The sequence below is a fragment of the Diadema antillarum genome, unplaced genomic scaffold, assembly GCF_040938485.1.
Source record: "Diadema antillarum isolate AM-2024a unplaced genomic scaffold, OU_Dant_1.0 seq00000787_RagTag, whole genome shotgun sequence".
Lineage (NCBI taxonomy): Eukaryota > Metazoa > Echinodermata > Echinoidea > Diadematoida > Diadematidae > Diadema > Diadema antillarum.
In genome coordinates this window covers 48,003-192,181 of record NW_027271675.1, presented here as the reverse complement: position 1 = coordinate 192,181, position 144,179 = coordinate 48,003, and the positions used below count along the sequence as shown (strand labels likewise).

The following is a 144,179-nucleotide window of genomic DNA, read 5'->3' as shown; positions in this document are numbered from 1 at the left end:
AAAGCGCTGAAAGCGAACGCCTTCGAAATTCTGACGCCGGGGCAACAGCTATCCAGGAGTGCACGTTCAAATGTTTTACGCCGGGGCAAGCATTAAATTGGCGCCTCTGTCAACTCTTGACGCTTGTGGCATTTTGTTTGTTTTTTTCGTTCGTCAGATTATTTTATAAAATCTTGTTTTATTTTTGTTTGGTTTGGTTTTTGTTTTGCTATTAATTTGTGATGCCATGAGCAGTTGCTGTCACTGTTCCTGTTACGGCCGAACTTGTACCCGTTATGTACTTATACACGTAAGTTGTTTTTTTTAAATTGTTTTTACTGTTCGAAATTTATTATTCAAATAATAATTTTCCGTTGGTTTTGAATTCTATACTTTACTGAATTTGTGTTTGTGTTACTTGGAATACTTATTTTTTTAGTGTCATGTAGATATTTGAAATTGCACATTTCGTATATTCTGATATTTTTTCCGCCTTGATATGACAACGCTGTTTCATTTGGGTTGCGCCCATTCCAGCAACTGATGATTTGTTAGTGTAAAGCGTAGTACTCTGTAATTATCTATTCAAATCTATTTCAAATAAAGTTAAGCATGGATGTCTTTGTTATATTGTTTTGTTTTTTCTTGTTCTAATTATGTTAAGCTCTCTAAAATCAGCTATAAAGAAATGCAAAACTTTTGTAGTGCTGTTAATTTTATGAATAGGAATTTATACCTTCTTTACATTCAACCGTTTGATATGACTACAACGAAATTGAATTGTTTTTAACGTAATGTTCGTTTAAATATTATTCAGCTGTCAATAGAAATGTAGACATAAACCATTATTGTAATAAATTTTTATATCTCGGTTCACTGTAGCTTATCTTATGTACATTTTGCAATTATTCATGTACGTCTAAAAGACTTGAAATGTTTCCGATTCAATTCACTTTAATAACAAAAAAAAAGTAGATTTATGTCGTCATTAGCTTACTGAGTCTCACTCATTTGCAGAATACAAATCAAAATTTCCAAATATTATAGAGAAATTAAAAGTCCATGACCTTTCTTTCAAGTGTGATTAATTTTTCACTTATTTTGCTTGGTCAGGTTAGGTTTATCAAAATCGGGTTGATCTCAGAGTCGAGTACTCGTGCAGCGAGCCCAAAGTGGCAGTTTATTTTCGTCATTACTATGCGTTATTAGAAAAAAAAAACCCGTTCATATTCTCACCGTTTCTCTTTCAGTTATCTTCCAGGCTTTGGTGTCCACATTCGAGACCCTCACTCGACATACTTACTGACACTGGCACAAACGTCTGCTACACTGGCATGCGCAACAACAAGAATTCCACGCTTGTTTTTTATGGACTTTTAAAAACAGAGGGGGAACGTTCCGGCCAGCGGGTCTGTGAACAACGGAAACCAATAGAGCATACACACCCAATCTCATACAAATACTTGCAATTGTCGACAATTTTTGTTCAAAGCTATTTCGTGTAAATGATGTCATGAAAACAGGGACATGGGTGCAGTAGTTTTACAACTTTCATTGGAGAATTCGATTGGGTTTAGTACAGAACGTATTATCATTATTACTATTCACATGTTCTCAAACCCTGTGTCCAGGAAAGTTCCCGTCCTGGTTCAGAAAACCCAATTACCCTGCAACGGTGTCTTTCTGTGGTTTTTTTATTTTTTATCTTTTGACAGACTGTATTTTATTGCATATTTTCTCCTGGTGAATGTCTGTTAATGTATACACACTTAGTATGTCTAAGTGGTCATGTTTATAAGAAAACCAACTGTCCATTCTGATAGTGGTGATGTATTATTTTTCTCCTCATAGCTGGAAATGTGCGATAAGCAACTTACGTATTTCTGATGACCACAATCTATAATCTGTTTCCTGTCAGAGTCCTACCTTTTCTGAGATGAAATAGATAGTGAATATTAGTTTCTATTATGTGTTTCGATTGTTTTGCCCCTAGTCAAGTAATTCCTTTTCGAATTTGTAACCTTTCCACATTTTGCTTAGCCTATACATTAGAAATTCAAGAACAATTAGAAAGGCTATGAATCCTCATGCAGCTGAAAAGGCGTTGATAATATACCACTTGTATCACTGAATACTTTTCGTATTGTTTCAGCTTTTTTGATATTTCAATTGCTCTATGAAATTTTATTTAAAAGAATTATGGCTAAAGTATCCATGTATACATCTCGTATGACAGCCTGCCGTACGCGTTTATTATTAAGTTCCATGTAATCCTTTGCGTTGTTAGATATGCTTATTGCAACTAAGCGTTTATTATCAGCAGACAGGTGAACATGAAATTACGGTCATGACTATATTGCATTTTATACGTACCTTTAAAGGTATATGTTACAACTAGCCCTTTATAAAACGGAGACTACGTAATCCGGGATACCAAGTATTTTTCTTTAAACTGTTCATAAAGTTATGCACAACTTCTGAATGACAGAATTTGAAGTGCTTAATGTTGATTGAGGTTCTTCCCGACGTTTTGACAAAGTGAATGAGGCATAATTATGACTGCGTTATGAATGATTTTGGTTCAATGCTTATCTGTCACTTCTTCCATTTAACTGGTTTCTTTTGACAGTACTGATTCAACTGACATCTGCATATTTCCAGCTTCCATGATATGATTAAGAGTAATTGAGAAATCATTATCGGTGTAACATGATAGATACATGTATTCGTAATTATTACACAGTGTACCTATGATATCATGTAAAATGTATGATAATATGGTTACAGGGTGAATATTTTCAGTACGATCATATAATATAGAATGTGCACTTTAATTAATTTTCTCTGTTATTATGATAATTATGCATAACACTTCTTTCATAACATAGATTACAATCAGATTGTACGTACATGTAAGATCATATTCAAATACTTTTTTTTTTCATTTGGATGAAGGTGTCCACATTTAAACTGAAACATATAAGTCAACATAAAGTGATAATAAGATAATGTACCTCGTGTACATATATATTTTAGGCATTTCATTTAATCGCGCTGTGTATATCTACGTCACATTAGTACCAACAATGATGGTTTGACGAGTCCATCCCCAGGTATACTGATAATTATATATCTAAGGATACCTGGAAAGTCCAAAGCAGGGTAGCGACGTGAAAAATCAATCATGGATGGTAGTGTTTGTTATTATGTTGATAGTGTTTGTTATTATGTTGACAATTATTTTAGATTGGTCTAAACATAACGTTGGATATCACCTACGAATCTTGTATTGGTTCTTATGCATTTCAGACGCATGCATTCTCGCTGTAATCATCAAAACGACGTGAATTAATGCGTATATTTGGATTACAACCAACACAAAGTGTGCATAAACATGAACAAACATGCTTCATAGTGCAAGACGGACTCGGTCTATCTGTGCCTTGCGTGACTTCTAAGTTCCTAAGTTCCATTATGATTCTATCGGCCTATATGTTTTTTCCCTCGTTATAAACGATCGTGAAAAAATCTATCGTATGACGTTAAATAAAAAAAAAAAACGTCTGCATTGAATAAACGTCCACTTGTGTTTAATATAGATTATGTAGGTGAAGCCCGTATATTCGCATCATAACCAGAAAAGGTAATAAAAAATGAATATATTTCCGTTGTAACCACCACAGAGTTTGAATGGACAAAATGTGAATAAATATGCTCAACTGAGTGTGAAACACCTACTGGGCCTACGTGTGTCTGGCTTGATGTCTAAAGTGTTCATGAAATCCGTTACGATTATTTAGGCAAATATTACTATTAAGACAATCATGAAAGTTCTATTATTTGCACGTTTTATAGGTTATTTTGTTCGTCGAAGAACCACCCACTTTTGTTAGAACGTACGTAAAACGCATACATTCGCATTGTAACCATCAAAGGTATCGAATGAACGCGTATATATGCGTGATAAACACCAAAACGTGTAGATACATATGCTCAATAGAACTGACATCGCAGTTATAGTAATAGGGATGGGAAGGGTCTCTGATTCAGTAATAAATGAGTGAAGGATAATTGCCAGCTATTAGAGTAAATTTGTAAACACTATAAAGCATTAGTTGCTAACCTTAATATAAAACTTATACCAATGAAAATGGCTCTTATACAATGTACGCACTGTATAGAAGGAAAAAAAAAAACAGCAGCTCGCCATCGTTCTGTAGCGGGAGATTTTGAAGCATTTTAAAGGCTCACATAGTCCTAATAATCTTGTAAACATTAATGTGACCCTTTATACTCTCTACAGAATCATGAAAGATCTGTAGTACACCTAATTGATTATCTGCGCATCGAATAAGCGCCATCTTCTGTTTAAATATACGCAAAACGCGTACATTCGCATTATTTCCAGTAAAGGTATCGAATGAACCAATATGCTTATTAACCACCAAAACGTGTGAATTAACATACTCGACAGAAATAACATCGCAGTAGTACAGAAATGGGAAGTATTCCTAATTCAGTAGTTAATGTGATTGAAAGATTATTGCCATCTATTAGAGTGAATTTGTCAACAATATAACGCATTATTTGCTAACTTATAACACAAAGGCCGCAACAACTCCCTCCCTCCCTTGACACAGACAAGAACATTCCAGTCCCTAAATAAGCTACCTCTGGAATAATTTTTGCTGAGCGAAATAATATTGTGTCGAGATTGATGCTCAGAATAGGCCACTGAGAGACATTAATGAGGCAATAATCTCTTGATAACATGTTTTTCTACCACTTTCAATAGAAACTGCCGGGGCAGAATCCTTTCGTAATGGAATATACATTTCAAAAGGCGGACATACGGTTTACAGCAGCAAAAGATATTGAATAATTATGATGTCTCTTATAACCACTAGAAAGCCATGTTTGTGTTCTGATAAATATACATGTACCAATGTGAATAAACCTGGTCAGCAGTGAATAATAGACCTAGTAGACCTTCCTGTACCTGGCTTGACGTCTTAAATGTTTAATGATTCATTAGGATAATGTGAACTTTTTCTATAGTCTCTAAAATATCTTGAAGACTATAGTTAGCACGATACATTATTATTTGTGCAAAAAAAAAAAAAAATAAATAACCGCCCTCTTGTGTCTAAATACATGTATACGTAGAACGCGTAGATTCGCATTATTGCAAGTTAAGGTATCGAATGAACGCATTTTATTTTGTATGCGTAATAACCACCAAAACGTGTGGATAGACATGCTCAATAGAAATGACATCGCAGTAGTAAAAGGAATGGGAAGTTTTCCTTGTTCAGTAATAAATGATTGAAATATAATTCCCATCTATCAGAGTGAATTTGCCAACAATATAAAGCATTTTTGGTAACTGAATTCATAGGCCACAAACACCCCCCCCCCCCCCCCCCCGCCTAATACGAACAAGAGCATTTTGGTCCCTCAATAACCTACTTCTGGAATGATTTTTGCTGAGCGAAATATGATTGTGTTAAGATTGATGCTCAGAATAGGCCACTGAAAGAAATTAATGTGGCAATACTTAATTTATGACATCTGTTTTTGTACCACTATGAACTGGAAACTGCATGCTGGGCAGAACCCGTAATAGAATACTCTTGTATATACATTTTAAAAGGCGCACATTCGGTTTATAGCAGCATCAGATAATGAATTAATGCATATACAGCTGTACTTCTCTTACTGTATCTTATAGCCGCTAGATAGCCTGTTTGTGTTCGGATGAATATACCGATGTAAATAAACCTAACAGGGAATGATAGACCTATACTGGACCTATCTTTGTCTGGCTTGCGAATGAACGCATATTAAATATTTATGCGTAATAACCACCAAACGTGTAGATACACATGCTCAATAGAGACGACATCGCCGAAGTAACAGGAATAGGAAGTGTCCCTGGTCGAGTCGGGGGGGGGGGGGGGGGGAGGGTGTATGTGGCCTATATAGTTACCAAAAATGCTTTATACTTGTAGTGTTGACAAATTCACTCTAAAGCATACGCATTTACTGTATTATCATTTGGTGTTGAAAAGGGTTAGGGTTAGGGCTAGGGTTAGGGTTCAGAAGAAAATTAATGTGGCAGATCCCTTTTGTAATGGAATACTTGCATATTCATTTCAAAAGGCAGACATTCGGTTTACAATAGCAAAAGACAATGAATAAATGCGTATATTATGCTTCTCTTATATAACCGCTAGAAAGCCCGTTTGTGTTCGGATGTATACCGATGTATATAAACCTTCTCTGCAGGGAATGATAGACCTACTGGACCTTTCTGTATCTGGCTTGATGTCTCAAATGCTTACATGATTCATTAGGATGTGAGCTTTTATAGTCTCTACAAAATGGCGAAAGATCTATAGTACGCACGACAGATGATTATTTTTGTGCATCAAAAAAATAAATAAATAAATAACCGCCCTCTTGTGTCTAAATACATGTACAGAACGTGTAGATTCGCATTATTGCAAGTAAAGGTATCAAATGAACGCATAAATATGCGTAGTTACAATCATAACGTGGAGATACACATGATCAATAGAAATGACATCGCCGAAGTTACAGGAATGGAAGATGTCCTTGGATTAGTAATGATTGAAATATAATTGCCATAAATTATATCAGAGTGAATTTGTCAACACTAAAAAGCATTATTTGGTAACTTAACTCATAGAGCCCATTTATTATACTTTGCTGTTGTTAAGGATTAGGGTTAGGGCTAGGGTTTGGGTTAGAAAGATATTAATGTAGCAAATCCCTTTTCTAATGGAATACTTGCATAATACAGGCAGATATTCGTTTTAAAACTGCAAAAGATAATGAATAGATGCGTATGCTTCATAACTGCTAGAAAGTCTGTTTGTGTTCGAATGAATATACCAATGTAAATAAACCTCGTCAACAGGGATAGATAGACCTATACTGGATCTGTATCTGGTTTGATGTCTTGATGCTTGCATGATTTTTTTAGGATAATGTGAGCTTTTATAGTCTCTAAAAAATCGTGAAAGTCCTTAGTACGCACGATATTTGTGCATCAGAAAAAAAAAACACCCTCCTGTGTTTAAATACATGTATACGTATAGAACGTGTAGATTCGCGTTATTGCAAGTAACTTATCGAATGAACGCATTTGTATGCGTAATAACCACCAAACGTGTAAGTACACATGCTCAATAGAAATGACATCGCCGAAGTAACAGGAATGGGAAGTGTCCCTGGGCGAGGCGGGGGGGGGGGAGCGGAGGGTGTATATGTGGCCTATATTGTTACCAAAAATGCATTATAGTGTTGACAAATTCACTCTAAAGCATACGCATTAACTATCTTAACTTTTTGCTGTTGAAAAGGGCTAGGGTTAGGGTTAGGGTTAGGGTTAGGGCTAGGGTTAGGGTTAGGATTAGGGTTAGAAAGAAATTAATGTGGCGGATCCCTTTTGTAATGGAATACTTGCATATTCATTTCAAAAGGGAAACATTCGGTTTACAACAGCAAAAACAGTGAATAAATGCGTATATAATATGCTTCTCTTTCTTATAACCGCTAGAAAGCCCGTTTGTGTTCGGATGTATACACCGATGTAAATAAACCAGGTCAACAGGGAATGATAGACCTACTGGACCTATCTGTATCTGGCTTGATGTCTTAAATGTTTACATGATTCATTAGGATAATGTGAGCTTTTATAGTCTCTAAAAAATCGTGAAAGTCCTTAGTACGCACGATTTTGTGCATCAAAAAGCCACCCTCCTGTGTTTAAATACATGTATATGTATAGAACGTGTAGATTCGCGTTATTGCAGGTAAATTATCGAATGAACGCATTTGTATGCGTAATAACCACAAAGCGTGTAGATACACATGCTCAATAGAAATGACATCGCCGAAGTAACAGGAATGGGAAGTGTCCCTGTGCGAGGCGGGGGCGGAGGGTGTATATGTGGCCTATATTGTTACCAAAAATGCATTATAGTGTAGACAAATTCACTCTAAAGCATACGCATTAACTATCTTTACTTTTTGCTGTTGAAAAGGGTTAGGGTTAGGGTTAGGGTTAGGGTTAGGGTTAGTGCTAGGGTTAGGGTTAGGGTTAGGGGTACAAAGAAATTAATGTGGCGGATCTCTTTTGTAATGGAATACTTGCATATTCGTGACAAAAGGGAGACATTCGGTTTACAACAGCAAAAAAAAACAATGAATAAATGCGTATATAATATGCTTCTCTTTATCATAACCGCTAGAAAGCCCGTTTGTGTTCGGATGTATATACCGATGTAAATAAGCCAGGTCAACAGGGAATGATAGACCTACTGGACCTTTCTGTATCTGGATTGATGTCTCAAATGCTTACATGATTCATTAGGATGTGAGCTTTTATAGTCTCTAAGAAATGGCGAAAGATCTATAGTACGCACGATATATGATTATTTTTGTGCATAAAAAATAAATAAATAACCGCCCTCTTGTGTCTAAATACATGTATACAGAACGTGTAGATTCGCATTATCGCAAGTAAAGGTATCAAATGAACGCATAATATGCGTAGTTACAATCATAACGTGGAGATACACATGATCAATAGAAATGACATCGCCGAAGTTACAGGAATGGAAGATGTCCTTGGATTAGTAATGATTGAAATATAATTGCCATAAATTATATCAGAGTGAATTTGTCAACACTAAAAAGCATTATTTGGTAACTTAACTCATAGAGCCCATTTATTATACTTTGCTGTTGTTAAGGATTAGGGTTAGGGCTAGGGTTTGGGTTAGAAAGATATTAATGTAGCAAATCCCTTTTGTAATGGAATACTTGCATAATACAGGTAGATATTCGTTTTAAAACAGCAAAAGATAATGAATAGATGCGTATGCTTCATAACTGCTAGAAAGTCTGTTTGTGTTCGAATGAATATACCAATGTAAATAAACCTCGTCAACAGGGATAGATAGACCTATACTGGATCTGTATCTGGTTTGATGTCTTGATGCTTGCATGATTCTTTAGGATAATGTGAGCTTTTATAGTCTCTAAAAAATCGTGAAAGTCCTTAGTACGCACGATATTTGTGCATCAGAAAAAAAAACCACCCTCCTGTGTTTAAATACATGTATACGTATAGAACGTGTAGATTCGCGTTATTGCAAGTAACTTATCGAATGAACGCATTTGTATGCGTAATAACCACCAAACGTGTAAGTACACATGCTCAATAGAAATGACATCGCCGAAGTAACAGGAATGGGAAGTGTCCCTGTGCGAGGCGGGGGCGGAGGGTGTATATGTGGCCTATATTGTTACCAAAAATGCATTATAGTGTTGACAAATTCACTCTAAAGCATACGCATTAACTATCTTAACTTTTTGCTGTTGAAAAGGGCTAGGGTTAGGGTTAGGGTTAGGGTTAGGGCTAGGGTTAGGGTTAGGATTAGGGTTAGAAAGAAATTAATGTGGCGGATCCCTTTTGTAATGGAATACTTGCATATTCATTTCAAAAGGCAAACATTCGGTTTACAACAGCAAAAACAGTGAATAAATGCGTATATAATATGCTTCTCTTTCTTATAACCGCTAGAAAGCCCGTTTGTGTTCGGATGTATACACCGATGTAAATAAACCAGGTCAACAGGGAATGATAGACCTACTGGACCTATCTGTATCTGGCTTGATGTCTTAAATGTTTACATGATTCATTAGGATAATGTGAGCTTTTATAGTCTCTAAAAAATCGTGAAAGTCCTTAGTACGCACGATTTTGTGCATCAAAAAGCCACCCTCCTGTGTTTAAATACATGTATATGTATAGAACGTGTAGATTCGCGTTATTGCAAGTAAATTATCGAATGAACGCATTTGTATGCGTAATAACCACAAAACGTGTAGATACACATGCTCAATAGAAATGACATCGCCGAAGTAACAGGAATGGGAAGTGTCCCTGTGCGAGGCGGGGGCGGAGGGTGTATATGTGGCCTATATTGTTACCAAAAATGCATTATAGTGTTGACAAATTCACTCTAAAGCATACGCATTAACTATCTTTACTTTTTGCTGTTGAAAAGGGTTAGGGTTAGGGTTAGGGTTAGGGTTAGGACTAGGGTTAGGGTTAGGGTTACAAAGAAATTAATGTGGCGGATCTCTTTTGTAATGGAATACTTGCATATTCGTGTCAAAAGGGAGACATTCGGTTTACAACAGCAAAAAAAAAAACAATGAATAAATGCGTATATAATATGCTTCTCTTTATCATAACCGCTAGAAAGCCCGTTTGTGTTCGGATGTATATACCGATGTAAATAAGCCAGGTCAACAGGGAATGATAGACCTACTGGACCTTTCTGTATCTGGCTTGATGTCTCAAATGCTTACATGATTCATTAGGATGTGAGCTTTTATAGTCTCTAAGAAATGGCGAAAGATCTATAGTACGCACGATAGATGATTATTTTTGTGCATAAAAAAAATAAATAAATAACCGCCCTCTTGTGTCTAAATACATGTATACAGAACGTGTAGATTCGCATTATCGCAAGTAAAGGTATCAAATGAACGCATAAATATGCGTAGTTACAATCATAACGTGGAGATACACATGATCAATAGAAATGACATCGCCGAAGTTACAGGAATGGAAGATGTCCTTGGATTAGTAATGATTGAAATATAATTGCCATAAATTATATTAGAGTGAATTTGTCAACACTAAAAAGCATTATTTGGTAACTTAACTCATAGAGCCCATTTATTATACTTTGCTGTTGTATAAAGGATTAGGGTTAGGGCTAGGGTTTGGGTTAGAAAGATATTAATGTAGCAAATCCCTTTTGTAATGGAATACTTGCATAATACAGGCAGATATTCGTTTTAAAACAGCAAAAGATAATGAATAAATGCGTATGCTTCATAACCGCTAGAAAGTCTGTTTGCTTTCGGATGAATATACCAATGTAAATAAACCTCGTCAACAGGGATAGATAGACCTATACTGGACATATCTGTATCTGGTTTGATGTCTTGATGCTTGCATGATTCATTAGGATAATGTGAGCTTTTATAGTCTCTAAAAAATCGTGAAAGTCCTTAGTACGCACGATATTTTTTGTGCATCAAAAAAAAAAAAAAAACACCCTTCTGTGTTTAAATACATGTATACGTATAGAACGTGTAGATTCGCGTTATTGCAAGTAAATTATCGAATGAACGCATTTGTATGCGTAATAACCACCAAACGTGTAGATACACATGCTCAATAGAAATGACATCGCCGAAGTAACAGGAATGGGAAGTGTCCCTGGGCGAGGCGGGGGAGGGGGGGGAGGGTGTATATGTGGCCTATATTGTTACCAAAAATGCATTATAGTGTTGACAAATTCACTCTAAAGCATACGCATTATCTATCTTTACTTTTTGCTGTTGAAAAGGGTTAGAGTTAGGGCTAGGGTTAGGATTAGGGTTAGGGTTAGGGTTAGGGTTAGAAAGAAATTAATGTGGCAGATCCCTTTTGTAATGGAATACTTGCATATTCATTTCAAAAAGCAGACATTCGTTTTACAACAGCAAAAAACAATGAATAAATGCCTATATAATATGCTTCTCTTATATAACCGCTAGAAAGCCCGTTTGTGTTCAGATACCGATGTAAATAAACCAGGTCAACAGGGAATGATAGACCTACTGGACCTATCTGTATCTGGCTTGATGTCTTAAATGTTTACATGATTCATTAGGATAATGTGAGCTTTTATAGTCTCTAAAAAATCGTGAAAGTCCTTAGTACGCACGATATTTGTGCATCAAAAAAAAAAAACCACCCTTCTGTGTTTAAATACATGTATAGGTATAGAACGTGTAGATTCGCGTTATTGCAAGTAAATTATCGAATGAACGCATTTGTATGCGTAATAACCACCAAACGTGTAGATACACATGCTCAATAGAAATGACATCGCCGAAGTAACAGGAATGGGAAGTGTCCCTGGGCGAGGCGGGGGAGGGGGGGGGGGGTGTATATGTGGCCTATATTGTTACCAAAAATGCATTATAGTGTTGACAAATTCACTCTAAAGCATACGCATTATCTATCTTTACTTTTTGCTGTTGAAAAGGGTTAGAGTTAGGGCTAGGGTTAGGGTTAGGGTTAGGGTTAGAAAGAAATTAATGTGGCAGATCCCTTTTGTAATGGAATACTTGCATATTCATTTCAAAAAGCAGACATTCGTTTTACAACAGCAAAAAACAATGAATAAATGCGTATATAATATGCTTCTCTTATATAACCGCTAGAAAGCCCGTTTGTGTTCAGATGTATATACCGATGTAAATAAACCAGGTCAACAGGGAATGATAGACCTACTGGACCTATCTGTATCTGGCTTGATGTCTTAAATGTTTACATGATTCATTAGGATAATGTGAGCTTTTATAGTCTCTAAAAAATCGTGAAAGTCCTTAGTACGCACGATTTTGTGCATCAAAAAAAAAAAAAATTAAAAAATAAAAAATAACCACCCTCCTGTGTTTAAATACATGTATATGTATAGAACGTGTAGATTCGCGTTATTGCAAGTAAATTATCGAATGAACGCATTTGTATGCGTAATAACCACAAAACGTGTAGATACACATGCTCAATAGAAATGACATCGCCGAAGTAACAGGAATGGGAAGTGTCCCTGGCGAGGCGGGGGCGGAGGGTGTATATGTGGCCTATTATTGTTACCAAAAATGCATTATAGTGTTGACAAATTCACTCTAAAGCATACGCATTTACTATCCTTACTTTTTGCTGTTGAAAAGGGTTAGGGTTAGGGTTAGGGCTAGGACTAGGGTTAGGGTTAGGGTTAGAAAGAAATTAATGTGGCAGATCCCTTTTGTAATGGAATACTTGCATATTCATTTCTAAAGGCAGACATTCGGTTTAGAACAGCAAAAGACAATGAATAAATGCGTATACGCTTCTCTTCAATAACCGCTAGAAAGCCCGTTTGTGTTCGGATGTATATACCGATGTAAATAAACCTGGTCTGCAGGGAATGATAGACCTACTGGACCTATCTGTATCTGGCTTGATGTCTTAAATGTTTACATGATTCATTAGGATAATGTGAGCTTTAATAGTCTCTATAAAATCGTGAAAGTCCTTAGTACGCACGATACCCTTTTTAAAGTGTGCATCAAAAAACCGCCCTCCTGTGTTTGAAACGTGTATACGTATAGAACGTGTAGATTCGCATTATTGCAAGTAAAGGTATCGAATGAACGCATTTTTATGCGTAATAACCACCAAACGTGTAGATACACATGCTCAATAGAAATGACATCGCCGAAGTAACGGGAATGGGAAATGTCCCTCGGTGAGGCGGGGGGGGGGGGGGGGGGGGGTGTATGTGCCCTATATAGTTACCAAAAATGTTTTATAATGTTGACAAATTCACTCTAAGGCATACTACTTGCATATTCATTTCAAAAGGCAGACATTCGGTTTACAACAGCAAAAGACAATGAATACATGCGTATATGCTTGTCTTATATAACCGCTATCATAGAAAGCCTGTTTGTGTTCGGATGTATATATACCAATGTAAATATAACCTGGTCAACAGGGAATGATATATAATAATACTGGACCTATCTGTTTCTGGCTTGATACACGCCGTCCATAGTTACTGGAATGGGAAGTGTCCCTGATCGACAGTATAATTGCAAACTATTAGAGTGAATTTGTGAACATAATATAAAGAATTATTTGGTAACTTAAACATATAGGCCACAACATTCTTATGGAATCAACTGTCAATAAACGACCAAAAAAAAAAAAAAAAGGAAGTGAATTCATTGGGAACGGAAAAAATATTTTGATGTATGTATTCCTTGTATATGAGATCTCCTGTAGTAGGCCTAGATCTATCGAGTTTCCACGATACACGGGAAAGGAATTTCGAACGCTTTTCAACTGCAGTGCACATCAACACACGAACAGAAACTCACCTCCCACTTGCAGAGAAATGATGTAATAACATTGTCAATAGCACACAATCACTCTAATAGTCATTTCTTACATTGGAGGCAAGGGAAAAGAGGGATGAAAAACAGTTTCATATGCATGCAATTATATAGGGAGCATGCTATTCGTATAAATATAGGGTAGGAAAAGATAGGGAAGAAAGTTGAGAAAGTGATATTATGTTCAATCATGAGAGCATATCTCTTTGTTCTTTCTTGAATCTCTGGTGGCTCTAAAAAGAGCCGTTGTTTCAGGGGCCCAGCCTAGGCCTTGCCTGCACCCCGCCTGATGGTATAGAGCAAGACGCGTCCATAGATCAAGATGGTATAGCCTGTGGCAAGTTGAATGTCCCTACTCAGAGCTCGTCGTTAAAAGGACCTCACAGGTTGTAGATTATGGTATATACGGAAGTCTTCGAGCTTCGAGGTTATTTTTACAGTAATCTTCTTCACTCCTGTGGAGCCCGTTGACTCGTATAGTGACTGCTTCAGGAATTAAAACAGATAATATCGCTTGCCGGCTCCCAGTGATACCTCCTCCGCTAGTTTTTCTTGTATAGAAGACTGCATGATGACTCTCTGGCTCGCGTGGCGGGAGACATGGGCCCCATGAGGCCCCATCCTTCTTCTCATATCGACTTGCAATTTAATTGCAATGTAAAGCAAATTATGAAGCATGCATTATCATGAAAGAGAAAAACTACGCGAAATGTAACAATAACCAAAGTAAGTAAACAGAGGAACTTTAAGTCCCCAGTACTGGAAAAGGAAAAATTCGAAAGCACGATTAATTTTGCAATTCTATCCCCATTGAATTTTAATTTGGTGTTTACACAGAATGTGGTTATTACCGCCCAAATTTCAAGTAAAGAATTTCCTTTCTTAAATTTCTTTTCCAGTTTCGGTCCCTTATAGGGTTATTTGAGACTAATTTGTGTCCGGGACCTTCTGTGAAATTGATTTGGAAAATTATCGAACAAAACACCTGTAAACAAAATTTTCCCTTCAAGTTCACAGAAAAGCTTAACGCTGCTTTCTTCAGCTGGGAAACACAAACTGCGTTGTCTCAACAAAACTGTAAAAAACTGGTAGTGATTTAGTACGAATTGCAATATAAAGCAAACTGCTATAAGAAAAACTACGCGAAATGTAACAACACCAACTAAAGTAAGTAAACAGAGGAACTTTAAGTCCCCAGTACTGGAAAAGGAAAAATTCAAGAACATTATTTGCAGTTCAATCCCCATTCATTATGATATAAGGGGTTTACACATAATGTGGTTATCAGCGCTCAAATGTCAAGGAAATAATTTCCTTTCTTAATTTTTTTTTCCAGTTTCGGTCCCTTGTTTTATAGGGTTATTTGCGACCAATTTGTGTCCGGGACCTTCTGTGAAATCATCGATTGGGAAAATTATCGAACAAAACACCTGTAAACAAAATTTTCCCTTCAAGTTCACACAGAAAAGCTTAACGCTGCTCTCTTCAGCTGGGAAACACAAACTGCCTTGTCTCAACAAAACTGTAAAAAACTAGTAGTGATTTAGTACGAATTGCAATATAAAGCAAACTATGGACCATACACTATCATAAAGAGAAAAACTAAGCGAAATGTAGCAATAACAACTAAAGTAAGTAAACAGAGGAACTTTAAGTCCCCAGTACTGGAAAAGGAAAAATTCGAAAGCATGATTTGCAGTTCTATCCCCAATGAATTTTGATTAGGTGTGTACACAGAATGTCGTTATTACCGCTCACATTTCAAGTAAAGAATTTCCTTTCTTAAATTTCCTTTTCCAGTTTCGGTCCCTTATAGGGTTATTTGAGACTAATTTGTGTCCGGGACCTTCTGTGAAATTGATGTGGAAAATTATCGAACAAAACACCTGTAAACAAAATTTTCCCTTCAGGTTCACAGAAAAGCTTATCGCTGCTTTCTTCAGCTGGGAAACACAAACTGCGTTGTCTCAACAAAACTTTAAAAAACTGGTAGTGATTTAGTACGAATTGCAATATGAAGCAAACTATAATGGACCATACATTACAACATCATAAAGAGAAAAACTACGCGAAATGTAACAAGAACAACCAAAGTAAGTAAACAGAGGAACTTTAAGTCCCCAGTACTGGAAAAGGAAAAATTCGAAAGCACGATTAATTTTGCAGTTCTATCCCCATTGAATTTTAATTTGGTGTTTACACAGAATGTGGTTATTACCGCTGCTTTCTTCAGCTGGGAAACACAAACTGCGTTGTCTCAACAAAACTGTAAAAACCTGGTAGTGATTAGTCCGAATAACAATGTAAAGCAAACTGGGAACCATCCATTATGAAAGAATGGAAGTATTCGCGAAGACAACCTTGTAAGAACTAAAAAAAGAAGAAGAAAAAGCGCTAATGTATGAAAGTTACAGCTATGATAGATAAATCAATGAAGTTTTGCAAAATAGTCATATTTTAACATCATGAACTATTGTCTTTTTAATCTTTTACTAATTACTCTAAAAAATGACTAACATGCATAACTGACAGGCACTTTTCACATCATTTAGAAAGATAGGTAAAATGTATCTTTGCAATGTCAACAGCTTAGAATCTGTTGAACAAAATTACCTCTGAACCAAACACCTTAAGGCAGTATAGGCCCTACAGTCTGTATTGTCATTGAAACATATAAAATTATGGTGACTATCCAGAATGATAAATACATTATTTTTCAACATGCTTAAGTCAATTTATTCATAAAACCAACAGCAAAGAAAAATAATGCTCACAAGTAAAAAAAAAAAAAAAAAAAAAAGAATTTTGCTATTTTACGGCATTATAACTCGAATATAACTGCTTCGAGCGCATACCCGTGGGTTAATATTTCGATGCAGTCAGTTGCGATTTTCGCGACGGGGACGCTCAGAGCTAGCTGGCTAGGGGGAATAACATGTTCTGAGCATGCGCAAAACGCACGTCAAGTCGATGGCCATGGTCGACGCGTGGCCTGGGGACCGGGGGCGGGGGGGGGGGGGGGGGGGGGGAGGGTGTCACAAAGCCGTTCTTAAAGTTAAGAAGGACTTAAGACCGACTAGTGATCAGTTCTTAAAGGGAATGTAAACCCAAAGAACACTGTGGATTGAGTGAAAGCAGGAACATTAGTAGAACACATATCAGTGAAAGTTTGAGGAAAATACGGCAATCGATGCAAAAGTTATGAATTTTTGAAGTTTTGGTGTTGGAACTGCTGGGTAAGGAGTCTACTAGAGGTTCTGACGTATGAGTGGACTACAATATAAAGAAAATATAAAGGAAATTCAATAAAAATTCATTTTTCATGAAAATTACACATTCCATCAACTTGATACTGACATATGTTAGGGTTAGCGCTTATTCCCCCTGCTTTCTGAAAGCAGTTTAGTCAAGTTCTCTTTCATTTTGCTAGAAAAGTGAATTTTTGTGAAATTCCTTTCATATTTTCTTTATACTGTAGTCCACTCATACGTCATAACCTCTAGTAGTCTCCTTAGTGTCATGAGCTATAAAAACAATAAAAATGAAGAAACGAAAATCAAACTCAAAAACAAACCAACAAACCAAACTAAACGTTTCAAAACACATCCGCTCAGTAACGACGCATGGCTGTGAAATTCACGTGTACTGAGTATTACCTATGGAGGGGAGGGGGTACAGTGGTGCCGATCGCTAGGTACCCTTTTAAGCTGCGCTAAGAAAACGGAACGCACGCACTAAAATTGCGCTATTTTAAAACGGAGATTCATAATCAACGAGACGGTCACGACATTCAAAACTGCACTATTTATGGCATATTTGAGGTACGAATTAGGCGAATTTGTGTTATATTAATTTTTAGAATAAACAAGCTACAGATCCTTAGGGTGACGATAGGTGGTACCCCCAATGCTACACTGCAGTGGTGGGGAGGACAAAAATCTCTTTGATCTATTTAGTATAGCTTGGTAGTAATGGGGTGTCGGTTATAAACGTTACAATCAAAGAGATTTTCGCCAGTGACTTTGGTTACAATGCATGCAGTCTTGGACACCGACGTACTACTACATTGTAGTATACGAGTACCAGTATGTAGTAGACCTGCTGTTGTTCATGTACATTACCGGCGACATAGCCTAACACGCTATACAAAGTAACTGTTGCGTACCGTACCGCGCCGCGAGCTACCCGCCAGTTTTCATGCAGCATGCTAGCTAGCAGCATGCAGCATGCTCGCTCATCTCATCGTGGGGGGAAAAGCAAGTGTGACGTGTGTGTACTGTATTATACGTACAGCTAGCTCTGTGGTGTGTGTACATACACCGTATGATTATGTAGGCGTGATAGGTAGCGCGCGCACCTACCCCTACCAAAACAGCAGTCTCAGCTCCTACCATACCATTACCATTTCAGGCAAAATGCCCAGTGTGCTGCAGATGTACTGGTTCCTGGACAACTCGACCGCGGGATAAGTCGTCCCTGGACAAGTCGTCCCTACCCCTGGACAGCTCGACCGGGTCGAGTTGTCCAGGGTCAGGTTTGCGATTGGACAACTCGACCCAACTTTATTTGTGCCAGATTTTTGCAGAATGAAACACATTTTAGTCATTAAAATGGCATAAGTTAGTGGAATGATGTATGAAAAAATGTTTCATCGCATTTTTAAGGCAATTCCTATTTATTTTCTGATGCTGCGAAGCAATATTTCACGGTATCTTCCCTGCTCTGAGAATCTCGGTGACGGAGCTTTTTCTTGTGACGACAGCCTGTATGGTAAGGTGACATTTGTTGAGAAATTTCCATTAAATGCTTATAACCAGCAATAAAATATAGTATTTTACATAGTTATACGTGTTTTCTATCCTTAGTGACATTTTCATGAGCAGAGGAATCATTTCAGTATGAAAAATGAAACAAATGTCTACAGTATGTCGATTCGTCTTCGTTCGTACTTGTTCGGTTTCCATATCGTGGGACGCGCGCTGCTAGCTAGCTGCTAGCTGAGAGGCTAGGCTGAGCGTGGCGCTCGCTCGCTCCCTGGCCACCAGACCCCCTCCCACCGATACCAGCCCAACTTGTGACGACATCCTGTTTGGTAAGGTGAAATTTGTTGAGAAATTTCCATAAGATGCTCATAACCAACAATAAAATATAGTATTTCATATAGGTGCATGTGTTTTCTATCCTTGGTGACATTTTATGGGCAAAGGAATAATTTAAGTAAGAAAAATGAAACAAATATATCTACTTGTATGTCGAATCGTCTTCGTTCGGTAGGTGTCCACACCGCGGCACGCTGCTGAGAGTGGCTCACGCTACCACCGATACCAACAGAACGGGATACCGGCCCGCGGGCCCCCGATGGCCGTAGGGCTGGCAGTCGTGGTGCTCGCTCGATGGGTGGAGCGAGCTGTGTCGCTGCGTAGCTACGAAGTCGACCGTGATCTTTTCTTCGACATTTGGACTAAATTCCAGTCAATGAAACTATTTCATACCTTTCTCTTAACTTTGAACGATGTTATACTGACTAAATGGTTTGAAAAGTGTCTGAAATTTTACCGTCACTGTATTGATTCATAAGTAAGCCATCAACAACATGACGACCAGGCTACAGTCTTTGTCTTGCAAGCCCAAATTCTCTGTACTACCACACTACCCACAAGCTATGGAGAACCTGACTCCGTATTGATACAGTACTGTGGGGACCAGTACTGTACTACTGTACTGTCAACAAATAATGGGGGAAAAAGATAGTGACAAAAAAGGAAATAAGATTTCTCACTCTTTTTCTTTTACTTTTTTGTGGTTGGTTTGTTTATTTCTGTTTTTGCCAAAAAAAAAAAAAAAAAGGATTGCCCTGCATGTCTTGCATTCATTAAAAAAAGAAAAGAAAAAGAAAAGAACAGGGAGTACATGAAGTACTGGCTGTCTTAGCTTGTCTGAAAACTTCAAATATGTAATCCTCTATTTTTTTTTTTCTTCTACCTTCTTCTCTCTCGGTCTTTGCCAAAGATACTATTTTGAAGAAAAAAAAAAATTCTTGTAACTTACACTTGAACACTTGTAACTTATATTTACCGGTGATTTCAGGGGTGTATCCAGGATTTTTTCCGGGGGGGTCGTAATCAAAATTTTTGGACCTTTTTTGCGAGGGAGCGGAGCGACCGACCGGGGGAGGGTGTGGGAGGGGGGTGTCCCCCCTCCCACGGTAGGGAGTTTTTGAATTTTATATCTTAAAATGGGGCCATTTGGTGCATACAAAAGTTACTTTTTCGGCATGGCAGTGCGGCTTAGAAATAAGGTATGGCATTGCCATTGAAATTAACTTACGAAATTTACGAGGTTTTTGACAATTTGCTGGAACACCACTTGGTCACTTGTTTTTTCTTGATTGTATATAGGGTAAAAAACCCTCCAAAAATGTCTCTTACAAAAAGTGGACCTTTTGAAAATTTGGGGGGGGGGGGGTCGTACGACCCTCCCGACCCCCCCTTGCATACACCCATGGATTTCTGACAGTACTTTTCTGAAGTTGATGATATGATCTGAACTGATCCTTTTTAAGAAAAAAAAAGGGGGATGGGGGGGGGGGGCATCCCAGGCCTGCATAGAACATCATTCTAATGCCCTGGGAAGAGTTGTGTCAGAAAAACAGAAATGTATATCTTAATTTGATTTTGTTACGTATGCATGATACAGGTTACATTGTCTCTCTCTGTCAAACTCACAGGTACTTTTTTTTTCTTAAAATAGAATTATGGTCATAATAAGAAAAAAATTCTGTATGGTACGGTACTTAAAATTCTGTCTTTGTCAAAGATATAAACTGCGAAAACTGTTTGACGTTACAGACAGTTCACTACACATCGGTTACGGTGTAACATTATCCTAAATTCCTAAGGCCACGTTAAAGTCCATCAAACCATCCAGATCTCTCTAAACCTTAGTTTCATCACAGAAAACAATGTCACACCTTTCTTCACAACATATTTTGGGTCTGGACATGACTAATTTTCATCACATTTCATTTATCAGGGCATAAACAAAGGTGCATTTTAAATTCCACCTTGTCTTATTTTATATGTCCCAGTTTGATGTGAGCTCATCAATCTACTTATCTGGTATCTAGATAGAACAACCTCAAATTTTGCTGAATAGCCCTTTAAAGACAGGAGTATAAACGAAAACCAGAAATGTCATTGTCAAAATGATTTATACCCCCTCTTGAAGTACTGGTGCCTATTTGACCTCAAAAAAATATCATAACACTTACTATATCTACAGATTGAATGTGCACAAATTGGAAAAGAATTTCATGACCCTGCATGGCATTCCTCATTTTGAGGCCATCAGAAATGTGCTGTTACCATGACACCACACTTTACTCTTTAAAAATGTATCTTGCACTTTGAATATAAATTTTTTTATGTGTTCCATATATCTGGTAATTTCTAATTGAAAAAAATGGCAAATTAAGTCTAATTTGTTAGTCCATTACCGCACTTAAAGGGTTATAATTTGCTATTGCCATGGCAACACACTTTCTCCCCAGTGCTGATTAAAATGTTATAATGTAAACAGGACTCCACAGCTGGGATATTTGGTTGCAGGTGCAAGGTGGCTAGCAGTGCATAAAGCCCCCCCCCCCCCCCCCAAATGCAATTTGGCCTATAAGGCTGCGTTCACATAGAAGTATACTATTCGGGTATAGTACGGTACGCGTTTTCGAGGGCACGCGAATAGCTTGAATCGAACGATATGATTTTCTAACACGGGTAAGAGGGCACTATTTGAATATGCCGAATAGCACAGAATAGTAAAGCATAGTGGGAATCGCGCTTGTTCGATTTTTGAGCAGTGTATACCGTCTTTCGATTTTGAAATGGTAACAACTTTGGTCTCGATTTGCCCTTTAGCAAAAATAATCATATAGACTGACATTCTGATGCAGTTTAGAAATTGTTAAAGGACAAGTTCACCTTCATATACATGTGGATTAAGTGAAGGCAACAATGTTAGTAGAACACATCAGTGAAAGTTTGGGGAAAATCCGACAATCCGTTCAAAAGTTATGAATTTTTAAAATATCTGTGCAATCACTGCTGGATGAGAAGACTACTACAGTGTATGATGTCACATGCGTACAACGATATAAGGAAAATAAAAAGAGAATTTCACAAAACTTGACTTTTTAAATAAAGTGCACATTTTCTTGACTTGTTACTGACTTATGTTAGGGGTAATATTATTCCCCCTGACTTCTGAAAGAGAGAAGTCGAGTGTTCTTTTATTATGTGAGAAAAGTGAGAATATCTTGAATTTTCTTTATACTTTCTTTATATAGTTGTACTCATATGACATCACAAGCTATAGTAGTCTTCTCATCCAGCCGTGACTGAGCATAAACTTCAAAAATTCATAACTTTTGAACGGATTGTCCGATTTTCCTCAAACTCTCATTGATGTGTTCTACTAATATTGCTGCATTCTCTCAACCTACATGTCTATGAAGATGAACTTGTCCTTTAATAAGATTGCTGGGATGGTTGTGTAGGAGGAAGACATTCGGATGGTGCGGGTGATGGTGTACTGGGTCGACTTGACGACGCATAGGGAATAACGAATACTGAATTCTTCTATGTTAACGCAGCCTAAGGGTATACACAGCTTTACATTGAGCCTAACATGACCAATGTGTGCTATTAAACTTATGTCATCACTTAAAAACTGGAGAAGTGTGATCTGTAAGTCTTTTTGTAATTTCCTGGGCCATCATGTAGGGCTTACAATTGTCATGGCAAACACCTTCGAATGCATTTGTATACTAATATATCTTGCACAACTTTATATTGAGTCAATTTTTGCTTGAATCTCTTGAAAACCAGCATACTACAGTGTAGTAGTTTGAGAATTCTACAATTTTTCATGATTTGTACAAAAATGTTGTTACAGTGGCAAGACATCTTTTGACACTCACACAAAAGTGTCTTGCACAACTACACATTAAAATATAGGCCTACTGATTGTAAACATACAACTGAATTGCCAATTGAGAGAATATATTTCAATCCACAACTTTAGATGCATGATTTTCATAAAGTTTGCAGTTATCAATAGGGAGGAAAAGGTGTCGCACATATCTGCCTGTGATTTAGCGGCTACACCTGCCAAGATTTAGGTTTACAATGTACAAGTACTACTAAAAAAATGAGGGTAGTTTGATCCACAAGACTTTGCAATGGACTGACCGATGGACCATCCTTTACAAAGTCTTGTGGATCAAACTACATGTACTCTAATTTTTTTAGTACCAGCTTCAGAATGGGGTGCTGTTCGTTTAATTCGCAAATTCCCTATACCTAGAGGTTCTTTAATCCGAAAATGAAAAAGGGTTCGTTAGTCTTAACATTTGTGGCATTATTCCGAAGGTTCGTTATTCCCGAGATTTGTTAATCCGAAAATGAAATTTGGAATGAAGAACCTTCAGAATAACGAATCTTAGGACTAAAGAGCCTTCGGAATAACGAACCTTTCGAATAACGAGCTGTAACCTTCAGAATAATTCCTCTTGCTTCAGGTAGTATTTCTGCTCAAAATGAAACCTCAAAATGTGGTATTACTGTATGAAGGTGATTACCTTGTATACAGGTACTCCTGTCTCCATCCAGTTTCCTTCTCTCTGGGAGGTTTTCTCTGAGTTATAATACAACAGGCAATGACCATGTCAAGGAAACCTAGTGTCTTGCATTCTCTTATCGAGGCCAACAATAGTGGCAAAATTCATGAAAATTACTGGTATCCTGTGATAAGGTTTAATAATCATGCTTCATCCTTTATTTTTGCTATGCCATTACCATAGCAACCAATTCAGGACACTGCAAAGATGTGTCATGGACTTTTTCATATCACAGTCATCATGTGTACCAAAGTTTGAGATATTTGCCTAAAAACTATGAATACAGATTAAAATACATTCATAATTAATTTTTTAAAAGAACATACATGTACTATGTAGCTTTACATTATCATGAATTCATTAGCCTTCACCACACCTTCAAGAAACGGCATTATCTTGATAAAGACACAAACTCAAATAATGCTTGTCACATTTTCAACTAATACATTGCTGTTGTACGACCTGATTGGAAAAAATTGTTGCAACACAGGCAAACTCCTTTCAGAATGAAGTGGTCACTAAAGTTTGATAGAAATTGTGGAATATAAAGCAAAAGGGGAGATGTCTGATCTGCACAGATAGTCCGGATTCATGAAATGAAATTGAATGTGGTTCTATGCGTATTTATGCCAGCTTCAACCTAAAATGCATTTTCTCTCCCAGGGATTTTGTGTATTTCCTCCCTTTTTCATATTTATACATATTTTTTTAATTATCATTTTTATTTCTTTCATCAATATCATTATTACTTTTATTATTAGGTCCCTATTATTATTATTGTTATTATTTTGTTATTATTATTATTATAATTTTCATTATTAATATTATCATTATCATCATCATTATTATTATTATTATTTTTATTATTATTTTTGCCTTTGATATGATTGAGAACTTGCATTGGTTGGTTGACACTCACTTTCATTTTGTTGCCTCCTCTTGGTACACCTTATTAAGGCTCACTGCTTGCTCAGCCCCCCCCCCCCTCCCCCCATGCTTTTCACTCTTTTCCTTTCTTTATCCTCTGTTGTTCTTTATCTTGTTTGATTTTGCCTCCTTATTCATCCTGTTCCTTCAAGGTTTCCCCCTTTGGTCCTCAGATCTGGATCATCACTGACCCTCCTCAGCCTTTTGTCTGTCAACCTCCCACTCTAATCCCCCTCCCTATACCTGTTGGGCTCCTTGCCCATGACTTCCTACCCTCCCCTTTTGTTTTCCTTGTTCTGTGTCCCTAGCGAGTATCTGACTGTTCTTTATGGGTGAAGTCCTATTATATGATTGCTTTCCCTGCCTGTTTGTCGTTTTGCCTCTGACAGAGATTCTGCTAGGATTGAAAGCTCAGGCCCATTTGACTCCATTTTACTCCACTGGCTCTCCACAATTGGATTTAAGCAGTTTTTGAACAGCAGTTGTTGTTGTTTTTCTTCTCTCTCTCTTTTTTTTTTTTTTTTTTTGCTACACTGAAAAAACAAAGTGTGTACGTAGGAGTATGCTGTAGAACTAGGAAAACATTTCATTTTATGATGCCTATAGGACAAACACACAAGCATTTTTATAACATGAGCAATTTCACATTTCTAACCCATAGGGCATATATGGTTGTTTGTTTTCACATACAATTGATAACATAACACAATCTGATTAAAAGACGATCAGTATTCTTAAAAAACTAACTAAGAAGGCTGAAAATAGATGGTAAATTTTTGGTCAAGTTATGATGTCACGGTATTTTTTTTTTTTCATTTGTGCATGCACATGTGTGTGTGTACCACATAATGTCTTTTAGCAGCAAAGAAATATCATGTGATCATTTCAATCATCAGAATATATAACAGTCATGTTGCCCCCCTCCCCCCCCCCCATAAAAATGTCAAACATACCAGGCTCATTGACTTTACTATCTTTTTCCTCATTAAAGTTCATATTGCATACACACTCACACACACACACAAGGAGGGAAACGGTCGAACAATCAGAACATTACAGTAAAAAAAAAAACCTCAATCATGTATCCATAGTGTAAAGATTGCAAATGAATGTGATTTGACTACCTGACATCCAAAATGACATAGTTATAACTCACAGAATTGGTATTCAAAAACTATTTTAATCTGTAAGTGGAGGATTTGAAGGGGAGATAGAGATACAAGAGAGAGAGCCTGGAAAGAGAGATGAGGTGGTGGTGGTGGTGGTGGTGGGGAAGGTTAATACAATTTATTATGTTACCTATCACAAAAAAAGTCCAACTGTAACCTGTTTGTCCAGTTACCTGACAAAATTATACAGGGATCCCTGATATAGAATTGTGTTGACCATTGTTGATGAGACCACCAACAACAACAACAAAATGCACAAGGAATCCATGACAAAACTAAAGATCAAAGTCATTGAAAAAAAGTAGAGGAAGTGTCTCTGATTGTACGAGTCCTTTTGCATCAATCTGTCCATGTTATGCATTTGTTTATTTACCCTGACCCTAATGGTTTACACTGACGATTTGCTGCGTGAAGGGATCGAGTCATCATCTATTTAATCAGTGTCACCTAAAAAGTTTGGTGCATTCACCTTTTATGCCATGATCATCGGTTGTCAGTTTGTTACTGTCAGCTCCATAGAAACACTTTCTTGGAATAAAATGAATGGGGTTAACACAGTTTTGTATGCTATGTTACCATATAGAAATATCTAATTATGACAATAATTAGAATTGTGTTGGCCATTGCTGATTAGACCAACAACAACAAAAATGCACAAGGAATCCATGGGGGGGGGGGGGGTCCCTTTTTTATGCACTGCTAACCTTGCGCCTGCAACTGAACATCCCATAGCTGTGGAGTCCTGTTTGCATTAGCCAGAAGAAGAGAAAGACACATTTTAATCAGTGGTAGAAAGAGAAAGACACATTTTAATCAGTGGTAGAAACTGTGTTGTCATGGCAACAACAAATCATAACCCTTTAAATGCAGTAAAGGACTAGCAAATAAGACTTAATTCTTCATTTTTTTTATTGAAATGACAGGAAAAAAGGACACATAAAAAAGATGATATTTGAAGTGCAAGATGCATTCTTAAAGAGGAAAGTGTGGTGTCATGGTAACAGCACATTTTTGATGGCCTCAAAATCAGGAAGCCATACCGACAGAGCGGTGAAATTCTTTTCCAATTTGTGCACAGTCAGTCAATAGCAATAGTGATTATGATAATTGTGAGATGCACACAATAGTCACGTCAGCCCAGTTATTTTGTGGGAAATACCCCATGCGTACAGTAGTGTCCATTTCACATTTAAATGTATAGCACTGTATAGTACATCCCCATCTCCAGACCACAACAGGTGGCAGTCCCCAGGAGCTTAATGTAAGATAAATCCCCTGTCCAGGGACAAACATCTCAAAGGTCGGGTGGTCTTAACCCTTAGGGTAGGAGGCTAGCAGGAAATAGAGATATACATTGCTGGTCCAGACAGAGAGATGATTGGTTAAAAGTAATTTTCTTTTGTGTTTCTTTGAATAGATTTTCAGACAATGAATAACATAAGTTATGTAAGAATGACCTTCTTTATGATTGGTCAGAAGTGTAGATGCTATACAACTCTTTATTTCTCACTCCAGACAAGAAGTAACATAAGTTATGTAAGAAGGGATAGTGGTGTGATTGGTCAGGAGTTATTTTCCATGTTATGTCTTTGTGTGGAATCGAGACAAAACAAAAGTTAGTAGCAGCAATGTGCTGACTTGACCAAGGTAGTATTCTTTTTGTTTCCCTTAATGTACCCTTCCCCTTTCGTAAATGGCTGACTTGTCCAAATAGGACTATTTTACTCTCCCTTTATTCATAGAACCACCGTGACAGTCCGAGCAGAGTCCCGGGTCGCGTCAAGGGTGAAATATGGCCACGTCACTCTCCAAGAGGATCTCGATCGCGATCGCGAACTGCAGTGCGCACTGCCACAATGAGCTCCGGGTCGAGATGCTGACGTGTACACTGTTTGGAACAGGTGTTCGCCGCCTGGTCGTCGCCTGGCACTCACATCACTTAGCGCTGACACTAATGCGATTGTCAATGATGCGATCCCAGCTTGGAGATTCACATTTGCGCTAATTCGTCGTGAGCTGGAAATGGATGAAGTTCATCCTCAGTCATTGATGACAGGGTTGACAATGAGAGGAGATGCGAGACGAGCTCTGATGCAATAGCCTCATGCAGCATCCGCAAGTGTGACAGGAAGGCAACTCCTCTTCCGTAATAATTGTTCCAAAACTATTTCAAATCAATGTTGCTGGAACCAAGCACCTCTGCGATGTGGTGTAAAATAGACATGTATGAACTTAGAGAATTTATCAAAACCGTCTCAATAAGGAAAGGACGTGACTCTGGAAAGTAATATTGCATCTCCTTTTTGTATTGGACGCAGGAGAGCTATGGTCTACTGTATGTCCATCTCCTTTGGAGGTTAAGGAGCCAGAGTGAGATAAAGAGCTTTGTCCACGGTTAATGTTAGGAAAAAGGGGCTATGTGGCAAGTATTATGGGATAAGCCTACGTGTACCTTTTTACGTAACCGTGGTCAAAGGACTGGTCAGCGAAAATGAGCTCTTTTGTTTCTTTTTGCCATCAGGGAGCGTCCGGAGAGAGTAACATGACTATACTACCGATTGAAATGGCTCCCTCTCTCGGCCAGTGACTTACTGTCAAACTAACGGGGTACGTGCTGCTACAAAGGTGAGACATTGTTTTCTGTGATGAAACTAAGGTTTAGAGAGATCTGGATGGTTTGATGGACTTTAACGTGGCCTTAGGAATTTAGGATAATGTTACACTGTAACTAATGTGTAGTGAAGTGTCTGTAACGTCAAACAGTTTTCGCAGGTTATATCTTTGGCAAAGACAGATGTTTAAGTATATACCGTACCATACAGATTTGTTTTTTATTATGGCCATCATTCTATTTTAAGAAAAAAAAATACCTTTGAGTTTGACAGAGAGAGACAATGTAACCTGTATGATGCATACATAACAAAATGAAATTAAGAATTATACATTTCTGTTTTTCTAACACAACTCTGTCCAGGGTATTAGAATGATGTTCTACGCAGGCCTGGGATGCCCCCCCCCCCCCCCCCTTTCATCCCCTTTTTTTTTTTCTTAAAAAGGGTTAGTTCAGATCATATCATCAACTTCAGAGAAGCACTGTCAGAAATCACCAGTAAATATAAGTTACAAGTGTTCAAGTGTAAGTATTTACCGGTAGGCATTTTCTTTTTTTCAAAATATCTTCGGCAAAGACCGGGAGAGAAGTGCATAGAAAAAAAGAAAAAGAAAAGAGTTTTCAGACAATATTTGTAAACGTGGAAATTTTCGTGGTGTTGAAATTTTCGTGCATTTCGCGCAACCAGAAACTAGCGCGAAAATAAAAGCATGCAAATATTTTTGCTTGCCATATGTTATTGTGCATGATGTCTGGATTCCGCGGAATTAAAAACAGGCGAAACTCTTCTGACCCGGCCAAACGCGAAAAATTAGTCGCGCGAAAATATCCACTTTTACAGTAGGTCCTACACCCGTTTTTTTTTTTTTCTTCTTCTTTTTTTTTAATGAATTTCATGCAGGACATGCAGAACAACTCTCCTTTTTTTTTGGCAAAAACATCAAACCAACCACAAAAAAAGTAAAAGAAAAAGAGTGAGAAATTTTATTTCCTTTATTTGTCACTATATTTTTTTCCCCATTATTTGTTGACAGTACAGTAGAACAATAAGTGTATCAATATGGAGTCGGGTTCTCCATACTAGCTTGTGGGTAGTGTGGTAGTACAGAGAATTTGGGATTGCAAGATAAGACTGGTCGTCATGTTGTTGATGACTTACTTATGAATCAATACAGTGCCGGTGAATTTCAGACACTTTTCAAACCATTTAGTCAGTATAACATCGTTCAAAGTTAAGAGAAAGGTATGAAATAGTTTCATTGACTGGAATTTAGTCCAAATGTCGAAGAAAAGATCACGGTCGACTTCGTAGCTACGCAGCGACACAGCTCGCTCCACCCATCGAGCGAGCACCACGACTGCCAGCCCTACGGCCCGCGGGGCCCGCGGGCCGGTATCCCGTTCTGCTGGTATCGGTGGTAGCGTGAGCCACTCTCAGCAGCGTGCCGCGGTGTGGACACCTACCGAACGAAGACGATTCGACATAGATATATTTGTTTCATTTTTCTTACTTAAATTATTCCTTTGCCCATAAAATGTCACCAAGGATAGAAAACACATGCACCTATATGAAATACTATATTTTATTGTTGGTTATGAGCATCTTATGGAAATTTCTCAACAAATTTCACCTTACCAAACAGGATGTCGTCACAAGTTGGGCTGGTATCGGTGGGAGGGGGTCTGGTGGCCAGGGAGCGAGCGAGCGCCACGCTCAGCCTAGCCTCTCAGCTAGCAGCTAGCTAGCAGCGCGCGTCCCACGATATGGAAACCGAACAAGTACGAACGAAGACGAATCGACATACTGTAGACATTTGTTTCATTTTTCATACTGAAATGATTCCTCTGCTCATGAAAATGTCACTAAGGATAGAAAACACGTATAACTATGTAAAATACTATATTTTATTGCTGGTTATAAGCATTTAATGGAAATTTCTCAACAAATGTCACCTTACCATACAGGCTGTCGTCACAAGAAAAAGCTCCGTCACCGAGATTCTCAGAGCAGGGAAGATACCGTGAAATATTGCTTCGCAGCATCAGAAAATAAATAGGAATTGCCTTAAAAATGCGATAAAGCATTTTTTCATACATCATTCCACTAACCTATGCCATTTTAATGACTAAAATGTGTTTCACTCTGCAAAAATCTGGCACAAATAAAGTTGGGTCGAGTTGTCCAATCGCAAACCTGACCCTGGACAACTCGACCCGGTCGAGCTGTCCAGGGGTAGGGACGACTTGTCCAGGGACGACTTATCCCGCGGTCGAGTTGTCCAACCCCCAACGCAGTATGTGTATGTGTATGTGTGTTGCGGCCACTTTTGTGGTTGCGGCTCATCATCCGTGCTCATATCCAGCTAGCTTAGAGGTCAACGCACAACTAGTCTAATACAGATCGTAACATAGGATCTTCGATGTCACGCACGTCAATGATCCACGTGTTCTCAGTTCATTACATCTTTATGTTAGAGAATTATCTAACGTTAGATAGAGTCTATAGACCATAATACTATAATCATAGCTAGACAGTAGGTTTGCATCAAGTCCAGACTGCTGTAATGTACTTAGTTTCTATTAGTTCTTGATCTCGAACCGATGGAATCCCCCAAATTTGTTGCTCATTTTCCCACTAATATCACACTATTCAGAACTTTATCGAATTTCTAATGCAGCTACGTACGTTCACTATTTGTGTCATATCGATAAAAAGAGCCTGCTGAGCTGGTGTTTCATTCTATCCTTTTTCATTTCCTTCCTGTCGGTTTCTTCTTTGAGCCTGGATGAAAAAAAAAATGCCATATCTTGCCATGGGAAGACAACACATACAGGGCTGCCAACATTGGAAACTAGTTGAGAGTGGGACTCCCATAGGCCAATGCTATAATTTAGGACAGGAGTCAAAATGAGTGAGATGCAAATGAAATAAAGTTATAGAGTGAGAAAGGACCAAAATGAGTGAGAGTTGGCAGCCCTGCATGCACATACCATCGTGAAATATTATAACATGAAATTAAGAAAAAATAGGTGAACGATGAAAATTCGTTTGTAAAATCATAAATCAAAGGTGATTTCTTATGAAGCAACCAAGATGTACAACAGCTTTGATAATGAAGCAAGTGAAATCTGAAAACTGTCATGGAAACAATTGATATTGATAAGGAATTCTGACAAAAACTTACTCCATTCCATAATGTTCGAATTTGCCTCTTCTTTTTTTTTTTTTTTTTTTTTTTTGAACGGGTAAGATTATAAAATCATAAACGCCACCGATAAAATGACAGTCACAATTACAGTCTAACATGCAGGGGCTGTAGGTACCGTAGTACCGTAGGCCTATATAACAACTCCGTAACAGCTGATTACGTAAATGCATCTTATCCATGGGTAACTGCAAGAAGGTGCATGGAATTTAGACTTGAGTCAAGAACTGTACATATTATTTTTTTTAATCCGAAACCAGATTTCTTAGACTGAAAAAAAAAAGAAACACAAAATATATTGTAAATGTATGAAGTAGTTTTATTTGTGATTTTATGAATAAGAATTAAATATGAAATATAGAATATAAAATATTAAATACCAGAAGGGCTTTAATAAAGGCAAATTTCGCCCAAGAATCTGCAGCACACCGTGGTGCATTCCTAACGTTCTTGCCTCATTTTGGTATACTGCAGTACTCTTTGGTATGTATGGGATATTATAGGGTAAGGGACCGTTCTTCATGCGTGCAGTACACATACACACTACTGTTGTATGGGTAGCTATCTCACCGATCACATTCCTTATCTCATGCGAGGAAAACTTACAAAGTATAGAATTTCTTCTCAAAACTCGGTCAAACATGAGCGTGGAATATACTCATTACATTAAAGTGTCAATACCATTTCAGTGGTGGAGTTTGATTTCGCCATTTGTTTGTTTTAGCTCTTGAATGTACGACTTCGTATGTCCAATTTGTTTGTGCCTTGGTACCATTAAAAGTCACGTGCTGCGCCGTACATACAGTATACTACGTACACCCTTCACAGTCAGTACACACCGTAGAGAATCGGTAATACAGCTCTATGGTACACACACACAGCGTACCATCGCGATCGAACTTTTAGTTATAGCGAAAACACGTGCGGAGCAGACAATCTCATGCGGATTACAGTACAGGGTGAATGAGTAGTTAAACGTATCACGATTGAATGTCAAATCTTTTTCTATGTCTCTGCAAATTTAGGTTATCTAAGCATAAATAGATTATGATGCATCATAAAATAGATTAGCCGTAGCAAGAACTTGCTTACACGAGAGTTAGTTGACAACGTTGCAAAATAAAAACCCCGTCATTGAATGGAATGTCCCGGAGCCCATTTCCGCTATCAGAGGACGATGTGGACGCTTCGATAAATTGCGTGTGGCATATGGCAAAGATGTGTGAACAAATGGGTTGGAATAAAATTTTTGTTTCACTGCTGCACAAGCACTGAATGCCAATACTAGTACACAGTTCATAAAACAACAATCACAGCTTTAGTCTCCTGCATTTATTTTGTCGAAAGGGAATAAAAAGCTTTTTCACGATTAATCCTTCGATGATGCAATCTCAGAAAGTAAATCTTATTTTATTTCCAGAAACTGAACATATTTCGTGTACTCTAATGTTATCACTTCGATTTATTTCTGTCATATAAACATACTCCATGATATTCATGATATAGCGTTACGTGTTAAGATGCGTACATTTTGTAAAACTGGCTGTGGTGAAAATTTGTGAAGAAGAATGCACTCTACCGCGATTTCGTATCCAAACTTCGGTACGCGCATCGGAAACTAGTATTCTGCTACAAAAAGTCCCCGAGTTCCAATGTGTATAGACGCTCTGGACATAGCGTCCGGAACAATAGAAATTAAAACTAAATACTAGTATTGGTAGATCACCTAATTAACACACACACACACACACACACACACACACACGAAAAAAAAAATCACCAACCCCAAAGGAATGAAAGAAACATCAACATGAAGAACAAGCATGCCATAAAAATGAAACTCAAGCTGAAGAAATTCAGCACCGACAGGCAAAAGAAGGGCAAGTCAGCGCCGTGGAAACGTGTAAAGTTCGTTACGTTTTTGTGATTTAACGCGGTTGTATGCGTTCGGAATGATAGAGATTAAAACAAAAAAGGTCACCTCACACACACACACACACAAAAAATCACAAACCCTCAAGGAATGAAAGAAACATCAACATGTAGAATTAGCATGCCATAAAAATGAAACTTAAGCTAAAGAAATTCAGCACCGACATGTAAAAATGAGCAAGTCAACGCCAAAAATACGTGTTTATTCATTACGTGTTTTGTTTTTTTGTGTGTGATTTTACGCGGTTGTATGCGTTTGGAACGATAAGAATTCAAACAAAATACATGTAGGTCACCTCACACAAACAACAAAAAGAATCACCAACCTCCATGGAATGAAAGAAACATCAACATGAAGAACAAGCATGCCATAAAAATGAAACTCAAGCTGAAGAAATTCAGCACCGACAAGTAAAAATGAGCAAGTCAACGCCGAAAATACGTGTTTATTCATTATGTTGTTTGTTCGTTTGTTTTTTTTTTATTTAACGTGGTTGTATGCGTTCGGAACGAGTAGGAATTAAAACAAAAGATGTCACCTCACACGGAAAAAAAAAAAAATCACCAACCCCAAAGGAATGAAAGAAAAATCAACATGAAGAACAAGCATACCATAAAAATGAAACTCAAGCTAAAGAAATTCAGCACCGACAGGCAAAAGAATGGCAAGTCAGCGCCGTGAAAACGTGTTTGTTCGTTACGTTTTTGTGATTTAACGCGGTTGTATGCGTTCGGAACGATAAGAATTAAAACAAAATAGGTCAACTCACACGAAAAAAAAAATAAAAAAATCATCAACCCCCAAGGAATGAAAGAAACATCAACATGAAGAACAAGCATACCATAAAAATGAAACTCAAGCTGAAGAAATTCAGCACCGACAGGCAAAATGACTCTGAGCAAGGCAGCGCCGTGAAAACGTGTTTATTCATTACGTTTTTGTGATTTAACGCGGTTGTATGCGTTCGGAACGACAGGCGGAATTAAAACAAAATGGGTCGCCTCACACGAAAAAAAAAAGAAAAAGAAAATCGACAACCCCAAAGGAATGAAAGAAACATCAACATGAAGAACAAGCATACCATAAAAATGAAACTCAAGCTAAAGAAATTCAGCACCGACAGGCAAAAGAAGGGCAAGTCAGCGCCGTGAAAACGTGTTTGTTCGTTACGTTTTTGTGATTTAACGCGGTTGTATGCGTTCGGAACGATAAGAATTAAAAAACAAAACACGAATCCCCAAGGAATGAAATAGACATCAACATGAAGAACAAGCATACCATAAAAATGAAACTCGAGCTAAAGAAATTCAGCACCGACAGGCAAAAGAATGGCAAGTCAGCGCCGTGAAAACGTGTTTGTTCGTTACGTTTTTGTGATTTAACGCGGTTGTATGCGTTCGGAACGATAAGAATTAAAACAAAATAGGTCAACTCACACGAAAAAAAAAATAAAAAAATCATCAACCCCCAAGGAATGAAAGAAACATCAACATGAAGAACAAGCATACCATAAAAATGAAACTCAAGCTGAAGAAATTCAGCACCGACAGGCAAAATGACTCTGAGCAAGGCAGCGCCGTGAAAACGTGTTTATTCATTACGTTTTTGTGATTTAACGCGGTTGTATGCGTTCGGAACGACAGGCGGAATTAAAACAAAATGGGTCGCCTCACACGAAAAAAAAAAAAAGAAAAAGAAAATCGACAACCCCAAAGGAATGAAAGAAACATCAACATGAAGAACAAGCATACCATAAAAATGAAACTCAAGCTAAAGAAATTCAGCACCGACAGGCAAAAGAAGGGCAAGTCAGCGCCGTGAAAACGTGTTTGTTCGTTACGTTTTTGTGATTTAACGCGGTTGTATGCGTTCGGAACGATAAGAATTAAAAAACAAAACACGAATCCCCAAGGAATGAAATAGACATCAACATGAAGAACAAGAATGCCATAAAGATGAAACTAAAGCTGAAGAAATTCAGCATCGACAGGCAAAAATGACTCTGAGCAAGGCAGCGCCGTGAAAACGTGTTTATTCATTACGTGTTTTTTTTTTTTCTTAATTTAACGCGGTTTTATGCGTTCGGAACGATAAGAATTAAAACAAAATAGGTCACCTCACACGAAAAAACAAAAACAAAACACCAACCCCCAAGGAATGAAAGAGACATCAACATGAAGAACAAGCATGCCATGAAAAAGAAAATCAAGCTAACGAAATTCAGCACCGACAGGCAAAAATGAGCAAGCCAGTGCCGAAAATACGTGTTTATTCATTACGTTTTTTTTGTGATTTAACGCGATTGTATGCGTTCGGAACGATAGGAATTACTGTACGAGCTGAAATTTTCGCGTACAGATATTTTTGCAAATTGCTATTTGGGGGGACGTTTTCGCGTGTTATTAATTTCGCGGTTGCGAGGGCCTAAGTAAACTAAACTTAGTTATTCGCGCGTTGTTATTTTCGCGTGTTGTTATTTTCGCGGTTCAAAGGCGATTCGCGAAATTCGCGGAATTCGCGAAATAAATCCACCGCGAAAATTTCAGCCCGTACACTAAAACAAGATACTTAGTAGGTCACCTCACAGAAAAAAAAAAACAACACCAACCACCAAGGAATGAAAGAAACATCAACATGAAGAGCAAGCATGCCATAAAAATGAAACTCAAGCTAAAGCAATATTCAGTACCGACAGGTAAAAATGAGCAAGTCAACGCCGAAAATACGTGTTTATTCATTTTTGAATACATCACCCCTTCTCAGTGACACATAAAAACTATAAAAGCATACATGTTTTCTTCTTTTTCTTCAATTCACAGTCAGTTATAAAGCTCTTTCACTTTGAGTCAATATCATGGCGCGGCCCGATATGGATCGCATTGCGGTGGGAGCGCGGGCGCGAACACAAGTACAGATAATGAAATGTTGCCCGCGAGATGGCGCTATTCCACAATAGTGAAAGGGAAGGGAATATTTTGCTGTACAATGTGTACGCGTTGCGATCGCGTATGGCGAAACGCAACGCGGAAGTACACGTACCGACGCGTTTTTGGGGTAACGCGTAGGTAAGTTTAACGTGATCAGCACTGTACAATTTGTATTTTGTGTAATACTTGAGCATCCTATGGGTAAGGACCATGCAAAAATATATCACGAGCCTTGTTGCCTTGTCCCCAGTAAGAAATCTGCTCCAGCACAAAAGGGGGTAAGAGAAAAACTCAATCATGGCTGTAATCTTCTTCACATCCTACATAGCCTGAATCTTCTTCTTGTTGACTGAACATCATGTTGTCAGTACTAGTTTCGTGATGAGACATGATGTGTCAAATTCAAAATCAATCTGCCACTGCATTTTTTTAAACAAAGTCAAATATGCCACATCAATTTACTTTTATTCCCCCCCCCCCCCCCGACATGTGCCATGTTCTTTCCCCCTTTGTGATATATTATATAATATTCATGAACAATTTCACACACATGTCTGTATTTGGAAATTTGTGATTTTTTGTATATATTATTCACACAATTGAACCAATTAAAAAAAAAAAAAACAATATATGAATCCACACTCCCCCCCCCCCCCCCCATGATGCCTTGTAAATACAACCAAACAACATATGGTGAGCAATGTATAGTCGTAAGTAACATTTTGTTTTTTGTATTTCAGTGTTCCAATACAGTGTATATTATAGTATTTGATGATCATACGGTTGTATTATGTACCGTTCATGCTGGTTATGGAACAGCGCCATGAGCGTCATTTTTTATGGACTTCAGCGTTTGATAAGAGGCCACTATTATTATTATAGCAAAAAAAAGTGAAGACTGTTTCGTGGGCACAAGAAAAAAAAACAACGAACAAAGTGAAAACAAAGAGGGAAACGGGTCTTACATTCTTTCGACATCCCGACCTCGAAGCACTTCTTGAGTCGGCAGTGCTGGCAGCGATTCCGCGTCACCTTGTTGATGATGCACTTTTGGTCGCGGTGGCACGTATATTGCATGTTCTTCTGCACGCTTCTCCGGAAGAAACCCTGCATCGACGGAGACATAAAGTTGGCAGTGATACCCCGCCGGGGGGAAAGAAGAAGAAGGGGGTGGACAGTTACAACAGCGTCATTCACTTTCCCCCCTCTTTCCCGTCCGTCCGCCTCATAGCTGATCAGAGGCCAGGTTTTTGAAATCGTTACAAGCTCAGCATATCAGTAATTTCTGATATCTTAAGTTTTCTATTCTCTCCCTTTTTGTCCTCTCTGCTAAAAATATTCATGTTCCCTCCGCCAAATGCTACAACCCTGCAAAACTTTTGCGTCACTCATTTATTTATTTTTTTGGAAAGGACAATCAACTCTGACATCTAATGCAAAAAAAAAAAAAACATATTAGTCTTCTTTGGGGGACAGATGTGGATGATCAAAAATTGTATCTTCTTAATGGAAAACAACAAAAAGGCTTTGGTGAACATGTAACGAATAATCTCACATTCCTAACCAGGCAGCAGAAGTGCATAGTACCATCATTGCATGAAACAGAATACGTTTTACAAGTCTATTCTATTCAGATTCTGTGGCGTCTTACCTTGCAGCCCTCGCAGGCGCTGACACCATAGTGGTAGCCGGAAGACTTGTCTTGGCAGACGAAGCAGGGCTTGTAGACGCGGGGCGGGGGCGGCGGCGACTCGGGCTGGCTGGGATGGGGCAGGTTGGGCAAGGGCGTCTGTGTGGGCAGGGAGGCGGACTGACCCTCCTGGGGCATCATACAGGGGTATGAGTGGTAGCTGGGAGGCAGAGCTGTACAGGGAGAGAAGGAAGGAATAAAAAAAAAAGGCATATGTCACATTAGATTCACAGGCCACGTTATCTCGAAGGTGCACTAAACCCCGAGCTTGGCTTGCAAAGCTAAATAATGTAACCCACTCATTTGTGGATCCCTAAATCTCTGATCCATACATACATGTCGTACACAGCACACTGAAGAGAGGTTTCATTAAACTTCACTGTGATATCGATATTACATAACTGTCTTATTTTTTTTTAATTCTTTTTTTCTGGTAATGAGACGAGATATGAACATGGATCAACATATGTTATCGACAAATGATGTTGAAAATATCAAACAAATTTGCTCACATACATTTGTAAAATGGGGCTGTACAGATCATAATGGTACTGGGACATCAGCTATGGATTACTATTAATAAATAATTGCTGCAGCATACTGCAAGGAACATTTCTGGGTGATTTCTACATGTTCCTTCAACTTTTCAATCCAATCTTATGTCCAAGATACTGTAAAGCATGATATATTCGCAGCATGAAATTTTCGCGAATTGCCACTGGCATTCAATGCATATTTAGTGTAGACAAGAACTTTCGCGTGCATTTTCATTTCGCGAATCTTGGTGCTTGCGAAATTCGCGAAATTAAAATGCAAGCGAACATTCCTCGTTTTACCGTACTCTGTGAGAAATGCATTCACATGGCTATGTGGTGCAGAATGATAAGCTAGAGTTATAGTCCCTCCCCCATCCCCCCATTTCAAGCTCTAGCCATGAGCAGAGAATGTTGTTTGTGAATAGTAGGTATCTTTACAATCATCCAACAGTGAGTCAGCATCATCAATCATCTCAAACAATGGTGGGGACACGCTCCTTTTTTCTCCCCCGCCCCCCACCATTTTCTCTCCAAATAATGCCTAGTTTCTCCAGACCTTCCTTTGCTCATAGCAAATATTGCACATCGTATGTGACAAGGCAAGTTCTTGTTCACACGTGGGCTGCTAAGATTTGTCATCTCAGGCACCTGAGCCCTTGATGAATAACTACAAGAGGCAGCATTCACATTCAAACCTTTACACAGCCATCCTACCTCCCATTTTCATTAATACTTGATCTGTTTTTTCCCCTTTATCATCTCAGCATTTGGTTCAGTTTCTGCTCTTTATGAAAGCAATGAAACAATTGCTTAGTCTTGATACAAAATCTGCAAAAACTTGCATCAGATGTAGCTGTCATTCATAGCATGCATATATTTGCGAAACCTACAGCAGAAATATGTGTTCATGATGACAGGTTTAAAGTGATGTGTTAATACTGCGATGTGTTACATCACATCACAAGATGTGGCCTATTCCATCCTATATACAAAAGGAAAGCTCACAGGGGACAGTCATTATTGCAGTTTTACAGAACAGACGCTGGCATTAACCCCTCACTACATTCCAGTTCAAGGCCGAGACTTTGCTTCTACAAGTGCGATGCGCGATGCCAAGGCGATGCAGTCACATACACACCACGCCCCTCTTTCTCCCCAGATTCCGTGTGATTAACAGGTTTCACCTGCACAAACGATACTTCCTTCGCTCATTGGCACGGGGAGTTGGGCTTTACATAAACGAATAAAAAATTGTTGTCATTATCATTCTCCCCTACTCGGAGGAGGGGGAACATTAATATCCTGTGTTTTGATGACAAATTCAAGTCCAACTTCCAGATCTTGTGTTTGAGGCATTCCGGGACGGGCTCCCAAAAATGTCAGACATCGTGTCGCGATCTCCAAGTTTTGAAAATAAAGACGAGAAAAGAAAAGGGGAGCATCGAGGGGCAGCTGTGCGGTGTTTCGTCCAGGGGCACGAGTTCTTGTGCAGCTTTTCCCAAAGGTCACATTAAACTGAACGATCCCCTTCCCCCACAAAAGCGCACCCTACCATTGTAACAAAGATAACACCAAGGACAAGTTATCACCGAGCGGCCAGACATTCCTGTAACAAAAAAGACAATCATCGCGATAAATCACGCCACGGATCCTCTCCGAAGCCGAAGCAGAACAAGAATAAACTCTGGCTGAACTTCCAAACAAAAAAAAGAGAAAGACCCAAAAGAAAGACAGATTCAGGAGGGTCTCATCCCTTGGGCGTCGTAAGCTACGGAGGCTTCTTCGAGTCTCTTCCTCTCTATTCTATACCAGCTTTCTGCGAGAAAGGTCCACACTCTGGTACTCACAAGACTCAAAGATGGCAAGAGTACGCCAGATATAATTGATGGGGCAGACATCGCGTCTAGATCTTCCCAATCACCAAAGGACCAAAAGTCCTGGAAGGAGGAGGCGACATCATCAAGGCTAGAGACCTCTCCCCACCACAGGTCCAAACATGGCACCCCGTAGGCACTCGTAAGGACATCCTCCATTTGGATTCACCCACAGACACTGCACAGCTTAAAGGCTACCCCCAATCAGCACATCCCTTTTAATCCTAATGAACCAACATGCAAATGGAATCATCATTGTGCCATGACAGATTTTTGTAATCAATTGTCATCCTCAGTACAATTGTATTTTGTAAGATCACAATTGCTGATCTACAATTTAACAAACAAGTCATAAAAAGGAACCAGCAGGAGTCGAATGTGTCATCTACTGCTTTCCAGGCAGCGACACTATACCACCTGTAAACCGGAATCATCACTGTTTGTCAAGATGCCCCACTTTTCAGTAGCCTTTCACCTTTCCAAAATGAAACACAGTACCCACTGAATAACCACTAAACTCTCACTACATGTACTATGGGTTACAAGTTGAGATAATCACATTGTACCCTTCAAAAGACATGCATACATTAGCCTCACACATTTAATGGAAGAGGCTAGTTGAGATCATCATCATTCTTGATCCTTTACACATATATCTAAAACACACAGGCAACATCACATAAGTCAATCTTGAGTGAGGAAAGAGCACCATTGATTTTGGTGATATCAAATTTATGTGTGTAAAGACGAGGAGCACACATAAAACTATGAATGTAAAGCGGGACTCTTTATCTTTGACTGACCCGATTATGCAAAATCGTGTTGTTGACTTACGCAAAGTTGACTGTGTGTATATATATATATATATATATATATATATATATATATATATATACATTGTATATGCACATGTTGGTCCATTGTCAGGTCAGTATCTTCCCCCCCCCCAAACTTATTTCAGACCCTGCAAAAATGGAGAGACCATATATAGCTCAGTGCATGAGAATCAAAATCTGAATCTGTTCGTACCATTCCCCATAAACAGAGGCAATTGCAGAGGCCGAGCAAAAAATTCAGATCTAGATCATTTGTCTTAAAATCTTTTCAAAGCATAATTTTTCCTTTGTCCTGGATGGTGCCAAAGAAGGAAATGGTTCTAGTATCTTTTTGTGCATCATTTACGGTGATGTTTCTTAAGAAAAAATATGCAAACTAGACGCATTCCGTGAAAGTGAGGCACGCAAGGAGTCTCTCAAAGGAGAAACGGAAATCACGCAATCCCGACGGTTCTTTCACGGTCTCCCATAACCAGATGTCAAAAATTATCGATACGTAAAATCAGGATGCCTTCAACTTTCGCTATGTAAGTCTCATTTTCGCACAGTTCTTCATACATTTCATCTCCCGGCTCCTTTGCAATACTTCAAAGATGAACAACTCTCTTCCCCAGGGTACGTTCCCCTATAAATGGGTAGAGAGATATCTGATATCGACACCCAAGTTTTATTTCAGCCAGTATTTCATAAGTAGGTCTGATGAAATGACCCCGAGACAGAGAGAGAGAGAGAGAAAAAAAAAAATAGAATAGCACTTTGCGCACAATTTAAGCAATTTGATTTGTCGTGCAGAGTTTTTCGGAAACACCACGGGCCATACAGCCTCTGCTTACTCACACAATATGTAGCAAGATTCTTATCGAAATATCGCGGTGGGAAAAGCCAACGCTCATGGGGGCGCTCATAAAAATTGTCGAGCTGCGCTTCCTGCAGGGGAACACTCCCTCGCCCCAAAAATAACACCTTTCGAAAGAAAAAAATAACACCGCGGATTCCATTGCGAGAAGTCATAACCTTGGTCCTGGCGCATGCAAAATGAGGTGAAATCATCAGCACTTTCTGGCAGGAAGCACTAGGTCAGACATACACTGAGCAAAAAACAAAACAAAACAAAACAAAACAGAAATCACACAAATCCAGCGTATTTACCTCACCATAAACACAGCCACATGAAAAGAATGTAAGCCCAAGCTATACATCAGGTAGTACAGATGTATCTTAAACGTTACCAGCAGTGCATGCCGATTTCATCTGGGCTGGAATGTCGACCCTGACGATGACTCGTTAAAAAGTGCAGCCATGTTTATTCCCGCTTTGCTTACAACATCAAACAAATGGTCTCGTCTCCCACACGCTCTCACTTCATCTAGCAGTTTGTCCATTCTGCATCCACTTTGTAAGCATACCACGTAAACACTACCTTCTGCTAACTCTTTGAAGACAAGTTCAGAGAATACTGTTAAACATGATATTTTAGCGGCATGAAATTTTCGCAAACTGGAGGCGACGGCCTTTTTCACGGCATGAAATTTTCACAAAGTGCCTCTGGCATTCAATGCATATAGTGTGGACAAGAGTCTTCGCGTGCATTTTAATTTTGCGAATCTTGGCTCTCGCGAAATTTGCGAAATTAGAATGTACGTGCACATTCCTCATTTGTCAGCACTTTGGCAGGTGTCTATGGGAAATGCGTGTTATGGCAAAATCAGTCCGTCCTCAATGGGTTAAAGAAAGAACGAAAGAAAGAAGCTACGTGTAATCACCCCCCCCCCCCCCCCAATCCCAGGTGTCATATTGGACAGCGAGTCTTAATGACACAATGATATCAACACATGCTCATTCATCGATGCCCATCAGCCTCTGAACACGTGATAATAATGGGTAGCGATTTCTAGTTGCCATTTTTGACAAACTCGTATCGCTGCTCCATCTTGGAACAAATCCCTGAGCCTTTTCATTTGTAATGTATATATTTTTGTCACCTCCGATGATCGGAGAGCAAAGAACAACCATCTTCTCTTGAGATTTCTCACCACAAAATGTTCACAAGGAGCGGCTGGCCCCATTGTCAAAAATATACAACGACTCTGGGAAAGTTTTCAACCTTAGGACGACGTCCGTAATGGGGTATCTTGAATGAAATGCAGAGCTATTTTGGAAACTCCTGTGAAGGGGAACCCTAAAGCAAAGCACGCTGCTATTTTCGCTCTATTATCGCTCCATTTGGTGCCGGCCCCCCTGCGTGAGATTGACTCATGCCCACTTTTCCTGTCTCTCTGCAGTTTCAACCCTCAACTTGCAGGCAATAAAATGATATGATACACAATGCCTGCCAACATGATATGACTGTTATATATAAGTGTACATAGCGACAAGACCATATATTTCAAATTTTGGTGAAAATGACTATTCAGATAATCAGTTAAGTACTGTCCTGTCCAAATCATTGCTGTCTTGCCCCAAAAATAAAACCACCAAGGCATGTCAAAGGAAAGGCAATCCCATTTGATATAGTACTTTGGCTGCCACATTCTTTAATTTTTTTTGCTTTCCTAACATTTGACATTTTTCAGATACGAGGTCTTGTCGCCCCAGCGATGATACGTGCATGTGTCCGTGTGTCTGTGTGTGTGTGTGTGTGTTTATGTGATCGATCAATCATCATTAAAGTGAAATGCATGCTGCACATGTTTTTGTTTTTCATTGTTTCATTAGGAATATCATTCCTCTTTCATTGAATGAAATTCAAATGAAGAATGTGACTTCCCACAAAAAATCAACTGACCACAAACAGAAATACAAAGAAACAAACAACCAACAACATGCACATATGTGTATGTGTGTGCATAGTACATATATCTCTGTAGGCACATCTTCATTCAAAAGCTGAAGTGTAGTTATGTCATCCAGCTTGTGCAGCCAGCCCTTCGTTTGATATCACTGATGTCTATCCTATGCAACTTTATCAAGTCACTCTTCAAACTCGACATCTAAAGTTTTAAACTAGTCAATAATCCTGACAGTTCTTTGGTTGTTGTTTTTTCCAGCAGCCAGATGTTTCATTCCCCTGAAGTTATCCACCCTATTTCCAACCATGTAGGTTGTCTGGTTATTGCATTAGTCTGAAGGATACCGTATTTATTCCCAGTCTTCCCTTCCCTTCCACCTTCCGCAATGATCTGCATTATGTGTTCAAAGAGTATGCATGTTTTCCTCTTAAAGTTTTGTTTGTTTGTATGCATATACATGTATGTATGTTTGTATGTACTTATGTATACATGTATGCATGCATAAATGCTTGTATATATATGTATGTATGTATGTATGTATGTATATATGCATGCATAATTATTACATGTACGTATGTATGTATGTATGTATGCATGTATGGTATGTATGTACTGTATGTATGCAATGGCAAATAATGACACTTAAAAGACAATAAGCAAAGCCATTACACGCCATGCCAAAAACTGACTTTCAAAACTCCAGCTCATCCAATGTATGGGACTACACAAAACATATACACCCCAAAAATAGCACCTGATTTGCTTTCAGAATCAACGAGGCGAACAAGTGTATTGCCTCTTCAATACTGCACCTCATTGGTCTCTTTCCAGTTTTTGTTTTTTATCGTCATTTCTTCTGATATTTTGTCCTTTTTGTCTAATGTCAAACTCTCAGTAGACGGATATTAATCTAAAAACAACAACAACAACAAAATTGCAGGGATCGTTCAAACCTATTCTTGGTGGCAGGAGAGGAAGCACATAGTTTTGACAGAGGAAACGAACAATCGGCAAAACAACGCTCGCGCACCACGGATCTGAATGCCATAACAAACACCCCAATCTCTTCCATCCGAGGGTGCACCAGCGGTTACTGAAGCGGGGGAAAAGTTAAAACACAACTTTCGTAGACATCAGTATGCACTCTGAATGGGAATATTATATCGTACGTGGCAATACTTATCAAGCACAAAGAGCACTAAATTTTCCTACACTGTACCTTGAGTGCTTAAATGTGCTTTCTAATACACTGCAGAGTACATGCCTTGAAAAATGAGCAAGAGGAAAAAGTGGGGAGAGTAAGACATGCATGCAGACATAAATACAATATATAAACATATATATATATATATATATATATATATATATATATATATATATATATATATAATATACATATATACATGTACATATGATACACATAATTATGGATATATAGTATAGAGAAAGACAGAATGGGGGGGGGAGTTAAGGACACACAAACTTAATGATGACCATTTTTTAAATATGTTACACAGGAAAACATATCATTGTGTAGGGGAGAATAATTTCATTAATAGAGGGCAACAATGGCGACAATTAAAACTATCTTGGTTGTATTCCAAGGAGGTCGTATCACTTGAATATATCTACAGTTTCTTCATCTCACCACAACAAATTCGAGTAAAGGACATTAAAGAGTCTCCTTCAGAACATTGCCTTCGTTGTGTCAGATGAAGGCAAAGCAACACTCCCCTCTCTCTTCTGTGATACACAAATTTCTTTTCAGCCGACCAACCGACCAATCGACCGACCGACTTGCGACTTGCGGCATCCAAATCCATTCCACCTGTGTGTTTCTGGCACTTCCTCCGTCAGGACGAAGTTTTCACGAAACATTTCCGATGTCATCGTCAAGAAAGAAAGGGAAAGAGAGATGGAGCGAGAGCGTTTTCTCAAGGCCTCTCCGGCACGAACATCATCAGCTCACATCCTGACCGCAAGCTCAAAACCGAGCCCCCCCCCCCCCACGTTAGCCACCACACTGCGCTAAGCAATAGCTTTCTACTGCCACTTCAAGTCGAGAGTGTCCTTAAGTGTCAAGTAATATGTGAGGGGAAAACTGTGCTGCTGCTGTTGCTTCCACAACAAAGGGAGAATCATTACTAACTATATAAGTTACTCGTTGGCACAAAATCCAAAATTTCGACCATTGCTCACATAGCCTGGCCAACAAGATTAGAACAGACAATGCTTTTGAATAAGATGAATGAATGGATAGATGGATAGATAGATAGATAGATAGATAGATAGGTAGACGGATAGCAAGATAGATGGATGGATAGATAGATAGATAGATAGATGGATAGCAAGATAGATGGATGGATAGATAGATGGATAGCAAGACAGATGGATAGATGGATGGATAGATAGATAGATGGATAGCAAGACAGATGGATAGATAGATAGATAGATGGATAGCAAGACAGATAGATGGATAGATATGAGGCAAATTGACAGTTAAAGGCTTGATTTCAAACAGATTTGGGAAGAGGAAAAAAAAAGAAAAAATAAAGAGAAGAAGAGAAGAATAATGAGAAGAGGAAGGGAGGAACAAGGAGAAGAATACAAGAAGGAGCAAGAGACAGAGAATCATTATCACATGAAAAGACAAATAATAACAAAAACACAACTATGGTAAGGTAGAATAGATTTTTTTAAAAACCCAAAAATAAGAAGCAAAAGAGATGGCAGCAGGAGAGAAGAATAAGCAGTAGAAATGTATGAAAATACATGCACGATGACACTTTTGGCCGTTTCGGTGGTTAGGCGCATTACTTCAATTGGCCCATTCCCTGCTTTGAAGTGCGCGGCGGCTGTTCACCGATCAATCTGCCACTGGCCAACCACAAACTGTCAGGTGATAAGATGTACAAACACGTGACTGAGCGGCCGACATCCAGATTTCCGAAGGTCGACAGGATACGGATACCACCTCTACCTCTTCCACTTTTGATTGCAGAACCCAGCTTAGTAAACAAACGCCGTCCAACCACATCGGTCACATTCATGTAGGCGCTTCACGCGGTCCACTGCACTATTGTTCGTCAGCAATGTCTAAACATTATTGATGGGGGGGGGGGGTGGGGTGAGGTTGATAAGGTGTTCAGTTCAGCGCAGGTCACAGAAGCTGGTGAAGTTCACCTAACATTTCTTTCATCCTCCGATAGACTTTAAAGCAATGCTAAACTAAACACTATTTTGAATTTCATGTTCTTAAATTCCCTGACTACTCAAGCAGATAATCTCACACCTTTAAGAATATTTTACAATATGATTGTTCAGACACCTTTTTAACTTAAAAAAAAATGGAATTTATGATTGATGTTGACAGGAACTTCAAGTTAATAATCCCTCGTAGCAAATGCCTATTGGTCTTTGACTTTTATGTCTCAGCACTCTGAGATATAAATATATAATATATTGCAATACTGATGAGGATAAAGCTCAGCCAGAGTCTCAATCACAAACTCTCCCCACATGGTCACTTGTTTAAAGTGACCGCAAGTAATCTTCTTGCTGAAATGATGAATTGCTGGATGGAATACAAATACTATCCATGTACTATGTACTAGTATGTGGTTTAATTTCTGATTTCTTTATTTTCACTTCTTTTTTTGAGCTGGCTGATATTACAGACATTACATCTCAAGAAAATACTGCCTCCTGTAACCTAAATGCAGCCCATGTCATCTCCCAGGTTGGATTTTAGAACTGTTATATTGAAAAGCAACAACACTTTGATATCTCCCATTTATGACTTTGGTTTTCTATCGCAAATTTGATTGTCTTTTAAGTCACAACTGCTTGCTTAATACACGGCGTATACAGTACCTCATCCATATATTCAAATATTATATTTTAGCATTGAGCATGAAAGGATGTAATGAAAAACACAAACAGCAGCATAAGTCGTACATAATTGTATTGATCTTCTACTGAAAATGACAACTCATGTCATGCAAATTTGGAAATATATCATTCCTCATGACTATAAATTGTCTCGAGTCTGTGCATCACTACACAGACTGCACATTAAACCCTGGGCAACAGACTTAAATGTGTCCACCATTGGTTTGCTGGAAAATGTTCACCTAGACTTAATGATATGTCCCAACAACACATTAACCACATCTAGTGTGTGCTGTGAAAAGCGCCCTCTATATCCGGCCTATAGGGCAACTTTCATGTACACACAGGTGTATTAAGTGTGACTCTGCATTTCACCTCAAACTGCATTTGATAAAATATCTATGCCCCTTTTTTTGGCACCAAAGTAGTATGACACACCTAGAGTGATTCAATAAATTCAATGATTTTTCTCTCGCTTTCTTTTTTTATCTGACAAGGTACATAACTTGGCATCGGCAGGAGCCTTGATGGTGGGCATATTAAAAGTGAAACTCACCCACTATCGTCATGGCAACCACAAAGATAGGCTTACTGTACGATTGGAAAAGTTTATCCCTTAAATGAAACCCTGCGTTGCAAGGACATGGTGGGGAAAAAAAGAAGATCAAAACCGTGATATGAAAAATAAACTTTTAAACTGGCAGCACTGAGCTAAGTAGACCTTGTTGGCTATCACTTGGCAACTCCTTCAAACACGTAAGCCGCAGTTCATATAACAATCTGAGCTCAGAAATAAAAGATGGTGACGACTTTACATCCTTTACGTACAAGTCTTTACGACATTGTGGTTATCTCTGCGGGAACTGCTACGCTTTGGGGAACATCGGAGATGTAATCATTACCACAATAATAAAACATAACAAAGGGGATTAAATTACAAAATTTTGATGAAAAATCATTTAAAAGTCTATGGTATGCCATACACCTGTATATATATCCATTTCCCCCATTGTTTTAAAGGTCATGTACTCAAAACTCTGTTTCTCTCTCTAAAAAAAAAAGACAATAACCCACAAAGTTGGGAGACACAAGGAACAAAGGGTGGAAGCAAGATAAACCAATGGAAAGTGGAAAGAGAGAAAAGGATAAACAAGAAGATCCCTCTAGGTTTACAGCCCCAGTTCCCACTCATGATAGAATCACACAAATCCAAGCATTTTTCGCTTGCCGTGTGGTGCACACTGCTTTAACTGCACTTTCTTCATGGGACATGAACAAAATTATCATATACACATACAAGGCTTACGCAGGGAAATGATAAAAGAAAAAGGTACCACAGATGTTTTCCTTGCAAATCACCCCCCCCCCCCCCCAAAAAAAAAAAAATACCATGTGATCCTGAATGACAAATGCACTCTCGGTGGACTGAAATCAAATCAAATAGGTAGTAAGTTGACGTTCACCCCGAAAACAGTAAACACAGCTGTTTGAACAACTTGACCTACATCACTATTCTATTCTCTCTTTTTTTCTTTTTTCTTTTTTGCGGTTGAGTAGATTGTGATGCAAGGTAAGGCTGTTATCTGATTCTAAAGGAGTAAAAAAAAAAATTGGCACAAAAACAAACATGTTTTCTGTATGCTGCCTTGCATGAAAAACTTACCAATTTTGAGGCAAGTCTATACTGAAATTATTACTAGAATCATTATTATAATCATGAGTATTATCATTACTATCATTACTTCTTATTAAACACCCAAAAGGGCTGATCATATCTTTTCTACAATTTCTATGTTTCATACATACACTGTATTTGTTTAGGGGAATGTATAGAGGAATAACACTGCACTTAGAATGCCTAGAAAATGGCATTCTTTTTGTTTCTGATTGCTATGACTTTCTTTTTCAAACAGCCACACAGTAAATTAATTCTTTACCCTCTTGTTCATATTTCATACTTAAAGGCATAATTTACCATTTGCAGATGTAACAAAAATCCAGCATTAGTGCTTTAAAATAAGTCTTAAGGGAGAGTCAGTGATAGAAACAACCACTGTAAAAATTTGAATCTGTATAACTGATGTTAAGTGTTGTTAAATACACAAAATGTAAACGATAGTTATAATAAGAATGCTTCCAGACTACACCGTCTACAGTTACGGTTTATTGCAAAAAACACTGATATCTCCTTATATTTTAGGCTTTATTGCAAAAATTTTGTGTGGTAGGATGTTTTGTGACACAACAGACCTGAACATATGCATCAAATGTGATATCTTGAACATTTTTTAAATCACTGCTCCCAAAGGTAAATTGTGCCTTTAATTCTGCAGTAGAAAGAACAAACAAATGAATATATTACAATGACAAAACAATCAAAACTGCAAAAGATGTGTATTAAGTGCTTTAATCTTAATGACTCCAGCTGCAAGACATCAGTGACTAACAAATGAGCGAAAAAGTCACTCCCGAACAGGTTCATTTCTGGAGACCCCATGCCATGGGCTCCGATCCGGCACGCTGCTGACTCTGATCCTTCCAAAAGAACAAGAATTGTATCACGGCGATCTCGGGGGTTTGTACCAACAGCACGAGGCACGACTGTACGAGAATAATATCTGGAATGTGCGCCCGGTCCCAGTCACAAACACCAGGCCGGCACACCATTCCCATTCCATTGTAGATGAATCAACATGTGGGTCACTTTATGCTGACCTCCATCCAGTTTTTAGGGGAGAAACGGAGGGGAAGGAAGAAAGGTCCAGCGATAAAGGCAATTGACCTCGACATTGGAGGTGGTGGGGGGGGGGGGGGATGGAGTAGTCTGAAATTACAAACCCCTTCAGAAGTTTGAGAACTCCAAAAGATTAATGAACGGATAATTGCAGTTTCAATTTCCGCATGCAGCACATTGACACGCGGAAGAGGCTGGACTCTCTTGAGTACTCTGTAATTCTACCTGTCATGTGGTTAAAGGGGGAAAAAAAGATTGCGTACAGTTTGACATAATTTTGGAAGAAAAGCCTCTGGCTCAAAAATATGCCTGTAAAAGACAAGACTTCAGTATCACAAGAAATATATTTGTGCGTGTGTATGTGTGGGGGGGGGGGTTCGTACTTCATTAATAAGGTAAGCTACTTTACACCTTTGATAAAGATTGTTTCTTTTCAATTTTTCTCTCTCCCTCAGTGCTTGTTTATTTTTTGGTCATCTCTTCCTCTGTACCTAGAAGTCACTGACACGGCAGTCGAAGACAAAGCGGGAAAAGTGAACTACTTCTGCATGGTCCACGCAAGCACGCAAACCAGCAAGTGGGTTGGGGGTGAAGGCGACTCCGCGGGGCTGGATAACAGCAAAGGGACGCAAGGTATCAGAGCGGAAGAGGCACTCATCTCCAATTCCGTCTGAGCACTGCTGAAAAGTTCGCCGGCGCGGGACCACACACCGGTTCTCGTGGGGAATCACCGTCACCACGTCAACCAAAGTGTGACTGAAGCGGGGATGGAAGTGGGATTTTCTTTTCCTTTTTTCTTTTTTGGATAATTTAAAATAAATCCGAAAGACTGCAGGGTCTGGAGAACAAAATTGTTCTGGCATCATACCTAAGCTTGTCTGTGGGATTTCATACCATATTTGCTGGACAAGCAGGCAGAGAAAAAGGTCTAGCTGTACAATCACTGTTTGTGAAGCAGAAGGGCATTACTCCACAAACCTATATTTGTCTTTGTATGAAGGACACAAGTACTACAGACTTGGTGCAGCCCTGAAAAGTGTTCTTTTGCTTCAAAACCAATAATCATAAGTTCATGGGGTTTACATGTTAAAACAAAGGATGCTCAATACCTGGGATAAGTAGATGGCATACATTTTCTGTGCACCAAACTTATTGACAGAAACCGCATGGGGAAACAAATTTTTTAACGATTAACATGGCAGCTGGCTGCTAGCAAGTGCTGCCCCCTTTTCTTTTAAACCATCCATGAGTAAGACAGACTAATGCATGTAACGGGGCTGCTTATATGATAACAAATCAAACATCATGACGGTTTTAAGGGTCCTATGGAAGACATGATATCCCTCAATAGGGAAAAATATATAACAAGTTAGGAAGGATTTAATATATGCTTGCCAGGATATGAAACGATATCAAAGTTTTCTAAGAGCCTCTTGGAGAAGCAGAAAAACTTGGCAGCTTTAACAAATACACTGTGCACCTTCTTATTGAGATAATGGCTACGTAAATCCACTGGAATACATCTTTCGTAACTGCACCCATACAGGAGTGCCTTTATTCTATTTATATGTGATGCAAAACAAAATATCCCTCCCCCCATCACACATCAAGCCTGGCCATTCCATATATACTGCAGACATCACTGCATCTCGAGTCGTTCATTAACACTTTTCCGCCTCAAACACATCAGGCGAGCACCCTGCCAGCCCCACCCTTCGCCTCCGCTGCCTACATTCCTTCACGCGCATGTCCCATAATGCACTTTCCTTCCTCGCCTAAATGCTACACTTCCCCTCCGTGCATCGTGACCCGCGCTAAATTTAGCCCCTTTTAAATCTCCCCCCGCTCCACCGACTTCTTTAAAAAGAAAGGCTGGGGGAAGGGTGACAAAGAGAGACTGTGTGTGCGTATGGGGGAAAAAAGAAATTATGTTTCATGTTTAGACTTCATCTTTGTGCGCTGACAACGGAGCGTAGAATGAGACTGAGCTGAAGAGGGAGATGGCTCAAGCTCCATAATGTACGTGGATAATGCAAGCAAGTCCCACAGATAAAAGTTGACATTTCTATACAATCCTGAAGTCACAAAGAGAGTATGAATACCACCTGTTTGTGGAGTTAGGAGTTTTCCTCCATCATAAATCCCTTCATGTAGCGATGATAATCACATATGACTCTTGCATGTATTGAAGAAGTCACCCCCTGCTAAGCCTTCCAAAGTTCCAATAAAGTTGATGAGAAGAAAGGTACGCACGATGTTTTGAACAGAAACTGCTCAACAAGCTACAGCATCCAACCGAAAAATTAGGCTATTCTTTGAATGCCATTTCTTTCTCTTTTTTTTTTTTGGGGGGGGGGGGTTGGTTCTTTTGACTTTTTCACGTTCCTAATGGACAATTTTAGGAGAGTCTACTGCATCAGATATTACTAAGGTCAAATGACGTGCTGTGGGATTTTAGTCACTCAAGATGTCATGAGCTTGTGCAAACTTCAGTGATAACACCTACATGGCCTATTGTGAGTGTCTTTCAAAAGGACGGATACTCCATTCAACCCACGAAAACTATACACAAGTCTTTCACTTATTAAAGGACGAGTTCACCTTCATAGACATGTGGGTTGAGTGAATGCAGCAATATTGATAGAACACATCAGTGAGAGTTTGAGGAAAATTGGACAATCCGTTCACTAGTTATGAATTTTTGAAGTATCTGCTCAGTCAAGGCTTGATGAAAAGACTATTATAGCTTGTGATGTCACATGAGTAGAACAATATAAAGAAAGAATAAAGAAAATTCAACATATTTCCATTTTTCTCGCATAACAAAAGAACACTTGACTTCTCTCTTTCAGAAGGCAGGGGGAATAATATTACCCTTAACATATGTCAGTAGCAAGTCGAAGAAATGTGCACTTTATTCAAAAAGTAAAGTTTTGTGAAATTCTCTTTTTATTTTCCTTATATAGTTGTACGCATGTGACATCATACACTGTAGTAGTCTTCTCTTCCAGCAGTGACTGCGCAGATACTTAAAATATTCATAGCTTTTGAACGGATTGTCCAATTTTCCTCAAACTTTCACTGATGTGTTCTACTAATATTGCTGCATTCTCTCAATCCTTATGTATATCAAGGTGGACTTGTCCTTTAAGGCTGTAATAATGTGAGATAGTGATCTGACAGGGCTAGCACAGTGTCATGAGAACAACAGGAGAACATTTCAAAACAGCACAAAATAAAATTCTGGCAGTTACCAAATTGGTCAGATACAACTTTCTGCCTCTGAATGACTCTTTCCACTCAAATTTCCCCCTCCCTCTAAAAAGACAAAAAAGTTTTTATCCAAACTACCAGAGTAACGATGATTCTTGTTTCCCACGCTAAAATACTTCTGACTGGTGCAGCTCTTTGGAGTCATGTGAACATACCACTACAGTCGAGGAAAGAATAAATATTATGACAGAAAATGCTGAATCTTGTTTTAAACGATTCAGACTCTTTATGTTTCCACAAATGTACTCATGCTCAAATTGCAACTAGGAAATTTGTTTATGAAATCACAATAAAAGTTGCTAAATATTCCACATACTTGAAGTGGACACCACGGATGTAGGAATGTGGAACTTGAAGCAATGTACTGACTATGTTTTGAAAGAAAATCACGTATTAAGAACTTTCCTCCTCAAAATCTGAGATTGTAAGAGATTTCTGGTCTAGTTCTTACTTTCACACATACAGTACATGCATATAATGTATATAGGGCCTATACAGTATATACTCTTTGTGAAATAGGAGGTAAATCATTGCAGTCATTCAAAATGTCGTTCATGACATTCCCTCATGCATTATTTAGAGTTGAAGGGATTGTACAGTACCGGTTGAGGTGAGGATTCAGCTTGTAACGTTTTACCAGATACTGTAAGACGAGGAATGTTCGCGTGCATCTTAATTTCGCGAATTTTGCGAGAGACAAGATTCGTGAAATTACATGCATGTGAAAGTTCTTGTGTACACTACACGCAATGAATGTTCGAGGCAACTCGCGAAAATTTCATGCCATGAAAAAGGCCGTCCGCTCCAATTCGCGAAAATTTCATGCCACGAAAATATCATGTTTTACAGTATTATTCAGAGTCAATGAAATAATTCTCCTAGGAAATCAGCATTCAAGTGCGCACACTGAAGTGAAAGAAATGTGCTTTTAGATCTTACAAATCCTTCCTCTGCCACTTAGTGTGAAATTCATGACAAATATGAAGAATGAACCCCCGTTTTCTTTTCGTTTTCAGTACACTATTCATGATACAGAATGACTACGATTTCACTGTGGTTCATATTGTCCCAGTAACTTAACTTTATCTTACACTTTAAATCAAAATATATGCAAAACTGCATTTGTAGTAGAATTTCATCCCACTTCTACACCTTACCTTTAAGTTGCTGGAAAATTTTGTTGTAAAAACAAGTCGATCGCACTGTTTTGAAAGTGTCAACTTAAATTGCTCTTAATTGCGTGTAGACGCTGGGTCCACATCTTTGGATCATTTTAGAAGCCTGTTGCCTCAATCTGGGAATAGTGAGTGGATGCCACATTCTAAATTTGTGTCAAGAGATAAAGTGCCCCCGAACGGCGTAGGAGACAAATTAGATCCATAAGCGCAAACTTTTCCCTACAAGCCCTGGCAGGGGAGAGCTCCCACAAGGCTGCGAATTAAGGGTGCCGTTTTTTTGCGGCGACCTTTCGGGCGATATTTCGTGCAGTCACATCGTTGAGTCTTAATCATCGTGAAGACAAGGGCTCGTAATTAGGGGTTCCTTGCAATCTTAAAGTGTCAACCACAAATGAGTCTCCCCTGCTTTTAAAAAAAAAAAAAAGAAAAGAGAGAGAAAAAGAAGAAAAAAGTACTTCTGCCAATGAACATGGCTGAACCACATCCTCACCCTTGATAACTGTGAAATAAGTCAGGTTCATGACTTTCTACAAGGACAGCTCTACACCAAGCCAAAACCTGCGTACTGTATGAACTTTATTCTTCCCGTGCAACAAATTTCAGGCACCACTAAAGGCACAAGTTGTATACCAGGATGATTGCACCATCTGTATGCTCAGTCCGCTGCTGCCAATTCTGAATCAACCACAAAAATTGGAAGAGCCACCGTGTCGACCCCTGTGCCTCCTCACGTACTAGAGGCTACCTGGCAAATTACACCTAAATCTAGAGGTGTATACACCTTGGTCGCCATGACAACAAACCTTTTACACAAAGTGTGATCAGTCAGCTGGCCCCCTCATCACTACATCAATGTTCCAAACTCTGGGAATGTACACACACACGCATTTCCAGAGTCACTGCAGACACAGCAAAGTTTTGACATTAAGAACATCATTTCTTGAAATTATACCCTTTTGAATGGATCTCCTTCATATCCGTAAGCAGGGATGGATCCAGGAATTCTGTTAAGGGGGGGGGGGGGGGGTGTGCAACTAATATTTCTGGTGCCACTTCCAGGCTTCATTTCATTCTTTTCTTTTTATTTCTTTTGATTTTAACGAAAAATAAAGGCGGGGGGCGTGCGCCATGCGCCCCCCTCTGGATCCGCCACTGGTAAGTATAGCCACACAACAAAATTGATATAACTAAAAAAGATAAAAAGGTCATGCAGTCTATCATTTGTTCTGATAAGGCACAGCTACAACATGCAGTACACACTTTGGAATCATATATAAGGAAGGAGAAGACTAATGGGACATATACACACTCACACAAACAAGCACAAAACTTGTTTCACTCAGACAAGAAAAAATAAACCCAAGACCCAAGACTTGATCAAAGACTAAGGGAGGCTCAAGCAATGCAGTCATCCAGCAGAGTCTAATCACTGTAAGGTCACTTGAGGTCAATGTTCAAGTACGATGTTATCCCAACCAGCTGTGCAAATGCTATGTTCACTCAGCTCCCGGTGTAGTCTTCGGACCACACAGACCCCTTGTCCACAAGCTGCACCTGTTTCCCTGAGACATAAAACTGATATGACAGAGCGGCCAGTGACACCAAAGTCAGGCTCTGCCTATACTTAGTTTTTGTCTTTGTTGGTCCAGAAGGGCAGAGAGAAAACAACAACAACCCACCAACCCTGAATTATTACCCAAAGCAAGCAGGCATAAATAACAATCATTCTAAAGCCACTTGATTCTGTCTGGGTCTGTTAGAGACTTGACATTTAATAATAATAATAATAATAATAATTGCATTTATATGGCGCTTCATACTGACGTTTCTAAGCGCACTTTGCTACTCATACAAATAAACCAGAAAACACAATAACATTAACAAAATTAACGTTAACAGTAACAAAAGAAGAAGAAAGAAAAGAAAAGAAAAGAAAAATACATGTGATACAATGGTACAATAATTGATAACTGTGTGCGCCTCCAGAAAAAAAAAAAAATAATAATATATATATATATATATTACAGCTGATTAAACAGGTGAGTTTTAAGAAGAATTTTAAATGATTCGACAGATGAGGCATTCTGAATATAAAGAGGAAGTTTATTCCAAAGAGTGGGAGCAATGGAAGAGAAGGCTCGGTCACCATAACGGGTTTTTGTACGTGGGCCATTTTGTACGTGGGCATTTCCCATTCTTCTTATTCTTTGCCCGCGTGAGTCAAAAGGGTCTAAAGCATCAAACCACACCCGGGCTGTCTCCCTCGCGCACTCGCTCCCTCCCCTTTCCCCAGCACTCTCCCCACTCCCCCCCCCCCCCCCCCCCCCCCCTTGTCATAATTCCAGTTCCATTCTCCTCCATACTGGAGCTGCTTTCTGCGTTCTGGCAGGCCGGTAATAGTTAAGGCCGGTAATACTTGGGCTACAGTACAACGGCGGCACATGGTACGGGGCAGTATGAATTCTACATGCGTGCACTGCCTCGAAGAACTGCGTGGTAACAAAGTGGGTCCAAATACACAGACACACACTCTGCAAGATTCTACAGTGAGGGATATCATGCCAACATGGCTTACAATTCCCTCCTGATCATTACACACACTCACAAACATAAACACATTAATAAACACATACATAGTAAAGACAAAAAAGGGTTGCAATGTGATAAAAATCAAGAAGTTGGGCAATCAGTATTCTCACATTAGCCATTTCCCGCTCAACTTACAGAGCATTAGACTTTAGTTTCAGCCCTTCTTCTCACCAAATGCTCAGCTTCTAAAATCTTCCTGCCCTTCACATAGTTGCTGTTCCTCTGTAATAAAATCAAGCCTTTCTAGCAGGCTAATAGTCTCAGACCAGTGCGATTGACTGACCACTATAACTGACCTGACTGAAATAACCCTTTCATATAGGCCTTATGCCAGTTACATTCTGTGTATGTACAGTAGGTCTTCCGGTCAAGATTGTGCGCCAAAACAGCTTCTTGGCCACAATAAATGGCATTACAGCTACAACCAGTTGTACATGTTCTGCTTAATTTCTCAATATCAAGGTACAGGTCTATCATTTATCCACCGCCCACCCCCCCCCCCCCCCCCCCCCTTCTCATTTGTTTTTCAAAATACAGTCATTGTCATGCATGCTCAAAGAGCTTGTGGAATGAACTACACATCCAGCACTGGACCAATGTGTAGGTCAAATACCAACCCGGAGTCGGGTGCAAGATTGACTGTACAGCACTGCAGTGTAAAATGAGAATGTCAGTGATGGCAAGGCTTTCTCATCCGTTAACACGACTGTCTGGGATTGACAAGTGATTCCCAAACATGGTTTCTTGTTTGTTTCTTTTTTTATGCCTCCGCCACGAAGTGGTGCCGGAGGCAATATGTTTTCGGGTTGTCCGTCCGTCCGTCCGTCCTTCCGTCCGTCCGTCCGTCCGTCCGTCCTTCCGTCCGTCCGTCCGTCTTTCCGTCCGTCCGTAATGAATTTTGTGGACAAGGTAACTATCAAAAGCTGTTGAGGTATCCTGATGAAACTTGGCATGTATGTGTATTAGGGGGTGAAGTTGTGCCTATCAACTTTTGGGTGCATGTGCTCAAGGTCAAAGGTCAAAAGGTCAAGGTCAAATACATAAAATTTCACTATTTCCACCATATCTATGCAATGCCAGAAGATATTTTCTTGAAACTTAGTGTATACATGTATTACCCAATTTAGATTCTCTGGTGAAAGTTTGGGTCATGAGGTCAAAGGTCAAAGGTCAAAAGGTCGAGTAAAAGTATTAAAACTTTTTTTTTTCTCTGTAAATTGGAAAATTGTTCAAGGTATCTTCATGGAACATAGTATATATACATGTACTGACGGGCAGTGATTATCTAGAGAATGTAGGGTTCATGGGGTCAAAGGTCAGGGGTCAAAGGTCAAGTGCAACACTTCAAAATTTTACTATTTCCCTCATGTTCATGCAATGCCAGCAGGATTAGTTTTTTTTTTTTACACTTGGTGTATGCATGTGTAACCTAATAGAAATTCTCTGGAGAGTTTTTTTTTCTTTTTCTTTTTTTATTGCCTCAAAGGTCAAAAGGTCAAAGATCAAGTGAAAGTGCTGAACTAACTTTTTCCTCCATATCTCGGAAGTGGCTCAATTTATCGTGAAACCTACTGCATATCTATGCATGTTCTACCTGAAAGTGATTATCTTATGAATTTTAGGGTCTAAGGCCAGATGAACATGGTAACAATTTACTATTCAGTACAGAAATTGCACTTTTTCTCCATACCGGTACCATGAAAATTACTCAATGCATAAATGTATGAATGGGTCAAAGTCAAGTTAAAGTCCTTAAATCCCCAAATACATGCTCTCCTATTCATCCAATTAAACCAAGTTCAAGGAAGGTGAACATTTAACACATTTCTGACAAACTTGTCATTTCAATATTTTGCCAGTTTTGTGAAAATGTAATCACACATTGTCCACATGGACTATCTAGACCTATTAGGAGAATCATGCATTATGGCGGAGGCATACCAGTCGCCATAGCGACATTTCTAGTTTTTATTTACCTTGATCAGGGAACCTAATTAATTCACCTCAATTCATCTTCTGTTTTGAATTTACCTCCTCAAAAACAAAAAGCAAATGTCTCAGACCACTATTGCCAAGATATCTCTTCCACATTTGTGAAATGAGCCCTGACTTAAATTAGCCTGCTAACAATAGGTCTGAGTAACACTCAAGTTAGAATCAGCAGAGAATCTACATGTTAAAGCAAAGTATAATCTTTCTAAATTCATACTATTTGCTCTATGCTCACAACCCTCCCCTCAAAATATTGTTCAAAATACTATGCAGCCACCCCCTCCCCTCCCTCCCCTCCCTCCCCTTCCCCCCCCCCCCCCTTCTTGGTTTCCACTGCTCCACAACTAATATTTGCCATTCCTATTATAAGATTGCTCCGGCAACAATACCGGGGCGGGCGGCCCACACAAACAGCACAGACATCTGAAATATGCCGCAACCATTCGCTGGCTGCCGTGTGGCCGCTTCTCCTATTCCGCCATGATTTGCCCCTTGCCCCGCCTGTCTGCTCGGCTGTGGAGAGAGTCAAAAGACCCCCACTGGTGGGCTTTGGAAATGAACTACTGCGTTTGCTCTTTGACCTGCGTCTGGCTTCATATACACACACACACACACACACACACACACACACACATACTAAATTACACAGACACACACACACTCATACATATACAGACATACACAAACACACAGACACACACTTTCACTCCCTTACACACTCAACTCCCTGACAGCGCTCCAGGTTGATGGACAAGGGCACCATCGCGTTCTGTGCTTACGAGCAACGAAGCGGCTTCTTGTCTTATCGGCAATACCGAAGCGTGTGACATCCATGTTGAGCGTCCTGTGTTTATCAAGTTTGTCACGTTTCGTGTATCGTATGTTCTTCAAGTCTCTCTGCGTGTTTGCATGCATACATATACACTATGTGTGTGCATGTGTGTGCATGTGTGTGTGTGTGTGTGTGTGTGTGTGTCTTTGTCATAAATCAATGTGCACTCTTTGCTTCGTGCATACATCTACGTAGATATCAACCCATCTCAATCTTCCGAAAATTGCCCCTTGCACTTTTCCGCTCCTCGGCCCACCTTGATTGGGCCATCCAATGTTTCAATGATTCCCACGGATCCACTCCCCTCACCTTGTTGGCAAAATAACCTTGCTGGATGCCCTCACACACAGCCATTACCTTGTTTTAGGAGCCCACAAGAATGATGACGCCAAGCACACACACGCACGGCAATCTCCACTTATGGACATCCCTGCTATACAAGACTGGGAGGTTAATGCTACCAATCTTTGTGACGTCGAGATCACATCTCATTCATATTTCTCTGTAACGGACAGACAGACAAGGACAGACAGACAAGGACAGACAGTTTTGCCAATAGTAACAGACAATCTACGCTGCCAGAATTCTCATACTTCATTCCTATCAGCTTTTATATCTTCCTCTATGATCTGCCACAAAAGCAAAAAAAAAAAAAGGGGGGGGAGGGGGTAGGATAGAGAGGGGGGATGTATACTCAACAAACATTTTGTAGAGTCAGATGATGCAGAAAACTGCCATCAAATGAGTGTTCTGCTGGGGGCAGAGAAATCCCCTTGTTGTTAACTTCATCCTTCCCCCCCCCCCCCAAAAAAAAAGAGAGATGAGAAGTTCAATATCACCCAGGCACAAAGGCCCCTGTTTTCAATTTCCCAGCAGCATCAATTTCTGCCGAGCTCATTACCCACTTTAACAACAAGCCAGCCATGGAAAGAGGGGGTTCTAGTATAACAAAGGCACAAACACATGCCCCTAAAGCCACTTGGGGGGAAAAGAACCGTAAGCTGTTTGTCTTTTCTCTGCCACTCACTATACCATCCTCGGAGGAAAACAGAACCGAAGAAAAGAATTACATTTTCTATCTCCGCTGTCTGATCTGAAAAAGAACAATATGTTTGTAACAATTTTTTGCTCCCCCCCCCCCTTTTGTAGTCTTCCATTCATGTTATGTCAAAGTGAAAAACATACCTCGATGAAATTGAACAATACCTTGTAACGAGAAAAATACTCGCCCAATTTATCGGCAACGTTTTCTGACATGCCTTTGAAGACTCAAAATAAAAGTTAGTCTTGCTTTGCAGACAGAAAAGCCCTTTTCTCTATGTCACCTGCAAAATCTACCATAGTCTCTATTCCTTCTAATGATTGAATTTTCTTTTTTGAGTGGTATCTGTCATTGTCACTGTGTATGTTGGACTACCCTAAGCATTCAAGGTTTCATCTCTATGACACGCAGACAATCTCACTACTGCATTCTTACGTCTTATTTGCGTCACTGTTAACTACACAGTTTGTTACACACAAATCCCGAATCTAACAGTCCCGCATCATCATTTTGATGTTGGGCCTTTATGCAGGCAACACAGCATGAAATTTTCAAATCAGACCAGATTGGGAGACAACACTTTCCAAACCCTAACCCTTGCATTCCGCCTCATGAAGAAGATCCTGCTACAATCGAAAAACTCAGCTTCCCCCTCTTCCTTCTACACTTTACTCCACTGACATGCTATAATAATTGGATGAGCACTTTTCAGCAGCACAGTTTTTACAAAGTTTTCCAACACAACTCCTTTTACTATTTTACCTTTTTTTTTTCTTTCCTTTCCGATGAGAATGTACCCCATGGAGAAACCGCACTCTGCGAGTATGATGAAACTACACAAAAAAATGAGGCAAATCTTTGTGAAAAAAAAAGAAGAAGAAGGAATTTCTGGAAAATTGTGGACCGTAAGAGGTCTGCTGTAGGTGATGCCTTAAATACTGAGTCACTCCCCCATCCTGAAAAGGAACATAAATTGATTCTTCTCCAAGCCAATCGACGAAACATCAAATACGTGAGGATTTCTACGTATGTGACCACTACATCCTCAATGTAACCACTACATCCTCAATGTAACCAAGGCAACCACATTAAGGTTAACACAGGACATCATGTGTGAGACAACCCACTGCTATACAGACGGTCCTATATAACCAAACATCTGATCGATTCTGGGCTAATACACTGATCTCTTCCAACAGTTACACTGAAACTCTAGTTCGAATTCTGTAAGGCAAAAGCCCCACAATACAAAGCAGAGCAAGCTAGATATAACAGCCACATATTCCTGCATTCCACATGGATCCAAACTACGTTACTACACGGTCTCAACCCCTGCAAAAGACGAATTGATCACTTGGTGTCCAAAACTAATCTGATTGTGGTCGTGATGTTTTTTAGTAATGCCTGTACTGTAAGACTACTCTCTCTCAGCAACCCCCCCCCCCCCCCTTTGCAGGCAAGACATGTACATTACCACTGTTGTGACAGAAGTCCTCATCTAAACAACAAGAGTAAAAGCAGCCGGTACACGCAAAATAAGAAGAATAACAATTCATTGTTAAGCACAAGTTGCATGAATACCAGCGAGCAAATAAATGGTTTTTCCATTTTTCCGCACCATTTTGGCAACGATCGGAGTGAATTTGAAGTTCGAATGGATACAGTCAACACAGCCCCTTTGTGCAGGTGTATGGAGGCGAAAGCTGGCATTTCTTTTGTGCTTGCTTCAAAGCCGCTCATTTGTCATTCCACATAGGGGCTTTTTCGCCCATGAATGCCGTCACGATAATATCACAGCGTTCAGGACAGTGACACAATGATCAGCTAGCATCTACGTGTGCGGTCATGGTAATGAACCTGAATCAGGGGTGGTGGTGGTGGTGGCGGTGGGGGGAGGGGTGTCTTTCTCACCGTCACACTTCCACAGCGCTGTGACCCGGGACGCCGGGTTCGGAGACAGAACTCGCGAGAGGTCGCAGTCGGATAGGATTTCAGCATCTGACGGCGATCCTCGTAACCCCATCTGACAAACAAGACAATTTGTTGAAATACACCGGGGGAGATGCGGGCAATGGCTGTGTGAGGCGGTTGCCGTGCCGATCAAACCCATTCACTACCCTCCCCTCTCCATTATCATCTCACTACGGGCAAAAGGTTCATGGAGTCATCAGCACGGGTCATATCATCTTGCCATCTCTTCTACCATCTGTGCTTGTCACCCTGACCGAAGAGACTCTTTAGCAGCAGCATTCACAGGAATCAACAGGTTGAAGGGAAAACAAAAATCATCATATCTACATAGAAGTAAACAGCTTGATGAAAAAAGCAACAACTTATAATTGCAACAAAAAAATCTTTAAATATGATACCATCATGTAAAACACACCAAAAAATTGTTCCAAAGACAGTGATTGCAATAACTAAGTAACTAACACTTATAGTTGCTTCACATCTTCTTCAGATCGGGAGGTCCGTTTACTTACAACACATTATTGTACAGTATATCCATTCTACCGGACCCATTACATCTCGCGAGAGATATCTCTAATTTGTAATTCAAATCATCTACTCTGTTTGATTCCTTTTTACACTTCCTCTGGCTAATCTTCTGAAGAAACTCACCGTGGCCCACCTTAGCCTTTCCGTCTTGATCTCTCCTCGCTTGTTTGCGATGATCTAATATGTCTTCTCCTACTTTTCTTACCCCTGCAGAATCAAAGAGTGCCTGAGGCATTCATTTTTTTACTCCATTCTGTCACTAATCCTTTTATTCCTCGTGTCTGATCCCCCTGCCCACGCCTTACAATCTCTGCAAGGAGGGAGGATGACCAGGCCTGTTTTTTTTTTTTTTTTCCTTACGTGATCGTGTTGTCTCATGTTCCTTTTCCGTCACTCTAGCTACTTAGTTTTTTTTTTTTTTCCTTGACTCTCTCGTCTATATCTCCCTCTGTCTCTGGCTTATCAGTTTAGTCCACTTGTATTCCTCAGTAAGTCTCAGTCTGTCTATATCAGTCTTACTCTCCCTCCCCCCACCTTCTCTCTCTATTCATACTTCACTGTGACTAATATGTGGGATATTCTATGCATTTTTTTTCTTACTCACAACTTTCGAAACTTCTTAATTTTGTCTGTCTCCCCATCTCCCCACATCTCTTCTGATATATATTCAATGTGCACTTCATTTATATGTGTGGATCAAATTTGCACATTGCCTATCTCTTCTAATAATATACCTCTATCTCTATCTATCTATCTATCTATCTATCTCTCTATTCATATGCACATTATCATATACTATATTGTTTTACATGTCTCTCTATCTCTTCCTTCAGAGCTCTCATCCCTATACATCACCTCCCATCTCCCTTTTTAATCTGCACTGTCCATCTGTCTATCTCGCTCACTCTCTGTATCTGTGTGTGTATATATAATTCTCACAGACTCTTACTCCTTTCATCTCTTTTTTTATCTATTTATCTATCTATTTATCTATCTTTCAATCTATCTTTCTATCTATTCATCTACCTATCTATCTATCTATTTATCTACCTCTAAAACATTTTCTCCACACTTTTCCTGCATATTTAGCCTTCCTTCTCTCGCTCCAGGCACTTACGTTCTGTCAATCCTCCCCCCCCCCCCCCATCTTTCTCCACTACTCTTTGCTGTCTGTCCGCCTGTTCATCTTTCTTTCTCCATCACACGTCTCTCATCTCTTCTCCCTGACGATGAGGCCTCGTCCTATTTCCATCACTCTCTTTCCATCGCTCTCGCCCTGGCCAAGTCATGTTTTGACTTGGACTTTTTTTCCCTATCATCCTCCCCCCCCCCCCCCTTCTGGAATCGAGGACAAAGGCCAAAATTAGGTCAAGATAAGCAAGTGGAGCAAAGCTAGGGCAGGGAGTCATATCGTGCAACCACACAGCTCAGGCCCCTCGTCTAAGGGGGTAACACTAAAGTGACAGTGTGCGACTATGGCTTGATGACAACACTCTCAGGTTTAATAGACAACACTCTCGAGCGTAAAACCCGTAGAAGCCCCCTTGCGCCCCCGACACAGTCCAGTATCCAAGCATGGATGTTATGTCAAAATGTCACCATGCAAGATAAAGAAATAGAAAGAGAGAGAGAGAGAAAGTGGAGGGGAAAGAAAAAAAGAAAAAGTTTGTTGCCCCAACGCCCCATCCTTTTCTTTTTTCAGCATAATTTTGTGAATTACCATCAAAATTTTAAGTCTGGAGTTCAAAGAAAGGTCAAGACATAGCACAGTTACACATGTCAAACAAAACAACAAAATATCACTTCTCATTCACATGTACATCTATGTACACACACACACACACACACACACAAAACATAGAGCCCTCATAACCTCTGATACCAAAAGGGAGAATCCCGTCTATAAGCAATCTCGTGGACAGACAGTCGAACACGCCATGTATGATCCCCTGCAAAATTGTTTCGTTTCATAAAGAGGCTGCGGCAATGAGGCAATTTGATGTGCCCAGAACACATGATAGGGCTGGCTAATTGTGTGGTTGTTTTTTTCTGCCTCATGTGCTGGCAAAACTAATCTCAGGAGCTGTCAATGACGTTTTCGCGGAATTCTCGTCGACAAGCTCAAGATGCGCTGCGACTCGCAGTCAAGCAGAACATGGCATTCACAAACAGCTAGCTTTCCTTCCCACATCTCAACGACTGGAAAACACATGCGGCCAGTTCTGTTCTACCTCGCCACAAGGTCAGGACGTTATTTTGCCGTCAAGATGTGGAATAAATATCCCACTCTGCAGGTAAAATTTCCATAGAGCCCTCAAAGAACACACTCGTGAAAAGAAAGAAACAAAAAAACTGCCTGACAGTTCAAGTAAAATACATTACCCTGCAATCAATACTGACTCAAGTTGCCATGGAAATATCCAGATATCGTAAAGACATTTCGTCCATTGCCTATCAAATCAAGTCAATTTTGCTCCGGTACCCTCTTATCCCCTTCCCTTACGCCAAAATAATGTCACGATACTGAGTTCCAGATTCGGGTGACCTTCATCGCGAATGACAAACACAACGGGGGTAACCCCCTAGAAAAAGAAAAAAAAACTGGGGAAAACATGCAAATCCAATTATCTCGTGCCCCAGTAATATTTCACGCTGGAAAGCCTTCTAAACCTAAAGGTCACCACTTGCACTGTCTGACAGCAGTGGCAAATGCAACAATAATTAGGAGTAAAGCGTTTCCCCCCTTCCCTCCAAATATCTTCCTTGACATGCTGATGCCGGCTAAATATAATTCTTTGCACTAAAATTGACGCCATATGCGAGGGATCTGGCTCATACAGTATATGACACAAGTCCAGAATGTGGAGGTTGGAACACCAATAATAGTGCATCATTTCTATAAATATCATAGTTATTAAAGTTTTCTAGAGTGTTTTTCATTTAATCCATAAACAAGATGACATCACAACGTACATTGTACCACCATGCAAAATCAAAACAAAATAAAACAAATCGTGCATGACTGTCAGCATATACAAGTTATGTGTAGACTCCATACAGAAGAATGGTACCTTTTCTTTCTGTTTCTTTGGTACAGAGGAACGTGCAAGTCAATCAACTTTTCTCTTCCCATCAAACATTTTACCTATGCTTGGATAAAAGTAGGCCTATGTCACAAGCCCTTTTTTTTAAAGCTGAATTCAACACCTTTGGTTTTTGTTTTATTCTTTTAAAAGAGGCAATCCATTGCATATTTCATTTGCTGTTTTAAATCGGCACTCTACTGCCACTGATATGGTTCATTACACATCTCAGGAATACAAACAAAATGCAGAAGATGCATGGATTCTGTAACTGTCGCAGCAATCAAAATACCAGCTGCCACTAAATGAATACTGTACATGAATATCCTGTTCTTACATTTTATTCCAAACATCTCCCCATAAAAGAAAAAATAAATGCACTGAATTTTGGATTGATGATGAGAGAAAAAAAATGCAATAAACAAAACGACTATCCTATCAAATAGTTCTGAAGAATGCACAGGTGGAAAATGACACTGGCGCAAGTTCCTCAGTACAGTAATAGACCTGAACGACACCTTCAGCTTGCTACCATTGGACCAGCTTCAGTTGTAAAGTTCTCCAAAACCTTGCCACAAGAGGGCATACTCCCCCCAGTCCTTCTCCCCCCTCCAACCCCCCCCCCCCCCAACCATTACCCCTGTAAAGCTGAAGACATTCCTATTGAGGATACAACCGTTCCGTCACTGTCGGCCCGGAGGAAAATTGGCAGAAATAGCTCACATTCCTCCACCGGTCTTTATCTCTCCAAAAATGGGCTTCGGGTCACGGGGCCAGCCCCAATGGCTGGTTGAGAAGGGTGCCATTACCGAGGGCTACCCCCTACGTGATTCAAAACATGGACAGATTCTCTTCTTGGGGTACTCCTCGGCCCCTTCTGTGCCAACGCACTTCACTAAAAGTTACATATGATATATCAGTTTCAGCCATTTTCATTTTCTAATCTCATACTCTAAACATACAACAAACAAACAACCAAACCAAAACAAACAAACAATGAGCAGAAAAATAATTAGACGACCAAGTATAACTGAAACGGAACAAAGAAACCAGTCACCCATGAAGTTACTATGATTACACAATTCTGCGTATCTATTACGAAAAAAGACCAAAAATCAGTTGTAGGACACTTGTACCAAATGGGAAAAAAAAGCAATAAAGCTTATGTGGTGTGTGCTCTGGAGAAAACTGCACAGTAAGGCTTGAAAATTAAATGACAGATACATACAATTTGTAGGTAATCACGTCGACATGCCCCCCCCCCCCTTATCCTGGTATTCCTCCAAAATAGTCTTTGGCGTGCATAATACGAGCAATGTTTTCCACAAGATTTTGTCTGTGGGTGGCGATCTGCCAGCTTCACTTTTGTGCCACGCGATTGTCAGATATTTGCGCCGCCCGCGTCATCCCATACCCACCAGGAATTCAGCGAACCTGCCGGTGATGATGACGCGGGGGCATTTTACAGGTAGAATCCCCGAGTGCAACTTTATTCTGACTACATTGGGCAAGCCAAAGTGAAACCCTGTACAACGCAAAAGACTATTAATGTGAAATTTGAATACAAAGTGCCACACGAAAAGATTTTTAGATACATGAACTGCCCCCTCGAGATCCTTTCTGCGATAGAAAAAACGCTCCGAGTTTGAATACAAAGCAAAATGTGTCTGATATTAGATCGTAGATAAAAAGCGGCCTTCGATATCTGGCACTGGAATTGTCAACACTAGTCCCTGGGATGATGCCGTAGAGTGCAAAAAAGTCGACTTTCTCTTGTAAATGTTACACACGGACCTAGATTCCACAGGGTACTAAAGCCTTGATTTAATGACGACAACGGCTAAAATAAACCAAAACTTGCATCAAGCTTTTAACAGACACGCACTAAATATGTCTCAGAATCTAACTTCAGCACTTGGATATATAACACTGCATCATTCAATTCCTGTTGCAAGTATAACATTTTCAAAGAAAACGATGTAATTTCTACAGAGTAAACTTGTGCTCCTCTGATCTAAAATTCCCCTGGAGAAATCTTGCGAAAGATTAAAAGATTTCCAGAGGAGAGACAGAGAGAGAGACAGAGAGAGAGAGAGAGAGACATATAGAGATTTTTAAACTTTCTCCAGTTGTGCATGTATCATATTGTACCTCTTTGCTTTGTTTTGTTTTTATTATTCAATCCACAAATAAATAGCATCCAATATTAACCCCTGGTAATTCTTGTTTTCTCCCTCTTTTTAAGATGTTCCCAAGGTGTGCTGTGATCATTATTTCTAACATAATAATGACATGATAAAATAATTATGATATAATTATTACATTATTATTATATTATTTGTTATCTCATTATTATATCATTATTATTCAATCATCATATATCTTTATTTGCCACATATTAGAGAGAGGGTTTAGATGGAATGATGGGTCATGAATCAACTTTTGATTGATGTTCTCATAAATCCATCTACTGCACATCAATGAGCACCCGTCCCCTACAGATTAAGAGGCCACTCACGGAGGAAGAATTTTACCATCTACGAGGCACCGCTATAGCCGGATTACTAATGCCAATATTGCACATCTCGATATCTGACAAAACTGCAATCTGAAAAGTTATGTGTTTTTTTGCTTACACTGCTCGCCCCCTCAACCCCTACCACCCGATTCTCCCTCATTCCACAAACTAATTTGGGAATTGGATTGCGGCCAGAGCAGGGCACGAAGAGAGCCTCTCCCTTGTTCGCTGGCAAATAAAAACTTGGGTCTTGGCAAGTTTGGGGCTTGTAATGTAAAAGCATCCCAGTCCCCAACTCGATCCTATCCTACCCCACCCCGCGCAGCTCTCTACTAGTTGCACCCTTGCATGAAAGCTTTAAGATCACAAAACATGGAAGATGCACAAGACATCAAACTCTCCTTCAAGGGAGTTGTCAGATTGATGTCGATGAGGAGATCCTTGTCAAGGATCTCCACGAACCATCCCGCCCCAGTGACGAAAACATCTTTCACGCCTGCATCCCAACAGACACACATGGCAGGGCTTGTTCTCAAAATCTGCCATATTAGACTCCTACATCTCCTCAGAAATGTGGGGAGAACAGAGGGGAGGTGGTCACGAGCAAATTTCATCCCCGTGAAACATCCATCACAAACACACAACTGCCTCTTGCATGAATACACCCTAACAACCTGATGGTATACTTCCCTAGAAACACGGCCATGAAAAATAGATGACATAGTTTCCATCTATTGATACATACACATCTACCGATGGACCACTAGACATGACGTCCAAAGCACGCTTGAAGTCAAGGAGAGGAAAACAATTCTGTCTAAAGGCACACCACCGGGGCGAGCTACAAATTCGAAGAAATGACAGACGGGCATAAATTCCCCGCCCCCGCACGAGTTAACTTAAGAACCTTCCCCGCTCCGTTCCATTCATACGAAGCCATGAATTGGGCCATGACGTCAGAAAATGAGTGCACCCATTCAGAGGCTGCCTGTGACGTGAACGCGGCCAAAGCAGCCTGGAGGGCGACACAGAAAGTGAACATACTCACATTCATCTCTCGTCTCCTGCAACTCTGCCTCTCCCCCCCCCCCTCCATCTCCATGCCTCCTCCTCCTCCTTTCCTTTCTCTCTCTCTCTCTTTCCACTCAATGATGGATAACCATGAATAGCACTCACTTACTCATTCATTCATTCATTCATTCGGTTATCCAAATTCCTTCTCCAGATTGATAAACCCATTTCTACCACGGACACTGTGGGGGTAAAAGACAATCTTCCTTCAGTCCAATTCTACTCCTGCTTTTCCCTCTGATTTTTTTTTACAAGGCTTTCAAAGAGCATACCTTTAGGCTTCTACTACTCTTTCTATCAACGTTCCACATGAGGGGCAACGAGAACTTGGAACAAGAATAGGCACAGTTTGATCTCAAACTGAATTCATCACCCCAGACTCGAGACATCGAAGTCTCCTCCCGACCGATTTCTTTTTTTTTTTTGAGAACCGAAAGCTATGTTTTCTATACACCCTTTTCTTCGATGCTTGTGAGTGACAGGGTTCTGTATTGTGATATGTTTATGATACCAGTCACAATGTTCAGCCATGGAGAATTAATTTCAGTGCCACGACCTTCCGTGTGATACATGTTGTACCTGTGACACTGGGGACTAATGCAACGTTTTCAGAAAGAGGGTAGGAGATGGTAAAATGCATATACTGTATAAGCTGTTATTTTCGTGAGGCTTTAATTTTCACGCATTTCCCGAATCTCAGGTGGACTGCGAATATAACAACATGCGAAAATGTCACCATACACTAATTCAGGTAGTATACAGTGCGCTTATGAAGGCCTCCGTGTCAGTTTGCAAAAACAAAATCTCGGGAAAATGTCCGTGACCTCCTCACTCGCGAAAATATCTGTACGCGAAAATAACAGCGTATACAGTACGCATATGGCTGAGGCTGACATTTGCACAGCAAGAAGGGGAGCTGCTACCACTCTGAAACCACAGTGGCATGAAAGGGACTCCACTTTGCCGTTCAGTTTCCATACAGATTATCTAACATTTACAGCATACCATGTCTACTTTATATCCAAAGGCACTAACAACAGTGTGATGCAAACTGGATCTTTATTTTCTCTCTTCTTTTCCCCCAACCCTTCAAATAATAACACAACTTTCTAACACTGAAGTAAGAACGATTACAAAATTGTGATATTCACTCTCAGTTGCTTGAACGATTATGACATGAAAAAGATACATCTCTTGTGTGCGAGCGAGGCATTTGAAAGTTTAATGGATGTCAATGTGTTCTGTTCTTCTCTTGGGTAAACTCTCTCCTTTCATGCAATCAATATTTCTCACATTACATCTCATCCTCCTCCTTGTATTCTTTCTTTTCTTCCTTCTTTCCTGCTTGTCCTTCCCATTTCTCCCTTTTTCTTCTTTGTCTTTTTCCAGACAAACTATTTTCAGGCGCAGCAAAGCTCCCAACCCCTCCGATCAAGCCTGACAACAATGACCTTTCTGAGGGGAAATATCATTTTCACTGTCCCATTAATAGTTTCCAAAATTAATCCTTCCCTCCAGGCCAGAAATTTTTCCCTCAACACCCGCGTCTGCACGACCAAACTGGGGACATCTCTCACGAAAAACGTCGCCGTGCAAAAGTCTGACTCTCCTTATACCTCCCCTCCCCCCCCCCCCCCATGCTCAGGAGGGAGGGAACGGAAGGAGTGACTTTTCGTTATTACAAAACACCACCTATGTCATCAGAAGGTAGAAGACGAAAACTGTGAAATGAAACTGTCATGTTACATGACAGCAGTAATTAACCATGGGGGGGGGGGGGGGGGGGGGGGGGACAGGACAAATACTTCACAAACGAGATAGATGAGGGCAAAGAAATCAAGTGGAGAATGGCCAGGGCCAAAGACCAGAGCCACTGGTGGGAGCCCCTTCCCGCTTTTCATAAAAAAAATTGTGACCCTTCTCCACTTACAACCGCACTTTTGTCAAGATCCGTCAGACTTTCGCATAACTTCAGGAGACACTCAAGGCTTTTTACGCTCTCTGCAGAGATTAAACTCACATTTGGCTTGACAATGTCGTAACACATTGGTTTCAGTGAGTCACGAGACGTCCTCAGCGAAAATGAGCCCGTCTTTTGTTCAAGACGCCTCCAAAGTGATTTACTAATGTAGGCAGCCACCTTGAGGGATATGAAATCTGCCAAAAACTTACGGTTACAGATTTTTTTTTTCCATGCTGATTTCAAAAGAAGTGGTGTGTGAGTCACATTCAATGTACAAATCAGGTTCGCTATGGTGCTATTCCTGAAAAAAAAAAATAGATAAAAAGAAAAGAGGATGCTGGTGTGACCTCAGAGTAAGGTAAGGATAGTGGCACACAGGAATTCTTGCTGAAAGCGCCCCTCTCTGGGATAGCGAGGGGGAAAATTTGCGATCTTCCTTCCCTGACATGCCTAATAATACATGTTTCTGCAACTGGACAGACCAAAGGACTAGCTGATGCATAACGACGGTGGTGGTGGTGGGTAAGGGGTGGAAAATGTATCCTAGCAACCCATTTCATCTCACCCTCCCACCCTCCTTCCTTCCCTCATCTCCCTCATCGCGGATGAATGCAGACTTTCAAACTGAGCATGCCAAACCCAAAGCCAACTGGAGCCTGATGTGCCCATCAATATATCTATGGCAATGACAATAGTTTGGAGGCAAAGGGTTAATAGGGATGCCCCGGAATTCTTTAGTCCCACAGCATTTTTTAATCCTAACCGAGGAAAGGTTGAATCCCACTTCTTCTTTCACAGGCATCTCCTTTCTCACCCCAGCTATGACCTCCTCCTCTTATTCCTCATCCCTGTCTCCCCTGCCTCCACCCTTCCTGATACCCATCATGGGACACGACAGCAAAAAAAGGGAGAAAGAGACCGCAGCCATCACCTGCTGTTGTTGCTGCGTTTTGGTATCTGACTTAGGGAGAAAATCTGTCCTCTCATCTCTTACAAAGCAATGTTGAATAATGTGCTACAAGTCCCTGGTAGGGTCAATCAACACGCTAGTAATTGCACTGCAGTGAGCCAGCAATATAGACGAAATATGCTGTGAAGGAGATCTACAGAAAATGAACTGGGGTGTTTGCAAATTGATAAAGGAGAAGTTGATCCCAGAAAACAAAAGAACAAAAATTTACCTCCTGGCTGCATGTTGGCGAGGTTCATATTTGGATCCATCATGTCTGGACGAAGGAGCGCTTTGAGCGCCGGCTTACGGGCAAGTTCTTCTTCGGCTTTCCGGTGGTACACAGATCCAGCCGTGTGCGTTGGCGGAGCTGCTAACACCGGTGGAATGCTTGATGTGAGAATGGAACCAGAGCTTGAAGGCAACGCTGAAGGGGCTGACAACGAAGAAGACGACGACGATGATGATGACGACGACGGCAATGATAAAGACGACCTGCTGGCTTGATCGCGTGCCGAGAGCGGCGACGGTGGCTGCGGTGGAAAGACGTGGTGCGGCGACGGGGAGGTCGACGATGATGGTGAGCGCGGCACTTTCTTCTCCAACTTAAACTTGATGTGCGCCCAGTTGCTCGGCGTCGGACTGCCCAGGGACGAGGTCGACGGCGATGGCAGGGGAGCCGACGTCGAGGCCGATGACAGCAAAGGTGATGGAGGTACCGAGAGACTTGAGATTACAGCTGGTGTTGAAGAGTGTGCGCTGGACACGTTGGGCTTGATGTCATCTTGAATTGTGGACAATTGGTGGGATGCTGCAAAAACATGAAAAGAGATACATGCAATCCATTACTACATCTCATCGACTAAAACTTGACTCAAGATGTGAACAATAGACAAATTGGTGAGAGTGCAATAAATTGGACACAAAGCGCGAATATTAAGTGGGTCGGTTCATTACTGGCAAGTCAGAAATCCAACTGATGAAATACTTAATACAATCTTCCTTCCACACATTTTGTGAAGAACATCATCCTAATGAAGCTGGGCCAATGTTCAGTGGACTAGTCTTCCACAACAAAAGGCACTTTACACTTCAGATAACACTAACCCGCAAATGTAAACAAACAACTGTCTACAGCCCTCATCAGCATTGTACCAATAACAAAGCTGATACCTTGGTGTACAGAGTTAAGTTCATGTGATCCCTACTGCAAGAAAAAAAAAAACAAAAAACACCTCATAGATCAAAGTGATTAGTCTCATATACAGACTCAAGCGAACACAGTATTTTAGTACAGTATTAGTACAGTGAGCGCTTCGTGGAATGTGTAATTATAGCACTAATTATAGCACTCTGCCCTAAACCCTGATCTTGTTATTACCCTTATGTACTTTTCTCTTTTTTTTTTCAAAAGAAGATGAGTACATAAATTTTATCTTCTCATAAAGTCTGCCGTTATGTGATCTTTTTATTGCGACTGAAACGAAAATATGTATTCCATCACTGCAGTCACGTCTGGCTGCAAAGTTTCAATGTGCATCGCAAACAAATATCTCTGTCATCGGAATCGCATACCTTAACACACCAAGCCAGACTGACTTATCGAGGCATGACAAACAATACAGCAAGAATATGATCTCTAAATGTGGTCGAAAGTCAAAAGGAAGATACAAAGATCAACCCGGCAGTCAAAATAAATCTGGCTAGGGACTGGGTTGGCTGTGGTATTGTTACTGAACTTGAGGTACAGCATTTTGGATCTTTGTAAATACTGGGTCCTAGTTATTGCAAGCTGTGTTGATTTTTCTTTTGCATGGTATTTTTTTAGGGGGGAATGAAACTTGAGAAAATTTGACCTCTTTCTCTGCCTCAAAATATCATCTTGAAAGATACAAACATTATAATCCTGTAGCTTGTACAATGTATCGCTGTCTGTTTTTGCCTATTTGAAGTGTCAGGGCTTACATGGGAATTTCATCTCCCAGGGGGCTGGGGGAGGCCCGAATGCATTACGCAAGCCAGCAAAAATAGGCCTGAATTACTCAATTTCCTTTTGTCATTGCACAACAGTGTATGTGGGATGCTGATCTAATATTGGTTGGAAGGTAAAATTTGGGCTAGATATTCTCAAGTAAGTAACCCCGAATCCCAAAGTTTACAAATGGAAATAAACCCCAAAGTTTGTGAATGGAAGTTTATGGCTAATTTGGACAACTTGCCACGAGGAGAGAGGCTGCTACCATTAACCATCATTGATGCCATTCTGGAAACTTCTAGAAGTCCCAGACAATGGCGACGACTAGTAGAAGAAGACGGCTGAACAAGAGCTATTGTTTGGGGAGAGGAAACTTGCTGCGAGACCCGTGACTCACATGGAGCGGGTAATGATGATTAGGAACCACCGCTGCGCAACAGGTGTCGCTCTGCTAATTGTAGTTATTACAAGCCACTGATGTCTCCCTGTTACTGACACATCTGCATGCACCTTGAACTACGAGTCACGTGGATAGAGTCTGCTTTAAGGGAAGGGGCGCCTGTCTTCTTCTGGATGCACAGGGGGGAATTGGGAATTCCCCTGCTCAGCCCCCACGCCATCCTACCCCCACCCTCCCGCCGATGTAGATTTGGCAATGGAGGCACGGAAGTGGTACAGTATTTGAGCTTACTTAATTCTAGATTGTCTTGATGTGCAGAACAAGAATGTGCTGGTCAAAGGTATTATTTACCATTTGCAGAGGAAACAAAAATCCGGCTTTGATAATTCAAAATAGTTCTAAAACGTGAGTTAGGGATAGAAACAACCAATGTAAAAATTCTAATCAGTATAATCAATGTTAAGTATTGTTAAACATACAAAATGTGAGAAACAGTTATAATCAAATTGTTGCAGAGTAACTGTCTACTGTTATGGATTACTGAGAAAAATAGTGATGTCTCCTTACACTTTAGGCTTGATTGCAAATTTTTTATATCATACGATGTTTTGTGATTCAACTGACATACACAAGTGCATCAAATGTGATGACTCAAACATTTTTTTTTTATAAATCAGTGCTCTCAATGGTATAACCAGTATCTTTAAATCAGAGGTGCATTACAGCAGGCGATTCACTGCATTTCATGTGGGAAAACAAAACCTGTCTTCTTGAAAGTTATACACAAATAATTTCACTCAAATGGCAGCATAGCAAAACCTTGAGCATCTCATATCTACCTTGTTATTTTCACAAAAATATTGATCCCGATTTCTTTATTTCATTTCTGAAAGGAAAGCAGGTGGGTAAAATCTACACTAGTTTGTCATTTCAAGCTCCAAAAGGGGCAGTGTTCAAGAGGTGTTTGGCTCTTGTGGGTCTTAAAACATCAATGCTAACAATCGCAGTTTGCTTGCTCCAAGGGTTTTGTGTCTTAACGATTTCTTTTTTTTTTTTTAATATATATTCAAGCAGTGAAGATATATTACTAAATTGGTAGGGATTTACGAGAGGAAATGGGAGAAAGGAAGGGAATTTATTCGATAACAAGAAGAAGAAAAAAGAGAAAACCCTTCCTAAATGAATTGGAAATCTGAGAGGGATTTTGGCTGGAGAGAGAAAATTGTGCTCCAAGGAGACTGACTGGGGGTCACCAAAGAGACCTACTTCTAGACAGGCTGAGAGTTGGAGGGAGGGGGTGATGGTAGTGCTGGTGGTGGTGGTGGTGTAAGTGGTAGGCAGTTACTATGGTAACAGCCTCTTGCTCCATCCATCACCACGGCATCAGGTTCAGAAGCTGATCTCCATCTGCCTCCAACCCTCTCTGTCCTGTCCCCCTTCTTCTTCTTGACGCGTTTCAGGCGTTCAGAATACACAACATCAACTGTTTGTAACTTTGCTCATTGTATTTCAAGTACATTGTAATAGCTGAAAACTTGAGGATGCGGCATCACCATTATATGCATCATTTATCCTGCTAATGACAAATATCAGGGGATGGGACTTGGAAATGTGAATAAAATCCTTGTGAACCTCCACCAGCATCACCACCATTATCATCATCACCACCATCATCATCACCATCATTGTCAACAACATATCCATTCGCTTCCCTTCAAGCCAATGACTGCTCGAATAAACATCATTTCTGATAGGTCAGTGAAATTATGAGTTTGGCACACATTCGGCAAACAACACCTGCCAAAGATAATAACGATCAGAAGAACGTAATCATCATACTTCTTCCAGGGCAAACACACTGCAAAAAATGCGGTGTTAAAAGTGTAACACCAACCGGGTGTCAAACTGTGGGTGTTAAATTTGGTGTTAAATTGACACAATTTGACACCCTTCGGTGTTAATTTAACACCAACATTCTCTCATTCATTGGGTGTTAGATTCTCGGTGTTAAAATGACACCCAAGTGGTGTTATAGTTTTGTCATGAAAAGGGGGTTTTCACTAATAACACCGTATCGGTGTTAGTTGTCCACCAGAGAAAGTCACGTGTTCGCAGTCCGATGATCTCATTGGTTACACATGCCAATGCCTGAAATTTGTTGCTGTGGCGCGGAGTCGTCAACGTCTGTCATCGCGATAGTCAGGTTTTCGATGTCGTCTGGGGCTAAAAATGACATTGAATCTATGATGGTGACTTTGCTAAATCTGTCAGCGGGGATAAGTATCTTTTAAGGTAATTACTTCCTGTACCAGTTATTTTCTATCATAAACGATGTGCATGATTTTCACGGATTTCATCGCATATTATAGACAACTTTGTCTTTGCACGCACGTAATACTATAGTATACTATGTAGCGCAGCATACTAAGTACATGTAGCCTATAGTGTTTGCCATACATAATAGGCCATAACACCAACGCGCTGCATGCGGTGCATTGAGTCCGAATTTCGCTGAGGGTTCCTTTGTCCAATAATTGCATTTTAAAAATATCATCAAATTTTAAATATAAAAGGTTCCGTGGCATTTTGTATTGTTATTGATGTAGTTTTCTTACCTCTGAGGCTCTGGTGCGGATCTTTGTTAGCGCGCAAATCATTACCCGCTACTGACGTGCACGAAGACGAAGTTCGAACAATGTTTGTGTGTACATGTTCGTAGGTTTGTACATGTTCGTAGGTATACTGGTAGGCCCCTAGGCCTACTATATTTTTTGTAGGGCCTACTGTAACTGTTCTAGTTCCAAACTGTTAGGTTTAAATTAGTACTAGGTACTAGTAGCAAATATCGCTCTAAAAAGAGCGTAAATACCCGATTAAAGGGGCTGGGTGGGGGGTTCTCCCGACCCGATTTTTGTTTATCACAACAGGTTACGTGATGTTTTCAGTACACTACAGTGTACACGTAGGAACGTAGGGGCCTATATAGGACGCTAGTGTTTGCGCGTGGATCTTACGTTAGAATCAAACTAGTTTCTAATATGAGTACATGTACTACTATTTATGAGTTTGCTAACCGCTTACAAATTTACATTATATAAGAATATGCTCTTATAAAGTTGATGACGTCACATGCATGTAAAACCGGTATTTCCACCGAGTCCATGTTAAGACTCTAGACTCTAGATCTAATTGTAAGGTGCGAGTTCAAGGGTAGCGAGAAACAGAATCACAGCCCATATTAATAACTGGCAGTTGTTCTCTGTCTGAGAACTGATCCTAAATTTCACAAATGAGTCAAAATGGAATACATGTATCATCGCTTTTTTCATGAGTCAGGTGAGGGAATATACGTCTACTTTGATGGTAGTATTTGTTGAAATAATCTCTTGAAAAAAAAAATCCCTTCTGGAATATGCCTCTTCCCCATATAAATTGCCACACTTAATGATATTGGCAATAGTGCACTTGAGAATCTTGAAAATGACAGAATTGCAAAAAGAACTTTTATTATCTATCTAAAAAACCTTGAAAATGAGAGTAGATCAATTGCAAAATGGCATTTGATTTTTCCATTTCTCCTCAAATAATATTTGCATAAATGTACACTGCATAAAGATGATGAATACCTGGAAGCAGGATATTATTCCCCCCCCCCCCCCTAGTGGCTAATTAAAACGAACTTGAAATTATGAGCATATCTCAAGTAGGTATATATAATAGAATCACCGACTGAATTAATCTGAAGCCACCTGAACAAAACCCTTTGTTTTCTGCAGTTCTGATCAAATCTTTCATGCACACAAGATAAATCTGTTTCATGCACTTGTATACAGTAAATACACTAGTGCAGTTATGTGGATGTTCAGTACTTTGAATCCTAAGCCAGTGCATCACACCTTGCGCACCAGTTTGACAGTTTGTGGACTTGTAGCCACTTGATAATTATGTATGTTCATGGTCCTTACACTTGCAGGTTGAACAGTACTTCTCACTCCTTCTCCCAGGCAACGATGCCAAGCTTTTTTGAGCAGTGGCCAGTTTTTGGTGGAAGGTCTTGTCAAGCTAGCAAGAGGAAAGCCTTCACAGTCAAGCTGTTGAGATTGCTGGGAGAACACATGCGGAAAACTGATGTGGATTCATGAGACTTGGAGCAATCATCAAATAGTGTACCACCAGACCTGGTAGCAGTCAGGGTATGCCCAATACTATAGGTTTTGAAAGCCCCTTTTTTTGTGTTCTAGATGTCTATCCATCCAATATCGTTTCTTGTGTATCATGCCGCAAGTTGAAAACAATCATCTGTGAATGAAACTTGGTAAGGCTATGTAAATCCAGGGGGCATTCCACAAAACTTGTCATTGGTGACAACTGTTATAAGTAGCTGAAATCTTTGCATCTGACAATACATTTTATCAAACGTTTCCCTGGAGTCGATAAGATCATGAGGTCAATAATCAAGGGTCAGGAGCCCTTCATTATGAAAAAAAAATGCAGGAAATATCTTGTGACTTTGATTTTTCAAAGGCAGATGAATGGATTTCACCAAACTCAATTGTAATATAAAAGTTCACAGTCACAAATCAATATGTAATGTAATTTTGTTATTTTGGAGATGCTGATGAAATAAAGAAGAGTTTTTTTTTTCTTTCTTTTTTTTTTTAAAGAAGTCACACAACAACCCATGGGTTCATCCTACATGAAGGATCATATTTTTTTACTTAATGCTCCCTGATTATGCAGTGCAATTCACTGATAATTTCTGTTGATACCTGGATACTTTGTTAATGAGTCGTAGAATATATTGTATATAACATGCATTTCTTACAACACAGCATAGAATGTAAGTAACCTGCAAATCCTTCTTGTACTCTATCTGCTTCCACCTGTGAACCAGGGCGCAAGGATTGTGCAAGATTGCTGTGGCTTTGGCTATAGACTACCTTATCCGATTTCAAAAGGTAAGTCTACATGACTATAAGGTTTGTTCAAATATGATGCGACAAACCCCCTGACGTTTTTAGTGTTCAGATATGGTGCGCCGAACCTCGTCACTTTCATTATGTTAATGAATGCACATGACTCAAAAAAAAAAATAAGATAAAGATAAACTCATGACATTGTATCTTCACTTACTTTTGAGCTTGATTGCACCATAACTTCTTGCCACTGTGTGGCAAAATATATTCCTCTTGCTTCGGTGTTTTTGTTTTGTTTTGTTGCATTTTGATCTGTTTATTTGTTTGTTTTTTAACCATCTCATATCGCATTGATTTGTGCACTAAAATGTTGCCGGAGTTTGACTCATCATATCTGAACAAGCCTTTATGAGTCATTTTGGACAGACAATTAGAACTCACAGTACTTTGGTATTCTGAAAATGAAATTGATTTTTACGAGTTTAATTGATTTTGCATTTTCTACTTTCTATGATCTGTTTTTGTATTAGAAAAGAAATTAGAGGTCAAGGGAAATTTTCTGGGTTTTTTTGTGTTGTTGGACTATGTAATTTATTAAGATCACTTGCTTTTCAATGTTTCACAGGTTAACTTTTTTTTTTGGATGTTGTGAATATTTTTGCGCACTTGCCTTTGTCAGGGTTACAAATTTGTATGTCCTGATGTCGACGAGAACTTTACTCGTGAATGCTTTAAAGTCGATTCTTAAACTTTACAGATTGTCTTCCCCATATGTAGGCTGAAATTTTGAAGTTGCTTTTTGATCAGTCACGAATAAGAGAAAAGTGATAAATTTCAAAACTTCTTTAAGAAAAAATAGGTATAAGTGAGTTTTAATTGTGAAATTATAGTGATCTTTAAGTAAAATGGAATAAGATCCATTTATTATCCTCTGCCAAGAAGTGGTGCCTGAATTGTTATGGTTTTGAGTAGTCCATCCCTCCGTGTGTGTGATAGCTTGAAATCTGTTAAAATAATCATAAATGTGAATAAAATGTGTTCAGCCTATGTATGACTGAGTCTATCAAATTGCATTATGGAATTGAAATAAAGGTCACAGTCAAATTTGTCTAGATTTTATTTGTAATAGATTCATACAATGTCTGTTTGTTTTTCATTGTTTCCTTACATTTTCAGCCTGATGCTAGTTTTGATCACCACTTGAAGAGGGAAAGCAGAAGAAGATGCAGCTCTTGATGCAGCTTGCTTGCTTGAAGATCAGAAGATGCAGCTTACTTGACAGAGGACGTCAGAAGGATAACATACATGTGTACCAATATTACTTCATTGTTGACCACTTGGTACTACCCTGCCCTGGTGATATCATTCAGAGTGCCTTCGACACATTGTTCAAAGCACATTAAATATGTGTTTTGTCTACGGTATGCAAAACCTCTCATCAACCTTTGGACATTTGGAATTACCCCGAGTTCGTGAACCGAGATCTAAACTTTCAAATAGATAATGAAGTGATGCATTCTTTAGGAGTTCCCACTGAAACTGCTTTTTTTTTCACTGTTTGCCATACGAACATGAACTGAGTGATGGACAAACAATAAATTGCGCCCAGGGGGCCTGTGTATGGACATAATTTGATTCGTTCAATGGTTTTAGAAGACACTTGAAGAATCATCATTGTGACAATGAAACTGTGAAGATACTCCAAGTCCAGTTCTATGGAGGAGCCGAGATAGAGACTGATGATACAAGTTGTATACAGTTGATGAAGCAGTACTCTCCATTAGTCGATGACAGTTTTTGATGAGGAGGTGATTACCTTTAGTCCAGGGGACATTGAACAACGACCTTGTAATTTTTACATGTCCTAGTTTACATGTGTCAGTATGGAGTAATGCATTACCATGGTAACATCAAATTTTCATAAAGATTACAAATACAGAATGTGGATCAAGCTACTCAGTTTTAAATCAATTCTGTTGAAATTCGATTGTCCAGAAATCTGTTGCCATGGCAATTGCAGTTTTTAAACAAATCATACAAAATTGTGTGGATCACGCTGCTCTCTTAGTTTTTTTTTTTAGCATTTAAATTTGAATTTGATACATATGGTCACTATGATAATATGTTATCATGCAAGACACTTTTTGTGGGGGTCATAAATCCGTTTCCATGGCAACAGCATCTTCATACAAATCATCCACAAGTACGATGTGGATTCAGCTAACTTCCTCAGATTTTGAGCATTTGACTTTAAATTTGGCACATGTGACCACTGTATTATGTACCTGTGCAAATTTTATTTTTCGTCATTGTCAAATAGTATGTTGTCAAGTTAATGGTATTTTGTAATGAGAATCGTATAAACTACAAGTGGATTGAGCTTAATCTCTCAATTTTTAGCAATAACCTTGAGATATGACACCTATATATTGTGACAAGATAAATTCTAGATGTGCAAAACACTTTTCTCGTCAATGTTAAACAATGCGTTGCCATGCTAACTTATTTTTTTTTTAATACAAAGCAATCGAAGATATTGTGATTGACTCATAACTCCCTCATGTTTTAGGCATTTGACTTGAAATTTGGCACGTGACCACTGTAGTGCGCTAATGTGCAAATGTCATCTTTTGTATCGGTCAAAGAAAGTTATCATGGCAGTGACATTTTCAAATTAAAAACTTACACAACAGTTGATTATGCAATCTCCCTCAGTTTCTGAGCATCTGGCCTGAAATATTGAACAGAGTGCTAATGTAATGGTAACCATCTTTTAAAATTAAAATCAAACAAAAAATACTGTGAATTGGGTGAGCTCCCTCAGTTTTCTAGCATTTGACTTGAGGTTTCGCTCATGTAACCAGTGTAATCTTAAAATGAGTCGCACACTGATCTCACTGTTGAGTAATCTTGCTATGGTAACAACTTTTGTTACATTGTACTTTTTTTTTCAACAAAAGGCATACAAGAATATCATGAATTGAGCTAACTCTCTAAGTTTTAGGTGGGGGTACCAATTACATCCAGTTCGAGTTGAAAATATTGGCCCAAGAAGGCCTTATGTGTGTCATTTGAATATTTAAATGATCCGAATTTCACATGCTTGTATCATCACTTGCAATAGCATTGATCAAAAGAAAGAGTATGATTTTTTTTTTATGTTAACATTTTACAACCAGACTGGATGATCTATGTTGAATATTTGAATTATACAGCTGAGTAGGCAATTCAATTTGAACATTTGAATGATAGACCCAAGAAGATATAATACTAGTATCAATTTCATTTGAAAATTCAACTTGATAGTGCCAAGAAGGCCAAAGGTATTCAGAGTGAGTATTTAAATTTGATATTTTAGCCTACAATAGCCATAATGTATCTCATTTGCATAGATAATCAAAGAACCAACTGACAGGGTCAAAGGTATTCCATTTTGATACTTATATTGTAGAGATGAGGCTTTCATTACATGTAATAGAATTATTGTGTTTTGTTGTGACAGACAGAATTTATTAAATATTTTGATCAACCTAGTAGCACGTGACTGTCTTTCACCTACTTACATTACTGTGTTATTTTGTGCGATTGAATGTGGAGAGTGTGAAATGATGTCGAGGTATCGACACTTCAAATTGTTAATAAGTTGGCATCACTTGGAATTTATTTCTCACTCTGAAGCGTTGAATCAACACTTCTGTGGTGTCAAATAAACACCAAATAATGCAAACTTATAACACTTTGAAGTGTTAGAATAACACCATGACAGGTGTTGGGGTATAGATTCTAACAACAAATAGTGTTGAAGTTACACCGTCATTGGTGTTAAAGGGTGTCAAAAGAACACCAAAGTGGTGTCAACTTATCAATAATCTAAGCAACACCAAAGCTGGTGTTGGTAATTTTAACACCACGGGTGTTGAACTTACACCATAACTGGTGTTGGGATGTCAAATGAACACCATTATGGTGTCAACTTCTTAACACTCTCTTAAGTGTTGAAAAAACACCGAGGCTGGTGTTGGTATATTTTTACACCCTTTAACACCCATGGGTGTTGGATATTTTAACACCAGAGACGGTGTTACTTCAACACCAGATGGTGTGGTCCTTTATTGAAGTTCGGCCGGTGTTAGATTCAACACCAGTGGTGTTAAATCTAACACCACTGTTTTTGCAGTGCAGGCACCTAGAAAAAGGTGAAAGGTCAGAACAGATACCATTCACAGTGTGACCCTAACCTGACATGCACGTTCAGACACCTTTGCAAAATTCCGTTCCAACACAACTCTAGAGTCTGTCTCCAGTTTGATTTTGTGTATGTGTGTGTGTGTGTGTGTGTGTGTGTGTGTGTATACATGGATTTGTGTGTTTGTGTGAGTGTGTTGAATTTTCCGAGCACCGAGAAAAGAATCAAGTATCTATCCACACAGTTGAGCCCACAGAATTCTCTACATGCGTGGTATATATACATGTACATACATGTATATTCATTTTGTTTCCCACCACAGAAGAGCTTTAAAAAAAAAAAGTGGGTTGGTAGCATGGATATGATATAAAGCCTGACTGCCTGATCTCCACAGCTCAAATGTGTGTGTAAATATTTATGGCATGATCAGATTAGCAATACTCGTTTCCTCTAGCATATTTCCTGTTTGATCTCTACAAACCGGTGGAGAATTCATCTTCAAAAGTGGTGTGCTGGGAGACACATCATCAACCAGATCAGCTATCAAATAACAGCTGTCAAAAACAAACGGGCAATTCAGAAACTGCGTAAACTTATAACATCTCATGCAAGTTTATGGACCTCGGAGGCAACGCCTTTTGTTTTGATATACAGTATACGCCAAAATGCACTCAAACCTCGTAAACAGCTGAAACCCAATACACATTGCGTGCGTGTGTGTGCTTGCGTGTGCACTCGCTTGAATATCAGATGCGAATTCTGCGAAATGCAGACGAGAATGAGCGGTGCTTACCAGTCACTACGCTGACCCGCGATTTGTGGCATAAATTCGTGTGTCCCTATCAATGGTGAGAAATACGGCACCCTTTAATGAAGAAGGACTAAACATAACGCTCCACGTCCCTTTTCCTCCAAAGCTAAGCCAACCAGGTACTGCCTGCCTGCTGGTGGGAAAAGTAGGTCGTTCACTTGACCCCAGACTGCTGCTGCTGCTGCTGCTGCTCAAAGTTTATATACTATTTTTTTTTCCTGTTCCTCTTCTTTGTTTGCTGACAAATCTACAAACCACATGCAGGCCTAGTCTATATAAACCTGACCCCTTCTGGCTCCGTGCAAGCAGAGTTCCTCCCCTCCCCCCCCCCCCCCCCCCCCCATTCTTCACATGACCAGGAGTTCTACCTGCTGCGGCAAAGCACTCCACGTTGAGAGGAAAGAAAAGAACCACATTCAGGGACACAAAGTCCTTTGTTACAAGGTCACAAACAAATACTTCGTACCTGATCTCTGATTTGTAGCTATAGCTTACTGCGCTGCAACAATCTAAATGAACACAAGTACGTGATAAGGACTCTGCTTTGTACAAAGACCCGGACTCAGCACCAACTGAAGGCGGATTGTAGTATACACATGTATGTAGGGTATATATATTCATATGTTTTCTGCCTTTAGTCCACAGACATGCCGGACTGCCGTGTTGGTGAGGACTGGTCCAAAGGTGTCCCATGCCTGCAGGTTTCGACATTTCCCGAACATCACAGAGCAAGTTTAGGAGTCATTTCTAGAATGCAATTTTGTCAGATGACAGCAGTATTAAAAGAAGCAGTAATTGTGAATGGAGTGCCAGGGGGGGGGGGGGGGGGGAGGGAGGGGGGGGGGGTTAATTCTTAAACTATGTCTGCCTATACATTCGGGTACATTCCATAATGTGGGTGGAACCTTTTATTGCCAGCATGATTAGGCACATTGTCCTCTGCTCAGACAAAAGAGAAAAAAAATAATAATAAAGGCATTGAAGCAAAATGTTTGCAAAGATGTGGCTTACATGAAGTGATAAAGGCATATATACATAGCACTTGTGGACTTCCAAGTTTTCATTGTGTGGTCATCTATACTCTATGACCCAAAACTATATGAGACATTGATACAATCAATCAATGTGTCACTCACACAGCCTTGTATGCACAGACCATTGACTTTCTTTTGTACTGAGGGTCGAACGTGCAATATTAGGTTCAATTTTTGATCTCTTTTTTTTTTAACACAAATAGCGATCCACACCGATAATTCACATCAAGCTTGAATCCCTGCAAGTTTGAACGTCTTTATATAACCCTTTGTCACAAACTTGGAATCCCCAGTAATAAATCCATTAATGCCTAATGGTCAAAAACACAAAATGTCCATCATTAGGGCCTATATGCACTACGGAGCAGTACGTGCACACATCACGCAAAGTATCCGTGACATCTGTACTAGCTGACCAGACCAAATTATTGGACTTCAGCAGAACTCAATCCATCGCAGTACACCATGTAACCAAAGCCATTTGGGCTGTCACCCAATGCACACAGACAACCTGATATGCCATCAATTTTCCGCCAAACTTTGACTGGCTGATTAACCGACCTTTTTATCTCACTTCTTGGGTATCTAGACCTTGACCATGGACAGCCACATAATTTCATGCCTGATTTGTCCGTCCTCTTGCGAGAGATTCGTCACGGAACAGATGGGGGAGCAAAAAAACAAATCTTAATTAAAGACTTTGAAGCTACATGCTGCTTATGAGGTAGGACAGTCAACTGTGAAGTTCCGCTTATCACTGCAGAAAATTTCACTGATGAGCCCATAAACAATGTAAGCCCTTCTCCACTTTGAAAAAAACAGATGAAAAAAAAAATACCAGAGACCATGTGATATGCACCAGAACAGAATAAAATACTCTGACCTACCTTTCTACACAAACATTTGTCCACAGTTATGCTTTAGAGTTCAAAAAGTGTCAGCCAGTCCATGTCTTTTGGGCTTGCCGGTATATCACTTTTCTTGGGTACACTCTTCTCTCGGACTCTTTTTGCCGCTTGATATTGTTTACACGCTCGCAAGAAGAGTAAATTGCACGATACAACAAAGAAACAGGTGCAATAGTACATCTATTCACACTTCAGAAATATCGGAATACAAACACAAAAGCACATCCATTTGTTGGGGACGACGGGAGTCGGATTTGATTGAAGCCAATCCACGGGTCAAACGGTCCATTGAAATTATCTGAATACCGGTTAGGCGAAAACCCCTCCACTATCAAAAGAAGAAAAAAAATCCACAATTCCACAGGATATGGTGGGGAATAAAAACGGAGACACACAAAAAAAGGAAGAGAAAATTACATTTGGTATCTACACCCTTCTGTCTCGTCAGACCATTCAAACGCAGACAAATTGATCACAACATTACCTGAATGTTTCCTTTTATTGTCTAGCAATAATGGAGATGGCTTCCGGATGACCTTAACTCTCGGCGTGATACATTTATGCATTTCACTCGCGTACAGTAGGGTGTCATGTTGGTGCACAGTGTTCGCACTTGGACGGGGGTGCCATGCTATTATGATATACGCAGTTGTTCTGAACACCTCATCCCATGTTCTCAGTGGATTGCAAGCACTACATAGGAATGAACAGGCCTTCTATTGTTTACTACATGTACCTCTCTCTCTCCAATTTACTCACTCTATCAGATTAAAAGGGGGGGGGGGGGGGGGTGTCATAATGCTGGTGATTACCCGTCACTTTATCTTCGGGCTTTGAGATAATCTGGCACCAGAGGACAGAGGAGTCTTGACACAAGCCTAAGTATGTATTAAAAAAAAAGAAAAAAATCTCTTGAAATATCCAGGCCAAAGAGAGCAGAACTATTCCATATGCCTGCCATATCTGCTTTAATCTACAGTATTGATACAGTGCTTGGGATAAGACATGTGTGTGTCAACCCACACTACAACAGTCACACAACTCTTACAATATTCATATCGGCTTTACCTTGAAGGTATACTAAAGAGTATTGATTCTTTATTATTTCCATTGTGTATGTCAAGCTGCCTTACCATCAGGTAGAGAAATATTTCACGACCTGCATTCCTATCTCATTATCAATCAGTCTTTCTAATTGTCTCTCTAACAGTCTTATTTCTATTCACCCATCTATCTATCCATCCATTTATCTATCTTTTCATCCATTTACTTATCTACCTATCTATCAATCTATCTATCCATTTAAATTCTATTTATATATCTATCTCCCTCATTATCTGTCATTTCACCAGTTACTCTCTCTATACTGTAAAACATGATATATTCGCGGCATGAAATTTTCGCGAATTGGAGCTGACAGCCTTTTTCACGGCATGAAATTTTTCGCGAATTGGAGCTGACAGCCTTTTTCGCGGCATGAAATTTTCGCGAATTGCCACTGGCGTTCAATGCATGTAGTGTAGACAAAAACTTTCGCGTGCATTTTAATTTCTCGAATTTTGGCGCTCGCAAAATTCGTGAAATTAAAATGCACGCGAAAATTTCTCGTTTTACAGTAACTCACTCTCTCTACCCACACACACACACACACACACACAGCACACACACACACACACTGATACTGCTCATCAAAATCTTCTACCATTACTCTGAATGTGAGCATGGAGGCATGAATCCAAGAGGAGCTAAAGACCGGTGTATAGCCTACATTCACGGGGACCTGCTCCATACGAGAGGACACACATGGCACCCCCTTTGTTCCCATTGTCACTCTACTTCCTTCCGCACTGCCACCCGTTAACCACTGTCTCCACACGGTATCAATAGCACTCATGTTCCAGGCTCTGAACAGGGGATGGATGGTATCTTTAAGACGACAATCAGAAAAGGAAAAAAAAAAAGGGGAGGAATAAAGGCACGGTGACCTTGAGAACCCTGGCCCATTGTTGCCTTTTAGCCGCCAAATTAAACAAGCTGAAGAGAAGAGGAGGACTGTAGGAATATGTGAGACATGAGACAAAACCAGACAGTCTGAGACAGGACAGGAGTAGAAATAGAGGGGGGGGGGGGAGTTGGGGGGAAGGAAGAAAGGGAAGAGTGTTTGTGGTACCTGTTTGAGTCTAATGTGAGTTGTGAATATTTTATACTCTTCGTACAAAAAAACTCAATGAACAAATAAATTGAAAATGAATGAATGCATGCACTGCTGAATATACTCAATGAATGCATATTTAATGAATAAATGAGCAAATAGAAAGATTGATGAATCAATAAAAAAAGAAAATAGAATGCATTTAAAGCACTGCCTTAATTCTATTTTTTTTTTAAGACAGAGTCCTAAGCCAGAAATAAGCAATAATACTGTAGCTAAAGATAGGCATAAGATTTCTGTAAACAGGCCATCAACTATTCTCATTTTCTGAAGACAACATACTCAAATACATCTGTGTACACATGTATAAAATAAATACACATGCATACATATCCTGTACATACATACATACATACATACATATAGATTTGTGTTCGTGTGTTTGTGGGTGTGGGTGTGGGTGTGTGGGTGTATGTTCTGAGGTGAAGCAGAGGGGCATTGCATCATATCTGAATGTTTTTCATGATTTCAAAGAAACGAAAAAAGAGCTCGTGGAAAAGCCAAACAAGGATTTGCAATAAAGTCAGTAGGCCCATTACTACCATTCTGGGCAGTCAAGGATCTGGCAATTATATTCCGCTTGATCTGCTGGCGGTTTCTCGCTTCACGGTAATGAAAATGTGACAATTTCATCATTTACAATATCTGCTCATTTCCTCTTCTCGTAGAAAAGGGGGAGGGGGAGCATTTGGAAAGTGTTCAGTCCTCAATGCCAACGATTAGTTGTTAGTACCACACAGTCTCGTCTTCCAGTCTGTTTGATGATATTTCCCCGTATCCTGCAAATTATGGTCATGCCTGTAAACAACTTTCGTTCGTTTACCCACTTGGCCAATGGAGGGGTTGCAACACAATCAATTTGTGGTCATCTTAGTCATGGGAGCTACTGTAAAGCAAGAATTTTTCGTGGTATGAAATTTTTGTGAATTGCTACCAGCATTCAATTCATAGGCCTATAGGTAGACAAGAACCTTCGCATGCATTTCAATCTCACAAATCATGCCTCTTGTAATATTTGCACAATCAAAATGCATGTAAAATCTTCTGGTTTTACAGTGTAATGATGTACCTTTGTCAAACCAGGTATAACAAACTGCTGGAGGGTGTTACATGTATATTGTGGATGCTACAACCGTCACAGGTGAATGCGTATTCTGGATGAGAAAGTGAGAAACAACATGGATTTTAATCCAGTCGGCAAGGAACCAAGTCTATACCCTTGGCACATCCCGATCCATTCGGCACATTCTATGGGGTCAAACTGGTGTCAGTACAGGAGTCTGTCTTGCTGGCGAGAGTGATTCATTTGGAAACAATTAAACCGGCAGATTGTAAAGAGCTATGACCTGGAAACCAGGCTAAGATTGTGGTCTCACTTTCCATGTTCCTGCTCTACCTGACCTTAACATCCATTTGGCTTTAACCTCTAAAGCCTGTTGGTTAGCGGCAGAGTTTACCAAGGCGAAGGTCTAGGCCACGCTAGTCTTCATTCAATGCTGATACTGTAATACTGGTAATGAATTCCCAGCTCGGGAGGAAAGAAGCAGACATATGAGACGACTACCAGTATCACTCTGGGGGAGCATTTCATGAAGCGTTGTGTCAGATATTTCATCTGACAAACTGTTATACGCTACTGAAATCCCTACGTCTGATTGGCTGAGAGCAAATTCGTCTGGAAAAATTTGGCGGACAAAACACCTCACGAAATGCCCCCCAGAACTCTCGAGTTCTGTCCTTGCCTTTGAATTCACACAGCACTCGGAGACCCTATTTCTGATGCATACAATAGAAACTATGATTTGTTTTTTTCTTTTTTTCTTCTTTTTTTTCTTCAAATTTGCCATTTGGGATTTCAGCCCAAGAAAAGAAAAGAAAGAAAAGTGGCTCAAGCAATGCAATCCATCATTTTAAAGATGCAAGTTACTACAATCGGATTGATACAATGTATACTGTATAGGGCTACAGATTTAATAATCAATGAAGGAGTAAATTACAGTGTGCCCCTCCCCCAAACCTTTCAAGTTTCTAGCTGTTCTCGCTCGCAGTTATTCCTTGCTAAAATCGAAACTGACTTTGACAATAATTTCCCATACAGTTGTAAGCCTCACAGCAATTTGCCGTAGTACGGCCGCAGTGCTGATTTCATATCAGGAGCAATTTATACAAAACTGAGGCAATGCGCAGCAAATAACGGGTAACTTAATAATCACAATCAAGGCATCTTTCATAACTAGAAGGCATTAGAGTTTGTTTTGTTTCAAACATCATACATATGTATACTGAGTCGAGAGAGATCTTGTTAAGACTGCCCGAGGCAACGCAAACAACCCTGACAATCATACGGAACACATGCATCAATCAAGGGTATGGTGTTGCAAAAGAAAACAGAAGGAACGAACTGCGGCCCAGAAATGAGAGACCTTCTGAGAAACACCGACCGAACCAGATCTCCACATTTCTTGACCTAGTTTTTTTTTTTCCTCCTCCCCCTCACCAACTCCACTTGCTTAATTCACTCTGCTTGAAAAAATAAAACAACAAAGAAATGGGTCATTTTGGGGTGAAGCCACAGACTTTTTTCCCAGCAATTACGTGGTATGAGCGCCAATTTCTACTACTTAATACCCATTTTCAGTAGAGAGTCTGTTTAATCATCGACATCTTTCCCCGATGTTTATTCTATACCGCCTCATCTACCCATCTATACTGAGCTTTACTTTTTCCTGCCTCATAAAACTCATTTCTTGGCAAGGACAACTTGAGTTTATGAGGATTTGGTATTGTTGCTATGACAATGCATCTGAAACAAATCAAAGGTTTAGAGCAAGTCTACGTGAGCTAGTGTTGGAAGGGTTTATCTTTTTTTTTTTTTTGGCCTAATGTCCCTAAAATGCATAAATATATACCTAACACTTACACTACTTTAGAATGTGTGTATAAATGTTTGTAAGTATGTTTACATATAGGTTTTCATATATAAGGACCTTGAACTGATGAGCTACCCCCCCCCCCCCACACACACACACACAGAGAACAGTAGTATTCTATTTTTAACTGACCAAATTTGTGTGATATTCACTAAAACACGTACTTGGCCAAATAAACAGGATCCTGGTGAGATGAACTGGCTAAAAGTCATATCACGTTATCCATGAATAATATCACACACACCGCAGAGATTTAGGCTTATCGGTAATAACTGAGATAAATCACAATCTCACCCAATATATCCTTTCGTGGTCAGTGAAATTCAATCTTTTTTTATCGCTATGCAAATAAACACGCAGGTAACATCCCACGAACTCAAGAGCTGAAACTAAGGTAAGAAAATATTTTTGTTTCATCAGAAATCTCTTACACATGAATTAACATAAAAAGAATAATCAAATTGCACTTTTAAGTAGGCCTATCTTTCTCTTGAAAACAACTATCCATTTCAGCCTGATTCAAGTTACAGATCTATTTGCACACCTTCAGCTTCCATGGTGCTCCCTGGTTGTCACGACGCTCTTGACACAACCATTATCAGAGTCATCCCGAGCCTGGCACTACCACCCCCTCCTCCTCCTCCTCCTCCATCTTCTTCCTCTCTTTTTTTTTTAATTCAAAGATTAAAGAGATGGTACAGTTTTGGTTTATACAGGGCTGAAGGTTTACAACTTTGTGTGTGTGTGTGTGTGTGTGTGTGTGTGTGTGTGTGTGTGTGTGTGTGTGTGTGTGTGTGTGTGTGTGTGTGTGTGTGTGTGTGTGTGTGTGTGTGTGTGTGTGTTTGTGAGACAATGAAAAACCTTCAATAAAATAAGAAAGAACATGTAATTCTTAGAGGAAATCAGTGTATTTGATGAAAATCGGTATTGAAATGGCTGAGATACCGAAAAAAGCAATCCTAATAAAATGCGGCAGGCCACAACTTTTATGAGGGTCTCTTTGTTTTACCATGTGTTTTTTTTTTATATCTCAATCGATTCAAAACAGATTTTCATCAAATAAACATTCAATTCCTCTTAGAATTGTATGCTCTTTAACATTCCATTGAGTGGCTTCCAAATATCTTGCAAAATATTAAAAGCTAAATCCTTACTTCGACCAAGACTATGCCATTCCTTTAACAACATCACAGAGGCTAATTACCCATACCACATACTGCCACCCCACCCCAATATTTCCTCAACTACACGTATGTTAAACATTCTCCATAAATGGGAAAAATCAAGACTTAGTCCTACATTCTGCTACAATGTATCATAGTTCTTGAGCAGATATAACCCTACTTTATCTTTATCATACTGCAGGACTGGCTGGCATCTACTGTATATAGGCCTACCTCATCAGGGCTGATGCTAACTTTCTTCTCTGGTGGCCCCTTGGGGCCACTTAAATCTTCAAATCTGAAATTTTGGTAGCCTGCAAAAACATGTGTAGTGGCCCAAAATAAAATCAAAAGTACAGTAGCAATCCATTTTGAATCTCAGTTGCCTGATCCGGCCACCAAAAGATAAGTTTGGTGGCCCAACGCCAATCTTTAACGGACCTGGGCCACCGGGCCCCTGCAAATGTCGAGCCGAGATCACAATTACAATACAGCCGCGAGACAAATATATATCCAGTCAACTGTTCACTCAGAGGAGAATCGGTCAGAGTAGCAGAAGCACCACTGTACAGTTTGTCTAAAAAACGAATTACGATCGGATTTCCGCATTGATTACTTTTAATACGAATAAACTGTCTGAATGATATTTCAGGGTCTACAAATATAACATCTTTCTTGCCTATATTTAGCAGAGAAATGTGGATCAATGTATAGCATGTCATGGGTCCGTTTCATCTGAGTTTAGCACTTGGATTCTGTTGGAACTGCATATTAAAGGTCCTGTTTACCTTTGGGAGCAGTGATTAAAAAAATTTTCAAGATATCACATTTGATGCTCATGTGTAGGTCTGTTGTATCACAAAACTTCCTACCATATAAAATTTTTGCAATAAAGCCTAAAATATATAATGTGTGAACACAATGGACAGAACTTAGAGGGAAGGGATTCCTTACATGATCTACGAAGATCCTCATTTCTCTCTAATGCAAATCGAATGGAGTTTTCTGTAAGATGTGGGTAGTAAGTAATGGCTTTATACCCTGAAATTGTACTTGGATGGAGTCACTATTCTTAAAGTTATCGTTGCGGAGGGTCCTGTTGTAATTTTTTGGGGGACATACAGTATAAAGTGGAATGAAGAAAACAGTGCCTGCAGGACGAAAGTTTACAATATCAGTTGTCATCTGTGCCTGTACCCTTTCTTTCCCACATTTTGACAAGGGAACTTTGGAAGGGTTAAAGCTCTCTGACAGCCAGCCACACTCTCGTTGCGATAAAATTAGTGCAGGAAAAAAGAAAAAGTAGGACAGATCCCTAACAAATAGGTACCATCAGGTGATAATATCTCAGAGAATGCATGATATCTAGCCATATGTTCCTCAGGCGGGGTCAAAGTATATATACATATATATATATATATATATATATATATATAGGGGCCCCATATATACATATATATATATATTTATATATATATGTATATATATATATATACATATATGCTTCAAAAGGAAAGAGAAGCATTATCGCATGAAAATAATGTGCTACCAGCATGAGTGGAAACAGCTGTGTTTCAAACTTTGGCACAACCACCCCGATCTTCCCAGCCCTGCGCTGCACGTACCAAATGTCAGGAGATAATAAACAGGACTCGAGTTCCCTTTGACCCGGTTTCTGTCCTCTGGAAGGGTAGAGAAGGCAAACAGAAGGAGTACGTGGAGGTTTATGAACCATCTATATCGTCTAATATCGTCCATTAATGTCTCCTATCTTCTAATATCACGGAGAGAGCATATTCATGGCACGAATTTTCACTCCCGTCCTGTTCTTCCGATTCATCTTACTTTTCCTTTTTCTTCTGGACCACACTGATTTCTCAGAGTTAAACTAGGAGTGATCATGGAAAACGCAATTTTCTGAACAAAAACAAAAAGGGGAAGAAAACAAAAATGATTTCTGGTTCTCGAATCGAGACTACTCCCGGCTGGCTGCTGTGTGCGTGCACGTAGGCTTGCGTGTCAAAGTTCGGCGCACCAACAATGTGGGAAGCTGCGGGAGTCTGAACTAAAAATTACCACACGAGTGATGGGAATGAGAGGGGGAGAGAGAGAAATAAAGCAAAAAAACAAAAACCACAGCAGTGCTCCAAGAATGGAAACCCAGCATGTTTCCACAGCCACCATTCCGTTACGTCCTTCTAGCGGTAAATCTTATTCACATTGCCATTGATTCCCCCCCCCCCCCCTTCATTCTGATGTGTGGGCTCATTCACATTTCTCCATTTCAAACTTGATAAGTGTTACTCTATGTGATGTTTTAAAGTTTGTCTTAAAGTGAACAGGGTAAAATTAAACCAACAAAATGTAACAGATTTCATCGAATGGACCTCAAAGCTTTACCTGTTTTAAGAAATACAGTGATATATTGTAGCAACCACATATTCAAATAAAATTTAGTGATGTTATATGACATCAACTCATGTCTCCCATTGAAGTACATACTATTGTATCCTTCCTTTATATGCATGAAATCCAAACTAAAAATCTTGTGCCCTTCACATCAAACTGTTTTGTTGTAAACTCTGACAGCAAAAAAGAAAACATAAATAACCTCTGGAGGAAACAGGCTTGTATGTGCTACTTCTGACCAACGGCAAGACCAAAAAAAAATTTCAGTAATCAAGCCATGTTTATCTCTCCGATCTATTCATGTTCCTCACACCAATTGTCAACCTGTTCTTTGGCTGTGCTGCGAATGTGATTGCGTACCCAATCGAGCAAAGCAGGAACCTAACAAGGCACAGCAGTTCTAATCTATTAGACACTTTTTTTTCTGGTAGCCTGTATTATAGGCACCATTTCTTTCATACTGCTTCATAATCTGCATATTCAATACAAAAATATTACAGATTAGTCCTTACATGTTTCAATCAGAAGCAAAACATGAGCATTATTTCATACTTAACTCTTTTATGTTCCTGTAACTTTTCCCTTTCTATGGTCAGCCAAGGGCCATGTTCCGCAACTGCCCTGTACTTTATTATGCTTACATTTCTTGATGTCATCACAATTGCCTGCAGTATTGGTCAAGATTGCCCCCATTCCATTCCCCTTCCCTCAACCTATGCATGATTTTCACAAGTTGCTCACCCTCTCTGTTACCTGAAATGAACTGGATATGAACGAAACAAAATCTCTCTGGGTATCTGTCATGTTTTCATGCCCCCTCCCGTGCCAGCATTAAGTTTCAATACGCTCGACGCTGTCGTAACGTCCATCAAACGAGTCTCTCGCACTTTTCTCTTGTATGGAATATTTTTCGAAACTCTTTTCTCTCACTATCATTGTCTCTATCACTACAGTATATTTCTTCCATGTCTCCTACCGTTAGGACCACCTCAGTAATTGAGTCTTGTTCATGCAGCGGCCCTCTCTTGCTCTTCCCTTTAAAGTCAGTTTTCCCCCATAGCCGTTCCTTCTTTTGTCCCATGCCCCAAGCGAGCGAAGTCACCTTCGTTGGGTACGGACTTTGTCTGGTCCACCTGTAGACTATCCTCAATTTGTCCTCATTGGTGGGTTTGGATCTATTTCTTTCCTTTCATTCTTACCAGACAATCATTTCTTCCGTGTATGTTAATACTTGTTCGAGCTATCATTCACACACAAAAGAAGCTGCATACTTGGCCTACATTCTGCTTTTCTTTTATTTGTCTCTGCCACAACGTACATACCTCCATGTATACTTCATGTTGCTTTGCTTTCATACTCTTCTCACGACTTGAGATACGTAGTACATGAGTAACTTGTCCATGTAAACATACATCCTTCTATCACTTGCAGGTTCCCCACTATTCTGACCAGCCCTCATGTTTGATTCCTTTGGATTAAAAAAAAATAATAAAATCCAGCATCAATTCCGCTACCATGTGTCTGTACATCTCCATTCTTTTCCTGTTGCAGTTCCTAAAGTCTTACATTTATGTTCCAGTCGACGATATTAAAGGACAAGTTCACCTTCATAGACATGTGGGTTGAGTGAATGCAGCAATATTAGTATAACACATCAATGAGAGTTAGAGGAAAATCGGACAATCCGTTCAAAAGTTATGAATTTTTGAAGTTTCTGCTCAGTCATGGCTGGATGAGAAGACTACTATAGCTTGTGATGTCATATGAGTACAACTATATGAAGAAAGTATAAAGAAAATTCAAGATATTCTCACTTTTCTCACATAATAAAGAACACTCGACTTCTCTCTTTCAGAAGTCAGGGGGAATAATATTACCCCTAACATAAGTCAGTAACAAGTCGAAGAAATGTGCACTTTATTCAAAAAGTCAAGTTTTGTGAAATTCTCTTTTTATTTTCCTTATATCGTTGTACGCATGTGACATCATACACTGTAGTAGTCCAGCAGTGATTGTACAGATATTTTAAAAATTCATAACTTTTGAACGGATTGTCGGATTTTCCTCAAACTTTCACTGATGTGTTCTACTAATATTGTTGCCTTCACTCAACCCACATGTATATGAAGGTGAACTTGTCCTTTAACGAGAACCTAGAGAAATTGGTACAATACATCCGTTTTCATCATTCGAAAGTGAAAAAAAGTGAAGAGGATTCTCTTCTTCAATCAAGCCTACAAATATTCCTAAAGAGTCAGACACACACACACACACACACACACACACACACACACACACAAATGTGCTCCATCTTACATGCACTTCTCATTTAACACGAACAAATACTTTCCTTTCTTTTAAGCCATTTGCAGTGAATATATGACTGTTACCAGTTATATTAATGTCTTTAACCCACAGGAGAGATTTTTCAATGGAGGTTTTCGTTAAACTTTGTTGTTTTAGGTTGTCCCCTCCCCCCCCCCTTTCCCTACCCCAAGAGCCAACGTGTTTCATATCCCTCATGTCATACTGCTGGGGGGGGGGGGGGGGGGGGGGGGGTGTCTGGGGTCAGGGGTCAGGGGTCAGAATGGTTATGTTCTCATCTCAAAATCACAGAAGATGAAACTGCGACAGAGAGACAGACTGTGGGAGAGAAAGAGAAGAAATGGTAGATGTATATATCCATTCATCCAATTTTCAGCTACTCTCCTACTGGTCACGCAGTGATGCACTAAAAAAGTTTGACGACCTGCTGACCTTTGGGTATGGGGTCACTCCCAACCCGTCCAATCATGTGCCAGTGCTCTTGTGGGTGGGAAGGCTCCCCTAAAAAAACTCTCGATCACGTTTTTTTGTGCAATACCTACCTAATGGGGTGTGAGCTTCCATGGTCTTATCAGCCATTGTGCACTACAGGGCAATAGAGATCTATTCACATCTGACAATTTCATCGTGATTCCAAAAAGTATCTTTTTTCCATTGTTAAAGACCCAAATAAATACCATTTCTTGGTGCTGCTTTTTCAGCCTTGAAAGCAACTGATGATCCAACGTCATTCGGAATTCTTGGTGACAGTCTCTTTGCTCACGTTTCAAAATTTCTGCAGGTACTTCACATTAGCTCGTTAACCGATCGCTTGCAAAAACAAGGTTTACGGTGTAATTGTCTCAAGTAGAATTATCTTAACTTGGTAAGTAAGATGTTAAAAACCAAGACCATCCCCATGCAAGTGATTGACGAGCATTTGTGTCCGACCACACCATTCCATTTGATCTCACACATCATTTTCACCGATTCAGAGAACCGCTTCAATCGACAGTGCGCATGTTTATCTAGAAGCAGAGGGGCACGTGGATATAAGTCGCCATGGGAACACACGGGAGAGAAGAAAAGATGGGATAAGAAGAGAGACCTTGGACTTTGCCTATTGGAGGATAAAGCAAATTCAAACATCCCAGCTAAACTGCCTATTGGAGGATAAAGCAAATTCAAACATCCCAGCTAAACTGCGCTGGTATGCTCACAAAAAGAGCCAAGTTGCTGAACGATTTCAAGGTTCCCTTCACCTTTTTGGCATTGTGGCGTAAGCTTCACGCCAATGCTAATTCCTGAATTTCAGAGTTACTCTTCCTAACTCTATTCCTTACCCTCCGCCACCCCCCCCCCCTCCCCACACACACACACACTTACACTGACACGTTGACTATTCACACTGTAGCTAATTCGTGGATTTAAGAATCGTATGTTCTTAAAGCCGACCCTTCACCCCCACCCGATACCACTTCTTGCTGTGGTTGTGCCTCTCCGCTATGATATTCATGTGCTCGCTGTGGGGAGGGGCTCCGGGACAATTCTGCTGGGGAAACAAAAACGACACGCCACTATGACACGATTTGACCTCATCCCAACACAGATGACTGGTGTCATCAACCATCGGCCCATTCATTTTGTCTCATCAATGCGATGAAAGACTCTCTTTGTCTCTGTCTTCACGCACTACCTGTAGACCCTGAAATGATTCAAGCTGATACGGGGGAGCCAACGCGCCCGGCATACAGGAGACAGAAAAGGCATACATTGAGAGAGAGAAGAACTTCATGGTTCACTGTCGAGTTGGCTTAAAAATGCCGGCAGCACAATGAAATGCTCCCCTCGTTCAAAGTTCACAGACAGCCGGTCGACTCGTCCGCACCCACCTCCATATACATTTTGAATATAATGTACATGTACATATACAGCTGCTGCTCCTACACTTACCCCCAAAGTAAGTAATACTGTGCACAGAAATACACAGGGGCCACGCTTCAGAGTTGATATTCCCTCTCTATTCCCTTACACCCCCCCCCCCTTTATCTCAGGGCTGACGTATCAATATGGGTCAAGTCTTCAAGGAGATAAAAAGGGAGTTAATACTGAGAGGAGATACATAAGTCCCATCCATGTTTCACAATGAACCCCTCCAGCTCCCCCCCCCCCCAACTCTTTTTTTTTTCTAACAGAAGGGAAGCCATGGAATGAATGAAAAAGGAGATGGTTATCAATCAGCCCTTGTAAGCCGCGTATGAGCCGGCGTCGCACCTGATCTACTTTCTCATGAGCCTTGTAGTGTGCTCGACTCAGGTGGTGCCCACAAAAGAGAGGGAAATGGAGCTACCGGCATGCAGACCATTGGTATAGGTGCCTGCGAGAGATCCAGCAGTCCCAGCCCATCTTCGGACTGATCACATAGGCCTAAACGTATCTGTGCATTTGCTGCTTTTTATCGCCAAATATTGTAGTCCTGGTACCAAATTCACAAAAGAGGCCAAGTGTATCCATGGTTTCTCTCATCCTGCAATATCTCTCCCCTCTCCTCCCCTCCCCCCAAAATTAAAGCTTCTTCAAAACTCTCTCATGAGAAACCTAAATACTAATGATAATTTCTTTTTCAATGGTCAGTACCCTTATGCGCTTATTTCTTCCTACCTATATCACGTACCGCAATGTCCAGAATAGCCTTGGACGCTATCACTATTCTCTGGATACTGTGCCCAGGAGAAAGTGGGTTAGCCACAGCAGAAATTGGGGCGCCCTGATCTGGTAGACGGCCGGCCGGCCGGCCGCTTTTGCCCCAAGTGGTCAGCCTAGCTGGACACTGCCCAGTGGGCAATATCACAGGACTGGTCATCTGTGAAGTGAGGCTGGCAGCCAGTTGGTATTATATGCAGACTGTAGGGCCTATATAAAGATACAGCTGTATACATATCCTCTATTCTATGGAGAGGGGTTCGCTTCTTCATTCCCCCCCCCCCCCCCATTTTTTTCAGAAGATATACTGAGGGGTTTTAAACTAAAGTATGTCAAGGAACATGTTAATATTAATCACATTTCTGAGCTGTTTCTCCGTGGCTGCATTATCAACATTACAACATCGCAAACATAGTGGATTATCACTCCAATGTGCTATTTTCGATGTGCCTAGATACGTAAGATGTACGTTATGTGCACAGATACGTAAGATGTACGTTATGTGCACATACCATTGGTGGAAGTGTACCCCGTGCCACACAAGGCTCCACCCACTCAAGCCTGATTCACAGGTCTATGAACTGTTCAGCCTAGGACCATACACGCCATCCAGGATCAAAATTATCTGGAGTGACATACATATTACACCACAAATGGCCAAATTAATATGTTTCAAGTTTGCTTCTGATGTGATATGAGTTACTCAGTAACTGGAGACATGATTCTGAGCATGTAGACGAGTTCTTTTGCCAATTTGAAGGGCTCACTGCTGTGCCTACAATGATGACGACATTTTTAATGCAAAAAAAAGGCTATAAGACAGATACAGGTCCTCATATTCTATAGAGATATGCCCATAGAGATACGTTCCCTGCATCATTCCTCTAATAACCGTGACACAATCCTCATAAAATTGTACAATATGTCCATTTTATAACGAAGCGATATGAGCGTATAAATAGATGAGGCTACTTGTTGCATGTGTGTATGTCCTTTTCCTGTTTGTATTGTGTTGCTTCATGTTGTAGTTTCATTGTTTTTGTTTTTTGAGTTGGAACAGTGATAAAAGGGAACTTTATACACTTTATTGATATGAACACTGCTTTAAAATGAGGCTGTTGCTTGTCACGGTGGCATGGGGGCTCACTCTACTACCTTGTCCAATCTTCTATGACCAATCGGAACAACAAGCCTGAGACACTATTTCAGAAGCCACGCTCAGTACGGACTTCCCTTTCACAATCCCACACTTTCCTATATTTTCCATCCTTTTTTCCCCCCTCGGTCCAGAGACGGTCTAGATACATCTAAATTTATCGCTCTGAAGGTCAAAGGTGTGACCACGTAGTCTTGCATAAAGCCTCGCACAAAATGTATCTTTTTTTCAAGAGGCTGGGAATACGGGAACTACCTTACACATCCACATTAGTGTTCAAAAACTTTCTAAAAAGCATGTGCCTCTGCAAAGTTATTGGAATTTCTGTTTGATTTTCTTTGAACACTTGAGACAATGTATTGAGTTTGCATACCCTACATCTAGTCAATTTTGCTGAAAAACATATGACAGAATTTTCATAGGCAATAATTGCCGTCTTGGGGAGAAATACATCTTATTACAGAGAGGGTGATTTTCTACAGAAAACTTGTTATCTTGGGTATAGTAAACTTACACTGCAGTGCATTGGACGTTGGTCAGTATCAGACATACTTTTGCTTCAGAACGGAACTATTTTCAAGTCTTATGTTTATTTTCCACTTCCTATACAAAAATATGAAATCACTTTGATTTGACTATACGGCCTACTAGCAAAATCTCCACAAATCGAACAACAATATGACGGAATGAAGTGGGTGTACAGGACAGTACTAGGTCTTCCACATCATTTGATATCTCACAATGCTAAATTACACACATGATAATACTTTCATCTCAAAAGTTCCGAGTTTTGTATGATGACTTTGAAAATAAGTCTTTTTGGTTTGCAAAATTTAGCAAAATATCTGATACAAAGAGGCTGTAGTAAGATAGAAAACAGAGTGGGGGCTAATGCATTTTTTTTTAATGTGGGTGAATCAAGTGTATGTGTGTCTTATTTTTTTCTCCAGCGAACAAATCAAGGCTCTAAAGAAGAAATGGCATAATATGAATCATGAACCGTTTATTGACATCTGTTTTCCTGAACCAGGCCCAGTTTGTTGATGAACAAAAACATCCATGGTCTCAGAGTGTCACCCCCTCATATTCTTTGTGTCCTCCTATTCAGCACAATGGCTATTGCCCACTGGCACATTACCAAACGGTCCAAAAATATGACTGTATTCATTGAAACGAGGCAAAACATGCCGGTACGCGCGCTCTCTCCGACTTACATTCCGCATCGAAGCAGACGCTGACAATGCACGCCTTTCAGGTATGCTTTCCTCTACGCCCACGTACGACTGCTTTCAGATCCGTTGCGCTGAAAAGTTCCCAAAGCTTTGGGAATGCTCGGCCGTTTGCTGAATCTATAGGCTCTTTTCAAGTCTTCCATTCATGAAGTGCTCGCCATAAATGATTAAAGCAGTTTACCAAGGAACACAGAAACGAGTCGCTACAAGAGGTGAATAGTTCTCTTCTCCCTGCTTGTGTACATATTTCTGACTTGGCAAATTTGTACCTTTGGATACCTGAACTGCCCACATTTCCAATTCACTATAACCATATCTTTTGCAACAGCAAGTTCTTTGCTGCACCCTCCTACATTAGTTTTTGCGATTGAATTTGGTCGGGGACATGAACTTTCTCTTCCTTCTTCCCCGAGATCCCCCTGCCTTGTTCCTCATGACGCACCTTATTATGTTCACTAATTCTGATCTATCTTTACATCTTTCCACCTGTCTCGACCTTCTTCACAGAGGTCTTCCTTGTTTTCTTTGAGGCTGAGTTTCTCAACTTTCCCATGTTTGGAACGCGTTTTGAATACCCACTATTCAAAAGGCGTTTGCAAATGCCTTTCAAATCATGTTTCTTGAGTTCTTATGTTTATCAACTCTGTCGTGAGTTGTTGATTGGGAGGCCTTGTCACTGCGCAGCTCCACTGCGCAGCTCAACTGCGCAGTTGAGTTTGATCGGAGGAGCGGAGATGTGTAGTTGGCAGTGGTTAGTGTGGGCAGGTCGGAGCTAAAAAAAACACATTTCAGAAGAACTCTGCGTTTATCAACTCTACAGAAACTGTTTCTGGCTCAAAGGCGATCATACTTTTTTCTTGCTTGTTTCTAACCCCATTATCAAAACAGCTTTGCACTTATAAACTGCACAAAACTCTCTCTAAGTTGTTTGGAAACCTTAATTCTGCACCAGAATTGAGTTGATAAACGCACCCTCACAAGGAGTCACATACCTCACTCATGTTCATTACCTCAAATCTCTATATGCCTTTCTGTCTGTCTGTCTGTGGACCTGTATCTCTGTCTGTGGAGGACTTCCTACCTACTCTGTATCTTACTCTCTTTTCCACCTCCACTCCAATTCTGTCTGCCTCTCCTTCCATCTGTCTGTCCATCTTTCTTTCTCTTGCATTCTGCGTTTTTGTCTCGTCATGTATTTTGTTCTCTTTCACCACCAGCACAAGTCTATCTCTATCAATCTACATACAATATATATCTGTCTGCCACTATATAATTATCAATCTATCTCTCTCTCTCTACATATATATCTTTATATATTAATATGTATGTATGTATGTATGTATGTATCTATTTATCTATCTATCTATATATATATATCTACATATATCTCTATCTATCTATCTATCTATATATATCTCTACATATATCTTTATCTATCTATCTATCTATCTATCTATCTATCTATCTATCTATCTATCTATCTCTCTTTCGTCAAGTAGGCCTACATGTACCTGTTTCAATCCGTTCTAGTTCCTTTTTGACAAGAGTCTCTCTCACCGTCTCTAGTCTCTCTCTCTCCCCCTCTCTCGCTCTCGCACACAGAATGAGTGCTATGTGACAGGTCAGGGGGTGAATGTTACTTGGCGTTTTGCTCTTCAAGTCGTCTCTCACACGAGGGCAGCAGTCTCGTGTTCACAGACCCAATTCCAATCCGCTTAATGTAGAAGGGAAAACAATGCGCAAAACGAAAGCCACAAGGACAAAAGTCCAATTTTTGCGAGTTTGGTGCGATGCAGACGCGGGAAAATACTACGCTCGGCTTCGGCATAAGTTCGCGCTAAATGGGATATGTTAATCGCTGCCGCAGAGCACTGCTTTACATGATCATGAATAAAGATGAAAGCGGTCGTGGATAACAGACTAGGGCAGGCAAGCGCTGGGGTCTGTGGGTGGCAAGTGTTGGGTTCGCACAGCCCATATTGCAAAGTCTGCATGGCTACGGGAACGCATGGTGCAGAGCGCTGTGCAGTGCTGCTATCAGTGAAAAGATGGCCGCGAATTTTTCTTCCCCAACAACAGCCTGCCCGTATATCTAGCGCGGCAAACTTTGCACCACAAACCTTCGCAGTGGTATATGCAAATACGTTGCACGTCGCACATTCAAGCAGTGGCAAAGCGGCAGATTTTTCCATTTTCAAGAAACCCCGCTCTATTTTCAAAAAAAGAAGAAGAATAGACTCAAATTACTTGCATACTAAACCATCAAACTACTGACGAAAATACAAGTGCTCGCTATTGAAGGATAGCTTCATCTAACGGTTTAATGCACGCTAAATTTTGTAACTTACTTCATATCTATTTCTGAGCTATTGTTCATGGCTAATCTGTCCACCAAGAATTTTGTACCAAATACCACATTGGTAAATATGAAATTTCTTGTGCAGAAGTTCAAAAAAGAAAAGAAAAGAAAATTAAGTTCTTGATTGCACTCTTAAGCACACTTGACATATCCCTTTAAAATCCGGTTCGCGCCAGTTTTTGCAAGGGCCAGCCCCTCCCTCCCCCCCCCCCCCCTTCACCATAATGGAAGGTGCACAGGGAACTTTACTCTCATCTCTCTAGACTCTATTTTCCCCCTCCTCCTAAAAAGCAAATGCTTCTATGTGTGAATGCTCCACAGGTTTCCCTACAGCCTGGCGGTGATAAAAGTTACCTCTTTTTCATTTCCTTGCAGTAAATGCCCACATGACAACGTCGCAAAAACATCTTCATTAAAGTATCTCAGCTGCCATCTTCCTTCGCATATGTTTTTTTCTTTTTTTTGTCTTCTTCTTCCAGATCCCTTCACCACGACGCGGCCCTCTCCTTGGCTTTTTTATGAAGTATGTTCATCGATAACATTTCATATCTGGCGTATGAGAACAGTTTACTGCAAAGATTATAAACAGGATGATTAAAGTTATGAGTACCCTCTTCTTTCAAATGTGGCCTTCTCGCCCATAGATCATAGATTCCATATCAAACCCATGTACACTACCTGCCACAAATGAAAAGTTTTGTTTGTGTGTTTGTTTTTTTCCCCCATGACGTAACTATGAAATCAAATGGCATGATTTGCAGATCAAAATATGATAGGCCTTCTTCGAGAAGGTGACATTGTATGGGATGTCTGGTATCTGTACATAACCTAAGGAAAATTTCATGTTGACATTATTTATAGGGACAGTGTTAAAAAAAAGGGCCTTAGACCTCCCAACCATTTCTGACTGAAAAATAGGGAAGATTTGGCTCAAAAGTAGGAAAGAAAGAGCAGTTCCCATGGGAGTGTGTAGTAGCATCATCAATGAAAATGGGAAACTCCTTTAGAAATCTTTTGAAACGAGAGCTTGGAATAGTCGAAATTCAGATTCTTTCCTCCAAATTCAGAATAGGTTTGAGGCCTCATCAGTTCTCCCACACTTAGTGTAAACTTCATGGTTCTGGATTCCAGATGACTCTAAGATGAAAAAACATGTTAGCGTCTTCAATCACTGATGTATCATACTGTCACTGGTGGTCAACTGATACATAAATGAGAGGGCATAAACACGATCATTTACTTTAAAATAGCCATGCATGCTATCCAATATCATATCGAAAGTAACATTATCCTCCTCCTCCCCCCCCCCCCTCCCCCCACCTCACCATTCAATGAAAAAATAAAATGCATAATTAATATATATATTCTGGCAGATCAGACTTGTTTTATTTTTGGCTCATCAGGGATCAATGGACCTCCAGGAATTGGTACAAATGCGGGGGAAGGTGTGATGTCAGAAATGAATGTGTAATGACGGACAGAGCTTTGCATGGCTCACGTCAAAAATATGAAGGTGACAAGGGTTTTTTGTTTTTTTTTGCAGGTCATGACAACTTACTTGGGCAGACGTATAAGCTTAGCATGTAGCCTCGGCGTTATCTCTGCTACATACAGTTAAATAAGCCGGTATGATCTACTAAGACGAGACATGCAGCTATTTTCTAGGGCACATGTTGCTATTTCAGACATCTGCCCCGGGGCTCACAAACTGCTCTTTTTCTTTCGTTTTTTTCTTTCAATTTCATAACATACAAAAGTGTGAATTTAATTTGTTTTTGGCACACTGTTCTCCATCACCCCTCCCTCCCTCCCACCCCCCTCCCTCCCACCCCCTCCCTCCCTTGACAGAAATGGAAGGTAAGGTATAATAATGTGTCATTATTCATCTAAACAGGATTCATTCTCTGCCACATGAGAGAATGATGGCCGCAGCAATAAATTCCACGTTTCTGATCTTGTCCCAGATTTATTCCTCCATTCCAATTTCAAACACGACATACAAAGCCTCTAAACTTATCTTCTCTTTATTAGGGCTTATCCATAATTTCCAGTCGTCTTAATGACTCAAATGTTCCCTTAACCATTTGCCACAATCAGCAAGACAAATTATTGTCAGAGTAGATCATCGTCTCTCTCTCTCCTCCCCCTGAAAAAGTGACATCCCAAACGTCAAGCCAGGCAGTTTTAGAACAGAGAAGAACAAGACTATACGTATGTCTGTTTGTCTCGTATATATAAGTTTTTATATATCAATTAACAATACAACATTACCTGCCAATGACAATAACATCATATACCACACACAATTGCCTGGTGGAAAAATATTCTAAAGCAAAATCAATTCTAGTGGGATGGACATTCTTTTTCTTTCCTTCTTCTTCTTCTTTTAAAATTGGCCTAGAACTGGGTGGGAATAGATAGACAAATGATCGAACAAATAGATAAATTATATCAAACTTGTTGCGGATCTGACCAAAAACTATGTGATCCTAGATTCCTGCAGTGGAAAGAAACTAAAAGTGAACTTGATTTAGTTCAGCCTTACGGTCAAAATCACACTTCCTCTAAAATGTCCTTGTACAGCTGTACTTTTAGTGATTTCCAGCATTCCCTCCCCCCCCCCCCCCATTCTGCCCATGTATTCTAGAGTTTTCAGCAAAACAAAAGAAATAGCGTGGCCTGTTTCTGGTGTTCCTGGCATAATTCAGAGAAAAATCTCAGGGTCATATTCATGGTCTCCTGTATCTCACATAAGAGCAACACGTACTACATCATTATTAATCTCTTGTGGATAAAAGCATACTGTATATAATTATGTACTCTGTATCTTTTTCAAACTTGATCTTTGTTACTAACTTCGTTAAGGATTTTCACTTCTTTAGCAGTTGAGGTAAAACCCACGTGCCCTGTCAGCTTCTTACGATGTGCCGACAAAAAAATACTTCGTGAAAAAACACTGACTTTTGGCACTGCATCTCCTGAAATTCCTGAAGCTTCATAAATGTATACAAAATACTCAACTTTATTGCTACCCTGCGAAAAAAAACGCTTCTGATGGAAGTATACTAGGTATGTGCAGAATCATATAGATGTCATGTTTAGTTTTGTTTGGGTCTGCCTCAAGTCTTTTTTTCCCCCCACCAGATGCATGTCGTATATACTTTATATAGAACTTAGCATCTGCCCGGATAAGCGGAACATATGTCTACGCCAGACGGCAGACCGAGCTGCACAGTACATTTCACGTTATACTCGACATGAATGTCTTTTTCAACTTCTCAACATCCTGCTTCAAACGAGCGCACATGAGCTTGGATTTTGTTTTCTTTTTCGGCCAGGCTGCTGCATGCGGGGAGTGAGCTGGAGATATGTGCTGGCTGGCATCAAAACATAAATGCTGAAAAAGATGTTTGCCCTCGCCATATCTAATTTCAATGTTTTGGGCCGGCTCGAGTCTGTTTACGAAGGCTGCAATGACTGGGAAGGCTACGTAGCAGCTCGCCAAGCAACCAGGGTCCGACACGAAAGGAAAAGAAGAAAACAGAGGGAGTCCTAGGCACCAGAAACGAACTCAGGAATGACTCTGTGAAGTGAACTTAAGGAACGACTTTGTGAAGCGACGACAGGAGTTCTGCGCCAAATGTTTTACACTTACACAAGGGAAGTTTTCTGCATGCGCAGGAACCCAGTAACTGGCAAGATCATCTCCGGTTTTAATGAAATAAACTTCACCCAGAGAAAACCATTTTTCCCCCCTTTCGATGAAGTAAGGCTATCCAGGACAGGAAGTAAGAACTATGAACATATGAAGCACATTTGAGCATGACACGGCGATAAAAATAGCACCAAAAATTGACCAACCAACTTCCAAAGTCACCATATTTGCCATGATGAAAATCACGACTGCTAAATTTGGATCCTTTACTGACACACACATAAGTATATCTATAGGCCTACATGTAGATAATGTTAATCCTTGTCTTTACTCCCACATGACAGTCTTAGCTATCCCAGGTAGTTTAATGTTTGAATCAATATAAAATCCCTATTTCTGTGAGTGATATTTTCAGAGCATATGGAGGGCTCTAAACACTCAGGGTTATGACCTTTGAACCCAGTCAGACAGTTTAAAACAAGTTGCAGTCAGGCATTTGTTGCTTTATTTTCCAAGATATCCAAATAGGCAATTAGTGTCATTCACACAGATTCCTAGGTTTCACCAACACACTTCCAATCTAACACTGGTATGTGAGGCACTACGCGTACGAATGATGCACCAGGATTTCGTAATCCTTCGATAGTATAAAGTGAGACTACAATATGTAAGTGGGGGAGTATGTTACTTCTAAAAATTACAAAAAAAAAAAAACACCAAACAAACAAATAAACATACACAGCACTGCAGGGTAGTCGTCGTGTTCAGCGCACCCGTGAGAAAACTGAATCTTCAGTACGGCTCTTTAAGGCTCATTAAATTGTATTTATATGAGTAAAATAGTCACTTGTAAGCTATGAGTTTCAGAAACTATACTAAGCTAAACACTGTTCACTGCTGTAATCCTTTAGACACACAGATATGTATCACATAATCACGGTAAATAGTCATTTCTGGTTGTCTGTATATGAACGTCGTTTACATATAGCATTTTGCAGTAGTCTTTGTTTCTTTGTTAAGCCCCTTATCAATCTTTTTAAGCTTTCCCACATAGCATTTTCCATTTCAAACTATATTTCTTTTCTGGAGGCAAAAAAAAAAAACAATTCTCATGCTATGCTATCATGCAAGCCTGGAACATATTTTTGCAATATTATCAATGGTGACATATCAACCCAAAAATCTGCATAATTGCGTTTCTGTCAAGTATGCTAAGCATGAAATCATATGGTGGTACATTGGCTGATGACGCCATAAATTCATTAACCACTCCACTGATAATGCTTCCTTCAATCTTTCTCTATATCATATGTCATATTTATGTTTATATATAATCACAATTCAATAAAATTGTGAATTATTCCACACAACACTGACAATTTTATTTCTGTCTTTCAAGTGTTTCTCACTCCTCAACTGAATTCTGTTACTATCACTGGCAAATACACAAAAGTCCGAGGCTTCTTGGATTTTTTTTTTCTTCCTCTATATAGTGCGATCCTTTGAGCTCTATATTTGAAAATACTCATCAGTTTTATGAGCAGTTTTAGTTAGTAGTCTTACACTTTGCATCCTCTCTCTTTCTCTTTTATTATCCCTCCCTATCTCTCTCTCTCTCTCTTTTCCAAGATGATGGGAATATCTCAAAAGAATTGCGTGTGGGATGGAGCCAGAAGTTAAATTCTCTAGGTTAAAACTCGAGATGTGACTACCTCTGTAATTAGCTTGTGGGACAAGTACACAGAGCGACAGCTACTTTGCTCCACTCAACAGCAAAAAGACACATTTTTTTTTCCCGCCATTACAAGTCACAATCCACAATCCTCAGGGATTGGGACTATATGCTCGACATCTTTTCACTTCATTTAGACTACAGCAATCCTTCCGTTCTCCGGCAAGCTGCCCTCGTAGGGTTAAGCTTTGAAGAATGTCAATTTTCTCCACAAAAAAATACTGACTTTCGCAGAGTCTCCCCAAATTCACCACGTGCGTGGCGCAGAATGGCTGGCAGCTGTCACAAAGAAGCCTGACAATTTTTTCTTTTTTTTCTTCTCTAACGAACCCTTTTAAGAGAAGGCATGGCGTCTTGCTCTTCCCGCCAAATGAAACTTTTTCGGTAGGGAATGGGTTGAACAATTGCATTGACCACTGGTTTTTACCTTTCACATTTCTTCTCCAATTTTTATTCGTTTTTGGTTTCATGTATACTTACACACAAGACGCATCTTGTCCACTGCAAACTTGCCGTGAGGGTTTCTCTCTCCCTTGCCCGACATGTGAAAACACTGGTCCACCGAACCACGTCGCTCGACGAAAGCCAACCTTGCCGCTTATAATTCCAACAGCATACATGTACGACACGGTCTTATCCAGGTTAAGAACTTCCCAACACACGCACACACAGGGACGTAGAGCCTTGTGGATGGCCGCCGAGATTGGGTGAGTGAAATAGAGGGGGGCTTGTGAACAGCACACTGGCTGTGCGCGGCCTGCCAGCCGACGATCCGATAGCGGGAGCAAAAAGGCAAGACTACTAAAAGTGCGAGGGGGAGAGACAAGAGCGAGAAGGACAGAAGAAAGGGCGCAAATAGCATGGAGGTGGTACAGCTCCTCCACAGCGGGGAAATTCCTCAGTGTTCACATGGATTCCGGGGTCCTGAGAGTAAGAAGAAGGGCTTTGGCTAGGTCTGAATTCATGTCTGCCGCTTTACAGTCCCATGCCAGTAGCGAGCGGGTTTCCTCGCACACCGTGCATCCATCAACGGCCCTCACCACACACACACAGCCCCCGACACATGTAGGGAGGGAATGAATGAACGAGAGTATAGCAGACGAGGGGGAGAGCCAAAACGCCGGAGAGACAAGCACGAGGACTCGAGACACAAGACGAGCTAGCGCGAGAGAGGGAGAGAAGGGCACATCTCACCAAAAAAAAAAAAGAAACTGCCGACCGGCATGGTCTGCATTTAGAATCCGAAGGGGTACACTGCTGTGAGCGAGTGCCGTAGTTTTCCCATAGAGAAGAAGACCCGACAAGAGTCCCTTTGCAGCCGTCTCCACTCTGAATGAAAAACTCTCACGCAATATGCTTGCGTACGAGCGAGCAAAGGCACATGGACCGGCGATATGGCGCATACCACTCTGTCATACTAACAGCTCACTCCCTGGATATGGGACTTTTTTTTCCCCCCTTGTCTCTCTCTGCTTGCTTATCCTATGTCTGCCTTGCTGTGTATGCCACACAGTGAAAAGGGCGAGAGAGGGAGAGACACACGGAGAGAGAGCAAAAGAGAGTGAGAGACAAATATACTGCACATGTGTTACATTCATCAATATAAGCCGCGCTCACAGTGTGCTCATACATGTGTGTCATACTAGCCTACGTTCTGTGTGTGTGTGTGTGTGTGTGTGTGTGTGGTGTGTAAGCAGCACCAGGAAAAAAAAAAAAGAGAAAGAGAGGGAGACAGACATAGAGCGAGAGAGACAGCGAGAGACAATTTCTATCAATATATCCTCACATAGGCTCACATGCAAGAAAAGGCTGTGTGTATGTGTCTGTGTGTGTGCTTTCACACATACGACATTAGGCACTCTGTGCGTGTGTGTGTGTGTGTATGAGTGTGTATGAGTGTGTGTATCACCATGTGCATGTGTGCTGGTCATGTGTGTGTGTGTCAGTACTGGAGAGTATGCCATACACAGCACACATCCCATAAGATCAGTGAACGTTGAAGAGGAATGCCCTTTGAGTTTGCGCCTGACCTCAGGCAGGCTGCAAAAGAGATTCATGCCTAGTCTCTAAAATCAGACCTTTGTTTGTAATTAGAACCCCCTGCATCATATTTCACAGCTACCCTCACCCCCCCCCCCCAAAAAAAAAAAAGCACCTTGAATTTATGAAACATAATACCTTTTATGAGATCTTTATCTATTTTGTTGTTTTGTTTTGGGGGGGGGGGGTATCACATATATAATCATTTTACAACAGGGTACCTTGATATTTCAGACACACCTGAAATATTACGCAGTTGCCATAGCAGTGGCAGGGTAAAGTATCAATTATCTCCGGAATTAGGGGATTATCTGAGCTATTAAAAAAACCTTAATGTTGACTCAAGACACCAGCCAGTTTCACTGAACTTGCGTCGTTACCATCTGCAACCTGTGTGCTTGTAGCACCAGTTCTTGTTTGAAAGAAGGTAGTCATGGAAAAAAAAAAAAACTTCACCTCAAAAGCCATTACTGTCTGAACACTGTTATAATTATGTAATTCTGGCACATCTACTTGATTCCTATTTTCACTGTTATCAAATTTTTTGGACCCAAAACCACAACCTCTCACTAAGCCCTTTTGCTTTTCATACAACGTCAGGTCAAGACTGTCTCGCAAATTTCATATGCCAACATGACTCGACAGAGCTTGGCTTGCTCGAGTAAATGGCTCGAGTGAGATTTCACAAGAAAAAAAAAAAAAATTATAATTTTGTATGCGTTTACTGTCATCGAATGTGCAGAATTATGTCATGTGTAATGTACGGTGCCCATTGTCTGGTGTGAGCCATGATGTGTGCACATCAATTTGGATTGCACAGTGCAAATTTAAGAACCTGTCAGTATGGATTTTAAGCTACTGTAAAACGAGGAATCTTCACGTGCATTTTAATTTTGCAAATTTCGCAAGAGCTAAGATTCGTGAAATTAAAATGCGTATAAAGTTCTCGTCCACACTATAGGGCCTATGCATTGAATGTTTAGAGGCAACTCACAAAAATTTCAGGCTGCGAAAAAGGCCATCGGCTCCAATTTGCAAAAATTTCATGCTGCGAAAATATTGTGTTTTACAGTATTCAAACAGCACAAACATTTAATCGCTCAAAAATAGAGCAATTACACTATCTATTAAAATCTTCAAGCTGTACATGCAGTTTCATAATACATAGGACTTGTACATACAGCATTTGACATGGGTTCAATAGACTATTTCAAGAGATAATTTACATTTTCCTAGCCATAAGACCAAGTGTATTTTCCACAGCTAAAGTGATTCCACTCATGCCACTGAGTCTGGTTTCAAAGTGACACGTACTTTCAATTGATTCCAACAATATTCAACAGATAGCACATCTCATTGGCAAACCATCTGATTTTGTGTAACAAATATTTTTCTGTTTTAAAAACAAATGCAAAAGTAAAAACAACATCTACTAAATAAACAAACAAACAAACGAATCTACAGACCCTGGGAAATCAACCTAAAGTATGCAGTATGATTTCGGTACAAGGTCTATCCATAAGCATTGGGACACACAGGACATACTGGTCAACAGTACGAATAGGTGATCTGTTTTCACGGAGGAGAGCCTGAAATTGTGGAGTTCTATATTCTGAACAACATAGGCCTACACCATCACCCAGTCAAGATAGATTAAAAGTGTGCTCCAACTGGTCAAAAGAAGCATCCCTGTCTGACTGATGTATGGATCATACTGTCAAAGCGGAAATTTTCTTGGGGTGAAAATTGCTGTGCATTTTGTGCAACACAAAACGTCCGCAAAAATGAGTGTGCAAACCTACTGCTCATTCAAGTTGATGAAGTTGCACTATTTTACTGCTTATTCAAGTTGATGAGGTTTGCCTTCAGCTGCAATAAGAACTTCCTGCTAGTCATAGGCGTATGAGATAAACTGTAAAACACGATATTTTCACGGCATGAAATTTTCGCAAATTGGAGCCAACGGCCTTTCTTGCAACATTAAATTTTTGCGAGTTGCAACTCCACAACATTCAATGCATATAGTCTAAACAAGAACTTTGCGTGCATTTTAATTACGCGAATCTTGGCTCTCGCAAAATTCAAACGCACACGAACATTCCTTGTTTTAGAGTAGTTCAATATCTTTGCTTTCAAAGTAGATATATTGTAGGGGTATAACTGCTATATTATTTATTGCTGATACAATATATTTAAGGGAGACATCCCCATTTACCCTGTGTATGCATTTCATGGATGATTGAATACTGTGTTGGGAGAAGAGATTCTAGAGAAACATGCACACTAATGGTATCTGGAAATGTTCTCGTCCACGCGCGATGCTGTTACCAACAGACTGTTCAACGTGGGGCTACAAAATTGGGACTACCCATAGATAGGCTGATGCAGTTTGGTAGGGAGACTAGACTAGGACGGAGCAAGGAAAAATAACATGTTGAAAAAATCACATCAATAGGACGACAGTAGTCTATACCTGGCAGACCTGCCATAAAGACTGAACATGCATTTTGACCAAAACAAAATTGTTCTGTGTGAAAACAAAACTTTCCATGCAAAGAGAATGTAGGCCCTATGATCAACATCTTTTTAAGTTCGGGGGGAGGAATCAAAGCCATTAATGAATTCAATTATGTTAGTTTGACACAAAACTGTGAAATATAAGGCAGCAGCATAGGGATATTAAAAGATGCAAAAATAGACTTAAACATATTTCTATTATTTCACATTCTACTTTCAAAGAAAGCCATACTTCAAACATACCACTGAGGAGTTGATGATATTAAATCTGCAGCATTTAGACACTGAAATTTAATTCTTTATTTGCTCTTCATTGACGTACAACTTATCCAGAAGTTGAAAGACATCGACCTATGCAGCAAGCCTACTCTTAAGATCCCATCTTCACTTTCATCTTGATCCTTCATTCACAAGGGAAGCAAATGAATATGAACAATTTTACCTTCTTGCAATCAACACTCCTAAGCCTAAATCTCCTTTCAAAAAAGATCAAAAACTACACAAAGAAACAAAAATATATGTGACCAACTCTAAAAGAAAGCAAGTGGAATAGGCTATAGGACTGAAATGTCCAACAGAAGTTAGAGGTCATGATACATTTAGCAAGTTAACGATGGCCTACTGCCGATAGCGAGACACATTTCACGACCACTGCATTTCGACCACTGCTTCACAATACCCAGTTGCTCCTATGTAGTGTAATGTGGATAAAAAGAACAAAATAGGGACTAGAAACAAAGACTATGCTTTGTCCTACCACAGTTCATATCACAAAGTTGCCAGGCCTTGCTATAGCCTGGATAACACAGACAGAAAATAACAGGCCTTGACCTCACGAGGGCTCCTTTCAAACAGGGAACAGAAGACTGGCAGAGAGAGGCTGTATAACAAGGAGAGAGGGAGGGAGAGGGGGAGAGATAGAGAGAGAGATAGTGAGAGACAGAGAGAAAAAGAGGGAGAGAGTCAGAGTGGAGTGGGAGGGAAAAAAAAGAGTAGAGAAAAGAAATGCTGCCCTATGATGTGGCAATACCATTTGAAGGTGGTAGTGTGCTGTGCTGAGCCAAATGGGAATGCCTGTGTCTGTGCAGGTAGTCTACACTTCAGACCATGTGGGTCCTTTTTTTTTTTCTTTCTAGTCATCCAGAAAATGAATTTCAATCATAAACATTGCCCCTAGTGAATTGTTTTCCACTGCTGATAACAAATTAAGGTGGTGTTTTACTTTTGGGCTTGACATACAGCATATTACGTTGTTGGGGTGTTTTTTTTCCTCTCTCCTCAGTTGATAATAAACACAGCCATATAATAAGAGCAAATACATGAAACATTTAGTACCATTACCTGACTCATAATCTTTCTTTTTTATCCCTATACAACCCCTTCACTCTTGAGGCCTTTGATCTGCCATGTGCTACGAATTACTGATATGAATTACAAAAGACGCAAGCCTCACAAAATGCAATTTTGACATGAAATCTTATAATCTTGCTTTATAACAATGTGTCTGACATATGGGTGGGTGGTGGTGGGGGGGGGGGGGAACAAGGGATGCATACGTTTGTATTTCTCCAATCTCAACATATCACATCAGAAGCCACATAGAAGTCTTCAAAAGTATCTCAATCACTAGAAATCTGAATTTTAATCCACTTTAATAGTGAACTATGTATGATTATGTTTGATTATGTGGAATATCCTTTGTGCATCAGTTCCGTCTGTCCAAAATTGTCCATTGATATTTCTTGTCCGAGGCACTGCAAGATGGCTGCCAACATGAACACATCAAATTCATACATGTAGGTTCTGAGAAACATACCAGAAAGACAACTGTATGTCTGTTAAATGCACCTGAGTTGGTGACGATAACCCTCTTACTGTAAAAGTGGATATTTTCGCACGACTAATTTTTCGCGCGACTAATTTTTCGCGCTTTGCCGGGTCAGAAGAGTTTTGCGTGTTTTTAATTCCGCGGAATCAAGACATCACGCACAGGAACGTATGGCAAGCAAAAATATTTGCGTGCTTTTATTTTCGCGCTAGTTTCTGGTTGCGCGAAATGCGTGAAAATTTCCACTTTTACAGTATAGGTCTATGGGGTGCTTGCATCTTCCCTTGTCAGAAAAGGAAAAGATAAAGGTATGGTATAGTTTTGATTGAGGTGAGAAAAGCAGATTGTTAACTTTTTGTGAGATAAGTAGAAAATGCTCATGAAATATTAAAAGGCATACAATTCTATGAGGAATTAAAAGTTTTTTTGATGAACATCAATTTTGAAATGGCTGATATCCAAAAACAAAGTATAGCATAGCAGTCCTATTAAAAGGTGGGTCCCACCTTTTATAATGACCTCTTTGTTTTTGTATATCTCAACCATTTCATCAAATGAACTTTAATACTTCTTAAAAGTCTATGCTCTTTAATATTTCATGAGAAGTTTCTCACTATCTCACAAAAAAAAGTTGGAAACCCCATGCCCTATTTCAACCAAAACTATACCATCCCTTTAAGTTTTCAGGGATCATCTTGAAAATTCAGGGAGACTTTTGCAGCTCTGCTGTGATGGTTCCTACAAGGTCATTTCTCTTGTATGCCTCCAAATGTACTCTCTTGGTGTTTGATGCCTTGCAAAAGAACAGTGAAGTGAAAGGTGAATTACAAAAGAACTTCAGTCTATGTAGCACACATTGCTCGATTTATGTATTTTCATTTTGCACTACAACTGCAGTTCAAATCAATTTGGATTTGTTATGTGACAAAAATATGGAAACTAAATGTAGAACTTGACATCATGAAGACAACCACTACAATTGTATTATTTGTATTCATTTATTTTTTCTTGTTCTACTTTTTTTGTCTGGGTTCTAATGCATTAAACACTTTGCACAATACTAAATTACGATGGTAATATCTACAGTGGCAATAAGCACAAATCTTGAAAGCCGTCTGTTGCCATGGTTACTGCTATGATAGCAATTTACGATCAAATAAACTTTCTTTTTCGTCAAACCCTTACCATGGCGACTGCAGTGCTATTAGTCACAAGCTAATTATAACATGGCCCGTCTAAGCCACGTATTTCACCATGGCTTTTCGACTTGACCTACCACGAATGAGTTGTGGAACTTACCCGCACAGGCCATGCTTTTTTCTTTTTCCTTTTTTTTTTTGAGCATTGGGTTTATTTTTTTTTTTGTTTTTTTTTTTCGTCACATGCTTTCCAGCTACATTTCAGAGATGATATGATTCTACAAGGAGACTGTGGCTTCGTACCATTCACTTTCAGTGCACACAATTTTCTCAGAAGATCTTTCATAATCACAGTATGCGCTTGCATCAAGTTCAATTGCATTGAATCTCAGACTTCTTGTGACAGGATCACGCATTAGTGGTGACCTTTGACCCTTCACCAATTCCACCTGAAATCTTTTAAAGGAGAAACCAAATGGAAGTATTCTCAGAATGGCCATAAAAACAAATATTATATTGATCACCTAAAGGAGAGAAGAGAGAGAGGGAGAAAGAGAGAGAGAGAGAGAGAAAGACGTAAAACACGCTCTCAGTGAGGTGGGGGGATTAGAGATTTTTTGTTTGGGGGGGGGGGGGAATTGTGACCCCAAACAACCTCCACAGTCAGAATCATTCCAGAGAAAGTCAAGTTAGGACAGTAAAGGTTATCCACCCACTGACATCATCTCTCACCCTTTTATTTCTCAGAAATCCCAGCAGAAAAAAAAAAAATAACCCATGGTTGGTGGCCTTGGGTACAGTTTATGGCCACTTTGTGACACAAGTGCATTCAAAGCCTTCCACGTCTGTCTTTTTTTTTTTAACTGGCAGTCTGCCATCCATCAATTGACTGTCTGTTAAAGGCACAATTTACCATTTGCAGATGAAACAAAAACCCAGCATTAGTGCTTTAAAATAGTTCTAAAATGTGAGTCAGGGATGGAAACAACCACTGTGAAAATTTGAATCTGTATAACCAATGTTGAGTATTGTTAAATACACAAAATGTGAACAATAGTTATAATAAGAATGTTTCCAGACTAAACCGTCTACCGTTACGGTTTATTGAGAAAAACACTGACATCTCCTTATATTTTAGGCTTTATTACGAAAATCTTATATGGTAGGATGTTTTGTGACACAACAGACCTACACATATGCATCAAATGTGATATCTTGAACATTGTTGAAATCACTGCTACCAATGGTAAACAGGACCTTTAAAGCTCTAATCGTAGTTCGGCCCATCCCATCTTGTTATGAAAGAACTCTGTCAATCCTAGTTAGCATGCTGTAGTCACTGGATGAAATATATCATCTTGTGCCTTTCAACTCTTTCATAACCCCATGAATCAAAAGTCTTTCACATTGGTGGTGATACAATTTCTTGAATCATATTATCTCAACAACTCCAGAAACGGGTGCCAATAGAATTGAGATTTGGGACTCGCCTCGACAATTAAGGAATACTTTTCTGCTGCCCCCATTCTCCAAAATGGTATGGTAGAATAAGGGGGGGGGGGGGGGGGGAGGAATGCCTGTGGTAATTATGCTTTCAAATTCACCTGTTGGCATAGATGAGCATCATACCCAATTTACATTCCATTGGGCATTCATATGCCCTCTTTCTTTTCTTTCTTTCTTTTTTTTTTGGGGGGGGGGGGGAGGGGGTGCCATGAGAAAAAAAAATCATCTCTCCAACATTGCTTATCTCAAAGATGCTTCCTTGAAAAATATCACAATGTTAAAGGGATCGTATAGTTTTGGTTGAGACCTAATTTTAGGTTTCTAACATTTTTTGGTGAGATAATGAGAAACCTCTTATGAAATATGAAAGAGCATGTAATTCCATCAGGAATTCAATGCTTATTTGATGAAAATTGGTTTTGAAATGGCTGAGATATATATCGAAAACAGAGCGATTGTAATAAAGCGTGGGACTCACATTTTATTACGATCACTTTGTTTTACTCTGTTTTTGGATGTTTCAGTCATTCCAAACCCGATTTTAATCAAATAAACTTTGAATTCCTCTTGAAATGGTATGCTCTGTACTATTTCATAAGTGTTTTCTTGGTATCTCGCAAAAAGTTAAAAGCCCAATTCTCATCTCTACCAATACGGTACCATCCCTTTAACATGAAGTGGTTTAACATGTAGAGCAATGCGAGTCTGTTATGTTCTATGTTTGCTAGAAGAGACTTCAGTTACAAAAAGCTCATTGTTTTATCTGAATACAATACCATGCCTCCTCCTTCCCATTTTGTTCTCATTCTTTTTCTCTCTTTTTTTTTTTTTACATAAAGGATGACTTTAACAATGAGTGATTGATTGAATGCATAACTATGGCATAGCTTCTCATATTTGCTCTCATCCCAACATGCAATTCAAGCATTGGCGGAGAGAGAAAGATATAGAAAACTCACTAAGCAAATATCACACCTTCCTCTCACACTTTCGGAGAGGAAAAAAAAAGGAGCAAGTCATGCCCCCCCCCCCCCAAAAAAAAGGGCCCTACATTATTCCAGTCAAGCGCAAACATGGGCTCAACAAAGGAACCGGAGTGCCTTGTGTTAACATGATTACGGTGACCCCTAGGCAACCCATTGACGCGCACCTATTGATATCCACGGGTAGAGTTTACGGTAAGGTCGAGGCGACAGGCAGGAGCCCTGCTTTACACTGAGGGGAAACCACAATGATAAAATTGAATGTTCAAAGGATGTGGATTTTTTTTTTCCTCATCCCTTGCAACAAAATTGTGGGGGGGGGGGGGGCAGGAAGAGGATAATGTTTTCTACATGCAGGTTTACAGAAGAGCATATGTGTACAAATTTCCTGTGTTGAGACAGGATATCAAGAATACATTGTAATTAAGTATATGTATAATCAGTGAGCAGTCAACGAAATGTTTTTATTTGTGTATGTGTGTGTGTGTGTGTGTGTGTGTGTTGTTTAGCAATACAAAAACAAAACAAAACATATATATTAGTCAAGGTGAACCCCAAACAGCCCAAACCAGTGAAATACACAAAATACATGTATGTTTGAAGCACATAAGCTTGCAAGACTTTCCGGTGATACCAATTCATAAGAATGACTAAAAGATACCAATTCATCAACTCATATCTCTCTCTCTCTCTCTCTCTCTTCATACGGGAAAAAAGTTTTATTGGTCACTGATGGGTCAGTCAGTCTGGCTACAATCGAATGACCACTTGCCAACATTTACTGGTCTTCAAAGATCCCAGTCAATGGCCAATAACTACGTTTGTTGGTGGATCAACAAACTGAATTAGTTCAGTCTGCTCACTGAAAGCTATATCTGCACAAAACGGACCTTTTCTCAAAATTGCCATTCCACATTGTCAACTAGAGCATGGGAAGCCCAAATATATCTCTCCAATTTTTTTCAATTTTATATTTGATTGAATCATATCACAAACATAATCAAATCATTTAATATTTCCCCAACTTGGTCTGACTGGACATGTAGTCAAAGATCTGGGCAAGTACCCATTCATTTTAGTTGTCCAGCAGTCAGTTTAAGTTGCCATCCACAATTGGGCAACTGGATTACAGGATGCCCTCTTTAAATCACCCTCTTGTCTCAGATATTTCTGTTCCCTTTCTCTTTTCCCCGTTTGCTGAACTGGAATTAATCGTAACCTACATTCAGTCTGCCTTATTAATATCTATGCATCAGCACTAATAGCGACTGTATTATTACAATGTAGCTCTCCGCCAAGGAAGAAGGTTATGTTTTCATTGGCACTGATTGTTTGTTAGTTCCTGTAAAAGTGGAAACTTTTGTGGTACAGAAATTTTCGCCCAATTCGCGCAACCGGAAACCGGCGCAAAAATAAAAGCACACAAATATATTGATAGCTGTATGTTTCAGTAGTTCGTGTCTTGATTCCGTGGAATTAACAACTCGCAAAACTCGTCTTACCCGACCGAGCATGAAAAATTACTCGCGCGAAAATATCCACTTTTACAGTAGTTTGTTTGTTTGTGTGCAAAATAACTTAAAAAGTTGTCAACAGATTTCAATGAAACTTGTAGCAAAAGTTGATAATGACTTAAGGAACATATGACTAAATTTTGGTAGTTATCTCAGAATTTTCATGAATTTTTTTTTTTTTTTTTGGATATAAGGTCAATGAGCTTAGGTGTTCAAGCTGCGTGTATTTGAGGTTTTTATTATTTGTGTTTTTTGGGGGGCGTGAAGTCATATGTTATATGGCTGAGGAAGAGGAGGAGGAAGAAGAGGAGGAAGAGGAGGAGGAGGAAGAGGAGGAGGAGGAGGAGGAGGAGGGGAAAAAGGATGAGCTTGGAACGAGAAATGACAGAAATGTGGCCGTAATCAAGAGCATTAATGACTCTGAACAAATGGCAGGAAAAATATTCCCTCTCCGCCGATTCACTTCGGCCTCTCCTCGGTAGTTTGTGGTGGAATGGCACGTAGAAGCTGCCGGGGTTATCTGCTCTCTGCATGCAATAGATGGCGACAAGTAAACCCAAACGACCGCTGTTTGCTCTCCACACCCACACTGAATTTGCCTACCACACATGCTCAAATAAGTCTACCCCCTAAGTCATCAATGCAACTGCTTCTTTTTCTTTTAATCTTTGCACCATATCGCCTCCAATCCTGCTCCCCCCCCCCCCCCAACAATTAACATCACCCATCTCCACCTCAAAAGCACACAGTCACATCTGCAAATTTCAAGGTTCAATATCTTAATCAGGTACAATGAATGTTGTGCCACAATCATGGGGGGGGGGGGGGGGAGGTTGGGGAGCAGGGTATCAAAAATTCCACCTCCCCTCCAGGCATCTCTTCCAGCAAGTCCAAAATGTCAAACTTATCTTAACCCATTGAGGATGGGCTGATTTTGATACAAAACGCGTTTCCCACAGACACCAACCCGGGTATACTCGGGACTCGTCCTCAACAGGTTAAGTGAATGAATGATATCCTAATGACATGCATGCACCATTGAAGATGGGCCATGTACTGCCTTCTTGCTTGACCCATCACAATTGTACTTAAACAAGAGAGCAATGATGCAACAAAGACATATCAAATTATCATGAACAATTAAGGCACACCATTTACAGATGTGTGGAAGCCATGTAAATACTTAATGAAAAGGTAGTGTATAGACACAAAAGGTAATATACTTTCACAGCCCTTGGGCTCAATTCTTGATGTTGCTGTTGTTCTTTTTACATGAGTAAGTGTGTGCGTGCGTATGTATGTGTGTGGGGGGGGGGCATATGTATGATACATCTCTGTAATTGCAGCGTAGGTGCAACACACAACTGAACGTGACAAAACGCTCTCCACGCTGATACGAAACGGAGTAAAAAGTGGCGTCACACTGCATACGAGAGGAGAGTGCAATCTCGTAGAATTTTAATATGCCTTTAGCCTAATTGACTGCCACAGGTTTACGGGATAAAGGGTACTTCTGATGGAATAAGAACTCCTTTGCAGATTTGAAAGGGCAAACTAAACGAAACCAAACAGGAAAACAACAAAAGACAACCAAAAAGATATATATAAAAGAATTATATACATGTGTATATATATATATATATATATATATATATATATATATATATATATATATATATATATATATATATATATATATATATATATATATATATATATACACACACACATATAAATATAAATATATATATATACATACATATATTTATATATATAAATAGATATACATATATATATATATATATATATATATATATATATATATATATATATGAGATAGAAAGAAAGAGAGATATAGAGATATGTATATCTCATTCTGAGCAGGAACCGTGTCAAGGTACAAATGCTCAAGGTCAAGGCCTGTTTGTGGGAATCACCTTTAGTCAATAATCTATACACTCCTCGCAAAAATAACAGAGCAGGGAAATATGTACTTTACACACTGATAAATACCAAAGATAATAAGAATTCTCAGCAGCAAACCAATCGTTTGCTCTGTGTGCTGTTATCTCCTCATTGTATTCTATACCAGCCATCAAAATGCACGCAAACAAATACCCAACACATGACGTCACGGTACAAGGTGAACTCCGAACTCCTCTCGGGTTTAAAGGGGATGGCTAGTAACTGATCAGTGGGAATCAGTGGGAATGCTGGAGGATGATTGTTCCAATCCTTGTGGGATTCATTTAAGTACACTATATATCTATTCTTGTGTTAAAATTATTTGCTTCAGAATGGTCTCATATTCAAGTAATGTGCAGTTTAATGTTTTCAGGTAAGCGTCCCTGGTCAGTGACGGGCATTAATCTGCACATTACTTGAATATGAGACCGTTCTGAAGCAAATAATTTTCACACAACAGTAGATATATAATGTACTCTTAAATAAATCCCACAAGGATTGGAACAATCATCCCTCAGCATTCCCACTGATTCCCACTGATCGGTTACTAGCCATCCCCTTTAAACGGCTGGCCTGCTTTTTGGTCGCGTGGTCTTACGCGGGAGTCCTCGGTACGCTACGAGTCTCGTCAATCAGCTAATCAGATGCCAACGCCGCTGACTGTGTTGATATTTTGCAAATATGTCAGTGGGGCATTACGACTTACACATCATCCACAATCCGATCACGGTGACCTACTTTTTCTATGTGCACTCACACACACATGTGGACAGAAGAAATTAAGTCTTAATATGAAATTCCCCCATCTTAAATATAACTGGGAATAAAGATAAGTAAAGACACTTACTGGTAACCTTTAAGAAATTTATGCTTGTTTTCCCTCTTTCGTTCCTTTTGCTTGTTCAGCAGAGTCTATACTGAAAAGGATGGTATGGTTTTGGTTGAGATGGGGATTCAGATTTAAACTTGTTAATGAGAAACCACATATGAAATCTGCAAGAGCATACTTCTATGAGGAACTCAAAGTTTATTTGATAAAAATCAGTTTTGAAATGGCTGAGAAATGTAAAAACCTGATAAAAGCCAGGGCCCAACTCTTATTAGGACCACTATGTCTTTGGATATCTCAGTCATTTTGAAAACTGATTTTCATCACACTTTCTATCAATCTATGTCTAACTTTTTAAGTATCTTTGTGCCTACCCATCTATTCAGTTACCTAACTTTCTATCTCTCTGTCTATCTATCTAATTACCTATCTACTCAATCTCAATCTCTTTCACACTCTGCAAGATCTTCAATGGAGCTGTATAAGAGGACTGCAAATTAGCAAAGAGAGTGTTTGCCTGCACCTCAGCGAGTGCCGCCTCGTGGTTTTGTGACCGTGTGCGAAGGAGCCCACTCCGCCAAGTGCATTCATTACACCGTCTCACCCTCCCTCCCTTCCTCCTCACAGGTAAACGGACGGACGGACGACGGGCGGAGGGGGATGGGGTCGCTCACTGACAGGACAGTGACCCTCCTTCTCGGTGAAGGCCCGGCGCTGACGGCAGGCCGGAGTGAAGTGTCTCCCCTCAGACGGGCATTCATGTTGCACGAGTGACCACAATATCGTTAACCGCAGCGTTCATTTCCATCTCAGACTGTCTCCCCACTTCTAAACTTCCCTTTCTTCATTTTAACTCTCTTTTTTTTTTCTTCCCCCTTTTCCAGCTCTTCTTTACCAATGTTCATTTTTATACTTTTTCTCCTCCTTCATTTTCACCAACACACACACGCACACAAATGTTGAGGTTGAGGTTATAATCGATTTTATTGCGAGTGCTCCTTATGGCGCTTCCGTACTTCTATGCCATCCCTCCACCCCCCCCCTTCCCTCTTCATCTTTCTCTGCATCAGCAACCCAAATTTCTCCTTTTCCATTGTTTTTTTCTTCTTCTACAACTCTATAGAGATCAAGCCTCACATTTTCCCGTTATGCTCAAGCACTACTTCAACCTTTTCCCTCTTTCTCCTGCAACTCTAACACCTTTCTTACTCGGTCTTACTACCAAACGCATCTTGCACTCATTTTTCTCACCCAAAAAACTTCATGCGGGGGAACACTTGGTTCCCAATCTCTACCATTTCTCTCTCTACCTCCCTCCCCCCCCCCCCCCCCCCCCCCCCCCAAAAAAAAAAAAAAAAAAATTGTCATCACTAGCATCCTGGTCATCAATTTAACCACTTTATCTCAAAAAGTTCACTTTTGACCTCCCCTCTCCTCCCCCCCCCCCCAACAAAAAACCCACAAATTCACACACATACTTATTGATAAAGAGGTTTGTGCCATTCACCATGAATATGACTTTGGGAGAACCTCCTTTTGAGATCCCATGGGGTCTCCTATTTCAAATCATGAGTGGCACGTTTCCCAGTGTATTCATACACCCCTGGATAGATTATCTCCAGAGAATGTGCTGGTAACAAGATTTTCCACTCATGTACTGATAGATAGTGATACTCAATTAAGTTTCAGTATTTGGGATTCCGGGCTTGCAAGCATCAGATGTTGCTATGCCAGGCATATACATACCTATGACAAGCCTGTCGCAGCAAACTTCAAGGTGAAGAAATGTATACAACTGAAACACTGGTCTACTTCTTACACAAAGAGCACTGGTACTGAAAGGTTCTTACTATTATACTATGCATTCTGAATACCGCCCCCCCCCCCAACCTGTGATTTGTACTACATAAGAGAAAGTCTTGGAGAAAGATGGGAGGAGCAGCTAAGATCAGAGCATGGTGCTACATTTAACAGACCCATTTCCTCTTGCTGAAATACAAGGGCAATTCCTTGTTACCATGTAACACCTGTGCTTTTTCCTGGAAATGAAATGCAAGTTGTATACTCTTCTGTTGACTAAAGGGATGCACTACACTTTTACACTCATCTGTATTCTTCATGAAATTTGTATGGATTTAAGGGGAAGAGATAACTGTGCTCAGGTGGTAAAAAGCTCATATTTCACTCTCTGACGCTAAGGACAATGCAATCACACACACCAGAAATTGTTTGATGCTGCCTCCTAATCCGACGTGATGCTCGTAACGAAAGTATTAAATCTCATAGCGCTGTTCATTTATGGATTACCTCGATGGACATTCTGTAAGACCGAATGAGGCCATCCTCAACTTCTCCCTCGCCCCCCCCCCCCTCCCATTCACCAGGTACCACTTCCCTGGCTCCTGCTTCCTAGGGCAGTTACCTTTTCTACCGGCAGAGAGAAGACGGAGGAAAGTCGTTGGCAGTCAAACGTCAAGGGGGCCCAGGACAGGATGAGGATGATATCGTCATTCTCTTAAAAAGTCATCCCCCTCTTCCCCATCCCCCCCCCCCACCAACTACCTTTTCCATACTGTTTCTCCTCTTAGCTCTAACGGGACTGACTTCCAGGGTATTGACTCTTCCAGGATGGAATCCCTTCGCATCCTTCGCTCCGCAAGTGGGACGATGGGTAACTCCAAGCGCCGCAGCGCGTGTGGAGGACGGAGGGAAAGACAAATGTTTTTTCGCCGAGCAGACGGCGGTTATGATTTAATTGATCCTCACAACCATTCATTTTCCTCAGACACATGGCTTAGCCTCCAGCGTAGAGCAATTTAGAGGCACTTTCTCTTCCTCTCTCTCTTACTCTCCTCATATTTTTTCCCCTCGTATGTCCATCACATAATGTGGTCTCCGGTTTCCTCTGCAGTTGTCGTTGTTTGTATTCCATTTTTCTTTCTTTTATTAAGATCTGTTCTGAAACCATCGAACTCTTGCAGACAGCTGTAAGGGTTGTGGTGAAGCGTAATGTTGTATTTTCTCTGAAAGGATGCTTCAGCCTTTTGGCTGATGGGGAAGGAAAAATAAAGGAGGCTCACACGAGACAAAAACCACTTGCACTGGCACTTATCTTATTTCTTTTTCTTCTTATTTTTTTCATCAGAAAAAAATTGAAACATTGTTTCTGGTAAGACCTTACTGTTCTTCTAAATGGCTACACACAAATCCCAGGCTTTCGAAATTTGAGCGTGGTAAACTTTGGTACAAATAAATCTACTTTACGACAGCTTGTGATCATCGCATTTCTTTTGTTTTGTGAAGAACATGCTCAAAATGCTGTGCTCATCACTGACTAGACAGTTCTGGCTTAACATTATTTTGTATGATTTAAGACCAATTTCCTGGTAAAATATTGACCTACATGTCTGACCATGACAATAACTAAGACACAAGCACAAGTCTCCCACGACGAGGTAAGTGACCACCTGGGTATTGTAGCACCTGGGTATTGTACCATCGTTGAACGATGCCTGTCTTAAATGCGAGGGCCAATCCTTCTCCCATCTCCCCCCCCCCCCCCCCCCCCCCGACCTGCTTGCAGCGGCTTCGTTTGGCCATTTTGATTTCAGGGGGCTTGTTAAAAAAAAGGCCAGAGTACTAGTGATACAATGCCATCTGCAGTATTTGTATATGTAGCAATAATAATCATACAACAAATAACACACACAATATAAAACACGATAAGCAAAGAGGAGAAAATCTTGTGCAGGACAGAATTACTATAAGCAGCAGGTGATCATGAGAACGTGGGCAAAGCAAAAAAAAAAAATTATTTCTGAATAGATTGAAACGGATCGCAGCAAGACTACTCAGCATTTTTTTTCAGGGGGGGGGGGGGGGGGGGGGGGGGAGGGCCTGCAATATTAATACTGCAGGCTTGGCCCGGTGGAGAAATCATGTGCTTCTCATTCACGAGGAAGAAGGTGCCGAGATGGAGAGAACGAGAGACGGAGAGGAAGATGGAGAGAGAGAGAGAGAGAGGGAGGGAAGGAGGGAGCATACGGGAGAGAAGAGATGCAAGAAGAGAGTTGTATGAATGAGTTTTGTATGCAGGATGTCTGCCGCCAGCGCGGGCTTCGCTACGCACAGCGGGCCAGCACTGCCACGGTCCCTTCCAAATTGGATCTAAATAAGTGAGTTAAATTTAGACGAGGGAGGGGTAGACAGATTTTTTTTTTTCTTGTTGGAGAAACAAGAAAAGAAGACAAAACTAAGAGAGAGAAGAAGAAAGAAAGGTACAGAAAACTGAGGAAGCAAGAAGAATACATGATTAAGGGTGAAAGTTCATCGGGAAAGGAGAGCAAATGGGAGCTTTGGAGATGTGTGTATACTCAGACGATGTTTAAGCAGGAAAATATGGAGGTAAAGAAGGCAAGAAAGATGTACTGTAAACATTGATATTTTTGCGTGATTAATTTGTTGTGTTGAGCCGCTCAAAAACATATTTGCAGGTTCTTGAATTCGCCCTGCGCAATTGTCAACCCATTCAAGTTATGCAGAGAAAACTGTGAAGATATTTTCGCTGGTTTTAGAATTTGTGCTAGCCAGAAGTAGCTCAAAATACGCGAAAATCAATGTACCACGAAAATATGTGTACTTACAGTAATACGATGGCTCTGGGTACCGTAAAACCAGACATATTCGCGGCATGAAATTTTCGCAAATTGGAGCCAATAGTCCTTTTCACGGGCATGAAATTTTTGTAAAATGCCAGTCATCTGATGCATATAGTATAGACAAAAACTTGTGCATGCATTTCAGTTTCGCAAATCTTGGCTCTCGCAAATTTTTGCAAAATTGAGATGCACATAAAAATTTCTGGTTTTACAGAGTTGGGAATACACACTAAATTGTTGAAATCTTATCGTCTCTTTCAATTATTTCACATGTTTGAGAGGAGAAAGGTAGAAATGTAAAGACTTTTAGAGAAACAGTCAACTGTCCACATGAGAATGAACATGAAGGAAACAGAAACTATCAGCTGATTCGATCTTGCAAATGGGCCCCGAGTTGAAAATCGCAATAATTCCGAAACACCCCACAAAACGCAAATTTGACTTAATGCCTGGATATTCTAGACAAGATGGCTGACTGAGGTAGGATGTCGCAGAGGCTGAGCGATGGGTCGCTTTCTCTCTCCCTCTCTCTCCCTCTCTCTCTCTCTCTCTCTCCCCTCTGTCTCAATCGTAGCTCTCTCAGAAACCATTCACCACGGAGTGTAGTATGGGACCCTGCGGTGCTGTACAATGCACCATGCCCTTGCCGTGCAATATCCCACTGCACTGGCATTCACTGTGAGCTGACAGCAACTCGTATGTCTCGGGAGCCGGTTCTGTCGCTCTACTACTCCTGCCCTCCTTCCACTGTCTTTCCTCCCTCCTTATTCTCTGTCTCTCATTGTTCTTCTATCCTTCTTTCCCTCTTTCTATCTCTCTACTTCTCTAACATCATCTCTCCCACAATGCATTTTTTTTTTCTCTCTCTTACTATTTCCCCTCTCTGGGGTATAGTGCTGCAATATTACTCGCAATAGTAGTTGCTATGTCAAAGATTGAATGAGAAAGAAAGAAAGTAATTGTGATCCATTCTGCACATTATCTGGGATGGAGGGACCATTTCAAGATCTGATGATACACCTACAAAAGAAACAAGAACACCGGTTATCTTACACATCGTTTCATACATGTATGTGATCCTCGGCTAAATAGTCCAGTGTGCTTGGGGTTATGAATACTTGCTAGGCAGGAGCCCACTGTGGACACGTACGTGATAGCAAATGCAAAATGATTTTTTGCCATTTTCCGCCAAACAAAAATACACCAAAATTGGTTATGACCTGTCACTTCCTCAACAGATTTTTATAAGGAAGAAAGTTGGCCTATTTCTCTATATATGAAGATAGAAGCTCTTATGTCAGTTGTATCTGCTTGATGATAATGCCCCATAAGGGATCAGATTAGAGGTCTATGAAGTATGTAAAACAGTAACATATGCTTAGCAGAAGTAGAGGTACATAGAAGTAGCAGTAGTAGCAGTGGTAGTAGTAGTGCAGTTGAAGCAGCAGCAGTAGTAGTAGTAGTAGTGGTAGTAGTAGTAGTAGTAGTAATAGTAGTAGTAGTAGTAGTAGTAGTAGTAGTAGTAGTAGTAGTAGTAGTAGTAGTAGTAGTAGTAGTAGTTACGGTAGTAGTAATAACAGTTATGGCAGCAGCAGCTGTACTATTTGTATCCGCTTTTGTAAGGAATCACAAATACATATGTAGGCCTACATAATTATCATTCAAATACATCTATTAACATTTGTCCATATAGTTTTGCCTAAAAATCATCTGATCAATAGGCCTCCATATGATTGATATATGATTATATATATATAATATATATATACATATATATATAATCATATATCAATATATATTATATATTATATGTAATATCATGTCTGTGTATGTGGATCATATAATGTACTTTAAGTGCATATACTGTGCAATGCATAATATGTATTAAGAGTCTATACATGTGTCCTACTGAGCTGCTTGCAGATATCAGTGCCATAGACGCACACATCCAAACTGCCATTCAGAAATACGTCATGAATAGTACATACAGCAGACAAGAGCCGCAAGAGTTTTTTTGTGTCTCCCTATTGCAGAGAGAGGGGAGATGTCAGTTAGGCATTTCATCCCCCTCCCCCCTCCCCCCCCCCCCCCCCTTCCCGGTTCTTCTCACTACAGGCGGCTTGTAGTCACTGAATCCACCTCCGCTCGACAGGAAGTCTGGAATAATCCAAGTTCATGCCATACCAGGGTCAATGCCTCATCAAGCAGTCGTGATATATATATAGCGATTACGAGCTGGGGTCGCAGCCAGGTCAATGGTATAATTCATTAGTCAGAGCGACTCCCTCCACCCCCTCTCTCTCTCCCTCCTCTCCAAATCCCCCTCCCTCCACCTCCCCTTGATCGCTTTTGCCGTGGAAGTAAGTTTGATATCTCTAATTATGCACATTATCTCAATCACAGATATATTTCCACAATATCCTTCTTCCAACGCCCCATTACAACCCCTCGCCTTCCCCCCCCCCCCCCTTTCGATTCAACCTGAGCTCCAATGTCATTTTTGTCAAGTGCATCCGCGGTCACCTCACCATGAACCCACTTCGGGCCACACCCGTTATCATCTCCCACTTCTCCTCCGTGTGAGGTGGATAATTGCTCCGCACCACCTTTGATGCGGGCGACATGCCATCGTTATCCCATTTCGCCCGTATCGTCGCCCATCGATCCGAATGGCTTTACGGCAACAACACAACATTTGCGATCAATTTGTCACGGGCTGCCATTGAGGATTCACGCGACCTTTCCCCGCGCAAAGGTCTCGCATCCAACGTCATTGCCAACTTTGGAAAGCTTGGCATCTGCAATACCACAGCACTGGATGATTTATCCATTCCTTAGAAGAAAACAACAATGATGAATTGCATACCTCTACATCTATCTATCTTTTATGCACACATACTCACACAACCACAATAAAAAAAAAAAAATGAACATTAATCAGAATTGGAATCCAATACACTCTTGAACAGTGACTATCGAGGAAGCACTGACACCTCTGGGAGGATTGCTAAATTTCAACCATGGGGGCATCCCCTCCATTGCACTTGTACCAACAAATAATGTGCTATTGGAAATAATATCCCATTTGAATTTGAATTTGAATTTGAATTTGCTTTAGAATTTGAATTTGACTTTGAATTGTAATTGGAATTGTAAATTGAATTGGAATTGGAATTGGAATTTACTTTAGAATTTGCACATGGCAAAAATTGAGCAGCAACACACAACATACGTCCAAATTCACATTAAGGTTTTATTTTCTGTGATCTTGCCCTTAACTTTCCTGGTCCACTTTGTTCATCTCTTTGATGTTTCATTCATCTGGTGCCGATTCCTCCTCTAGGGGTATTTTCAGCAGTCCACTTACATCTACCTACCCACACAAGAAAGATGGGTAAATGATGCCTGACCCCTCTTGGTTCGCCACAGGTGACTAGAAAGAGTTCGCAAATGGTATCAACCAGGCACATTGTGTCATATAAGAAAAAGAAGAAGAAGTTTCTGGAACTCTTTTTTTCTCCAACTTTATTTATAAAATATAAACTACAGCTCCATATCTATATGTCCTCTCTTAAAAGCAAACATATGAAAAACACACAAACTCGTAGCCATACAATTTATCCTTTCTTTCCTACTATTCACTTCCTCTGTCTTTTTTTTTTTTTTTTTTGTCTTGTACTTGATTTAACCTTGTGGGTTGTCTCCAACTATTCTTGCAGACTCTCCACGGCCAAATGGTATTGCCTGCAATGTGACTTTTATGGTTCAATATATCATATCTTGGCCTCATACATTGTATCTTCCCACGTACATAACAAAAACAAAACAAAAAGAAATATCAGTCCCCCTTTGTTCCTTTCGGAGGGATATCCAAGTCAGTGGGCATGATGGTAATCGCCTTAATCTCCCCCATACAAGTCACTTCCTATTCTTTTGCTCTAGAACATGATCCTGTATGAATATGTGTGTGTGTGTGTGTGTGTGTGCGTGTGTGTGTGTGTGTGTGTGCATGAGCCATTTCCTGCCGCATTGTTCAATGACATAGTAATCATGAATTGATGAATATCCTTCCACTCATACACTGCTGCCTCCCCCTCCCCTGAAAATGCACCCCTCCCCTGAAAATGCACCCCTCCCCTTCCACGACACACCCTTCACCTCTCCCAGCCCCACCCCCCATACACCCCCTTCCCATCATGCTTAACTCTCCTACTTCCATACATTCTTCACCTTACACATGGTTTACACAGGCAGTTCCCATTCACATCTTCATACACTGCTATTGTGACATCACACTGCAGCGTGCAGATTAAAGTTCCGGTGTGAATCGGGAGGAAGGCTCCGAACGTGAAAGAGCACTTCTATACCCTTAGTAACCAAACTACTTTCTATCTGCTTACATAGGCCCTGTTCAAGAAAAAAAATTCCATTGCCCTCTGCGTAACCTTCCCGCATTTTGCTGATCACACAGCCGTCCCGCTCTCATTAGAACGTCGGCACAAGTGGAGCTGAACACGATTCACTGTCGCTTAGGATGACAGCTGATACGGTGATATAAATCACAACACTCGCTTTGATCAGCGCGTTAATGCTAGTTAGCTCTTCAAGGGATTAGAAATGATACTAGCCTGCTTGCCATGGGCTAGCTCGTGGCTGAAAATTACAAACTGGTTGAAATGATTCCTCACTGACTTGTCTATTTAGTGTAATGTAAGGGGAATCACTTTAATTTCTCAGATGACAACTTCAATATACATTCTTCGGATAATGCCAACTCTCATAACCCTTTGTGTGATTGGAGAGTCCATTGACACAGAAAACCCCACAGCATAGCACACACTGTCCAAAGTCCCAGCACAGAAAGGGTTAAAGGGGATGGCTAGTAACTGATCAGATGAAATCAGTGGGAATGCTGGAGGATGATTGTTCCAATTCATGTGGGATTCATTTAAGAGTACATTATATATCTATTGTTGTGTGAAAATTGTTTGCTTCAGAATGGTCTCATATCTAAGTAGTGTGCACTTAAATGTTTCCAGGTTAGTGTGCCTGGTCAGTGACGGGGCATTAATCTGCACATTACTTGAATATGAGACCGTTCTGAAGCAAATAATTTTCACACAACAGTAGATATATAATGTACTCTTAAATGAATCCCACAAGGATTGGAACAATCATCCCTCAGCATTCCCACTGATTCCCAACGATCGGTTACTAGCCACCCCCTTTAAGTGCTTTAAGAGTACAAAACTAAAGCTGTTTATGATAAAAGCAAAGGAAGAAATATGACTGTACTGAGAAAAAAATTCATATGAATCTTATAGAATTTGGCAGGGGATGCTTGAATAGAATGGCATTAAGTTATAAAAAAAAAACATGGCAACCTACTGACACTTCCACTCAAAATTAGCTTTCTCTATTCTGGGACCATTACTGGCATCACATAGTACTCAGAAATACACTTAGAGATGAAACGTCACTCCTTTGCACCATGGCTTTCTAATTTAAAAATACAAAACAAAAATGGACAAAAATTGAGAACATGATATGGGCACAAAGTACTGAAAATACAGTCACGTTTTCCCCTGCCGTTCCCTCAGTCAGCCCTCTCATTTTGATATTTGCGTCAACGAGCCAAGCTTGGCTCGTCGTCTGTCGCTGGATGACCAGGCGATTCTAAATCAAGATCTCCTGGAGGGTCCAAGAGGGTATTTCCGCCCTGCTGTATTTTCTCTAAGCCGCGCCCCCGCGCCGCAAAGCGGTGCGTGTGCGGCGACCTTCGGGCGACCCGATCTGACCGGCTACTTCCTGCTGGATGTTGTTCTTATCACCGGCAACATGGTTTTGTCCCGAGGCCAGAAAACTGAGGCGCTTCACTCGGTCAAGTCCTCTTGACAACCACAACAAATGCATCCACAGAGAGGAAGGTGACAGGGGAATAGACCATAGTAGTAATGCGACTCTACATGTACGCCTTACAAGGAAAGAACATTAGAAAATAAAGGAAAACGGGAAAACAAGTTTGACTGTTTATCATTGGATGATCAGTTTTTTATATGAATGAGGTATATATACACATATATACATGTATGTATGCATGCATGTATGGATGCATGTATGGATGTATGTATGTAAGTATGTGAGTCTGTGTGTGTGTGTGTGTGCATGTGTGTGTGTATTGCATGTGTGTGCCTGCATGTAAATACCTTTAACAAGAGATACAAGCGAATCATAATCATTCTGCCCAAAATAATGGCCACAAATTTTGGGTAATTTATATCCATGATATACAATTGTAAACTGCACGGATATAGGCCTGAGTAAAATCATAAGGACCTGCCCAGGAGCTTGTAGACATGGTCAGTTCAGTTCAGGACACAGCCGGTCAGACTTCCCCTATACACAGAGTGATAAGGTCACCGACAACCTGACCATCAGATAATTGCCTTTCTACTGGGAATCAATGTTATATATATATATAGGCCCTACACAGCCAATGACGAGAAAGTTCAGATTTTCAATCATTTGCCTAATTTCCAGCTTGCCCATTCCCACCCCCTAAAAGAAAAAGATGAAAAAAAGTTTGCAAATTTTCCGCAGCACTGTCACTATTTAACATTGGAAAGATATTGCTTGACTTCTGCGTCTTTGCTTATAAGGCAGTAACATACATCCCACATACTGGACTGTGCAGAAAGGGATAAAAACATACTGGACCACAAAACAAAAAGGACAACAGAAAGTAGGGCTGGGTACCTTATTTCTGGTACAAGGAGGTAACACACACAAGGAAAAGGGAGATGAGAGAAACAACAGTGGACAGGCAGACAGATGGTGGACGGTATCAAAGGATAGCCTGGGGGCAGGAGACTATCAGGGGACCTTCCAACAAAGGACAACTGGACAAGCAAGGTAGGGAGCACACATCGGCCTTTCACTCTCCCCCATCTCTCTGGACGCACGCACGTGACCTTAGCCCCTTGCACATGGTCAGACTGACCTCACAGGGCGCAATAATGACCACTGACCACTTCCCCTTGACACAATTACCTTTGTAGTCTACCAAACGCAGACTGTTGTGACCACTGGTCCTCCTAGCAATAAACCCTCCTACTAGCATGCCTTGGCGCCAAACAATGATCTGGACAATGTAATGGGGTGTCCAGCAACTTTGCAACTGGGCTACACATTATCAATACATCATCCTTTATCAACTTAATCACCTTGAATTCTGATAGAACACGAACCCCTGCTACACAATTTTATCAAACAAAATCTGCCAAAATCAAATCACATATTGAACATTTAATATCACAGAGACAGCCAGAACCGATAAACCAAGCCAAGAAGGAATGTCAGTATTCTTCATTTATGTACTGTATAGGCCTATGCCATATATTTACTAAAATCTAATTTTTTCATGAAACGGGACTTCCTGACAATTTCTCAAATGATAAATTTGTGATTGTGAAGTACAGAAATGAACATGGAAATATACGCATTCAAGTTGCATTCATTTCAGGATGAGAGTTCACATTTATGCATGTTCTAAAATTTGCAAATAGCATCCAACTCACAAGAAATTGTGAAAATAAAAACCCCGCGAAATACATGGCTCACACAATATTTCATCATACCGATCTGCGGAGTTGTGATGTACACCTGCATTACATTAGCTTACATTCTTGGGCTTGGTTTGTAAAAACTATAAGTGAAGTGAGTTGAGAAAAATGTGACTTGGCAAGGAAAGAAAATATGTGACTCGCCACAACAAAAGGATCCTAAAGTCGCTGACGGCTGAGCCGAGAAAATTGTGTTTGCAGTCAGATCGTCAAAATCGGTCAAAACCATCAGATTTCTGTTTTTTGGCATAATTTTGTAGTCCAATGTATCGTCCATCACCTGTCAAAATTTCGAAGCTAAATGATCAAAGGAAAGACGAGAAAGTAGCGTTTTTCTGGGCCATGATTTTCTGACGTTCAACGGAACAGAAACATGTCCGACGATTTGGATTTAGTGCAGCAGATAGACTCCGCCCCTAGCAAGGACGGAGTGATCTTATTGGTCAGTGCGTGGCACCCTGGTTACTGATTGGTCATGCGTAGACCGCTGGCACTAAGCTTGACTGAACATCGTGGAGGTTGCTATGAGCAAACCTTCCTTTCCCAAGAGGTGAAAACTGTCTTACCTCCCCTTGATCACGATTGTGTCGGAAAGAAAACTTTGAAGGCAGTTTTCTTGAAACACTCATTTCCTAGACCACTCAACATGGTCTCATAAAATCATTGATATCTCTGCAAACCAAGTACTTTAATGAGTCATGTCCTTTACGAAATTAAAGCAGAAGAGTAAGGAAATAATGTCATGTCATTTTCAGGAAAATTTCTTCCCCCGACTTACGGATCCTTTTGTTGTAATGGGTCATATATGCTTCTCTGTGTCAGCAGGACTGCAATCTGAGACAAACTGACTTCATCAGAGGGTCTGCACCAAAGACTACATAATGACCGGAGATCATCTCCAGTCAACATTTATGACTGAGACATTGACCAACGTGACCTCATCGCGCAGGCTACTGACCAAATTCCATCTTTTGCTGGTAGCACAATGGAGTAGGCCCTACACAAGTGTACAGAGAGATGATGCACACACATCATCCACTAATTCTTGTCCAGATTTTTCTCTGTTTTTTTTTAAAGATGACCTCATTTTAAAACTGTAACTTTTTTTTCTGTAGTGAAGTATGCCAAAAAATGAATCATGAATTTGATTTACAGTACAAGGTTGATTTCTTGAGAAAATAATAAATGGATTTACTAATTCCAATGTAAAAGAAGACCATTACGTAAAGATATCCTATAACCTGCAGAGCAGGTGCAAGATGAAACAAGACAATATGGGGGGGGGGGGGGGTAACAGGGGAAGGAAAATTGAATTTTTGACCATTGGAGCCCTTTAGACGGTCAATTTAGACCACTGCAAATACAGGAAAAAAAGAATCATGCATAATACGAATGGTCCTTGCAAAGTAAACATGTAAAAGCTCCTGAACACTTAGACTGCACAATGGCTGACCAACCACCCTCCCTTAACCCCCAGCAACAAATCCCTACCCTGGGGAGGCTTAAGGGAGGGGGGGGGGGGTAGGAGGAAATCTAGCCAGACCATTCCTGGTAAGATCAACATAACCCGCATAATAATGCTGGCAGGAGGGAATAGCACCAGCTTGACCACGGTCAATACCACTCATCAGCCATTCAGGCGGACACACTCCCCCGCCATGTGGCTAAGGCTGCCCACTGACCCCAGGTGGCCATACACTGAATAGTCCATGAACATTCTGTCAGACAAAACACTGCCTTGGTTGTAGTCTGTGCTTCCCAGCCTCTCTTATTTCCTGGTGCTCTACCTGTGCTTTTAGTTAATGAATATCTCTATCATGGTAATGTAATACAAAGCCTCTGTACTTGCTATATGACAAATACAGTACTCATAAAAGTATACCATAACTATTTTCATCACAAATCCCCACCAACAACACAAAACATTTGTGCAATCTTTTGCCAGGTAGGTGCTCAATAAGAATACACCTCAATGCACTGGATATTTGATATTAAATGTAGAGCACCATACCACTGACCTGTGCATTTGTGACTATATGGCTAGACTATACCTATTGTACTTGTGTGTGAAGAGTTGATGCTTTTCTTTCATCATTACAGTGCGACTACATTGTAGTTCTTAGAAGCAATAGGCCTATACAGTGTAGGCCATATTCATTGAATGTATAAGTATTATTCTAATGCATACACAGACAAAGTGGTGGACAGAATTCTTATGCTTGGTAAATTGTGTAAATGCAATTTAACATTTCTTTCATTTTTATAATTTCCTTTTCTCTTCACAGAAACCATAGCCATGCTTTATACTGTAGATATTTCATTGTAATCTTTTTTTAACAAAAAAAAAATCTTCCATTGCGAGGTGGTTCCCCTTCAAATCAAGAATGTACGGTGTTGTTAAGTCATATATAGCCTATTACTATTTTCAAGTTCGCAAAGGACCTGAAGAACAACTCTAATAATTCCTGATCATACGAGAAGGACATCATATTTCCTACCTCCTCCATGTAAACTGATATATTTTCATTCTGTGAATGACATGATGGACAATTCCCCCCCCCCCCCCCCAAAAAAAAAAAAAAGAAGAAGACGATAGAACATCAATCACTCTGGTCTACTGGTAAACTACTCCATGCAAAAATTCACCATTGTCACGCTAGCTAAAGTTCTATGCCTCTGCACTTTGCTAAGTCAAGTAAGAATGGCACATCATAAAGAAGGATAATTGAGTTCCTTTTAATGGGAAGAGAAATAGATGGGGATAGTGAATTTAAAGATAAGCAAAAATAGATGAAGGGGCAAAAAGACAGGGAGAGAGAGGAAGGGACAAAGAGTACAGATATAATGGGAAAGAGCACATAAAAAATGACAAATAGACCAGTTATACACACATAACATACATATGTAAATGCACAGACACTATGATCCAAAGAGAAGGAGGAAAAAGAATAAGAAAGAGAGTCTAGGCTAGCAGACTAGCCAAAGACCATGGGGGTCAGACGGGTTGACCTGGCCAGACAGCAGGCCTTCAGGGCTGGCTGACCTCAAGTGACCAAAGGACAAGGTCACAGACCTCCCCCCCCCCCCCCCCTTCTCTTCCACACAGTCTTGTCTCCAGACCCCACCATTTAACACACCTCATTACTCTCTCCCCAAACTCACTATCATTCAATCTCCACTCCTCGAGATAAAGAAAGAGCGACCAGCCAATTTGCGAGCCAATTTATGAAGGACGGACACCGAGCACACAACTATCACTAAGCCACAAGCTTGGCCAAGACAAAAAAAAAAAAAGTCTGCCACTGGACTCGCAATATGCACTGAACATTACTGGAGGTACTTGGTATGAGTCATTGAGCCGGTACTGAATGGACAGTTAACAAGTACTTTCGGAGGTCCCTGGGCATATTGCATTAGATCATCCGATTTACCTTACAACTCACTAAGGGAGCATGGAGAGAGACTGAGAAAAAAAGAGAGGGGGGGGGGGTTAGGAGGGAGATCACCATTAAACATGATGCTCACAAACATCCACCAGACGCACAACATAAAAATAGCCACAAACCCATTCAGGGTAATATTTCTCCCTAGAGCCATAGAACTGGCAACCATCACTTATTATAGTGAGATCATGTCAGTTGTTTGTGCGCCCGGCCAGCCTGGCGGACCTGTACTCCAGCGATCATTTGAAGCAACTGAATCGCTCCTCGTTGATAGCCCATCCAGAGACGACTAACCAAAGCGAGGACTCTCCAGTTAGCTCTACCGAGCAGTACCTGTCTCCGTTTTCTTGTTCTCCAATGATATTCACCATTTATGCTCATTCTTTCTTTTCTTCTTCTTTTTTAACCCGTTGAGGATGGGCCGATTTTGCTACAATACGCATTTCCCATAGACCCCTGCCCGAGTATACTCAAGACTTGTCCTCAACGGGTTAAGGGCACAGTGGATTGATCCTTCATCTTCCCTATAATACTGTAAAACTAGAAGCATTCCCAGAATGAAACTTTCGCAAATTGGAGCCTAACAGCCTTTTTCACACCATGAAACTTTCACAAATTGTAGGCCTACGTGTGTTGCGTGTGTGTATGTATGTGTTTATGTTCAGCAGACTGTTCCATCCAGGGATACAGAGTTTTAGGCAGCTAATTAATGCAAAGCTGTTTTGATTATGGGGATAAAACGCATTTCTGAAACGCCGAAAAAGTGCGATCTCAAGCGCATTTGAGCCAGAAACATGTTTCTGTAAAGACGATAAACCGTTTTGAAACAGGTTTAAAGTCATTTTGAAACGGGTTTAAAGCGTGGACCTGCCCACGGCAAACCACTGCCAACTACACATCTCTGCTCCTCGGGGCAGACTGTGCAATGGAGCTGTGCAGCGACAAGGCCTCCTTCACGACTAACGAGGGAGACGATGAACTCAACAATTCGAGAAACGCAATCCGAAAGGCCTTTACAAACATGTTTTGATCATAGGGGTATCGCAGTGTGTTTCGAACATGAGGGAGATGATTAATGCAGCCACAGACATACCTGCCCCCGTACCCCTTTCTCAACACATGGCAGCACAATGTTGCTTGTGCGTCATCTTGTCTACAAGACCTATATAGAAGGACCCAAGCCATGTGAATGAAATCCAGACTGCCTGCACTAAAAGCGGGGGTTGTGACTCGTTAAGTCACCTCACGTCACCAGTAGCTGGTCCGTAGATAGAGTATAGAAACCACAAGGGGGGGGGGGGTACTATAAGTGGGATAAATGTACTGTGGTAGTGCACTATACAATTGTGGTGCCCCCAACTCCATTTTCGAGGCAAATGCCTCCTGTTTGACCCATAAATCATGGCCCATTAGAGAAGCACCATACTTGTCTCCTACCAGCACCATATAATTCCCCTTCCCCATCAACCTCCATAATTGTAAGGAGGCAAGATAATTGTCCTCATTTCTTGGTCTCTTTTCCGATGATGGGCTGCTTGCTGAGCCAATAAGATTTTGTTCTGTTTTGCTCCGTTTTGTTTTGTTTTGTTATGCCTGGTAATTCGTTCTATTTCCTGGAGGCCATTGACACTGACAGTTCTATGCAAACGATCATGCTAAACTATGCCAAGCCTAACACATATTTGAAAATGACTGGTTTAAAGGACAAGTTCACCTTCATAAACATAAGGATTGAGAGAATGTAGCAATATTAGTAGAACACATCATTGAAAGTTTGAGGAAAATCAGACAATCCGTTCAAAAGTTATGATTTTTTGAAGTTTTTGTGCAGTACCCGCTGGATGAGAAGACTACTGCAGCGTATGAATAACTTAGATGTCACATGCGTACAACAATATAAGGAAAATATAAAGAGAATTTCACAAAATTCCATCTTTTGAAAAAAAGTACACATTCCCCTGACTCGTTACCGATACATGTTATGGGTAATATTATTCCCCCTGCCCTTAGAAAGAGGCAAGTCAATTGCTCTTTTATTATGCGAAAAAAATGAAAATATGTTGAATTTTCTTTTATATTTTCTTTATACTGTTGTACGCATATGACTCACAAGCTGTAGTAGTCTCCTCATCCAGCGGTTCCAACACAAAAATTTAAAAAATTCATAACTTTTGCATCGATTGTCCAATTTTCCTCAAACTTTCACTGATGTGTTCTACTAATATTGTTGCATTTTCTCAATC

At 40.1% G+C, this 144,179-nt stretch overlaps 1 protein-coding gene across 1 annotated transcript; it reads right to left on the bottom strand.

Moving 5' to 3' along the window:
* Positions 1-36,691: 36,691 nt before the first annotated feature.
* LOC139739192 (uncharacterized) lies at positions 36,692-113,467 on the bottom strand. Its single transcript, XM_071649808.1, has 5 exons — positions 112,373-113,467; positions 74,040-74,618; positions 38,120-38,331; positions 37,434-37,575; positions 36,692-36,726 (listed from the first exon to the last, which is right to left on the bottom strand). The coding sequence occupies exons 1-5, from the start codon at positions 112,434-112,436 to the stop codon at positions 36,692-36,694; spliced, it is 1,032 nt and encodes a 343-aa protein (XP_071505909.1). The 5' UTR covers positions 112,437-113,467.
* Between the last annotated feature and the right edge of the window lie 30,712 nt (positions 113,468-144,179).

What these genes read in the sequence shown, in the direction of transcription:
- LOC139739192 (XM_071649808.1), bottom strand. Translation starts at nt 112,436, where the DNA reads ATGTCGGGCAAGGGAGAGAGAAACCCTCACGGCAAGTTTGCAGTGGAC. An exon ending in GGACAAGATGCGTCTTGTGT is followed by an intron (nt 74,619 to 112,372) that starts GTAAGTATACAT and finishes ATGTTTTTGCAG; the next exon opens with CATCCCACCAATTGTCCACA. An exon ending in GCGCCTGCGAGGGCTGCAAG is followed by an intron (nt 37,576 to 38,119) that starts GTAAGACGCCAC and finishes CCGTCGATGCAG; the next exon opens with GGTTTCTTCCGGAGAAGCGT.